The sequence below is a fragment of the Schistocerca serialis genome, chromosome 6 (genome assembly GCF_023864345.2).
Source record: "Schistocerca serialis cubense isolate TAMUIC-IGC-003099 chromosome 6, iqSchSeri2.2, whole genome shotgun sequence".
Taxonomy (NCBI): Eukaryota; Metazoa; Arthropoda; class Insecta; order Orthoptera; family Acrididae; genus Schistocerca; species Schistocerca serialis.
In genome coordinates, this window is record NC_064643.1 from 485,491,008 (window position 1) to 485,635,186 (window position 144,179).

Consider the following 144,179-nt stretch of genomic DNA (forward strand, 5'->3'; position numbering starts at 1 on the left):
TCTAGTTCCGAGAACGGCACTGTTCCATTTGCTAGCCCAATGTCATCCATAAGAATGAAGTCAGGAAAGGAAATACACCTGCAGAAATGCACATGGGGAAGGAATGTCATAATAACAATGATCAGGGAGTATATTGTGCTCATATATTTAGAGGTCAGTATGCCTCGACACCATAACACCTGAGCCACAAAAACAGTTATGTTCGGCAAAGTTGCTGGGAGCGTAAAGAGGTATACTGTTGCAACGGCATACTGACCTCCAAATATTTGAAAGTGGAACACTCATTGACCAATGTTACTGTGAGGCTGTACTATTTCCACATGTGCGTATTTAGGGGGGTGCATTAGGCCCTGACTTTGTTTTTATGGATGAGAATGCATGACTGCACCGAAAAGTGTAGCTGGAGGAGCTCTTGGAACGAGAAGGTCTTCGGCGATTGTAGTGGCTTGCCAATTTCCCAGACTTAAATCCTATTGAGCATATGTTTGATGTGTTTGACAGTTGCACTGCAGCATATCTACACGCACCGATGACTAGCCATCAGTTGTCAACAGCGGTGGTAGCGAAATGGAATACTGTACCATAGGAACTCCTTACAAATTTTGTGACCAGAATGGCAGCACATTGCAGAGTGTGCATTGCCATCTGTCATGATCACACACCTTATTAAGAACCACGTCACACAGTTTGTAATAACCTTCACAAATCGAAGTGACATCAATGCCATTGTTGTCTTTCAATAAAAGTGTCATCTCACTGTACATTTGTTTCAGTTACTCTCTGTACTATACCGTAGCAGCTCTTTCTATTTAAGGTTCAAGTTTCATTGAGCTATGATACTTTGCAGTGACACAGCATCCATCAACTGAAAGTCACTTTCGTCCTTAAGTTTTGCACACCAGTGTATATGTGAATGACCGTCCTTTTAACAATCAACAAGCAGAATTGGTATGTTTTGCATATTATACTTGTGTTGTAATAAATCCGAAGAGAGAGTAAGCAACAGAATAGACTGCTAATGTCTGTGGACAATGACAAGGCAAACAGAATAAAGAGTTTAACATGGATGAGCTCCAGCCGCAGAATAAAAATGTATAGCAAATTTATACGACAGATCAGAAGCCCATGAGTTAACAAAGATATTGGTAACCATGTTCCTGATTTTTTCAAGTATCCATTCATGCACCTATGAGAAACTTTTGCATCTTTGTTGGCTAAAGAACATAGTATTGCCAGGGTGGAGGCTATAACACACAACTACAGCATGGACCATATGTCTGACCCTTTGCAAGACTGCATAGGTGTTTTGAACGCTAACAAACGGTATTTTCAATGCGCTTCACTGTACTCTGCGCCAATCACTTCCATATGATGTCAACAAACGAATAACTTACAGAACAGCTGCTGTGTGGCGTTTAACAGTATTTTGCAGTTAGTCTATTGGTGCAATATGAATACCCAGAAACTGACTGTTAAGACCAAGAAAAAATTAGAAACTATGCTTTGACTGGCCACATATTTAACCTTTTGTGGAGGCTGCAACAACAATGATGTAAGTGTAACACAGAAGTGTTGTATTAAAGTAGCAGTAACGTATTTCTCGCAATCCAGATACTCGTCTCCAAAATACCATCTCATACAGATGTCGCTGAATTAGGATCGGTTCCAACAAATAACGTAGCTCTACAGCTCCTAAGAAAAAGAAACAGTGTATCACATAGACTTAGTCATCCTCCATTAATGTAAGTACTCCTTTAAGTGCAGTTAATGTGCTGAGTACGAAAAATAAACCTCGAAATGGGAGGTTTCCATGAAGGAGGAATGTAAGCTTCTATTAGAAAAATTAAAAGGCATTGCAGATATGCAGGCAAGATTTACATATTACTTTAAACACAGTATAGAAAAACTTGGATACACGTGCAGATTATATCATATTTTACTGTAAAAGCAATGATAAGCGCTCAAATTTAGAGTAGGAGCTGAAAATTAAGGATTCGAGCACGTTTGATACACTAAAGGAGACGCGAAAAATCTATAAACTTTTACTCCCAATAGGACCTGCTTAAAAATGATGGTTACGTTATTTCCGAATCTGGAGGGCTGGATGTTGTGCATCTAAAACAGAAGAGCCGTTTGCAAAATTTAAAACTTGTGGAGTAGCAACATTTAACAATAATTCATTTGCAAAAGTTGTAAATATAAGGTTCTATAAGGAAATTCCGCAAGAATGCGTAGCAGAAGAGTCGCTCACGTTTTTTATAGGAAGATGTAGAGTGCTTTAAAAATAGTGTTATGCTGGCAATAAGAGGCAAAATTAAAAATTCAGAACGCTCTCATTTAGAAGAACTGAAAGGAGATAAGAAGCTAAATATTGTAGGCGTAGAAAGGATAGTTTGAAGGAAAGAAATTAGATATGTATTTGAACTGTAGTTGCCAAACTACTGGATGGAGAAAGAAATAGATGGCTCGGATGTAGATTTAAATTATAAGTTGAAAATTAAGCAGTATTTTATTAAAACTACATGAAACAAACTTAAATGAAGAGTTGTATTTTGTGTGTAAATGTGTATGCAAGAATTAATAAAGATTTTGTGCAAGAAAGGTTGTTTTCATACGCTGTGTCCTTACAAACATCTGGGAAGTGTCTCGTATTTATGATGACCTACATGTATGGACAATGGGTAACTGTTTGACCTTGAAAAGTTGCTGAAAGTAAGTAGCGGAAGCTACAGCAATTATTGTTTTGTACCTATAGGTGTATGAAGTTTTGCCAAATTTATATTTCCTGCCATCTTCTGCATAGGGCAATAGACCTACGTCAGATGGATAAGGGAAGGGGGAATTCGGCAACAGGGAATGATGTTGTAGGGTGGGAGGGGATAGGGTGAATATGAAGATAATGGAGAGCCCACTAGAGGTGTTATAGCCTACCTACTGACGAGCATGAACTCAATTTTCTTCTCATTCATTTGTAAACCTGGGAACTTGTTATGACTTGCAGGTCCTTTTTGCAACCAATTAATATAACAACATCGTCTTCATATGCAAGCGGATTTATTGTAGTATTACCCTGCTTTATTCCATATCGGTTTAATTTTTGGTGTTCTTTATCCATCTTTTCTAAAATTAAATTAAAAAGTATCGAAGATAATGCGCTTCCTCGGTTAAGAGCTGTTCTGACTTCAAAATACTCTGACATTCCTATAAAAGCCTTTACTCTACAATAAAGTTCCTCCAAAACTTATTCTGTATTAGACTATTGAATTTTGCGAAAACTAAAGCTCTTTAAGACACTGGTGATTGTTGCGCTATATAGGTTGTCGTAATCTATTTGGAATCAACAAAAACTATTTTACCCTTTCTCGGTTGCCTGTCCGACTGTGAGTTGGTCTACATTAGATCCCTTCTCTCTGAAGCGACATTGATAGTCTCCTGCAATTGGGATCTCAGTCGACAATGAGATAGAATTTTGTAACTTACGTTAAGGAGTGCAATCCCTCTCGAATTGTCGGATATCAGAAGGTCGTTCTGTTTTAGTCTTGTGCAGATTACGACCATTTTTCAATGGGTAGACTTTCCCTCATATTCCCGAACATTATTTAGTTGTTTCGTCATTATTTTAACCAGGATCGGTCCTCCATTCCTTATTAGCTCTCCTGCAATTAGAGCTTCGTTGAAAGCCTTATCGTTTTTTAAGGTCTTTGATTGTTTGTTGTATTCCTCTTCAGTGTCTCTGGTACCTCATATGGAAGAGAGTAAATGGGGTCATCACAGGTTAGTAATTCTGGGAAGTACTCTGCCCATCGCCATTTCATTTGAGTGTCATTCGTGAGGGTCTTTCTCTGATTGTCTTTAATAAATGTTTCTCTTTATCATAATCCTGTGTTACTTTTAATTATATTTGTCTTGTCCTGTGATGGATACAGTGCTCTTCGGCTCCTTTTATTACATCCTTATAATATATCCTTTTCTCCCTACTTTAGTGTAGTTACTGTTTCCTTGTTTTTTCTGATTTACCTGTCTTAACTCCTGATACCTCATAATTTCTAACCACCTCTTCCTACTCAACCTTCTCTCTTCAATTTTTTGCTGGCACGCTTGCCTGAAGCACACCTTATATGACCTCTTTCATTTGCCTAGAATTTCGGATGTTAAGCTGTTTACTGTTTCCTTAATTTGAGGTCAGTCGTGACTTCCGTAAGTGTCGTTTCACAAAATTGATACAAAATAGAAGTAAAATATAAAAATAAATCTAATAACGTATAAACGAGATTGTTCAGTAAACTTTTTATGATCGCACTTTGTTTTGGTTCTTTACCAATCTTAACGGTTGACATTCTCCCAGCACACTTCACTTGTTGTCTTATTGCTCAGTTCTTAGATACATATTTGTATATAATCAGTACTCCCTGTTTTAGTTGCATTATTATCTTTTATCTCTTCATTAGCAAGCTTTCTGTCACACTGACTTTTAGTAATTTTTTCTGAATACTCATGTTTGTGTGTTATTATATCTATTTTTATATATGTTGTTCTATTTCGAATCGATCTTGTCAACCAACGTTATGTAAGCAGAGAGATCAGTGCGGCTCTGTTCTCTGCTCTTTTTGGCTATTTACTTTGGTTCCCCACCGCATTGCCTCCCGCGTCAGTCGCTTCCACTGGGCGCCGCGTTTGCTGGTCCTAAGCTTTCATGCAAGTGTTTGACGTGGGTCTGACCCCTTCATTACTGACTTGCCCGATCGCAACACATTTATGTTTCCATGACTATTTGGTGGCACCTGAAAATGGAGGTTTAGGCTTCGAAACCAGTAGCGCAATAAATAATAAATTATAGGCAACTAACGCGAAATTTTTATTCTGTCAACGTGTTTCTCAGCTCCGGAGAAGTTCTGAAGAGCAAAGTGAAGAACTATTTAGTTTCTGTGCTTTAGGTGTCAAAATTCAGATGTAGGTATTTTCTTATTTATGTAGCTGTCGTAGCTATTTTTTGGTTTTATATAGAAATTCATCATATTGCCAAGTGTGAGACGGTTAATTTTTGTTTTGATAGCGTTGGAAAACGAGTTGGTAGTAAACCACTGCCTATGAAACTGTCCCGTTAACACCACATTGCCGAACATTAGCGACTGTATCATCAGCTTCTTCTTTATTGTTTCTCAGTCTTTTGTGTACTTAGTTTTCTCTTTTTTGTAGGTAATCACATAATTTTGCCTAATGGCAACGCTTGACGTACTGGTATTTATATAGCCCATTTTGTGTGTAAGATCCAACAACATTACAGAAGAAGAGAAAAATCAGACAATTGCATAAATGTACTACAAAGACAGATTACCGGTACCCAAAGAATTAAAAATATTTACATTTTTCACCCTCCTATATGCACTCACGAACACGCACACCATATAGTTATATTACAGTTGTCAGTAATAGTTAATTAAGGGACCCACCACCGGACGTTGCGGCCGAGCGGTTCTAGGCGCTTCATTCTGGAACCGTGCGACGGTTACGGTCGCAGGTTCGAATCCTGCATCGGGCATGGTTGTGTGTGATGTCCTTAGTTTAGTTTGGTTTAAGTAGTTCTAAGTTCTAGGGGACTGATGACCTCAGATGTTAAGTCCGATAGTGCTCAGAGCCATTTGTACCATTTTTAGGGACCCACGTTGCATTCCTCAGTGTTTAGGTTCTATATCTAACATAACATGCAACAAAACATTTGTCGGTTGTACCTAACGTAGACCTCGAGTTATGCTACAGACCAGTCTGTCACCACAATCAAGATTTGTGGGTTCCACTACCATACTATAGCCCTGCTGTCCCTTGTAAAATTTACTTTAGCGGTTTAGTGTTGCCATTGTAATGGCTACCGGGGAACTGGACAACATGGCACGGATGATAAAATTAGCTGGCGTCTGAGTTACTACTATTTCATGCCTGTTAATCAAATTTTGAAGACAATACGCCGAAGCCAAACTCCACCAAAGCAACTGAACTTCTACTAAAATGATTACATTGTATTGCAAGTCCCAGACCCCCCGCCTCCTCCCACACGCACATACATGCTCGCACATGCTCGGGGGCGATTTTCTTCTCTTTCAGATAAGAGTGAAATATTTTGGAAACATCTGGCTTTTCAATACTACACAAAACGGTTTACTCATGTTACAGAATACCATATGGTATATATATCTTAGTTTAAAATAACAAAACTGACTATCATTAATGCAGGTGTGGGCATTCAGCTACTTATGAAAAGGGAAAATGTTACAGAATCTCAGTTTGAGCTTCACAGCCATCAAAAGAGACTTAGACTTTTCAGGTTGTGGATTCATTGTCTCTTATGAGTGGAAAGATTAATGTGGACTTCGCTATTAGAATAACTTTCCCAACAATGCTACACATTTTGGACATATAATAACAGATTTAAAACATTTATTCAGAACGCAACCAAAACAACACAATATATCTAATTAATTAACACAAAGTTTTTGCCGTTCACATATTTATCTTTGCATCAGGTAGACACAATAGTAATTCACCACTGGTATTACGAATAAATAAATGGTAAAACCGTAGGTAATATCTCTAATATTACACAGGGTGTTTCCGTAAGAGTATGAAAATATGTAACAGGACATAAAGGATGCTCCACTGAACAATTTGAGGTAGGAAACCTGTGCTGTTTATTTACATGTACATTCTTTACTTCCTGTAAGGAAACAAGGAGGGCGAGCCTGGTAACTAGAAAATAATGATCCAGGTTTTTTTTACTTCACTTGTCCATAAGCTGGCACTGTTGTATCATATTTACATCGTCCCATGAAAGAACGTGCTATGAATCAACGGTAGACCCATTCATTACTCACTGCTAATCAGAGACGTTCAGTACAATACGATGGAGCAGTACCGGTACAGTTTTGAAGAACTAATTGACATGCACTTCGTGTGAGACCCAACTCGCTTTATTTGTTCATGAGACCCAGAAAATATTAGATACAGGCTCCCAGGTAGATGCTATTTTTCTTGACTTCCGGAAGGCGTTCGATACAGTTCCGCACTGTCGCCTGATAAACAAAGTAAGAGCCTACGGAATATCAGACCAGCTGTGTGGCTGGATTGAAGAGTTTTTAGCAAACAGAACACAGCACGTTGTTATCAATGGAGAGACGTCTACAGACGTTAAAGTAACCTCTGGCGTGCCACAGGGGAGTGTTATGGGACCATTGCTTTTCACAATATATATAAATGACCTAGTAGATAGTGTCGGAAGTTCCATGCGGCTTTTCGCGGATGATGCTGTAGTATATAGAGAAGTTGCAGCATTAGAAAATTGTAGCGAAATGCAGGAAGATCTGCAGCGGATAGGCACTTGGTGCAGGGAGTGGCAACTGACCCTTAACATAGACAAATGTAATGTATTGCGAATACATAGAAAGAAGGATCCTTTATTGTACGATTATATGATAGCGGAACAAACACTGGTAGCAGTTACTTCTGTAAAATATCTGGGAGTATGCGTGCGGAACGATTTGAAGTGGAATGATCATATAAAATTAATTGTTGGTAAGGCGGGTACCAGGTTGAGATTCATTGGGAGAGTGCTTAGAAAATGTAGTCCATCAACAAAGGAGGTGGCTTACAAAACACTCGTTCGACCTATACTTGAGGATTGCTCATCAGTGTGGGATCCGTACCAGATCGGTCTGACGGAGGAGATAGAGAAGATCCAAAGAAGAGCGGCGCGTTTCGTCACAGGGTTATTTGGTAACCGTGATAGCGTTACGGAGATGTTTAATAAACTCAAGTGGCAGACTCTGCAAGAGAGGCGCTCTGCATCGCGGTGTAGCTTGCTCGCCAGGTTTCGAGAGGGTGCGTTTCTGGATGAGGTATCGAATATATTGCTTCCCCCTACTTATACCTCCCGAGGAGATCACGAATGTAAAATTAGAGAGATTAGAGCGCGCACGGAGGCTTTCAGACAGTCGTTCTTCCCGCGAACCATACGCGACTGGAACAGGAAAGGGAGGTAATGACAGTGGCACATAAAGTGCCCTCCGCCACACACCGTTGGGTGGCTTGTGGAGTATCAATGTAGATGTAGATGTAGGTTCCAGTGCTCTCGTTGCTGGAAGGATCAACACGGATCGATTTCCTAACAGGCATCATCCGTCACAATGATTGTTTATTTCCTTCGATCGACGAATGCGGGAGACTGGTTCATTTGGAAGAAGAAACGAGGGGCCTGGCAACATGAGGGCCACTTGACTTTGAAGAGGCGGTGCTGGAACGTGTTTCAGTGGACCCCACTGCAAATACTCATCGTATTGCAAGGGAAATGGGCGCTGCACATACTAGCGTGTGTAGAATACTCCACGAACAACAATTACATCCATATCACCGACGATTCCATGCAATGCTTGTGACTGATTGTACACCAAGGGTCGCATTGTGTCAGTGGCTGCTCCTGCAATGGATTGATCAACCAGTTTTCCTGGGAATCGAGTTGTTTACTGACATAGCCTCATTCGATGGTGATGGTATTTCGAACAGTAGGTATAGCCATGTGTGCGATGAGGGAAACCCTCACGATATAGCAGAGTCACACCATCAAGTACTTTTTGCTGTGAATAACTGAGCCGGCATTGTAGGCGACAATCTCGTTGCGTCATATCCTCTACCTGGTCGTCTGAATGGCCACCTGTACTTGAGGTTCGTGCAAAGAGAGAGTTCTACCTGAATTGTTGGAGAAAGTGCCCTTAGCTGTTAGTGAGAGGATTTGGATACAACATGACGCTGCACTGCCTCACTTCAGTGTGGATTTCCGCAACTATCTCAGTGCTGTGTTTCCTGGTCGCTGGGTTGGAAGGAAAGCTACTACTCCACGGCCTGCGAGGTCACCTGATCTGAATCCCCTTGACTATTTCCTATGAGGGTACATAAAGTCACTTGTGTATGAGAACCCAGTGGATACAGAGATGGTATTAGTTGCCAGAACTGTAGCTGCCTCCGACGTGATTCGAAAGACGCCAGGGATATTTGTCAGTGTGCGTCAGAATATTGTTGTCCGATGTGATACTTGCATTGAGGTTCATGGCCGTCAGTTTTGTAAGATGCAGTACAAATGTTACGTTCATTGTGTCAGTGATGGTATCTGCAGTTAATTGTAAATAGAAAAGTTCATAGTAATGTGATATTATTCCCATTATCTCCTTAAGCTGGCTTCTCCGACCTCAGGTTCCCTACCTCAAATTCTTCTGTGGAGCATCCTCTATGTCCTTTAAAATTTTTGCTCTATTTTACGGATAACCGAGGCAGATGGCGCAGTCGTTAGCATACTGGACTCGCGTTCGGGAGGACGATGATTCGATCCTGCGTCCAGCCATCCTGATTTGGGTTTTCCGTGATTTCTCTAAATCGCTTCAGGCAATTGGCGGGCTGGTTCCTTTGAAAGGGCACGGCCGACTTCCTTCCCCATCCTTCCATAATCCGATGGAAGATGACTTCGCTGTTTGGTCGCCTCCTCCCCCCCCCCCCCCCCCCCCCCCCGTATCAACCAACCAACCTATTCTACGGAAACATCTTGTAGATTCGGATTCTATGCAAACAGTTGTACCACGCGATAACGTGACAGTCCCATTTTTACGTTTTAATGTTATCAATATGCGTTGGATGCATTGCTCATTCCACAGATTTTTCTGTTCTGTGACAGCCGCACATATTTATATTTGTACCTGATGGTGGCGTAACAGTCAAATTAGGTTTATACGGAAATAAAAATGGTAGAATATTACACTAATGTTGTGTATTTTTTCATTCACAGTTTTAACATACAGTAAGAAATGTCTTTGCTAAGAATAACGACAGGGCATTTATGTATGCAAATAGTGTGGCTAGACAACTGCAGCTCCCTCTACTCGTATATATCGACCATCAGTAAAATGTCACGGTATAGGCATTTTCATTGAGCGTTGACAGTTCCCGCCTTTTTATTACCGATTGTGTTTACGTCTGTGAAAGTGAAAGGAATATCTCAAGCAAGGACGATATATGCCGATATCCTTCGTGTGTGACATTAAAAATAGAGATATAGTACTAAATAATTTTAAATATAACAACAGACGTTTCTCCGACGCAGCTATTAAGTAACGGAACAGCAGCAGCAGTCTGCAAAGTATAATGAGGTGCAAGAAGTGTTTTACCTTATAAGCACATTGATAATGTAATGTGATACAGTAAAGAGAGTTCACCTCTACAAAATTTTATGAGAGCCTACGATGGATATACAAAACGATTTTAACATTCAGAAAACACACTGATTGTAAATTAATATTTTTAGGCTATTGTAAGTTCATAAAACTCTGTCCAGTTCACCAAAAGCACGCCAAGCAATTTTCAGTAGCCTGTTTATTTCTTCTATTGTCCATCCGGTCGTTGTCTTCCACTGCCCTAGGTGCAAAATCAAGTGACTGGTTTTGCGAGTCCATTATCTATTAATGCAATTTATTCTCTTACATGAAGCGTTAATAACACTTTGTTTTAGTCCTACTGTAATTGATTTTCTGTTCTACTTTATGAATTTCCCTATTACGTTCTTCCATACGCAGCGAAAGTTCAACTATAACAGAGAAAAATCGTAGAATGTCATCCGCGAAGAAACGGTGGTTCAGCTACTTTCTATTATCCTTCTGATATCAACAAGAGCTGCAGAATGATTTCAGAGATTCTTTTTAGCTGAAAAAAAAACTCCATTACTTTTTAATACATCGATCAACAGTTTAAATCAAGGTATAATCTACGATACTTAATGAAGGCAAGTCGGTGTTTAAGGTTGTTGTCAAAACCTCGAAAAATTCTTGAATGATTTACTTCAAAATTTTACATTAAGCGCTAACAGACGTTCGGTGTGAGAAAGGCTACATCTTTTTTTTTTAATGTGTGTGGTATATCAATATGTATATACTATACTATACAAAGGGATAAAGTTATTAAGAAAAATCTCGAAAAGTTCTTGATTATTTACTTGAAACTTTTACATATTTCGAAATTCTAATAAACATTCCAGTGGACAAGGGTCACATATTTTTTAAAATATGTATGTACTAGGTGAAGTGAAATCGTTCTTACCATAAACATGGAAAATTTCTTGACCAATTTACCTCAAATTTTTACAGAGGGACATAGGCCTCGCATTTTAAAAAAAATAATGTACAGGTTTTCTATTACAACTTACTGCGAGGAAGAAAATGGTGTGCAAAGAAAATGTGTGGTTTCGTTTGCTTTTTCGTAATCTGTTTTAACTACAACAGTAGGGTATTTAAACCATTAACAAACTGCATTTCCCATATATTTCCTTCTTCTTATATAAAACTTTAACAAAATATTGTACACACTACTACGTGCTGTTTTGTTGTTTTCCTCGCAGTCTGTTTTAACAGAAAACATCATTCGAATGCTGTGATGTTTTAAGCCCATCCGTTTGTAGATTAAAACTACAGGAAATACTGTCACTGAAGTTACTATCCTCACAGATTCAGCAGTAGGAGAGCTCTCTTATACCCTGTATACCAATGGTCCCAACCGCTTTACCCTATCATTTTAAGCTACTTTTTAAATTGTCATCAAGGTTTCGGTGGTAATAACAACAAACAAGACCTAGGGTCATAGATAGGAGAATTAATGGATAGTCAGAGAGGGGGGTGGGAGAGACATAGAGAAGGGAAGGAGTAATTCGACAGAGAAAGGTGGGACGAGGTGCTGCAGGAACGTATGGGAGAAAAAAATGGTTCAAATGGCTCTGAGCATTATGGGACTTAACTGCTGAGGTCATCAGTCCCCTAGAACTTAGAACTACTTAAACCTAACTAAACTAAGGACATCACACTCATCCACGCCCGAGGCAGGATTCGAACCTGCGAACATAGCGGTCGCGCGGTTCCAGACTGTAGCGCCTAGAACCGCTCGGCCACTCCGTCCGGCCGTATGGGAGAGGAGGAGATGACAGAGGGAGGGAGGAGGTGATGGATAGAGAGAGAGGCAGATGGAGGAGGAAGAGAGGGATGGGGGAGAAGAAGATAGACAGAGGGAGGAGGAAAGAAGATTAGAATGTTTATCCAATTCCCATACGTGTTTAGGAATTGCGCAGAACTGCCATGTTCGCTAGCGATTTATGTGAATTATCATTCTTTTACATTCGTGCCATTTGCTTTGTTACACTGATGAAAAGATTATGCCAACTAAAATGAGGGCTATTAACATAATGACTGCGTTAATACGAGAAAATAGCTTTCTTAGAAAAGTATACCAAACGAGCGTTAAAAAGATTTCGTCACTGTGTATTTGACGGTTCTTCCCCTCCCCTTCCCACAACACTCACGCCCTTGCGGTCAGCACAGACTGTCCCCCCTCCCAATCTCTCTGTGCCGCATCACGGCGCAAGACAAGTGCCTGTAAATAGGCAATGCAGTGAGCACTTGGAATTCGAGAAAGAACTGCGATTGGCGGATTCCCGGCCCCTACCACCCAGCTCATTGAAAAATAAATCACCAAGTAATTTTAATTCGAGTAATACCTTTTTCTTACAACACCTATAGCAGTCCTCCTCTAACTCTCCAGAAACCAAGTGTCTTCCTCACAGGAACCGATTCTTGGTATAAACCTGTAGGTGGGAGCTTGGTGGGCTGGGATCTGTGCAACTCTATGACTGAGACAGTAGTCGACTATGCCTAGCACGTAAAAATAGGATTACTACTGAGGTGGAGCTTCCTTCATGATGAGTCTTTGCTGATGTTCATTATGATACTACAGTTTATGCCACAACATTAATTCCATCGAAATCCGACCAGCATTTAGTTTATGGAGACAAGAAGGGTAGAATTCAGGCAACTCAGGTTTTGTCTAGGTAGAATAACGAAATGAGGGTTGGGTGGGTAGAGCAAGGAATGTGCATCTCTGGTAATGGTGGCGGGTAGCGGGAAAGAAGGTCAGGAAAGGGTGCCATTGATGATCAGACCCTGGAACTGGAACTTAATGTAGTTTCCAGGGTACAATGGTGCCGAGTACTACCCATGGCTCTCTCTAGACCCGTTAGTGGCGTGGTGTGGGTTGAATTGTCCTTTAAGGACCCTCCAAGTCGCTCTGAACATTTCACACAAGAGAATTTGCCTTGCCAAGTCTTCTGCAGCAGCAGTACAAGAAACCAGCTTCAAAATCCGTCCCCGTGCCTCTATCCACTCTCTTTCCTGTTGCTGGCTTACCCACATTACGAGTCCTATTGTTTGGCAAAGTTGCATCTGGAGGTGGTTGAAAGTAGATCGTAATAGCTGTTATTCCTCCTGTGTAATGTTTAGGACTGATTTGTCCAGAGTTATGAGGTGCAGCTTCTCGAAGGTGTCTTCTAACCAACGTATATCATTTTTTACTATCGGTACATTAATGTTCATATTTAAAAACTTTTTAACAACTCCCTTCCCTCAATCCAATGTGCATGAATATAATTAATTCAACACAAATTTGTTTCCGGACATTTCTCTTTGATGACGCAACATTAGTCAGACAATATTTCATAGTAAAAGGCATTTTGCACTAGGTTCCAAATAAAACGACTAGGGTCAGAGAGATACACTTAGAGTGAATACCGTCACGTTATGAAGATTTGAGTGCATTTATATATGAATGGCTGTGTCCTCTACAATGGAGTTAGAGTGCTTGCCATAACAATCACTGTTTTTTTTCTTATTTGTAATTTTTGTGTTTGGAAACAGTCTCCGAACAGAATTGGGACAGTTTACAGCACCGTAACACACTTCATGTGTTATACTCCTCGAGGAGACTCAGGCTACGATGATGGTACACCCGAACTTGAGAGTAGTGAAGAAACACGTGGATGTCATTAACAACAGCTAACCATCATAAGGCTATCAAGGATACTGCTCATGTGTTGTGCACAACATAATAAATACACGAATACTTTGCTACAACACCATTTGCTGACCAACAAGTAACCCTAATCGCAACGAAATAAAAAAAAAAAAATGGGAAAACTGCAGATCCACGTTATATTCATGCCAACGTTCTCAGATAAACAAAAATACAAATTGTTCCATTACTAAGCAGAATACTAAACGATTCCTTAACCCTGGGTATGGTGCCCGCCACCTGCGAACAACAACTATAATATTCCTCCCGTCCCATATGGCATGACGACAGAAGCGTGAACGTGATTAACAAGTTGTTGACCAGTGCATCTAGTATTGTGGAAGATGTGAATGCGAGTGCTGAGTTACAAAGTATGCGTGTGCAACCAAGATCGCATCGCCACACAAGTTAGGATCCACAACATCGTATCAGTCGCACAACTTCCGTAACCCTTCGATCAACTGAACCAGGGGTAAGAGATCCACGGTCAGGTGCCCGCGGGTAGCATTGTTGAGTGCTTCCTGTATTCACGAACTCTTGCAGACAGAGTCGCAGATGCACTCATCGAGACTACCATGCTGCAAGAATCACTTAACAATGCTTCCTGCGGCACGTGACTCTGGAACTCTTACCCCTGGCTCAGTTGCTCGAAGGACTGCGGAACGTGTGGGAAGATCTACGGGCATCCTTGGAATTTCTTTCAACTCCCTAACAAATATGGCGAATGTTGACATAACTTAGATGGGAACGCAGTTACACGTTCGAATACGGATACTCTTGCAAGCAGAGAAAGTCAGTTTTCATGTTGTGTCACTCACTCCTATCCACTAGTATGGGGGCTCTGAAGATGTTTCTATGGTTGAATAATACTACTGATCGTGCCCAACAGGAAGTCCAGCACACTATTCTCCACATCAGCATGGAGCCAAGCGAGCCACAGTGTACCCTCCGGGGTTGGTACATATGGTCCCAGAATCACGTGAGCACATGCTATTCCATATACAGAAATTTGTGTATGAGCGTTTCTGGAAAGTGGTAACATGAAGAAACGAATATTTTCAAAGGCTGTTTACAGTGGCAGACCTGATACTTACCATCATTACCTGCTATGAGTTATTCAGACTTACTTTCTCTATGTACATGTATAATAATAGGTGTTTATAACATTTTATGAAGTTCTTACCTGTTTTGATTGATTACAAAATCGTGTCTCAGTTTGGTAACAGTGATAATACTAATACTACTACTACTACTAATAATAATAATAATAACAATAATAATAATGGTAATGATAATAACAATGAGTGAGTAATGTAAAATGTATGTAACTTTGTAAATGTATGAGAGTTGCCCAGAAAGTAATGAACCGGATTTTTTTCCTCAGCCGAAGACAATGCTACGGATTCGAAACGTCACATATATATTATTTAAAGTTTCCTGAGCGAGCGCGTCAAGTTTCCGTCACTTCCGACAGATAGCGTAGTTGCAGGACAGTTTGAAAATGGCGTCTGTAGGTGATGTATGTTACAAGCAATGCGCCGTCATTGAATTTCTCACTGTAGGGAAAGAAACTGTGGGGAATATTTACAAACGCTTGTGTAAAGTCTATGGAGCAACTGCTGTCAACAGAAATACGGTCAGTAGCTGGGCAAGCAGGGTGAGTCATTAGAAGGCGGTTGGGCAGAGCTCCACGATTTGCAGCGGTCCGGGAGACCATCCACGGCCGCCATACCTGACACACCTGACTTATCCGCCTCAGACTTCTACTTGTTTGGGCCATAAAGGATGCCATTCGTGGAAGATATTATGAGGACGATGAGGAGGCGACTCGCACAGCGAAGCATTGGACAAGGAATGCTACCGACAGGACATACACGCCCTTGTTTCATGGTGGAGGAACGCCATAGAACGGGCTGGAGATAACGTGGAATAATAGCGTGTGTAGATAAAACACCATTCTTTCGTGTGTGTAATTCTCATTATGTTCAACAAAGAACTGTTGAAGAAAAAATGCAGTGCATTACTTTCTGGGCAGCCCTCATATTATGAATCAGCAACGGTATTACTTCGGACACCGTATGCATATTGACTGGCTGAAAGAGGAGGAAATGAAAGTTCAAAAAGAAGATGTGTGTTCATCTGTGATGCCATCTGCGATAGTCCATAAAAGCCTTGAGATGATTAATTGGGTGTCAATGACATCCGTATGTATATTAACTAAGCTCAAGTTCTCATTTACCAAGATCACAATCTCCTGGAAGTGGGACGTAAGTTAGTTGCCAGGGTACAATGGTTTTGAGTGTTATCCACATCTCTCTCTACATACGCTAGCTGCATGGTGTGGGGTTTAATAGTCCCTTGATGACTCCCCAATTCGGTCTGCATATGTCACAGAACAGAGATTCCTTTTTCCAGGTATTCTGCATCAGCAGTAGTAAACACCATCTTCGAAATCCATCTCCCTACCTCTCTCCACCCGCTTTTCTGCCTGACCTACCTGTATGTGATTAAAAGCAGATCGTAACAGCTGTTATTCCTCCTGCGTGATGTTTAGGACTGATTTGACCAGAATCATGAGATGTTATTTACGAAAGGTGTCTTTCATTCAACGTATTTCATTTTTCGCTGCCAATATATTAAAGTTCGTTCTTAACTTTTTAACGACCCTGTTCCCTCAAGCCAATATGCACGAACATAATTAATTGAACACAAACTTGTTTCTAGACATTACTGTTGGCATCACAGATGTACAAATGTACATTATTGCAAGCTGAAAAACAGAGTTGTAGATAAGCAGCGCCTATGTTGTTTATTGCAATAAAAAGAAGTAAAAATATATACTCATCCTTAATTCTTGTTGTTGTTATTGGCTCAGCGCACTGTCTTGTAAAAAGTAGGGGTATGAATCTTCTGAGGTCTACATCTTCTCGATGTTAAGAAAAAACATTAAATTATTGGCGAGGAATCGTTGTAGATTGTTCCGGAAATCATTTCTATCAATAATACGATTGCGTTCAGTTGTGTAAAAATGTGATTGGATAAAATAATAGACTTTTGAAATAAACACTATATTAACTTCGACTGTTTACATGTTTCACCATAAACACTTGCAGAGCAGTTCTGAATGTAAATGTATTTGATCATAGTCAAATTTCAACAAACACATATTACATAGTTAAAAATGGAGGAAAGTCTCAGATTTGCCACCCTTTGTCCGATCTTCTTCGCCATCTCACACAGACTCTGATACTGATAATTTCAGACTCAACAAAGATATCACAGTTCGTCAGATCAAAGTTTTTGTTGTATCAGCAAGTCTGCGATAACCTTTATATTATATTTTTTGTTATTAATTCCTTTAAGTCCTTATGTGGAGCATAGGGCTGCAACAAAGGATCGCTATCTCGTTCTGTCTTCTGAAGTATCTTCATTTCTTCCCATCCTATTCCCTGCTGATGGCCTTCTGTTTTATATATATTTTATTTGGAATGCAACATATTTGAGTACAGTATCTGAGAAGAGACGTGGAACACGTAATTCCGAACCTTACCAAAATTTTTCTGGCTAACGACCGCCAAAAGATGATGACAGAAAAAAGCTTATCCCCTACGGCACTTTTCGCTGTTCATGCAGTAAAACTGACGTACGAAGCATGAAGTTTTCATTTATTACTTATTTACTGTACACTATTTTCTCAACGCATTTTGCCGGCAGTATTCACATATACCTTCAGAGGAATGTACTTGCAAAATTGTATCATTGTAAGACAGTTAGTTCAAGAGATACATCATAAACACTGGTAGCATGATAATCTACCGCTTCATGCACGACGTTTAAATGTATTACTTCGTTGCTACTGACACCATTCGCAATACTTTTCGCAGACCGTATCCACATTTACGGCTGAATATACCTGCACAAATATATTACTGTACGACACATAGTCCACGAAATATGGTGTCGTTAACACTGAGAGACGTGAAAACCCTTGGCGTCATTCATGAAGTTTTTATTTACTACTTATTTACCGCTAACTCTTTTCACAACACATTCTGCTGACAGCCCACATTTTCCAATGGATGTACCTGCAAAATTATATCACTGTGTAACACACGAGATACGACATAATAACATTGAGCAGCGTGAAAATGAAGGGCAAAATTCGTTGGAAGTACAGTTGAAATATGTGTACAAATACTTGTGAAATATGTTAAATATATGGGAAATATATTTGACATGTGCGTATGCTGGCAAATCCAAAGACAAAAAGCTCTTCCCAGACCCCTGCAACGATTTCAACGAAATTTGTTACACATATTAGTTACGATCTGGAATGAAATACTGTGTGGGGTAAGAACCATCGTCCGCAGCTCGTGGTCGTGCGGTAGCGTTCTCGCTTCCCACGCCCGGGTTCCCGTGTTCGATTCCCGGCGGGGTCAGGGATTTTCTCTGCCTCGTGATGACTGGGTGTTGTGTGCTGTCCTTAGGTTAGTTAGGTTAAAGTAGTTCTAAGTTCTAGGGGACTGATGACCATAGATGTTAAGTCCCATAGTGCTCAGAGCCATTTGAACCATTTGTAAGAACCATCAACCTCCTATAGGGGTGAACTTGATAACCTGGAGAAGGAATGGATGAGGACGAGATATACAGTGACGAGCGCCCGGGTTCCCGGGTTCGATTCCCGGGATTTTCTCTGTCTCGTGATGACTGGGTGTTGTGTGACGTCCTTAGGTTAGTTAGGTTTAAATAGTTAGTTAGGTTTAAGTAGTTCTAGGGGACTGATGACCATAGATGTTAAGTTCCATAGTGCTCCGAGCCATTTACCATTTTACCACAGTGACGGGCGAGGAGGAGATGGACACAGACAGAGAGAGGAGGATGTGGACAAAGAGACAGGAGGAAATGAACAGAGAAAGAGAAGAGGAGGGAGGAGATGGAAAGAGTAGAGGAGGGCAGACACAAGTGGAGGCAGAAATTGTCATAGAGAGGGGGATGAGGAAATGAACAGAATTAGGCGGTAGGAGGAGATGGACAGAAAGAAAAAGAAGGAGCTAATGGGCAGAGATAAGGTACAAGAGGATATGGCAGAGAAAGGGGAGAGGAAGAGATGGACAGGTAGAAGGGAGAAGTGGAGTTGGAGAAGGAAAGGAAAGAGAAGGACATGAACTGGGAGAGGAGTGAGGAGAGGATGGACAGTGAGAGAGGAGATGGACAGAGAGAGAGGAAGAGGAGATGGAGAAAGAGAGGATGGAGGGGGAGGTGAAATTAGAGGGTGTGAAGAGGAGATGGGTAGAGTGGGAAGGAGCAGATGAGCAAAGAGGAAAGAGTCAGATGGACAGATGGGGGAAGACCAGATGGAGAAGTGAGGGCAAGAGGAGATGGGCAGAGGTAGGGGTAGGAAGTGATGGACATAGAGTGGTGGTTGAATAGGTGGATAGAGAGAGTTGTGGAGGAGGTGGACAGAGAGGGAGTGATAGTAGAGATGGACAGAGACAGGGGGAAGGAGGAGATGGACAAATATACACCATGATAATTACTGAACTATACCAAAGAAACAAATTAGTTACAAACTGCTGCATTCACACACTTTATTCAACAAGTAAACGTCACTATAGATATTCGGATTTAGGTTATGACATGTTCGATATGCCTGTCATCATTGGCAGCGATGTGGCACAGACAAACAACGGAATTCTGCATGACCGGCTGAAGTGTTGTAACATCGATGCTGTCGATGACCTTCTGAATGTCTGTTTCAAGCTCGGCAATGGTTTTAGCGTTGCTGTACACCTTGCATTTAATATAGCCCCACAAAAAGAAGTCGCATGTGTTCATATCCGGCGAATATAGCGGCCAATCGAGGAACATTCCAATGGCCTCTGGGTAGCCAAGAGAAAGCGGTCTCCAAAGTGCCCTTCCAGCACATCAAACACTCTCCTGATTCGATGCGGTCTAGCTCCATCTTGCATGAACCACATCTTGTCGAAATCAGGATCACTTTGGATAATGGGGATGAAATCGTCTTCCAAAACCTTCATGTACCGTTCGTTAGTTACCATGCTATCAAGGAATATCCCGCCGATTATTCCGCGACTGGATACTGCACACCACACAGCCACTGTTTAGGAAACATGCAGCTATCCTCAGCAGTTAGGAGGCCTAATTCGGTTGCAAAGTCTAGCAGAAAGAAGAAGGTTCTCCTGATATGTAGTTCGCACGGTAGAGGTGACGGCCAGCAGTTGCAGGAAGCGTTGGGGTGTGGGTACCAGGTCACCAGCATTGTTAAGCCTAGTGCAGGGTTGGCTCAGCTGACTGACGGCATAGGGGAGTTACGTAGGAATTCTACGAAAGAGGATCAGTTAGTGATTATGGGTGGAGCAGGGAATAGTCTTTATAGGGACAGGTAATATGATGTAGGTGGTGGCCTGGTAAAGACAGCTACTGAAGCTGGTGGCACTAATGTGCATTTTGTGCAATTGTTTCAGAGTCATGATCGGTCCCATCTTAATGCGGCTGTTAGGCGTGTTAACATGGGCCTGGAGACCCACTGATGGCAGAGGACATGGGTCACATTACAGTGGTGCCAGTTGAGTCTGTCAATTCTACATCTGCATCTACATCCACACTCGGCAAGCCACCTGACGGTGTGCGGCGGAGGGTACCTTGAGTACCTCTATCGGTTCTCTCTTCTATTCTAGTTTCGTATTGTTCGTGGAAAGAAAGATTGTCGGTATGCCTCTGTGTGGGCTCTAATCTCTCTGATTTTGTCCTCAAGGTCTCTTCGCGAGATATACGTAGGAGGGAGCAATATACTGCTTGACTCCTCGGTGAAGGTATGCTCTCGAAATTTCAACAAAAACCCGTACCGAGCTACTGAGCGTCTCTCTTGCAGAGTCTTCCACTGGAGTTTATCTATCATCTCCGTAACACTTTCGCGATTACTAAATGATCCTGTAGCGAAGCACGCTGCTCTCCGTTGGACCTTCTCTATCTCTTCTATCAACCCTATCTGGTACGGATCCCACACCGGTGAGCAGTATTGAAGCAGTGGGCGAACAAGTGTACTGTGACCTACTTCCTTTGTTTTCGGGCTGCATTTCCTTAGGGTTCTTCGAATGAATCTCAGTCTGGCATCTGCTTTACCGAGGATTAATTTTATATGGTCATACCATTTTAAATCACTCCTAATGCCTACTCCAGGATAATTTATGGAATTAACTGCTTCCAGTTGGTGACCTGCTATATCGTAGCTAAATGATAAAGGATCTTTCTTTCTATGTATTCGCAGCACATTACACTTGTCTACATTGAGATTCAATTGACATTCCCTGCACCATACGTCAAATCGTTGCAGATCGTCCTGCATTTCAGTACAATTTTCCATTGTTACAACCTCTCGATATACTACAGCATCACCCGCAAAAAGCCTCAGTGAACTTCCGATGTTATCCACAAGGTCATTTATATATATTGTGAATAGCAACGGTCCTACGACATGCTGAGTTCTGTTAACTAGAAACTCTTCAATCCAATCACACAATTGGTTTAATAGTCCATATGCTCTTACTTTGTTCATTAAACGACTGTGGGGAACTGTATCGAACGCCTTGCGGAAGTCAAGAATCACGGCATCTACCTGGGAACCCGTGTCTATGGCCTTCTGAGTCTCGTGGACGAATAGTGCGAGCTGGGTTTCACACGATGGTATTTTTCGGAAACCATGCTGATTCCTACAGAGTAGATTTCTAGTCTCCAGAAAAGTCATTATACTCGAACATTATTCGTGTTCCAAAATTCTACAACTGATTGAAGATGTAGGTCTATAGTTCTGCACATCTGTTCGACGTCCATTCTTAAAAACCGGGATGACCTCGTAACGAGAATTATACGTATAAGAATTTTTTTCTTTATGAATTTAGATAAATTAATAATAGCAATGTGTTGAATTTCTTTTTCGATTCTTTTCGTGTCATGTTAAAGAAACTGTGAGTAACTTTTGAAACGAATATTATTTATGTTAGATTTCAAATAATGTGGTAATCAAAGGAAAGTGTATTTAATGTTAAAACTATTGTAAGATGTGAAAATTGTAATTTATACACTTGGTCCATACGTAGGTAATGCATTAGGATATGTGTAGTAGAAAACCTGTGGTGAATACCCTACCTGTAGGGGAGCGGGAAAAGGTGGAGGAAGGCGAGGCGGGAAAACGCACACTGGGCGCGGTTCGGCACAACGGGCTCAGTAACACAGTCGGAGGCGAGCAACAGTCGGAAGTACACGTACTGTACCGAGGAGGCTACCCAGGAAAAGTGGATTCCATTGAGCCTCGGATGAACCGATTCCGACGACTACTTGGCATGGCTATATTCTGAGGCACAAAATTGGAAAGATTACGACGCTAAGAAGATGGAAAGTGCCGATGTTGTGTGAGCCTTAGCCGTGCTTGCATGTGTGCCGTGCTGCCCGCTATCTCGCTGCCCGCCAACCGCCGCACCGACTTGCACAGGTCAAACATTTATTTCATCTTTAGAAGTGTATCTGTGTGGACCAGTGTCGAAACTGTTTCTTTTCACCAGAATTGCTTTAGCCATGACTTATCCCGATCACTGACCTAGACAGGATCCTTACCTCGTATTGTGCAATCCGAGTATCCTAAACCGAAAGTTTAATGTTTGTGTTAATGAAAATTATCAGCAGATTAATCTATGCCATAAAGGAATCTATAGTTCTGTGTGCTGTTGCAAATATTGGTAAAGAACAAAAGAGTTTTTGTTGGATTGAGTTAGCGATGTTATTTAATTAATTTGAGACAGAAATAATGACAGTTAAATTATTCAGAAGTAAGACAAAAGAGTAGTTATCCAGAGATTGATAAATTTGTGTGTTAATTTGCCTTCAGTACTAGATAGTTTCAGTATAACGACTATAACAGTTTCAGGCCCCCCCCCCCCCCCTTTGCTCTTGTTCATTCGTTCAGACCTTGATGTGTACTGATCAAATTTGCCCAGTAAAGCTAAATTCTATATTAATCCTAAATGTATTAGTGTTTTTCCATTATTCATAGTGATATTGTGTGTGTACTTTTAAGATTGTCGACGCTAGGGCAATCTATGCCCGATTTCAGTCTGCTCAACATACAAAATGCAGTTCGTAGTAATCATTACTGTGTGGTGTTGTGTAAATGTAGCTCGTCCAAATTAGTATCAAAAAGAGAAAACTTTAGTTCAGTGGATTTTTCGGGTTCCAAACTTTGCCATATAACGCATCATTACTACGTGTTACTATGCTTGTACATGCACCCACTTGTACAAGGAAAGACTCACTAATTGCCTAAGTAGGCTGGCGACCGAATTGTTAGTTATAGGTAGCATCTACTGTGTGTACTTCTTGTCCATGCGAAAAAATAATTATACTGTACATTTGCTTGATGCATCACTGTAGTTATTGACTGGGAATAAGTCCGATCTTGCTTCTATTGGGTACGCGCGGTCAACTAATGTACTAAAATCCTTGTTCATAAGGTGAAGCCCGTGAACTTATTACAGTACAGGCTTTATATAGCTAACCTACGTCCGAGTAGGGCGGTAGTGTTACAACCTGTGCCCTTTTAGAATCTTTTGGAACGCCACGCTCTTATAGAGACCTACGGTACACCGCTGCAAGAAGGGGGGAAGTTCCTTCGCGTACTATGTGTGAAATCGAACTGGTATCCCATCAGGTCCAGTGGCCTTTCCTCTTTTGAGCGATTTCAATTGTTTTTCTATCCCTCTGTCATATATTTCGATATCTACCATTTTGTCATCTGTGCGACACTCTAGAGAAAGAACTACAGTGGAATGTTCCTCTGTGAAACAGCTTTGGAAAAAGGCATTTAGTATTTCGGCCTTTAGTCAGTTATCCTCTGTTTCAGTACTATTTTGGTCATAGAGTGTCTGGACATATTGTTTTGATCCACCTACCGCTTTGACATGAGACCAAAATTTCTTAGGATTTTCTGCCAAGTCAGTACACAGAACTTAACTTTCGAATTCGTTGAACGCCTCTCGCATAGCTCTCCTCACACTACATTTCGCTTCGTGTAATTTTTGTTTGTCTGCAAGGCTTTGGCTGTTTTTATGTTTGCTGTGAAGTTCCCTTTGCTTCCGTAGCAGCTTTTTAACTCGGTTGTTGTACCATGGTGGGTCATTTCAATTTCTTACGATCTTGCTTGGCACGTACTCATCTAATGCGTATTGTACAATGGTTTTGACCTTTGTCTACTGAACCTAAACACTATCTGTACTTGAGATAAAACTTTTGTGTTGAGCCATCAAGCACTCTGAAATCTGCTTTTTGTATCTTTTGATAAACAGAAAAACCTTCCTACCTTTTTTAATATTTCTTTTTACGGCTGAAATCACCGATGCTGTAATCGCTTTATGATCGCTGATTCCCTGTTCTGCGTTAACTGTTTCAAATAGTTCGGGTCTGTTTGTCACCAGAAGGTCTAATATGTTATCGCCACGTGTCGGTTCTCTGTTTAAATGCTCAAGGTAGTTTCCAGATAATGCACTTAAAAAAATTTCACTGGATTCTTTGTCCCTGCCACCCGTTATAAACGTTTGAGTCTCCCAGTCTATATCTTGTAAATTAAAACCTCCACCCAAAACTATAACATGGCCGGGAAATTTACTCGAAATATTTTCCAAATTTTCCTTCAGGTGTTCTGCCACAACAGCTGCTGAGTCAGGGGGCCTATAGAGACACCCAGTTACCATGTTTGAGCCTGTAAAAATTAGCGAAATCCACATTGCGTTGCTGCATACTGAAAACTAAGTATATAAAATTTAATTACCTTGCAGATTTCCGGAATGAGATTTTCACTCTACAGCGGAGTGTGCGCTGATATGAAACTTCCTGGCAGATTAAAACTATGTGCCCGACCGAGACTCGAACTCGGGACCTTTGCCCTTCGCGGGCAAGTGCTCTACCAACTTTTTTTTTTTTTTTAAATTTATTTATATGAAGGAAGGTAGGAGAAACAGAAACCTTTATTATTCACAAAATAAACATAGTACGTCCTGTCACATGATAACTGTTCTGGAAGGATCCGTGCTGCCGTCCTACCATGCAGCATGAAATAACAACAAAATCGAAGTGGGGCCACCTCCGGCACCCTAAAGAAAAGTATTTTGGATATGAAAACAAAATTTGAAATACATCCATTTGATAACTGTTCAAGCGTGAGTTTTTCGCAAGTCGCATACTCGCATAGTGTTCTTAGGCGATCACTTTAACTTGGTCGGTTTCACAAGACAGCACCGCCGCTCATCTTTGCGCACCCGGCACACCCCAGGTATATGGCGGGTCCGCAAAAACCGTTACTAGGAAATTGGCATACCAATCCTTGTATTTTTGTAGCCGTAATAGTTTTGTGTGTCCATCTTGCAAGTATTGCCAGTAATCCAGGACGTTCAGTAAGTTCGTACGTGTGTCTCTATAGATGTAATGGACCGTCATACCTGTGATCCACGCCACCGCGTTCGTCTTATGACGCGGAAAATACGTTTCCTCTGGAAAAAATACTATGTCAGAAGAGACTGCTGTATAGATAGTGCGCCGCATGAACGCTATTATCTTTCTTGCGAGAGTCCAGACAGCCAGTGCCTCGCCGCAGACCAGCCGATGGTCGTCCGTATCCAGCACGCCGCATTGCTGACACAAGGGCGAATCCGCCAAATGTATTGCGTACTTTTTATCATTTGTAGCGTATTTTCGGTTGACGACAAGGTACCATGTTGATCTGACTGATGTAGATAGGTGGGGGTGGTGGACCGTGCGCCACACCACGTGCCAATTAACAGCTGGATGTTTGCGTTCCACCCTATTCCGGGCGATCTGTCGAAGGAGCAGATGGTACACGTCCTTCGATGTCGACTGTCGGGTCGTCGGTAAACGCTCTCGAACGTAACTGTGTTCCACGATGAACGTGCGCACATACGTTAAAGGGGGCGATATATGGCCGACACTGACTGGAGGAAGATGCGATGTTGGGACGAGTTCTTCGATGATCGTCCCCGTAAGCGAGTGGTTCCTGTTACGCCACCGTTTGAGCATAGTATTAATAAACATGGCACGCGCCTTCTCGTGCACGTTCACTAAACCAACGCCCCCCTCTCGCGCTGGGAGGGTAAGCGTGTTGTACTGTACCTTAAAGAGTTGTCCCAGGCACACATAGTACCCAAAAGCCGCCTGAATCCTCATAGCCATCGTACGCGTCAAAGGGAGAAGGTGTGTCAGGTGGCACATCATGGGCGCGAGAAAAAGGTTGACGAGTAACACTCGCTGCAGCATATCCATCGACCGTAGGGCGTTTAGTTGAGCTACCGAAGCACGACTCACGTCCGGTACTCACAGCTTTACTTCTGCCAGTACCTCGTCTCCTACCTTCCAAACTTTACAGAAGCTCTCCTGCGAACCTTGCAGAACTTATCTCATTCTGGAAACATCCCCCAGGCTGTGGCTAAGCCATGTCTCCGCAATATTTTCTTTCAGGAGTGCTAGCTCTGCAAAGTTCGCAGGAGAGCTTCTGTAAAGTTTGGAAGGTAGGAGACGAGGTACTGCCAGAAGTAAAGCTGTGAGTACTGGACGTGAGTCGTGCTTCGGTAGCTCAGTTGGTAGAGCACTTTCCCGTGAAAGGCAAAGGTCCCGAGTTCGAGTCTGAGTCGGGCACACAGTTTTAATTTACCTTACAGATTTATTCCAGTTGCTTTACCTTTGATTTATAGTATAAATTCATTACTCCTCTATAACTCCATGCACAATGCTCAGTATTTGTTAACGATCAGTATCACTTCAATTCATGATAATTTCACAGCCCAACAAATTAATAACACACTTTACACATTTATAGAAATAACTACGACCTAACATTTACGGGCTCTGTGTGAGAACAAACAATATCATTCGTCCATAGACCAATAACTAAATTCTCATAGCTAGCCACTAGCTTTAAAGGTCTTACATACTACCTATGACAGAGTGCAACGGCAACTGCTACTACACTCCGAGCGCCCCTACTCACAATCGATTCTGCCACTCAGGCAACATCTTTGGTTCAGTAGTGTCAAAAGTACAATCTCTTCTACATATGACAGCCGTTTAAGGTCATTTTTCATCAATTATATTACAAAATCGGGCACCACGTACAAGTGGACTCCTCACAGCTTCGTTTCATAGAATTGTCGGAAGGGCGGAGGCAGCAGCTGAATTTCTTCTTTAGCTTCTCGCGCCTTTTGCTGCTGGGCTGCTTACGCTTGTACGAGGCAACAAACTACTTACAGCTGTTCTTTTATTTGTCGTCTCTGAAACTGAACAAGAGGTGTTAGACGCTGCTCAGCACTTAGACATTGGTCTCCCTGGTTTGCCATTATTCCTTAAAATACCTCAACTGAAATATTTCAACTTATGTATTTCAGTTAAATATATGCACGCACACAAAAAAGAATTCAATAGAAAAAAAGGTTCTTTTGTGGATACAGGACTGCGGAATAGATGCTGTTCGTGAACAGAGAATTCAGATACTAATTTATTCTACACTGACATCAGTTAGTAAAACTAATACGCAACTCTGATGCTGAAGTTGCAGCATCTGTTGCTTACAATAGATCTGAATGTAGAAATATATACAGGACAAAAAGATTTATAAATCTATCACTCTTCAATACAATGTCTACTCAGGAGATGTCGAACCCTGGCCGCTGTGAAAGCCTGTAAATGTTTTTCTGCTGGCACACACAAAACTGACTCAGTGCATGAATATTCGCACTTAAGTACACTCGCCGCTGGAGCTCCGGAGAGTGGATGCTTGCATCTCCGTGGCAACGGCGTAATCGTTCGTGACAGCGTCCTCGTGCCGCCGTGGCGGCTGAAGGGAACGGGGCGTAATTGACGGCGAGGGTATTTGAAAGTGTGGGCAACCGGATAGTGGCCGATACTGCAGTAGGGACTGTTAGGAAATGATTATTCCCTTTTCCTTCCCCTGCAGGCTATCAAACTACTCACGTAATTCTGAATTAACAGCTCGCATTCGAACACCCTGATTCAACAGACGTTGAATGCATTCCTGAGGTGCAACAGACGTGAATGGATTCCTGAGATGGAACCTTTTCACGCAATCCCATTTTCATTAAGGCTTCTTCCAAATACACATTGTAACAATATTTCCAAGTTCAATAGGAGGAGAAGGAAACAGCCATACAGCCACATACAAAAAATTTACGTCGGCACTTACCCGTTTTATTTATTTACTTATTTATTTTATTCTTCTTTGCTGTTGTCATCAGTACCGTTTGTTACTGCGAAAATTGAACCGCCATTACGGTATCCGTCAGTATGACTGACATCACTTTTAGGGGTTGTGCGTGTGTTCTGGTGGTGGACGATGTATCAGAGTGAGTCATGTGCTGCTCGAGGGGACTATAATAGTTCGTAGTACAAGCTCAAGCCCCATCAGATTGAGCTACGAGGGTCACTCCGAAAGAAATGCACACTATTTTTGTAAATATACAGTTTTCATTCTGCATGTGTGAAAGTTTTACAGTGTGTAGATACATCCTTCCCGCTTGTTTTCAAACTTAGTTCAACTTGTTCCCGTGAGTGACGCCGTCACAGCATGTCTTCAAGATGGCTGCTACACTTGACGTTCGTCAGAAGCAAAGTGCTGTCATACAATTCCTGTCCTGTGAAAACGAGACAGTGGGAAACATCCACAAGAGATTGAAAAAGGTGTATGGAGATGCTCCTGCCGATCGCAGGACCGTTAGTCGGTGGGCCAGCAGGTTACGTGATGAAAGCGGGCACGGCAGTATTGAGGATTGTCCTCGCAGCGGCAGGCCTCGTACTGCACACACTCCAGACAATGTGCAGAGAGTTAACGAATTGATGACTGCTCACAGACTCATCACGCTACGTTGGGATAGGGGAAGAAAGTGTTTGCAGAATATTGGAAGTGTTGGCGTTAAAAAAGGTTTGTGCCAGGTGGGTTCTCAGGATGTTGACAGTGGCTCACAAAGAAACAAGAAAAATGGTATGCAGCGAACTTTTGGAACAGTACGAGAATGGTGGAGATGAATTTCTTGGAAGAATTGTGACAGGTGATGAAACATGGCTCAATCATTTTTCACCAGAGACGAAGAGGCAATCAGTGGAGTGGCATAATGCAAATTCACCCAAGAAAAAAAAATTCAAAACCACACCTTCTCCTGTAAAAGTTATGGCTGTGGTGTTTTTCGATTCCGAAGGACTCTTGCTTGTGGGCATCATGCCAAGTGGAAGCACCATAAATTCTGATGCATATATGACGACACTGAAGAAACTTCAAGCTCGACTGAGTCGTGTTCGACCACATCGGCAAAAGCAGGATGTTTTGCTGTTGCACGACAATGCACGGCCACATGTCAGTCAAAAAACCATGGAAGCGATCACAAAACTCGGATGGACAACACTGAAACACCCGCCTTACAGTCCTGACCTGGCTCCATGTGACTATCATCTCTTTGGGAAACTGAAAGACTCTCTTCGTGGAACAAGGTTTGAAGATGTGACTCCCTTGTGCACGCTGCCAAACAGTGGTTCGAACAGGTTGGTCCAGAATTTTACCGTGCGGGTATACAGGCGCTGGTTCCAAGATGGAGTAAGGCAGTTGACAGGGATGGAAATTATGTGGAGAAATGAAAATATTGTTCCTAAAGGATGTATCTACACACCGTAAAACTTTCAAGCATGTAGAATAAAAGATGGATTAAAAAAATAGTGTGCATTCCTTTTGGAGTGACTCTTGTAGAAGGCGAACCTCGATGCACAGGCCCAATGGCGAAGCACTGTAGTTGGCCGACAGCAGCTGCTACGCTCATTATGGCCCAGGCATGCTGCAAGCCTGTGTAGTCAATGATCCCCTCTGGCGGCTGGGGAATGCGAGGGCAAAGAGGGATGCTCATGTGACCCACTGAGTGTGTGAGATTGCATAGACCCACCTGGCTGTGGTAATGGAAATGAAATGATCGTATGGCAGAGCAGGCCGGGAGGTTCCATTTGGGTTCGGCCGCAAACTGCAAGTCCTATTTCAGTTGGTGCGACATTGGGCGACTTGCGGCCGAGGATGAAATGATGATGAGGACAACACAACATCCAGTACTCGAGCGGAGAAAATGTCCAACCCGGCCGGGAATCGAAGCCCGGCCCAGTGCATGCGAGGCAAGCACGTTACCACCCAGCTAAGCAGGCGGACTGTGGTAAGTGATAGGTGTAGAATCCAAGGATTGAACTCTGAACCGCTACGGTCGCAGGTTCGAATCCTGCCTCGGGCATGGATGTGTGTGATGTCCTTAGGTTAGTTAGGTTTAAGTAGTTCTAAGTTCTAGGGGACTTATAACCGCAGCAGTTGAGTCCCATAGTGCTCAGAGCCATTTGAACCATTTGAACTCTGAACCGGCCACTGGCGTGAGGCGACTGACGTTGGCGAGTGCCCCAGTGGCTTGATGTCTAGGAGGACCTCAATTCAGTCCTCAGTATATCAGGTAGGATCTGGAACCATGGCAGGAAGTACAGTCAGATTGACGTTGGAGCAGCGGCGATATCCTTGCAGTGGCCGACATATGTTGGTTGATGACCTGATGATTCATTGCATCGATGGGTAACCAACTTGGCCAGATGACCAGTATTTATAAACGCCATCTGCAAATGTCATGTACGCTATGTGCTGAAGTTTCCCTGGTTCAGGTAATTGACTGGGCCCTGACCAGAGGACGGATGAGAGGCTAGTGCCATGGCGCAATGCTGTACACTTGAGAATGACACGAGGTCAGCGTATCGCCTAGCTTCAGTCACAGCTGGCTTTCGACTCAGCTGTGTAGGCCACATTTTAGATGTATCTGTTAACAGAGCCGCACTCGACAATTGATATCAAATACACCGAACGCTGCTCACGAAAGCCATCGTCAGCAACTAAAGCGAAAGTAGGTATAGTAAAAATGTGGATTGCAATGGGGCGAAATCCCACTCAGTAAATTGCTATTGAAATACTTGTTGGGGAAATCTTCAGAGAACTGCAATACGCTTGAACGAACGGCAACGTAAGAAACACTCACTCATAATATGTGCAATTTCTTTTGACACGATCTATGTACCATTAAATGAACATATTAATTGTATAAGATCAGTAAAATTTATTCTTCATTTGAAATGACCAGTGTGCTATTTCCTAAGACCAGAAAAATTGAGAAACCTTAGTTTCAAATGAAAAGACATTTTAATCCCGTTTTTCTGGGTAGGGTTTTTGATGAAGCTATTTAACATGTGAATATTGAGCGCTAGATTGAAGCTTCTAAGCGACACACCTGCCTTGTTCAGTCGAAACGTTGCCAGTCGTACGGCTCACGAAAGGCAAGGACACACGTTCGAGCTCTAGTCTGTGTCTGCTTTAATTTATCACTAACTTTCCTTACATGTAGTGTTGTGAATTAATATTGCGTGTTAACAACTCCTCGCTTTGAGAATGTGTACCTTTTCTGCAGTGAATGGGACACTACAATGTCTCCACTTTTCATTACTATCGAAAACGTAATGCCGTCAGCTGGTTTTAACAGTCAGACATTTTACTTGGGCGTTTCAGGGTATGTACACGTCACGTACATGTTGCGAATGTTGTTTCCAGTAACTCCCGCGTCTTTCATAGTTGTGCCCCTCGCGCAGAAGATGTTGTACGGCCGTTGATCCTTTGACAGCAATAAACTTGACTGCAATGAGGGTCGTTGAAAATGATTAGTAGGCTGCCTGGCTGTTGTTAACGAGTATTCAAACATTTTTTAGGGATGGCAACACACATTTTACTTCGCGTGTCGTAGCCGCTCCCTCCGTCGGAGGTTCGAGTCCTCCCTCGGGAATGGGTGTGTGTGTGTAGTTTAGGGTCCTACCCACTCGTCTCGTATAGGGTGCCTAAAGCATGCTGCGTTCTCGGAATGTTACATAACAGTTCAAGCAAAATAACATTAGTAGTTTTAATTCAAATAAGAAGATTGACAATACTTAACTTGTTTTTACAATGTTGTCGCAAGCCATGGGTGACATGTAACATAAATCCGAATCCTTTGCAATATACAATGTTCGTGCAAGTTTGTGGATTACTAAAAATAATATGAATGGATATCAACCACCCAACGTGTGCTTCAGAAGACCGGATGGAACCCTAGAAACCAATACCAAAAACAAATGTGACATTCTGGCAAAGTACTTCGAAAAACTGCTGAACACGGACCCTCCGTATGGAAGAACTACTCTAGAAGAAGTTAAAGAAATAATCAAGTCACTCAAGAATTGTAGAGCACCAGGAGAAGACGGTATCATCGTGGAAATCTGGAAGTTACAAGACCCACAACTCACGAAAGACATCCACAGGACCTTGGAAGATGTCTGGGAGACCACGAAAATTCTTGACGACTGGAAAACAGCCTTGATACACCCACTACACAAAAAAGATGACAAGACTGACCCGAACAACTGCAGAGGAATATCCCTACTACCGGTCACATACAGGATCCTCTCTAAAGCTTTACTAAACAGACTAGAATGCCAGATCGACCACTTGATTGGGGAACACCAAACAGCCTTCCGTAAAGGGCGGTCTTGTGCGGAACAAATTTGGAACCTGAAAATGATTTTACAACACAAACAGAACCTGATAATTACCTTTGTCGACTCTATCGACCGGAAAACTCTCTCCAAAGTTCTAGCAGAATACAAAGTAGACAACAAAACACGGACTATCATAGAGCAAACCTTGACCAACACGACCTCCAAAGTAAAGTTCTGTGGGGAATTATCAGAGCCCTTTGAAATTCGCACAGGTGTCCGACAAGGCGATGGCCTCTCACCTCTCCATTTAAATTTAGTGTTAGATAAGGTAATAAAAGAATGGGAAACATCACAACAGGGGATAACCCTAGGAAACCTACAGATTAAATGCCTGGCTTTTGCAGACGATTTGGCTATTGTCACGAAAGGTATAAACGAAACAAAAGACGCTATTGAAAAACCACACGAAATCGCTTCCAAAACTGGGCTACAGATCTATTACGAAAAGACACAATTTATGAGCACAAAGAAACTCTCATCTCTGAACACAAAGTGCGGCACGATTTACAAAACGGCAAACTTCAAATACCTCGGTGAAACACTACAAATGAGCGGACGTAACAGAGACTCAAACGAAGAAAGAAAAACTAAACTAGACAGGGCATACAAAGTAGTGTGCAATCATTACAACAAGAAATCTATCTCACAAAAGCCAAATTACGCCACTACGACACGGTGGTGCTCCCCGAGATACTATATGCAGCAGAGGCCACTCTAATCCTAGGGCATACACGTATCAGACAACTAGAAAAAGTAGATCGGAAAATACTTAGGAAAGTATTTGGCGCAACTAACAACAATGGAACATGGATCAAGAAACCTACAGAGGAACTACATAAACATACGGAGACAATGACAGAATGATTAGGAAACGCAGACTACAATTCTATGGACACCTATAGAGAATGCCATCACACGGACTAACCAAACAGATCTTTCATTGGGTAACCACTAGAAACAACAAATGGGTGGCAGAGGTGAAAAACGAACTGAACCAACTCAACAGCAGACACAATAAACGGCAGAATAAAATTCAGAAACATCATTAAGAAAAGCAAACTTCATGAGATACACTGTGACAAACGAACAGGCGTAAAATGGACCGAAGAACGCAAGCAAGATCACAGCCGGAAGATGAAAGAAATATGGGCAACCAAAAAGGCAATCAAGATGAAGCCGAAGACATGAAGCCGACAAGAAGCATGGACAGTGGATCGGAAACAGAAACACAGCGAGCGAATGAGGGAAGTTTTGGCAGCAAGGAAGGCAGCAAAAGGAATTGGCCATGTAGTTTAATCCAACTGCGCTCTTTAAGGGCAAAACACCAATAATAATAAAAATAACAATAATAACTGCAACTGCAGCACTCTCTGCTAGGCCGCGCTAATACTTCGCAAATACAGTCCACTGATGTCCTAAAACTGAGCCGATACTGAGCGATCGAGGCTGGCAGGAGCGGCGCTTATATTATCCTGTTGTAGAGGTCTCTCCTGTCGTGGTTCGGTCCTGATCAGCGCACCACTACCTGACGTCGTTTCACTGCCTTCTCTTCTCTTCCTTCTTTCATCTACGTTCTGGCGCTTGTGGTTACGCCAGAATATGTTGTCCTTAGCGTAAGTTAGTTTAAGTTAGATTAAGTAATGTGTAAGCGTAGGGTTTTTGTTTTCTTAGAGAGATGGGGGCCCTCCACGCCAGCACCAACGTAGTGACCAAACCAAAAGTTCTACTGTCACCTCCGTCAACATGTTAGTTATCTAATAGGTGGATCACAGGATGCTGGGCTGTGATGTCATCCGTGCGTCTGGGTAAGACTACGCATTAACACGGTCCATCAGGTGATAGATAGTGGACGAAACGCGAATGAGGGTAGCAATTTAAAGAGCAGATGGAAAAAAGTGCCAAGGCTCGTGCCGAGATAAAAAAAAAAAAACAAACTATGCGGCAGTGGAATGGGTAGTAAGAGCAGTAGCGGCTTACTAGCTGCGATAGCTCATGCAAGATTGGGTTTGTTAGTGTGGGTATCATGCATCATTACCGTGGCAGGTGATGGCGACGTATCCCGGTTTGCTGCAGCCGCTGCATTCCTGGAACAATCAGGATCGTTATATATTAGTGGGAGACCGGCCATAAATCATCTTACTGTGTGAGGGGTGTGTATAGCTTGTCTGCATATAGTGTACGGTACGGCTTCCCTGCGTGGTGCCAGTTATTCGGCAAGTGTGTTCCAACTGGATATCCAGTAATGGTGGCTGATTAACAGGGGCTCACCTGTACCGTTATGTTTGCGTGTACTTGGCTATAGATGTTAAGTTCTTGCAAGTATGTCTTTTGTTCTGTTGTGTTTCCATCTATCGTTGTGGTCGTAGTTCCTCAGATTCAGAATGAACGGGTTCTGCGAATATCTGGAGTTTCTGTATAGTCTTGTGGTGAGTTTGTGGATTACCTCCGTGAGAGTCTCAAGTCGGTATTCCCGGTGAAGATCCGCGATGCGTGTGTATCGTGGAGCATTGCAAATGATTTTCAGTACTTTGTTTTGTATGATCTGCAGACGGCGCAGGCGTGTGGGCGCAGCGTATCCCCAGACGGGGGCTGCGTACGTCATAAGGGGTCGAATAAGTGTCATGTACCTGGTCCTCGACACCCGTCTTTTCAGTGTGCTACCCCTGTTCATCATACGGTAGAGCTGTTTGAGCCTCGCGTTTGCTTTGTTGGTCATGTGTTGTATGTGGTCCCCTCAGAGTAATTTCTGGTCCAACCAGACACCAAGGTATTTGACTTGGGGCCGCTGACCTCAGCGGTTTGGTCCCACAGGAAGTTACCACTACTTATCGTGAGAATTGTCTTCGTGTGTACCGCGCTTATTGACAGTCACTTGGAATAATAATGACACACAACTGAAATGAAACATAGTTACAGCCGGCCGGGGTGGCCAAGCGGTTCTAGGCGCTACAGTCTGGAACCGCGCCTGCCTCGGACATGGACGTGTGTGATGTCCTTAGGTTAGTTAGGTTTATGTAGTTCTAAGTTCTAGGGGACTGATGACCTCAAAAGTTAAGTCCCGTAATGCTCAGAGCCATTTGAACCATTTGAAACACAGTTACAATCTGCACTACTTACAACACGCGCCCTCGCTATGTACGTCTTTCACAGTGCGCGTTGACCCCTAGACTGGCTAGCCATCCTTTCGTGTCAAGTCATTCTTAGAGTCTCTACCTTCGAATGCTAGCGAGCCAGAAGCCAAAAAAGGCAACGCCAACTTATAAACTATGGAAAGCCGATGAGAGACGAGAAACGTACATCAGTGCGCAAAACTAGAAAACGAAAAGAAGTTTCGCGCGATGTGTTACTGACAAGTAAGAAAGATCGATGAAACTCTGACCTTACATAGCACTGATATAGCATAGAGCACAAGGTAAATGAACGAAATAAGCAGAACACACGTACAGGAATGACATTTTTATTCAAAAACAATAATTACACTCGAGTTAGTGCGATTCATAATGGTTCTCTGGACATTACAAATGGCAGGACTCTTTTGTTAATAGTGTTTTTGTGGTCACTACAGACGGAAGTGCATCCTTTTCAATGGGATCCCTTGCTGGCCACAAGGGTGGGATGAGGTTGTTTGAGGGAAAAGACCAGAGAGGTCACCGGATTAGAGAAGGATGGGGAAGGAAGTCGGCCGTGCCCTTTCAAAGAAACCATCCCGCCATTTGCCTGAAGCGATTTAGGGAAATCACGGAAAACCTAAATTAGGATGGCTGGACACGGGATTGAACCGTCGTCCTCCCGAATTCGAGTCCAGTGTGCTAACCACTGCGCCGCCTCGCTCGGTCACCACAAGGGTGGTTAGGAGTTCTTACGGTAGTGGGTTCTGTGCCTTCACCAGCTGCTGGATGGTCGCTGATGCATGTGGACTTGCTGTATCACCTGTCCTCAATACATCCCACATGTGCTCGATGGGATTTAAGTTGGGGGAAACGGTAGGCCAGTCCATTCGCTGAATATCCTCTCATTTAGAAAGCTCCTTCAGCAACACTATTCGATGTAGTAGCCCATCGTCATGGATGAAAATGAAGTCAGTGTATAACCCTACCACTACTACTGTAATTTAGTACGTTTTTATCTAAATAACAGAAAACCCTGTCTCTATGTTGCCCCGTATAACCCTCTTACTAAAATTTTCAAAATAAAGTACACTATGGGAGGATAGTCCTGTTAATAGGAGAAGCTAGTTAACACAGTTATCCTTTTTACAGGATCTGACCGTTTGTTGTGTCTAATGGAAAAGCAAATCAGACTATTCAGTTCTTTTGCTAAGATCTTACCCAGCGGTCAGAAAGAAACGCAGTATGAATAGTATTATATTGAAGCTAGGACAACTCAGTTGCAAGTTCATTTAGTGGTTTAAAATATGTACTAACGGTCACTAGCCTATCCAGGCAATGAAACAGTGAAGTATTGGAAAAGCAGAAGTATGAATTTTGCCTATTATCTTGCTACTGTTTAAGTTGCTTCTTCAAATAAATGTTACTCCACGTTTACAGCGTTGGACTATACTCTTACACATTTCCTTTTTAAAAGAGAAGAAGTCCAGTAGATAACTTCAAGGAAGCTAAAAAAATTTGTTCAGGGAGCACCTTTAGAAAAGCACTTTTGATTATCAACAAACTTAAATACTAAAATACTTAGATAATAAAGCGCATACTTTTTATACTGAACATTTCACTTTAAGGAAACCTATTTCTTACTGGAATTTAGTTTCAAAAGCTAGTATTCTTTGAACTAACTCTGTCAGTCATTTAACAGATTCTAGTAACTTGGCCACACTCTGAATTTTACGTAAGCAAACATTTATTATAACACATTGAAATAGTTAAGAAAACACAAGAAACAATTTGAAAGGTGCCTCTTTATGTTAACTTCACACTTCATAAGTCTGTAAAACAAGATACTCGGATTAATCAAACACCAGGAAGGAATCCTATATAGCTGTATTATTAGGATGAAATAAGAGGGGCGCGCTGAGTAACCGACCGGTCTAAGGCGCCTTGTCACGGCCACAAGTTTCCAATTCCCAATAACAGGATGAACCAGTTTCTTTAAAGTTGAAGAATGATTACTAAAACACAGTTTAAATTAATGGTTAACGCTGTACAAAAGACCTTATCTGGTGGCTGTAGGCTTGGGTGTGGCGATCAATTATGATGGCTACACTCCCACAGTAAGCCTGCAAGTATCTAGCTGTATGGACTCAATTTCTCTTCTGGGCGTCGTTTAATTTTACATACAGTAGCCCAACAACTATCGAGTACGCCGAAAGCCGTTTGCAGTTTTCATCCGAGGCAATTTTGTGCAAATCTGCAGGCAAAGCTTCTCCTGCTCCACTAGGGTGTTGCCTCAATCACTGCTGCCTACAGACAGTGTGGCTTATTGCCACGCTTGCTCTAGGTAGCGCGCCAATTCACCCTTGCCACCTCATCCATTCCCCAGAGCCACTTTCGTTTCAAATAAAAGGACACTAGCTTTTATATAATACTTCTTTCTAACATAGTTTCTACACGTGACCATTTCTTACAATTGTCAAATTTACATCAAAATGAACAGTTTACACACACAAATGTTTTTAAATACAAAAATCGTCAGAAAATTATTTAAAGTAATAAACGATTTCCATAATATTTTACATACATTGCCAACATACAATGCAAAGAACTTCAACCTCCAGCATAGCACACTTTACATTACATATACAGAAAATAAAGTACCAATATGCAAAAATTTTAAAGCAAAAAAATTATAAAAATTTAGATGAACCATAAAGAACTAATGTTATAAGTGCCGAATAATCATAATTTTCTTGTGCGTTCGTCCTGCATGTGTGCAAGGTATGCATAGTTATTAACAGAAATGGCGTGGTTAATGTAAGGTGTGGCGGGAGCCACGTTAGCCACCACATCTATCCTCGTCGTTAATCTGGCGGCCAGATTCGAACTGGCGCCTGTGCATCTCCATTGTACTTCAACATGCTCGGATCTCTGGGTGTAGTGGAAGTAATGTCGAATGCACCCCTTAAAAGCCACACACAGGGAATGAGCGGAATGTCACAGCAACATTTACCACTGAGTGTACCATCTTCAAAGATCTGGGCGTCTGGCTCTGATCTGTGACAATTCATTGTGTCGCTGTGGTGCCAACTGCTGCCCATACTGTTGCTGGAGGTGCAGTCCGTACGCCGAACGCGTTTGTCTTCCCTCTCGTAGTGCCACGTGGCTGTCCGGTGCCCGGCCTTCTTGTGACGTTACATTCTCGAGACCACAGATGTTAACAACCAGTAGTGTTGTGTACATAGTTCCGCATAGTCAGCGCGTACACAACTTTCCCACTAGAGCGCTCCCCGCTAAGCACAATAGTGCAGGCGCAGCGCTCGTCCGTCTCCGCACTACGAGATGGCGCTGTCTTAGAGACGGACCAAATTCTGCTTCCGCCGAACGGCGTATTAATATGTAACGCAGCCAATGAGATTGCTGCTAACGTAAAACCTTTTCTCCTCGCGGATCACACTCGCGCAGTGATACATTAACGCACGAGGTATTATAACGAGTGTAGAGACCTCCGATTAGTCAGTCTGCATTAGTCTGCATCAGCCTGCATTAGTCTGTACCAGTCTATAGTCAAGTTTCAGTCTGCGCATAATAAGATTATCATATTCCTCTACATAGCCATGAAGATAAATGAATAGACACTTTGTCAAGTATCAGAGATATGTGAGAATAAGATTAACGTACCAAGACCAAAGGAACTTCAGATTGTCAATTGTAAACAGCATCCAGAATCAAGTTAAGTAATTTCTATGCTTTTTATTATTATAATAAATGTGTATGAAAATTAATCAAGTTCTGTTTAAAGTTGGTCACCGTCAATCTGCTACTCTAAGCGTGCAAGTGGCATTTCTATCGTCTGACCTAACAGCAGAAGATAAACACGCCACGATAAGACCACGAGACGTATTGCTGACACTCGCCTACTTCGTTAGAGCGACGAGTCAAATAATCTGATGGTGTGTGTACCGAAGGTCTTACAGTACGCACACCACAACTAGCAATGGCTACATTCCTACCCTGTCTTTCTGCAGTATCGCAGAAGGAACATACAGTTTCTCGTAGTCTGTTACACAACCTCGTTCAAACTTAGTGAGATGTCGATAATGGCATCTTCGTCGCCTTAAAGGCATTCTTGAGTAACATAAAGTCACCGCGTCTAATCCCAAAGGTAACTAGCGCCACTTTTATGGGACTGGCGCGAAATTTGAATAGACGTCATCTCTCAGATGTACAAACACGTCTACCAAATTTCACTTATGTAGCGATTTGCGCTTTTTTCCCCTCACTGTAGATTGGTTGCGACAACACACACTCTAAGGATAAAAGGAAATGTAGAGAAAATGATTAATGTACAAAAACGAAATGTCTGGAAGTGCACTTGATCCTCCCTCGTTATCATGTACAAAATTTGCAATGTAATAGAAAACATCGGGAGCACTGATAAAATTTGTTACAAAATATTTATAAAGAGTTTGTAAAATAAATCACTTAAGATAAGAGATTCTAAAAATAAATTAAATAAAGATGAAATTAAAAAGTGGTAGTGTATATGATTTAAATAAAAACGTCGTAAGTACCTGAAATCAGAGTACATACATTTCTGTACAAACTTTTATATCAGTATATCCATATTGGATGGGATACTTAAGGCGTCCCTATGCCAAGTCATTTTATGTCATTTGCACATAAAATAGACTGGAAATCATCTGAAATATATAGGACTTTTAGATAATTTGCCTGTGCAAATGGTGTGAGACATACAAACAGCTCAGCAGGACATCTCTAAATTGTCATGTAAAATTAATATAAAACTATCATCAAAGTGAGTGTATTTCTATGTGTAGTACAACTTCTGATTCAGAAAACGGGTAAGACATACTCTAAACTCTTTACCAAGCAAATTGAATTTGAAATACCTAGGGTGTGAATGTAAACATTTGCGCTCTAACGGCTGATGTTCGTATTAGACGTTTACTTTAGTGTTGCAGATTTGATTGTCTAGTACAATACGGTTAGCTGTTTCAGTGTCTGGTTAGAAACATGTTTAGCGTGGTCCAGGAGCACCTATGTGAGTATAATAGTTTTCATGTTCCCATCGAGATGCTTCATATCGGTGATTCCCTTTGCCTCTCACCATTGGGGTGCGTAATTTCGGTGACTTCCCTTGCTCTTGCCTCGCACAATTGGGGTGCTCGACTTCGGTGAGTATCCACGGCAGATTCACGATCACTGCATGGATATTTTACCTTCTTACAGTGGTTTTGAATTGTATTCCGCCGTTAGCCGTTTAGCGGCCAGTGCGAGAGTTACGGCCGTTGGATGCAGCCATACACCGAAATCAGTCACCTTGGTGGGGGGCTCGAGGGCGGCCACTGAAATCAAACATTCCGGTAGTTTGGGACCCACTACTATCAAACCCCCGCAGGGAACAGAAAATTACGTTAACGCACACGTAACTTATTTGTTAGAAATATCAATATCTATCCATATAATTTGTGCTGTGAAATCATATTTCGCTACGGTCGCAGGTTCGAATCCTGCCTCGGGCATGGATGTTTGTGATGTCCTTAGGTTAGTTAGGTTTAACTAGTTCTAAGTTCTAGGGGACTAATGGCCTCAGCAGTTGAGTCCCATAGTGCTCAGAGCCATTTGAACCATTTTTTTGAAATCATATTTGCAGCAGTCAAATATTGTTTGAACATCGATGTCTACCTTAAGAACACAAAGATTTACATTTCCATCGTAAATGAACTGTAGAATCAAACGCGTCGGCTCTTTGGTGCAAAAACAGGCACATTTGATATTAGTCGATTACAGCGTCATCTACTGCGAGTGAAAAACAGCGGTTTGAGTGAACCGTATGTTTTTTGGTGTAGAATCCCTCTATGCAATAAATATGGGGTGGAGGGTTCCCATTTCTAAATAGGAAGTTGATCCCGCCCATGCTGGAGAGCTATTACCTGTAACATTTCTTTGTACTATGGTCGTTTTCGATATATTTAATTGTCTCAAGGTCAAGCAAACGCCCTGTATACATCCACATTGTGACCCTACAATCAATAGGTCTTACATAAAAAGTGATGAAAGGACATAAGATTTGACTGGTCGACATTTGACTAGCAAGATGCAGCGTAGTTGGCCGGTCCAGACAGATGAGCAACAGCTGTCACACGGCCTGAGGAGACACAGTAAGCCGAACGGGCTGCAGAATAAACGCTTGGTAAGCCAGTAACCGGATGTCCGCTGCGGTGAAACTGAGCCACGGCGTGGCTACTGACGCTGAGAAGCATGGCGAGATTCTAAGTGAGTCAAAAACGAAAGCATAAGTATCCACTTTATACAACGAAATGATTTCCAGTGGAGCTACACAAGATGTAATGACAACGCTGAAATCGCAATAATGAGACGATTTCAGTGAAAGTGCCACCATGTCCGTTTGATAACCATTAACAAAGTTATTAACATTTAATGTGAAATTGTTTTTAAGAATAGTAACAAAAGCTACAAACGCACTACAACTGCGTACGACATACTCTCTTATAGTGCTTGGAGTCAGCTGTAAAAGAATATATTTGTCGCAGTTCGAAACACAATAAGTGTTGTTGTTGTTGTGGTCTTCAGTCCTGAGACTGGTTTGATGCAGCTCTCCATGCCACTCTATCCTGTGCAAGCTTTTTCATCTCCCAGTACCTACTGCAACCTACATCCTTCTGAATCTGCTTAGTGTATTCATCTCTTGGTCTCCCTCTACGATTTTTACCCTCCACGCTGCCCTCCAATACTAAATTGGTGATCCCTTGATGCCTCAGAACATGCCCTACCAACCGATCCCTTCTTCTGGTCAAGTTGTGCCACAAACTTCTCTTCTCCCCAATCCTATTCAATACTTCCTCATTAGTTATGTGATCTACCCATCTAATCTTCAGCATTCTTCTGTAGCACCACATTTCGAAAGCTTCTATTCTCTTCTTGTAACAATAAGTAACTATTATAAATATTATAACTATATATATAACTATTATATATAACTATATATATAACTATTATATATAACTATATATATAACTATTATATATATATAACTATTATATTATATATAACTATTATATATAACTATATATATAACTATTATAACTATATATATAACTATTATAAATAAATTGCTGAATAAGTTACGTCTGAGTACAAAACTATGGGTTCCTCATATTTATAAAAAATTACAGCAACACGAACAATGTACTTTACTATCCAATTTGTTTATACATAATCAATGTGAAAGTCTGTGAATACATCGTTGTAACAAATAGTAAAGGGTACAGCAGTCAATAGCAAATAACATTTATTGCAAACCAAACTGCTTGTTATTCAGGCTTTTGACAGGTGTATATGAAATAGAAGAATGGTAAGGAAAAGGAAAGGGTGGTTGGGAACCTAATGACTTGCAGCTGAATAGAACTTTGTGGAAATGCAGTGACGAAAATTGAATATTTGTCCCGGAACGGGATTCGAATCCCTTAGCACGAGCTGTTACCTTAACAGCTTCGGCCATCCGGACACGGTCACTGATAGTCCCAAATTTCTTCCTATCTCTGGCCGCAATGCAGCGTCCCTCTTCCGTTAACCCCAACTTTCAAATTATTGATTCCCGTAGAAGTTCGGACGATATTAGTGCATCCGCACAGATGCAAATGTCATGGAGTCGTCACGCTATCACATAGATGTAGACATATACAAGTAGTGTCTGTTCTGTAAGACATGTCCGACAGAACGTAGTCGTAAATGCTTCTCGTGGTCTGATAAAGGCCTGTAACGTGTGTAGTATAGACAGGCAGCCAAATTAATGTGACTGAACAGTGCAGAAATACGTTTATTTCCCTTGCCTGACACTGGATTCTTTCAAATAAGCCAGCCGTATACTTTTACAGATAGATAGAACAAGACAACAAAGTACCACTTTAGTACTAAAGTGCCAGTGGCCAGTAGGTAACGTGTACCGTTAGGAACTGCTCTATTTAATGCAGTAATTACGTTGTAACCTGACAACCTTGTCATTTAGATACTGCCGCTGCTTTTATATGTCTTATTTCACGTATAAATCTTACAAGTACTGGTTAAATGAGTTTCATTTTGCATAACATCGAAAGTGGTGTCAGTAATGTAAGAAACAAAGTACATACGAACTGTAATGAAAGGGCGATAAAAAATGGAACGTAAGATTGCCAAGGTAATTTTGTTTATACTGTATCATTAGAGAGAATGTTTAAATGCAGTGCAAAAAGAACTTGAAAAGTGTTTCTCTCAGATCAGATTATCGATTACTGCTCTAGTTTGCTGAGCTTTATTCATTCCTTGTCAACTGTTTCTTAGATGTAGGATTAAGTTTTAAAATAAATGATGTATGGTAGTGATAGGACTAACAATTTAGGACCCGATAATGAACAACTTACAATCGCACATTGTTATATGCGTCAATAGTTAATAATCAAGTAGCCTATGTTCAAGCGAAATAATTTAGAAATATTAACATTTAATAATCATTCACTGTAGAAATTTTCGATGATAAAGTGTAGCCTACTCGATTTGTTTCCCTGTGGCTTCTTTTATAATTGTATTTCTCTTTCGTCACACAAATCATTTATACATTGTAGACTCGCTTTATACGCTTTGAATAAGTGTTAATGCTAGCAGACGGAAATTCAGTGGCCAGCAGAGTTTGTCCTGAAAAATGGACAGTAGATTGTATCAGCTTCCAAGAACACCGTCTGATATTATGTTTATACATATTTATTTTAACTGTTGTTATTCAGCCTTAGAATGTCTTTGGAGGTGCGGCACTATAGTAACAGTAATAAGAGTGATACGTTTGTTATTGGTTTACATGTTAACAACCTACTCAAAATTCTACTTAAACGTAAAGTAACATCAATTTTTATTTATTAGTGTTGGTAATGACGCCTCTGGAAGCAATACGTTCATGTAAAATATCATGTACAGTGATGTAAACAGCAGATTCAACAGCTGAAAGAAGCCAAATATGTCTAAGGTGGCAATGCAAGAAGCGTTCAGTGACTTCGAAAGTAAAATATTCGTATCCGATCTGACAGGAAATCACAAGAAGTTTTGGTGGTACGTGAAGCCGTTATCCCTATCGAAGTCATCTGTTCAGTCACTCAGTAACCAAACTGGTGCCAAAACGACAGATGGACGAGAGATGGCCGAAATACTGAAATCGGTATTCCGAAATTTTTACTCTGCGGAAGGACGTAATACGGTTTCCCCTTTCCACTATCGCACGAGTCCCGAAATGATAGATACTAAGATAAGCGATCGCGGAACAGAAAATTAAATAAAACTGCTCAGCATTGGAACGATATGTGTACCCGATGAGATACCAGATGAGATTCCAAACAGATAATGTGAAAGATTTTGACCCTCCTCTAGCTGCAGTTTTTGTTGATCACTGGAGCAATGAGGGCTCCCAACCAACATGAAAAAAGCGTGCTTCAAATACGTTTCCAAGAAGAGTCTGTTGTACCAAGAGAGATGCTGTAGTGGTAAGACACTGAAATCGAGTTCGGGAGGATAGTAGGTCGACCCCATGTGGACTTCTAGATTTCGGTTTTCTATGATTCCCACAAATCGCTTAAGGCCTATCCTGATAATGTTAAATTTAACACATTTACAATCCGTTTTCTGAGGAAGTGACCAAGGTAATAAAATAAAACTTTGCCAGGTTATACATTTACTGATTTACGATCAAGTACCTAACTTTGTTAGGAATCAAGATATGAAGTTTTAATGAAGGTATTAAAAATTTACATAATTAAAAAATTATGATCAATGTATGAATGCCACCTCTATCATTATAGATCCACATATACATAATGTCACTATCAATAAGATGTAAAAACTTCAGACCTTTACGTTAAGTAATTTCTGAGATAATGGAAACATTTGCAAAAAAATAATTTTTCTGAATAGCACTTGAAAGATGAAGTAAAGCGAAACTAACTATTGAATGAAGAGACAGCCTAAAACTCTTCAACTTTGTAATATTTATCATTTTGAGGATGAACCAGATGCAGTCTCTTTCTCCATCTGAGGGATCTCTACACAGTTATCGTAAGATTGCTTCTGTATTATGGCTGGACTTAGTTCCAAATTGTTTCAGAACACTTATTCTGCATGAATTTTCATCACTGAAGGGGTCACAGTACCACTAACCCCAAATCTTCAATATTTTCAAGCCTACAAACGCATTTTTGGGTCTATGAAACAGTGGGTCTGTACAACATTGTTGAAAGACTAATTAACATTTTGAGTTTTTTCCTGTGGGGCATTTCTTGCGAAGATCTGGGTGAGATATATCTCTACGTACTGGCCTTATTGCTGCTCCAACAGCTTCAGGGTTGGTGTTTCTGTGAGTGTGTTTGGTTCCTCGTGCCTCAGCGTTGCGATATTTACACCAGTCAACTGAACAGAAGTTCTGTAGTGACTTATCATCACTTTACCTGTTGTGGAAAAACGTTGCCTATACTGTTTTTCTCATTCCATCTAAGTTGTTGGTATTCTTTGTAATTGCTTTTCCATAGTATTCACTTAGCTGATTGATTGTTTTGTTAATGAAACGTCGGCTAATAGCCTTGTCACCTAAAAGCCTTTTGCTAGAAAAGGTTCTGCCCAATTTTAATGCAGTCAGGTACCCATTCGTTTCTGCACATAACAGAAACATTCTAAGTTTTGTGGTATTAGGCCATCGTAGCGCCTACTGTCAATTATTGGTCTGAAAGAACTGGAATCACATCACCAATGAATTTAGCATACCGAACCCAACATTTTTCTTTAGAGTGCTGAAAGGTCTTCACAGCTGAGGCACTTCACATTCCTCTCCTTGATCCCTCACATGTTTTCTGACAGTTGCATTCATAAATTTTATTCTTTTAGTTTTTGGCACCCAGTTTGTGCATATGTGGCAATGTTTTGACAATACTTCATCATAAAGGATCTTTCCAATATGAATACTTAAGGCAGCTGCACACCAATTTTTAGATTGATGGAAACTTTTCTGCTGTTATGTTGTTGTTGCCATCATTTTGTTCAGTTCCTCCCACTTTTGCAGATTTAATTGATTATTCTGATTATTCTGCAATTACTTTTACGGTTTCCCCTAGAGCAGCTGTGTATCCGGAAACATTAGTGGGCGGGGGGGATGACAAATTCATGAGAGCACACGAAGTTGTCCCAGCACTAGTGCCTTTCCCGATGCATCTCAATCGACAGAAACACCTGACGTTCGTCCCAAAAAGATTATTGTCTTTACATTTATCAAATACCCAAAATTCTTTCTTACTCTCACAATTCGAACAGGAGACTTCCAAAGTAAGATCTAAATCCTTTGGCCTGCCGGAGTGGCCGAGCAGTTAAAGGCGCTACAGTCTGGAACCGCACGAACGCTACGGTCGCAGGTTCGAATCCTGCCTCGGGCATGGATGTGTGTGATGTCCTTAGGTTAGTTAGGTTTAAGTAGTTCTAAGTTCTAGGGGTCTTATGACCACAGCAGTTGAGTCCCATAGTGCTCAGTGCCATTTTTTTCTAAATCCTTTCTTTTGATGATATTTCCAGAAATTATTATCTCGTCACCATAAAAATAATTGAATTCAGATTGATTAAACATTGTTTTTAGTACACTTAAACCTAATGTTAAACTGATATCACTGTTTTCAGTGTACACTTCATTACTATTCACAAATTACTTCTTGGAAGCACTTGGAGTTGAAGAACTTTGTTCAATGTGCTCTCTGTCGGTCCATTATGGCCAAGGGACATCGGCTGGTACGTACTTCTCAATTCAATGAAATTTACCAACAGCTGTATGCTTTAGGTTCGTTCGAAATAAAATTAAAAGAAAAACCTAAAGTATATGTCTCTTGGTAAAGTTTATTTAATTGAGAAAACTGCTCAATGTAGGTTGCCCTAACCTCATTCTCTGGATGTAGACTTCCAACAGGACATGTTCTGTAGACTCTATTTTCCTTAGTTTTTTCTCTTCTTGCATATTCTCTTTGGCCATGTTAAATAGAGAAGCGCTGCTTAATAGGAGTATGTAACAAGTACAAATATACACAATGAAATGTGTAATGATCCTTACAAGACGCGGACGATACCATGGATTACAGCACAAACAGGAGGTGATATCACAGCAACCAACGTAGCCAACCTATGCAGCAGGATGTTTACTATATATCAACATAGATCACCACATTTTAGAGCGAACAGTCCCAGAGATATCTTACGGTAATAGAACAAGTGCTTATGGAAACTTTATAGATTATTTTTACATTAAATTATTTCAAAATAAATTAAAAATACTGTCATCCAGAATGAACAGAACATTCATAAACTAAAAGAGAAAACTTCAAACAACCATTTTCGATAAAAAATGAAAACCTATATTTTATATGCACACCACCCTTAAAGTAAATGCCAGGATGATTCCTTTGGAAAGGGCGCTGGCGACCTCTCTTCGTGTCTCCCCCTAGTAGGAGATTGTGCTCCATCTCTATGCTCAAACGTCCTTCCGTATGTTGTAGAGCTATGGAACATGTTTCATGCTGACTTATTATAAAGTCTGGGAAAATTAATGTCTCTACTATAAAAGTCAACATGGGTTCTGTAAAAATATATTTTGTGAAACATACGTTACAGTTTCGCTCTGTCTTTTAATGGAAAACATACGAGCTTACCAAGTCTGGAACAACATTTGTGACTGTATTCAGAATTCTTGGAACAGAATTTAATTTATGGTTCTCAGCTGAATGAAATGTACATGTGCTGGTTGGCCTGAACTTTATGACCACTGTCCACAGTAGTCACGTGACACACTAAAGGAAAGTATATAAGCGGAAGTGAATTGTTTGTTAAGCAATCCTGGCATTTGTCGACAAATAAAACTAACCTGTTTAAACTTAGTATACGAATTAATCCCGATAGAGGTCGCCAAATGAAACCTACTTACACACATTAGTTTAAAAGACCTGGGAATATACAGCACTTGAATGTACTTAAGTGTAAACAGAGTATTCTTTCTAGGGGTAAACAAGTCAGACACTTGTTTGTGCTGTTTGGAGATAAGATCAATCAATACATATTATAAAAGTGGATATATGTATGTATGTTCCACATCTCTTCCTAAACCACTGTATCAGTTCCAAACACGCTTGGTAGAAACATCACGTACTGTCTGGAAATTACCACTATGGTGATAAGAACCACCTACTTCTCAAAGTGATGGGAGCAAGAGTGGAAAAGAAGTGTAGCCCACGATGTGCAATTTCCCAGACTATATTCATACATTATTCAAAAATGAGAGCACTTAGTCACTTGCAACAAACCTTACACAGAATGCCAAACATTTATGAGACTTTTCGCACTAGAACCTTCCATAATATGATGAAAGGAAAAAAAGATATATCGCTTGCTACATTTGGCTATTATGCAGTCAAACTCCATCATCTTTCATGACGTTTTAATTTATTACTTTTTTACTGCTAACTCTATCTGCAATATATTCCACAGACAATGTCCGCATATACCACTGGATGTGCTGTACCTACAAAATTATAACGTTGTTCAATACAAAGTGCAAGAGAGATGACGTCATAAATATTCAGTTACGTCGAAGCGAAACTGCACGGCGATATTCACTAGAGATACAGTTGAAATCTGTGTACAAAAGTGAGTGTTAAATGTGCGTATTATGGCAAAGCTGCTGGTAAAAACGTCCTTCTAAAGCCCTTGATCGATTTGAACCAGGCTAAGTGCACATATTACCTACTATCTGGAAAGAAATACTGTGGGGATGAGAACCAGCGAAATCGTATTGGCATGGAGGGTGATGTTGTGGAGAGAGCAGGGTGGAGGTAGAGGTGGCCTGATGAAGAGGGGCAAGGAGGAGATGGACAGGGACAGGGAGAGGGGAGTGGAAAACAGACAGAGAAAGGGAAGAGGAGACGGACTGAGAGGGGGAGGAGCAGATGGACAGAGAAAGGAGAGGAGAGTGATAGGGAGAGGGGAAGGAGGAGATGAACAGAGGGGGAGGAAGAGATGGACAGACAGAGGAGGGAAGAGCAGATGGACAGAGGAAGGAGAGGAGCAGACAGACATAGAGGGCTGCAGGAGGAGATGGACAGAGAGTGAGAGGATTGGAGGAGGTAGCCAGAGATAGGAGGTAGAAGGAGATAGAGAGCTGGATGGGAGATGAACAGAGAGAGGGGCGGATTGAGACGGACAGAACTGGAATAAATTCGTACCAAGCATCAATACATACTCAGCAAGTAATTATGTAAAGAAACGACTAAGAAAGTATACACACATCTGGCTAAGATAAAGACAATATCCGCACTGATTTGTCTAAAGGTCCACAAAAAGTTGAAACATTGATAAATGAGACAATGTAGACTACGTATCTGATTATGATAATAGTACCTTCATTGATTTGTTTACAAGATCAAAGAAAAGTTGAAGCACTGATGCACTTTTAACTGTCTCTACAGGCTTTAACTGAGTTCGACACCTAATTCACACAAAGTATTTGTGCTACAAATGGTCACAACTCACCGAACTTCATTAACTGAAAATCACAAGAAAAATTGAGGAGATTATAATTTGGAGAGGACGCATAAAAACAATTTTTAGCATAATCAGGGCCTGGTGTAGATTTAAGATGATCCCTAGTAGTGGACAGTGTTGATATGTTACCAAGATTCTAGAAAAATCAACCATGCAGCTGAAGTGAATTTTTACACAGTTGTCAATGTAATGAGTAGCTAGAGATGCAAGCAACAAGCTACAAAGTAGTTATACAGGAGTCAACTGACCAAGAAAATTCACTATATATAAGTCTGAGTCTGTTATAAAAAATTACAAAGGATAATCAATAAGGGTATCTGCATCTGCAATTTATTTGTGTTAACAGTCTGGGACAAATATGTGTGGTGTTTCACGAAAAAAATCATATCTTAAATACGTATGGTTTCCAACCGTACTTAACAAAATAATTTTGCAGCAAAAATATCTGGAAATCATACTAACAAAATATCGTCTTTAAGCCGGGGATAATGCTCGGTTTCATTTGAGAGTGACTGGTCAGAGTAGATACAAATACTGTTAGGCAAATGCCAAATGATTACACTGATCCACTCGCCTACTTTGTACAAAACCAATCAGTGAATTTCTAAGCCTGTGACCCGTATAAAACTACAACTGTTAAAAAAAATTCTTGCAAAGCCACTAGAATAAAGAAACCAGCTAGCTTCTGCAACAGATTTCAGAAATGTTGAAACTAGTTGTCTGCTCACGTGCTACTATCGTGAACGTCTATGAAAAGGGATTACAGGATGGTGAATCCATGTGTAGGCTAGAAAATTTACTCACTGAGTCAAACATACAAACATTTAACAATGGAAAAGAATTGTGATTATTAGTGATAGCCTTGGCACAAGAGGGTGGACACGTGAAAGCATAATATGAAACAACATCATGGATACGACAAATAAGTGTGATAATCGTTAGTGATTTAAAGAAAGGACCACAGAAAGGCAATTACGAACGCCGGTAGCATCACCAAAGCGTATGATGGGTGTAAATAGCTGGCTGTGAATATTAAAACTGCTCTATTAAACCCTGATGTGAATTAACTAGCCTCACAATCCTCTCACCTCTCTGATTGTGTCGCCAGCTCACGTTTACAACTCGCAAAGTGAGCGACTGTGGAACATAGCAGCAGTAACAGTTGGAAGTTCTGAGTCTAGCTCGACCTCTGTACTCTGTTCTAATTGTAAGTGGGGGACATAGCTCTCAACAGTTATCTGCAACAACGTGGAGAAAGTGCTTTCCGACTCTAATCTCTGAAACATATCTGGTTCCGCCAGAAAATTGCAGCAGTCTGTGCGAGTTCCTACCGCTAATAATATTATGAACAAGTTTAACAAATTCCTACTCTTGCAGATTTTAGCATTGTTAACCAATAATGGTCTGGCATGGGAAGGATGGCAGAAAATCTCTCCCACAATATGACTGGCTCCAACCCTGGTGAACTACAAGGCTTGCACATAGACAAGCGTGATAAAATGCGACTTCTACCGAAATAATTTATTATGAGCCTATCAAAGTCTCTGTTGCTCGGATTTAAACTCCTTCAAGACGTGTCCACAGTCAAAAGCCAATCGCACGACCTCAATTTTTGCATGCTTCTCCTGGATTTCAGATCTTTATCTCACAAAAAAGATTCCCTGTAGCATCTACAATACGGTTTCACAGCAGGCAAGCCGTCCTCCTATGTGCTTGTATGGTGATGGTGCACAGCGACTTCTATGCGCTATATCTGTTCAGAGGCTGCTTTCAGAAACAAACAAGTTCATTACACACTGGCCTTTTTAAGTCAGCATCCCTTTCACGAATCAGTTACAGAAAGCTCCCAAGGCTGGAGAAAATAAGAGATCCCCTCCATAGTAGTAAAAGAAAATGGGAAGAAGTTATTGGCTGTGCAGTCATTGGCAGTAGCCAGTATTGTCTGCAGTTATCATGCAGTGTTAAAGAATCGACTATACTGACTACTGGGACGTGTATATTACACTACTGAATTGGTTGCATGACAGTTTGGGTATAAACTGTCATGTAACAACATATCTGCCAGATGGTTTCCCGTCTTTCTCTTTACTAATCTTTAATTTACCTAAATTACTCGTAAAAATAATATCTTTCCGATTTTCCAGTTATTCTGCGGGGAGACCTCATTCTATGTTCTGGTTCCTAGGTTGTTACTATTTGCATCTCCAATAAAAACATTGCAACTACTTCACGTGTACCTAGTTAAGTTTCGGCATTCTGAAGGAAATGTTTTAGGTCTGCTTCTGTTATGTATTGTACGGTGTGTGGCGGAGGGCACTTTGTACCAGTGTTAGCACTTTTGTGTCTCATTCCATTTGGATAAAAAGCATTGGAAAAATAATTGTCTACATCTCTCTGTATATAACCAGTTTACTCTTAATGATCGCTACTTAGTTCACTCTTTAGTCTGGCGGATAGTATACGGGACTAATCTTAGGCTATTAGGAACAGGTGGCTAGTGTTACATAGGCAGATTGATTTTGTGGAGTAATAAGAGATGCGTGTGGTGAAGAAGATTGTTTACGCTAGCTTTTCTCTTATTATAGTTTTTTTGTTTTTATTAACGCTGTCTTCAAGTGGAAGGTTGATCTGAGTGCCGACGTGCTTTGGTACACATGGTATTATTGTTTTTTTCGTAGTACATAAGTGATATTAGTCGGTCGTCATGTCATAGTCAGGAATAAGTTTGGGAAGTAAGCACTACAGGCACATCGAACAAAACGATCATCGTTGTCCTGCTGCGTCATTTCCAGAACTTTCCGTCTGTTATATGAGCAGAATAATTCCACATATTTCTTTGTCATTTTCCTGTATGTTTGCCGTCCTATGAGAGACAACTGACATCCATAAGTGATTCCACGTTAAACCAAAATTGACCCATCTCATTGATGAACCTATGGAACGGTACGCCTGAGCCGTGTGATGGTATGTGGTGACCTCCACACTCTTTTATCCCTCCGTTACTCGCGCGAAAATTCTTGACATGGTCACTCTCGCGGATGACAGGTGTCATCCATAAAGCAAGCGGTCTCTTTGTATGCTTTGAACGGCCTTTATGAATGATTTTATGATTTTTTATTAAATCTAAGTATAACACATTTAATATTCGTACACAGTATAACATATTCTAACGTTTGAAACATTTTGTGCAATAATTTAATAAGGTTACATTTCATGCTTGACAACACCAACACTGTTCTATATTTCTTTGGACAATATGAGACCAATGTACAATCCTGTTTAAATCCAATGATAGAGAGAAGAGCTTTCGGCACTTCTCTCTTGTTTTTTCGTACTGTTCCGACGTAAGCCAGTTTCTTCGCCTGAAGTTTCTTGACTTAAGTCAAAGTGGTAAACTAGTTGTCACCAGTAATATTTCTGATTGTACCTTGTACTGGTTCGACCACTCGTAGAACAATATCTTCAGCTGAATTACTGGCATTATATGGTCCCTCTGGTTGCTTACACCTACATACAGTTCTAAATTCAAAATGTAAGCTATTTTTACATCAACCAAACCAAACAATTTTCACCCATACGTTGCAGGTTTGGTAGGAATATATTGCCTGAATGGGCAGTTTCCTCTAAATACCAAAAGCTGTTCGTCATATTTTTGGCAGAACATTGTTCGTGAATAATTCAAATACCTCTCTGATAGCAGCCAACTTGTCAATCTCTCTGCGAACACCTCTATCAGGGATATTTTCAAACCTCAGACATCTCAACAGATACCTGAATCTGTTTTCACTCATGCATAAATAACGCGATTCAAGTCCGTTTCCCTTTGACTTATCCCACAATTTCGATATACTCTTCCTAGAACATCTCAAAGATCCACACACGAAAGATCTGATCTCCATCGCATCTGTTTCTTTAGCATCCCTTTCCCTAGAGAAGTTACAATGAACTTAACTGATGTATATATTAGTGCATGTTGCGATAATGCTTGTTATGTTTTCATCCAAGAACAAAATCAGAATTTCTATTTCTGTCTTTTTTAGCTTGATTTTTTGCTCCAGGCAGATGCGTAATTATATTACAAGATCTGCTTCTAATATTAGTAGGATATTTATTTTTCCTTCATTTAGTTATTCCATCTTTCCCTAAAACATGCGTCCCCTTGAGTTGCTTCTTCCTGTGACTCATATTCAACATTATCTGGCATTTCTTGTTCTGTTCCTGTATCACGACCGCTTACATGAATACAATCCTCAGTCTCTGAGTCAGCGCTATCACTGTGAGATCATCACTCGGCTGATTAAACCATTCCAGCCACAGATTAGTATCTATACTAAACTGTGTCCAAGATTTTTTTTTTTTTTTGCCTTTGATATTTTTTCCACAATCTAAAAATGAAGCGAATATTAGGTAACACGGAAGGTAGCTACAATCAGTTTCAATACGTCTAAACTTACGCACATGACAGATCCACTGAATCTAGGAAAGCAGTAAAGTAATATAGACTTACTCTGTTTCAGGTTGTGGCAGCTGAGCTCGTGCAGATGACCAGTGTCCTCCAGACTATAATAATATTTCATAGACAATGTATCTTTCGTAACTGAAAGGCAACAATGACCGGAGCTAACAGCCGGAGAGTTAATAGAAAGGTACTGAAAATGGAGCGAACTCAATCCAGCCCCGTCAGACAAAACTAAGCGGGAAAGTCATGTGAATGACGAGTGTCATCTGCGCGAGCAATGGAGGGTTAAGACGATCATTCGTTGCTGATTGAAATCGACTCCATTGATCCAGGTTCCAATCTAGGCTTTTCCTTGCTTATGTTCTTAGGGCCTCACGATTCTGGGAGGTTTGCACTGTTGTTCATTGTGGACGCCTGAGGCCAGACTGATCATGTGGATACGGTAGCGTGTTCCCTGACCGATACAGTGCTTCCAGTTGCCTAAAAGATACAGCGTACAGTTCCGTTGCATTCACTTCAGGTGTGTGCAAGGTACAATTTGGAGGTAGCAGTCATATGCAGGGGAATTTCGACTGTGGGATACCAGTACAAAGCAGGTCTTCAGTTTTTTTATGTCTGCTGATAGCGAATGAATGTTAGAATGACATCGCCGTGTAATACTCCAATTCGCTAGACAACTTTCCATGATGACAACCCTTGTTATTGCTATAAAGTGACAACATATGGACACACTAAGGTTGAAATGATCGTTTGAACAAAGTTGAGAGATTTAGCAATACACTGCCTTGCGAAACTTCAGGACTAGATAGATGAAGCAATGTAAAATATCAATTACTCAGTTGAAATGTGTGAGAGTATGGGATCATGTTACCGAGGGTCCCGCGGTCAGCCACAGGAAGCTGGACCTCACATGGCGTGACGTCAGCGTGACTACAGTGCCAAATGATACTGGACACCCAACACAAGGCAGTCGAAGGAACGGGAAAAGCGAGTGTGTGTCAATCAGCGAGGAGTTGTGGTGCGCTGTAGTGGTAGTTTTCATTACAGTATGGCCGGAGATAACATCTGGATGAATTCACACAGGGACGAGCCATCAAGAAACTGGAAGAAGGACAAAGTGTGGCAAATGTGGCCCATTCATCTGGAAAGAAAGAAGGAAGATTAGGGTTTAACGTCCCGTCGACATCGAGGTCATTAAAGACGAAACACAAGCTCGGAGAGTTGCAAGGATTGGGAAGTAAATCGGCCATTTCAAAGGAATCATCCCGATATCTATCTGGAGCGATTGCGGGAAATTACGGAAAGCTGATCTGGATGGCCGCATGCGGATATGAACTGTCGTCGTCCCGAATGCGAGCCCAGTGTGCTAACCACTGCGCCACCTCGCTCGCTCAGGAGCTCTGTAATGCTTTGTAGTAGTAACGACCCACCATAGTTACCAAGGTGGTGGGGTCAGTATGTAATGTTAATAAATAAAATAAATATTGTTAACAGCGTTGTTTCCTGCACTGGGAACGTTCCAAACAACATGCACTGCTACCCGAAGGAGAGGCGGTGGTCGAGCACAGACAACTACAGAAGTAAATGACTGTTACATTGTACAGCCGGCAAGAAGGACCCCAAGTCAAACAGCGGATGCAATTACAATCACGTTTGGCAGGATGAAAAATCACACTCTGCAGTGCCACAGCGACTGAATGGAGGTGCGTGTTTGTCCGACAACCAGTACGTTGTATTCCTTTGACACGCGCACATCGGCGGCACCGTTTGTGATGCTGTCAAGAGCATAGGGGCTGGACCAACGAGGAGTGGGATCGCGTTCTCCTCTCACATGGGAATAAGGGAATAGATTCCGTTTGAGTAGAGATTCTCGGCGCACCGTTGTATGGTGCGAGGAGGGAACACGTAAAGCACCCAGGAACACAGTCGAACAGGGTCGTTTCGCTGGTCCAGGTTCTATGGTGTGGGGAGGCATAAAGTTGCATTGGCATACTGACTTCCATAACTTTGAACACGGTGCACTTAAAGGTCAACATTATTGTGTCACTGTACTTTTTAGCAATGTGTGTTTGTCTGGGATGCATTCGGCCTTGACCTCAATTTCATGGATGGTAATGAGCGAACACACCGAACAGCGCAAGTGGAGAGCTCTCGGAACGAGAGGATATTCGGAAAATAGACTTGCCATCTCCTCCCACTTAAAACCCATCGAAGAAGTGTGGGATGCGCTGAAGAGACCTATTTCAGCACATCTGCGTTCACTAGTGACCATTTAGCAGTTGTCAACGGCACTGGAGCACAACTGGAACGCCCTATCACAAGAAGTCCTTACCAAAGTTATGGGCAGCATGGGAGCAGATTGGAGAGGACGCATTGCTGTTCGTTGTGATCACACACCTATTTCGAACCATGTCCTTCCTCTTGTAAATGTCCATGGGACCATTATGAATCGGTTGAGCCGTGAACGGTTCGTGTTCATGTCATTTATTGTTTGTCATCTTCGATTACAGTATAGCCGCCTCGTTTTCTTATTCCGTTTAATGGCGTAACTAACTTCCTACCTTACTTGCCCGTGTGTGGCAGCAGCAGCGCGTATCGATAGTGCACTATCGTACCATCTCTGGAGCGACCGATACTATTTCCGAGTCGTCGTGTGTCGGGAAGTCAGTTGGAGACGGACCAGCAGTGCAGTCGGGCACGAAGCAGCAGTTGGGGACGAAGGAGCGTCGGACACGGAACGCCAGTGAGGTGCGGACAGCCAGTACTTGCCGCCGCTGGCGACACACATGTACTGCCCGACAGGAGCGGCAACGACGGTTGGTTGGTCCTTCGGTCGGTCATCTCATTGCCGACGTGTATTTGGTCTTTTCACCGTTTCCGGGTGTTGGCGCACAGCAGCGAGGTGGTCCCCGTCGCGCGGCGTCTGGCAGGAGCAGCCGGCGGCGTGCACGCGCGGTTGGAGTTGTGAGGCGCTTCTTGCAAGGGTTACGAGGTTCGTCGCCCACCAATCTTGGACTCTAAAGTTGAGTGCTCACTTAGCCTACTATCAAGCCTCAACTGCTATCACTTCTCTTCGTTTGATCCTGGTTGTTGCTTTCTGCGAGATTCCCACGAGCAACAATGTGAGTGCAATGAAGTCGGCAAGAGTTGCAGCCTTTTTCTTGGATGGGGCTTAACTTAATTTAATTCACTCCTTCATTAGTGAAGTTCACCAGCGGAATCTTCTGCCTTGTGGCCGTTAACGTTCCCGTTACCTGCCCCGGGCGTTGACGTGGTTTTTTACAGTGTATTTTCCTCGTCGTGTGGTTGCTGTCCATCACGGTGTGTAGCTCGACAGCTGAGGTGTGTTTGCAGTTTTGGGCGTTTATTCTGACTTGGCTGGATTGGGCACCAGCATACAGAACGTTGTACTATTGGCGTCTTGCTGCCGTTTATCTCGTCGGCTGGAGCAGAACAGATCTTGTTGGTTGGTTTGTCGGCTGGTCTTCGGTTGGGTTGCCTTCCGATTAACAGGTTGTCAGTCTGGCTGCATGTCTCACCTAAGCGTGCGTTAATTTTACCTTGCCAGGCCGACCCTTGGAACCTTCTGAGCGCCGCTTCACGTGTTTTACATAGTGATTTCCTTTTAGTCTTAAGTACTCTGTGTGGCATTCAGCCGTGTTTTAATCTCTTTTAAATGAAAATTTCAAAATTTTGGTCTTGCCCTTAGGTCATAAGATTGGTATTCTTTAGTATGTGGCCTTCAGCCGAGTTTAATCTCTCTTAAATTGAAAATTCAAAATTTTGTCTTGTCCTTAAGTCATAAGATTGTTATTCTTTAGTATGAGGCCTTCAGCCGAGTTTGCATGAAATGTTTTAAGCTAAGGCCCTCAACCTGTTAAATTGAAAGCCGTTCTTCGTAGGCTTTAAGTCGTTAAATTGTGTGGTTGATATGCGGCCTACAGCCGGGTTTCAACCTATTTAGAATTAACATTGAAAATCTTTGTTTTGGCCTTAAGCCGTAACACTGTGCTTGCTTATTATGTGGCCTTCAGTCTATTTTTATTAAAGAAAAAAAATTTTTGAAAGAAGTGAAACTTCCAGAAGAGCTCTTGAACCTCAATTCCTTGCTTAGGCCTTTGGCCCTCGATTTTCGTATGTGGCTTTCAGCCGATTTAAATCAAATCAAAGAATCTCTTTCGTTAAAGCCTTTAGAGTTTTAATTCTTGCTTATGTTATTGTGTGTTTTAACTAATAAAATTTATATGTTGAGTGTAACTGACAGCAACTTATTTTGGCCCCTTTGCACAAATGTAACCTCAACCCCTCTGTCCTGCCTAGTCCAGTTTAATTATTATCTTTGAATAAAACTGTCAGCTCTGCTCGACTCATTGCGTATTTCTTTCAGTTACCTTCTCTACTATACTGTACCACTTCCTTTTATGTATGGTCCATGTCTTCTCGAGCTGTGGTACTTGGTAGACATACATCCTGCGTAACTTACTTTTGTTTTGCACACCATTGTGTAAACAAGCTGTTAGTTCCGTCTACAAGACACGGTGCTCGGTACTGCTCGGTACCTTCATTACACAAGTTGCTCTACGCCGTGAATTCCTATGTTCAAAAGAACATCGAGAAAGAGATATTTAATATAAAAAACGCAGCCTACACAAGTCAGGATAGTGGTCTAAAATTTAATTGAGAAAAAAGTCTAAAATGCGATCCACAAGAGCCTAATAAAATGCCCACCGATAGACAAATTTAGCAAATCGTCTTCGCTCTTGCTGTCTTTTGTATTATGCAGTACGCATATTGTGATATTCTAAATCTATAGTAGATGTTGGATCGACGGATTAATTTTGAAGAGTAAGAGCAGCAGAAATTGCTTAGGAGTTTTATTGCGCTAGGGAGAAAATTTCATCTGAGCAAAACTTTTTCCTTTAAAGATAAAGAAATGCTGACCTCTACCCAAAGACTGGTTTGAAAGCCGGTGTGCTTTATTGGACATGGTATTTCTGATGCAAATCCGACATATTTCATTCGTCATGGCGTCAGGAACGAGTACGGAAAGAGAAACTACTGTCATGTCCCAAAAGATAACTGTCGTTTTTTTGTCGCGTCACATCTAGAACCTTGTCTCTGTATAGAATGAAAGAGTTCCACACATTCCTATGCTTTCTATTTAACTTTCCTTCATCTAGTGACAAAAATGTCGAAGCAGATGTTCACCTTGCCGCGCTGTGCAGCCCTGCGCTCTAAGGCGGCGAGTTGTCACGTTTCGCGCGGTTCCCCCCGTCGGAGGTTCGAGTCCTCCATCGGACATGGGTATGTGTGTCGCCGTTAGCGTAAATTGGTTTAAGTTAGATTAAGTAGTGTGTAAGTCTCGGGACCGATGACCTCAGCAGTTTGTTTCCACAGAACTTATCACAAATTTCCAAGATGTTCACCTTAACAAGTTAAGTTGACATGTGTGGCTATACTTCAACGACGAACGAATGCAGTACATTTCTAATAATCTCAAATAGTCTATCTTGTAAACTAACAATTTCATTGCTTCCTATGTGCGCTGCTTTGTTCGACGTCTGACAAACGAAATCGCTTATTTTCTTTTCTATGCGACTTTAATGAGTGACAAGCTGATGTGCAGCTGAACGGGATGTGTTCTGCACACTTTTGTGAGAGCAACTTACGTACGCCTAATATTGCAGTTAACTTCAACTACGATGTTCCATATAACAGCCATTCTTGAACACTCAACATCTTGCACTAGCTGAAACATCAGATTACATTTTGATATGAATAGCTAGATTGAAAAATATTTGTGTGTTATTTAAAGATGAAACTTTTCAAGGGTTAAAATTAATTTCTAATAGATACATATACCCCTACATCGCATTAGCAACGGAATGTGTAGCAACTGAGTCAGCACATTAGTTGGAAATTAAAATGTGCGCCGAAGCCGTAATGCAAGAAACTGTTTCATAGTTTTCATCGTGATACAGAAACTATTCGAGTAGCATACGGTACGCACGGTAGTAAAAGTAGCTGAATATGTAGCCGTGAAAGATACATGCCATTCAACAACTCATCCGACCGGTCTCTGTTTTATCTCCATGCAGGCCAGGATGCATGTACAGATACCGTGTTGCGTCACCGAGTTGAAAGGTGCACCGGAATGAATGCTATTGGGATGAGACGTGTGTATGTTGTTAGTTTTACGTCAGGAAAGAGCGCTTTGTTATTCATGAAGGACCACATAGTGGCCGGAGACGGTTGTAAAATGAGAAGATAATTTAATGCTGGAGCTAGAAGTCGTGTGTTTATATCTCCGTTGCGGTCTGAAACAAGATCTGGCAGTATTATTCCTAGAATACAACGAAAGATAGTCGGTAATGAACTTATCAGTTCAAACGGTTCATATGGCTCTGAGCACTATGGGACTTAACATTTGAGGTCATCAGTCCCCTAGAAATTAGAACTACTTAAACCTAATTAACCTAAGGACATCATACACAGCCATGCCCGAGACAGAACTGGAACCTGCGACCGTAGCGGTCGCGCCGTTCCAGACTGAAGCGCCTAGAACCTCTCGGCCACACCGGCCGGCAACTTATCAGTAACAGAAAGTGAGAGTAGACGAGCAAGGGCATGTGTTTCGTTTTGGCCTGACTATTTATTTCCATGTGAAGTAGCCAAACACGATGGAGATTTAGTTTGCAAATTGCGATAGATAACGGGATTTTTCTTGTGCACAGAATTTTTAATGTTTAATATACGAGTAGAATAGACAACGTAGCGGCAGTTATTATAGTTCTAAGGTTTGGAGGTTATCTGAAAAAGTTTTTCCCATTTCACATTCCCGCACACGAACCGAAGGACTGGCCAAAGAGCGCTCTGCAGACCCAAAGGCTCAGATCTCACTCCTAACTAGGGCTCAGATCACAGAGGGGCATATTTTGTAGGGGCGAGGAAGGAAAAGATGGTCGCAACCAAGCACTGGGTGACGTTTTTACTGGTTTCATTGAATGAACTAGCTTGTTATGGTACATCTGGTCACTGTTACTACTTACGATAGCATCATTTACTTATTTCTGGTTTATTGGTACTAAAAGCTAGTAACAGTGCATCTGGCAGGATTGCTCTAACGATTTCCACTGCTCGTTGTTGGTTCTTCATTAATTGTGTAGCCACGTCTTAGATATGTCATCAACTGCAGGGGTTGGACAAACAGCCGGCAACATCGTGAGAAAAGCGTGCTTGCACATAAAAGCAAATGCTAGCCAAACCTGCAGGTTGCGCTGTTGTATTTGACCAGGTACGACACTTGTGCAGTGTCTTCAGAACGTTGCAAGTGACAGTCGTGGTACAGTGTTCTGTGTAGTTATGAGTGCATTGTGTTCGAACCAAGTGACTTCCAGCATCGGCCGATTGTTGGTGCTGATATGGTGGGTGCTTCCGTAAACATGAAGGGGTTGGTGTTTCAAGAGGCACCGTATCGAAGATGTATAGCGCATGCAGGGAAAACAGAAAAACATCGTCCGCCAGGTCACAACGCGGACGAAAGTGTGCGTTGAGTGATCGTGATAGACGGTCATTGAAGAGGATTGTGACGGAAAATAAGAGAAAAAGAGCTGCGAAAGTCACTGCAGAACTGAATGTCGCACTCGCAAACCCTGTCAGCATAGAAACTACACGAAGGAATTAACTATTTATCTGTAATTTCCGCTACCAGTCACTTCTATTTGTTTCAATTTAACATAACGCAACGCGTTTCAAGCACGTCGTGATCATATTCAGGCGTTTATACATACAGAAAATTGTTACCTAAAAATAAAATTGTGTTTAACTATATTAACATAGTACAAAGTGCAATGTTACGCTACAACCCTGCCTGTGTACCAGTGATGAAATTCGAATGGTTCTGAGTGGTCCCAAGTGCTTCCACTGAGGAGAATTTGCTTTCGTACTACACTTCAAAGGGCTGAGATCACACCCAGTGTAGTTGCTAACCCACGACGTCTTTAACACTTTGCCATCCGCACGTCTCGTACAAATTTATTCGCTTGGCGCCGGTAGCGCTAAGTCGATTTTCTTGGCTTGTCGCCGGCCGCTTGTCACCTTTCCGTTGATGACAAGCTTCAAACACATTGACTTTTGCGCGCTTTAATTTTCCAGAAATCCTCTATTTTGCCGTATCGTTCCACAAACTTGAATTTTCTTTTCAAGTAAATTCTCTGCAGCTTCTACACTGTTATAATAATTTATGGCTGTCCAGCGCCGGAATATATCTTGAATGAGGAAATGTATCCCGTCTTCGAATCACACAGCATCCGAATGAGTATGCCGTATTTCGCAATTTTCGACGGGTTGTGAACTTTAAAACTTAACCGTCGACGCCACGGCATCATTCCTTCATCAACTGAGATATTTTTACTTATATTAAACGTTTCTTTAAACTTTTTGGAAAAATAATCAATTACGAATTGCACTTTGACAACCCGGTCGACGCTTCAAATTCAGAAATGGTTCAAATGACTGAACACAATGGAACTTAACATCTGAGGTCATCAGTCCCTTAGAACTTAGAACTACTTAAACGTAACTATCCGAAGGACATCACACACATCCATGCCCGAGGCAGGATTCGAACCTGCGACCATAACAGTCGCGCGGTTCCGGACTAAAGTGCCTAGAAGCGCTCGGTCACCGCAGCCGGCCCAGTTGGCACTATCCAGTTTATTGTTGCTGCTGGAAAAATGTAAAAATGATAACATTTCTCTGAATCGATTGCGGGACGTCGTTTGGCGAAATATCGGTGTGTCTATCAACGGATTTGTTGACCAATTATCATTGATCCTTGCTTTCTTACAATTCCCATAAGGATAGCAAGCTCAAACCAATTTCTAAGTTCGGTTCCCGTCGACAAATTTGGCATTTTTTAAATCCAGTTTCCTTCTATTGCAATTTTGACTGTAGTACGTTTTGGTTTCGTTGCTAATATATTCAAATAGATCGTTCCCAATTTATAATTGTACGATATCCTCGACGATATATATGTATCTTTGGGAAATATGTTTGGACCCGGGGATCCTTCAAATTTTTGGGAAATATGTTTGGACCCGGGGATCCTTCAAATTTATTATTGATCCTCGGTAAATCAAAGTCTGGTCCAAATGGTTCAAATGGCTCTGAGCACTATGCGACTTAATTTCTGAGGTCATCAGTCGCCTAGAACTTAGAACTAATTAAACCTAACTAACCTAAGGACATCACACACATCCATGCCCGAGGCAGGATTCGAACCTGCGACCGTCGCGGTCGCTCGGCTCCAGACTGTAGCGCCTAGAACCGCACGGCCACTGCGGCCGGCTATCAAAGTCTGACCATGTGCACTGTCTTCTTCGTCTGATTCAGCCAAATCAGTTGGCAATCGTAGAGTTCCCCGAATTCTTCTTGGACGTATTTCACTATCTTACTACGATTCTGCTACACTTTCATTTTTTTGATATCCAGTGTCTTCTTGCCAATCGGCCAAGTCGTCCGGAACGTCAGACAAGACGTCCGCGCATTCATTGTAAATAATAATATTGTCTCTTTCGTCCGCAATGCTGAAAGGGCACAAGTACTTATAAAAACAAAACACTTATTGACGTGTGTAGCTTATTGTTACCTAAACAAAACACCAACAGAATGCAAAAGATACTGACGTGCTGTCGGCGGCACTGCGCGATACTATGCGCACGACACCACTGTGGCGTGTTAACATAGTACGAAGTGCAATGTTACTCCACAGCTGTGCCAGTGTGCCAGTGATGAAAACCGAATGGTTCTGAGTGGTCTCTAGCGCTTCCACTCCGTACATCAGGGGAGAAATTGCGGTCCTACTACACTCCAAAGGGCTGAGATCACACGCAATGTGGTCGCTAACGCAAGACGTCTTTAAGAAGGGCTGAAGCGTCAGGGAGATGTCAGCAGCATAAAAGACTGCTCTTCGCACTGCAGACTATCATTCTTTACTGTGAAATGTGTGGGAATCAACGTCACAAGGAAAGGAGCAGTTTCATGGACGTCCTTTATGCCATAGCCTGAGGCCTTTTCATGTCGATTCTGAGCGGCGGTGCGTCTGAAATGTTTTTCTCGGTCACGCACAAGAAGAGCGCGTGATTTCAACGCAGGACGTCGCTGTTGTGACCTCCATCACATAAGCGTCAAAAGGAGAGGTAATAATACTAATGGCGTGTGACCAGGGCCTCCCGTCGGGTAGACCGCTTGCCTGGTGCGAGTCTTTCGATTTGACGCCACTTCGGCGACCTGCGCGTCGATGGCGATGAAATGATGATGATTAGGACAACACAACACCCAGTCCCTGAGCGGAGAAAATCTCCGACACAGCCGGAAATCGAACCCCTTAGGATTGACAGTTGACAGTCTGTCGTGCTCGAGACAAGGCGGACAGGGGTCGGAACCCGAGGCCTGGCCGCGATGCCTCCCCCCTCCCATCCATGAATCACTCCCTCAAAGTAGCTTTTTGATTTATTTTTATTTTATTGTATTTTATTTTTTATTTTTTTTAACCACGAAAAGGGTAAATGAGCAGAATATCTTTATTGGTACAAGCTTAAATACAACAGAAATGCCATCCTTCCGAGGGAAATAACACGACGCATTACACTCGTACAAGGCGAGCATATTCTTTTTATTAACAAGATGTAGGAAAAAAAGAATAATGATACTGATGTAAGCTAAGAGGTGTGAAGCAATATACAGTGGAGTGGGGGAAAATCCAGTGTGTTCTGTATAGTGCATAAAAGAAAGGAGGCGCGTGTCCATGCGCCTACTCCACTGTGGGTTACAATGTAGAAAGTGGCGCGGGCAGTCTCAGATGTTAGCAGGAGGGGGCGGGAATGATGTCGGCGTGTGGCACCATCCAACTGAGCGGGGGTGACGTAAAGATCGCGTATAGGTAATTGGCGAAGAAGGCGCGGTAGCGCGGTCGGTGCTCGACTTCACTGTGGGCAGTTTGTAAGAACAGCCAGAAATCACGGCGTGATTTGTCGCCAGCATTATACATGTAGGTGATCGTCCATCCCTTGACCCATACAATCGCATGATTTTTGGTGGCGGGGAAATAAGTATCCTCAGGATGAAGAAAAGGCCATGGGTCAACCGACTCCGGCGCAATGCGGAGGTAACAGGCAACGAACTGTCGAGCAAGTTTCTAGACGTCACTGGTGGCAACACAAGTCAGTTGATGGACATCGTCAAAATCGCATAACCACTCAGCTACCGTGGGCGGACAAAAGAAGGGGTGTGATGTGGCTAAGATGGCGTGTGACGATGTCGAGCAAAATGGTGGTGTAATTTGGTGCCAATGGGACACCATTAGCTCACTTTACACTTCACACGAGTTTATGAGCTCTGGCCTTTCTTCACACGTGTCGACACCTCGTAGCTTGAAGCGTCGTCGAGTCCGAGTGTGACGTCGCGGGGTGCCACGCTTTGGCGCCGTTACAGAGGACGGTTGTAGGCACCTTTGATCCAAATTTCAAAGTTATGTGTCGCTATGACAGAAAATTACGTTGTTTTGAAAATGTGATCCTTTAATCCTGTTGCGCAGTGTATTTTAAGACAATTTATCTTTAAGTAACAATTTTTTGTATGCATAGAGACCTGAAGTTGGGCAGAACATGCTCGATACGCGTTGCGTTATGTTAAATTAAACATGAAACAACTAAAAGTGACTGACAGCAAAAAATACAAATAAATAATTATTCCTCACAGCTACCGTTCCAGAACGTAGCCAGCGTGGCCACAAATAAAGCGAAGGGAGCTCCATAAGCAGCGAATGTCAGGGTGATCTGGAATTCCAAGACCACTCATCTGTGGTGTAAATGCTCTTGTTATTGTTGTGGCCTTCAGTCCTGAGACTGGTTTGATGCAGCTCTCCATGCTACTCTATCCTGTGCAAGACTCTTCATCTCCCAGTACCTATTGCAACCTACATCCTTCTGAATCTGCTTAATGTATTCATCTCTTGGTCTCCCTCTACGATTTTTACCCTCCACGCTGCCCTCCAATACTAAATTGGTGATCCCTTGATGCCTCAGAACATGTCCTACCAACTGATCCCATCTTCTAATCAGGTTGTGCCACAAACTCCTCTTCTCCCCAATTCTGTTCAACACCTCCTCATTAGTTATGTGATCTACCCATCTAATCTTGAGCATTCTTCTGTAGCACCACATTTCGAAAACTTCTATTCTCTTCTTGTCTAAACTATTTATCGTCCGTGTTTCACTTCCATACATGGCTACACTCCGTACAAATACTTTCAGAAACTACTTCCTGACACTAAAATCAATACTCGATGTTAACAAATTTCTTATCTTCAGAAACTCTTTCCTTCCAATTGCCAGTCTACATTTTATATCCTCTCTACTTTGACCATCATCAGTTATTTGCTCCCCAACTAGCAAAACTCCTTTACTACTTTATGTGTCTCATTTCCTAATCTAATTCCCTCAGCATCACCGACTTAATTCGACTACGTTCCATTATCCTCGTTTTGCTTTTGTTGATGTTCATCTTATATCCTCCTTTCAAGATACTGTCCATTCCGTTCAACTGCTCTTCTAAGTCCTTTGCTGTCTCTGACAGAATTACAATGTCGTCGGCGAACCTCAAACTTTTTGTTTCTTCTCCATGGATTTTAATACCTATTCCGAATTTTCCTTTTGTTTCGTTTACTGCTTGCTCAATATACAGATTGAATAACATCGGGGAGAAGCTACAATCCTGTCTCACTCCCTTCCCAACCACTGCTTCCCTTTCATGCTCCTCGACTCTTATAACTGCCATCTGGTTCACGTACAAATTGTAAATAGCCTTTCGCTCCCTGTATTTTACCCCTGCCACCTTCAGAATTTGAAAGAGTGTATTCCAGTCAAATGCATGTAACAGGAAAAAATTTCGCCGAAACACATAAAACCTAGATTGTGGAGGAATGGAAGAAAGTCATTTCGTCGGATGAATATTTTTTCACACTTTTTTCACACTTTTTCCAACGTCTGGCCATATTTACGTCCTAGGACTGAAACTTGGGAGGGTCTGGTGATGATTTGGGCAGCTATATCGTGATATTACAATGGCCTCTTGGGTACCCTCCAAGGTCACATTACTACCAAGCATTATGTGACCATTTCGGCTGACCAGCTCCATCCCATGGTACAATGTTTGTTCCTCAATTGTGATGCTGTGCTCCAGCGAGATATGGCCGCCGTTCACACAGCTCTCATGATCCATGACTGGTATTGTGAGGACGTGGGTGAAGTGTCGCATCTCTCTGCCATCACAGTCACGAGATCTCAATATTACTGAGCCTTTGTGGTATACTTTGGAGAGAAGTGTGCGTGATCGCTATCCAACACCATCATCGCTGCGTAAACTTGTCACTATTTTGGAGGAAGACTGGGATAATATTCCCTTGAAACCCATTCAGGACATGTATTTACCACTGCGGGATATTGTTTTGCGTGTTAATGGGTTCACGCCATGTACATGCGGAAAGTGAACGGCTCATTAAAAGCTAAGTGCCGGGCTCCTTGTCACACATTACGGTGAATTCTTGGTTTCAGAATAACAACCCACTCGGGCTGCCAACATGTCTTCAGCCCGGGCCCAGACGCCCACTATGGACCCACTTTCGCTTTTAGGGCCACCTGACCCGCAGCCGCCGACAGTGGACCGACTACATAACGATCAAGCTTACTCGCGTCTCCTGGGCTTGTCCACAGTAAGCACATCTTGAGCAGAATACGGTCTGTTCCTAACTTTTAAATTAACTGTTTTCACTTAAGTCACTTATAACAGACATACAACTTACGACACTTTGACTCTACCTGCAGAATGCAACCCACTGAAACAGCGTATTTATGTTTGGAATGCCAGCAATACTGAAGAGGGAACTGACATTACAAAGAAAGTGAGATCAACTCAACAAAAGTATATTAAAGAAAATACACTTATTACTATCGACTGTCCGTTAGGAGTCCAGTGCAAATATATTCAAAGCACATCGAAATAAAGTTTCTACTGTTGGTTTGAAATTACATGATACTTACAGTTATTGTATTGATCTTTAGTGAGAAGAAAAGGCAATGGTTGAACTCTCTGAAGAGCAAATTGGAGAACGTCTCATCCAGCACGTAAAGTGGTTGACTGTACTTTCAAAACAGTGGCAGCATTTAGAAATCACAAAGGTTTCTTAATTTCTGGATCACACCTTGATTTCTACGAGGGCGTGATGGACAATAATGCCTCTGAAATTTTTATTCTGTTCTCAATATCGGTGGAGCTATTACGTGTCACGCGTATTGCTCGGTCGACACTTCCGATTCCCTGACGGAAATCGCAACGCTCTCCCACTACGGGTCCCGAGTTGTAACGTGTAACATGGCGGTGTGTAACATAGCTGTGTCGTTACGTAAGAAATAGCGTGCTGTAATCGAGTTTCAAACCACAGAAAACTTCGTCCACACACAGAGCTCCACCTGCTTCAGCCTGACAACGGCAGACCGTACACGAACGCTCCGGACTTCTGCAACAAACCGACACTTGGGGTTCACTGTCTTGAATCATCATCCACACAGCTCGGACTTTGCCCCATCCGATTTTCGCCTGACCGCAAAACTTAAAGAACGCCTTTGAGGTCTTCACTTTGATGGTGAAGGAGCGATGCAAACGGAGGTGAGGTTGTGGCTCCCTCATCTGAGATAAACATTCTGCAATGACGGTATCAAAAAACTGGTCTTCCGTTGGGAGAAATGTGTTCGTGACCAGGGAGACTATGTTGAGAAATAAATAGGTAGACATGAAGAATAAAGCTGCAGAATGTCAATATAGGTTAATTTAATTTAAGAAGGCGGAGACGATACTTTTCAGCACGCCCTAGTAACAATCCCGCCAATACGCTTCCTGCAGTGGTACTCTGTGGAATCTTGTGAGCTACTGGGAACTAACATAAGACAATTTTAATTGAACTTCAGCATATAGAACGATTGTCTGCTCACCCAGAATAACTCACAGATTACTGCCCAGATCAATCAAAAACTTTGGACCTTTTCTGGGCTATGTGAATTCTGACGGTCCATCCAAGTTATTAAAATTCTTCGATTGCTCGTTCATTTAATATTACGACTTTGTCACCAGCTGCGTCTCATGAATCTGTTCTTTAAAGAGTACTTTGCGATCATTATTACTATTTGTAATTGTCTAACAGAGACCTAGCACCTCATTTTGCTAGCATGTAACGAATTGCATTTAGATTTTTCGTTACTCAGGCCGTGAAAGTTAATGATGCGGAACTTACGCCACAAGATGCACTCGTTCTTGAAATTCGCAGCAGCAGTATACCACGAAAATCATACTCATTACGCCTTTCTTACTTTACAGCCAAGGGCGTCCATACCCGAGGCCCAACGGTAGCCGCCCCCCCCCCCTCCCCCTCCCTAATCTCAAAGGAAAAGGAAAAAAATATAGTGTGGTCAGGTGTTTTTCTCTTAAGAAAATAATTTAAAAGTCGTTTTACGTAGGTTTTTAACAGGTATCCGAACTGGAACATTTTTATGGCCACTAGCCGGCCGCTGTGGCCGAGTGGTTCTAGGAGCTTCAGTCTGGAACCGCGCGACCGCTACGGTCGCAGGTTCGAATCCTGCCTTGGGGGATGGATGTGTGTGCTGTCCTTAGGTTAATTAAGTTGAAGCAGTTCTAAGTTCTAGGGGACTGATGACCTCAGATATTAAGTCCCATAATGCTCAGAGCCATTGTTATGCACAATGTTTTGGCCACTTACAAGTCGCTATTCGTCTTCCAAAGTATTAAAAATACTCCACTGCCACATGTCTAGCACTATCGTCCCCCTCCCTGGCTCCCCTTCTACACACTGTTGCATTGGTGCCCTTGTTTGCAGCACATGGTGAGTTGTCATCGGCTTCAAAACCAGTCCATTTGCGGCATACACAGAGATAAGATTGTATTTTCACTACTAATGGTGGCTGTTGAGCAACGAAGTCTTCCCCTAGGGAGCCCGCTGGCTCCCTACCCTTACTAAGCTTCGTGTCTCTTTTAATGGGTTATAAGCCTTTCTTTCGGTCTAGGATGCACTAATAGGCCTACATTACGATTCAACTTCTATTAAACTAAGACATATACCTATGTTATAATTATGTTTAAGCCGCATAAAATAAAATTATTTTATGACGTCATTCAAATTCCAAACTACAGCGCTTTGAAAAGGGGGGGGGGGGGCGCTTCAGTCAATCCAGTTCGTCGACGTGGTCTAGCCTTTAGCAGGTGTTAGGTGTTTCACCACACACGAAAGTGAAAACGAAGTCGAAATGTCGGCCGACTGGTGACATGCTTGCGCCACATTGCCCTTGTCTTCGATTGCTACAGAAACGTTACAGCCGCTAGACTAGTACCGACGCCGTGTCAGTCTGACAAAAAAACGTGCCCTCCTTGGCACCTGTTAGTTCGCATTTTGATTTGTGTTACAAACGATTTACGTTCTGCATTATGTGTATTACGTCGCCTATGCACTTGACCGTAAATCGTAGGAGCGAAGAAGGTGCGTTGCTGCTTGGTGCATGACAATAAACTACACCTGTAGCGTAAAAACACAGCATTTGTCTTTTTCGTCATATTTTCTGTTATTTCATATCGATTGTGTTCTGCATAAAAGCACTCTGGAACACGTTTCTATCATTATAAAACGGGTTTGCTATCTTTGTCGAAAACATTGATATGTATCATGTAAATAGCTGATCTTTATCCAACGTATTAAAGATGCTGCTTCTCAAAGTAGTGTTTAGCGGCTAAAATAGGTGAAGTGACCGACATTCTTTGTGATGCGTTTTCTTCTCTTGGTGCGCAACGTTATGTCAGAGCGTAGCAGACAGATGCTAGTGACGAGCAGTTGCGTGTGCCACAAGCGTGATTTACAGAAACGCAACATGCTAATGTGGAGCTTAACTTGTAAGAGAAGTGAAGAACCCAGCAGTTCCTTGGCGGATTACTGCTCATACATCAGTGCAGCGTTAGAAAGGTAAGAACATTTTGATATCTTTAGAATAGTAACAGGGACACATTTAAAACTTATACTGCTACGAACAGTGTGTACTGTAACGACCACATAGACAATTTTATGGGCAAGGCGAATCAAAGACTGCGTTTTACTGGCAGAGCAGTTGGAAGAAGAGAGAGGTCTACACTCATGCTCATAAATTAAGGATAATTGCAGAATGTGGTGCCACACAACGAGGCACTACACAAAACTGGCGCTAATAGTATAGGCATATAGGGAACACACACAACTCAGACCTGTAAGTCCACGGTATTGGTGATTAGTTGAGAAAACCGACCCGAACATGTGCCACAAAACGCCACTGTTTCCTGAGCATATACCCCGACATCAATATGGGATATGATCACCATGCACACACACACAGACCGCACATCGGGTTGGCATACTCTGGATCAGGTGGTCGAGCAGCTGCTGGGGTATAGCCTCCCATTCTTGCCCAGTGCCTGTCGGAGCTCCTGAAGTGTCCTAGGGGTTTGAAGACGTGCAGCGATACGTCTACAGAGAGCATCCATCAGCAGGAAGCTGGGACCCTCTGAACCCCTGAAAAGGCGGACATACTGGTGCAAAATGACGTCCTGATACACCTGACTTGTTACAGTTCATCTGTCAAAGACATGGAGGCATGTACGTGCACCAATCATAATCCCACCTCATACCATCAAACCACGACCTCCATACAGGTCCCTTTCAAGGACATTAAGGGGTTGGTATCTGGTTCCTGATTCACCCCAGATGAAAACCCGGCGAGAATCACTGTTCAGACTATACCTGGACTCGTCCGTGAACATAACCTGGGACCATTGCTCCAATGAGCATGTACTATGTTCTTGAGACCAGGCTTTACGGGCTCTCTTGTGACCAGGGATCAGTGGAATGCACCTTGCGGGTCTCTGGGCGAATAAACAATATCTGTTCAGTCGTCTGTAGACTGTGTGTCTGGAGACAACTGTTCCAGAGGCTGCGGCAAGGTCCCGAGCAAGGCTACCTGCAGTACTCCGTGGCCGTCTGCGGGCATTGATGGTGAGATATTGGTCTTCTTGTGGTGTTGTACACTGTGGACGTCCCGCACTGTAGCGCCTGGTCACGTTTCCTGTCTGCTGTAATCGTTGCCATAATCTTGAAATCACACTCTGTGGCACACGGAGGGTCCGTGCTACGACCTGCTGTCTTTGACCATCCTCCAGTCACCCTAGTATTCTACCCCTCATAACGTCGTCAATATGTGTTCTTTGAGCCATTTTCAACACACAGTCACCATTAGCACGTCTGAAAACGTCTGCACACTTGCTAGCTGCACCGTACTCTGACCTGCACCAACACACCTCTGCGTATGTAGACTGCTACCAGCGTCACCGTGCGACCACCGCAGGTCAGATGCACCGCATGGTCATACCCCGAAGTGATTTAAATCCGCAGACCGCCCACCAGAGCATTGTTTCACCATGTATCAGCATTATCCTTAGATTATGAGCATGAGTGTAGTAAAGAGACTACCTACACTATCCTTGTCCGTCCTCTTCTGGAGTAGAGCTGTGTAGCATGGGACTCGAACCAAAGTTCAAAGGAAGCTAGTTTTATATTGTCGCGAGACAGAGGAGATAGTGCCACGGATATGATTACCGAGTTGGGGTGGCAATCCTTAAAACAAAGGCGTTTTTCGTTGCGGCGAGATCTTTTCACGAAATATCAGTAATCAACTTCCTCCTCAAAATGCTAAAATATTTTGTTGACGCCAGCCTACAAGGGGAGAAACAATCATCGTAATACACTTAGAGAAATCAGAGCTCGCACGGAAGGATTTAGGTGTTCGTTTTTCCTGCGCGCTGTTTGACATTCGAACGGCAGATTAATAGTCTGAAGGTGATTTGATGAACCCTTTGCCAGGTACGTACGTATTTATTACAGAATAGTAGGTTAGATACAGAACTGTCTGGAATAATGCAGTTGATTTGCAAAAAGTAAGTTAGAGTTACTGGAAATTATTGTGGATTGGTCATTTCCTACAGAGAGTCTTCGTTTCCTACAGTAAGGTGCTGCTTGGGAATTATTTGTTATGTGTTGCAAAGTATTTGAATAGCATCAGATGTTATGCAAATCGTTGTTCAGAGGTCGGTCACAGTAAACTGCAAATGTGGCTACATGAATTTCTATTCCAAATTGATATTCTATTATTCCTATAAAATAACTCTATATTTGGTTACTTTTAGAATAGTCAGTAGAGTTGCTTTAGTCTGCACAATGATTGCAGTGTATTAGTTTTGTTCTCAGTTAACTATCAACAGCTTAGAAGAGCTACTTGGATCAGCTAAAGTATTACATTTGATAACATTTCATTACGAACAGACTAAGTAATTTTGGCTGCAAAAGTGTTGAAACTGTTCTTGCTTGAATCATCTTGGTTCTCACTATAGTAAACGGGCAACGTCTTATGCAGGATTCGGCCAATGACGTTTTAGTGAACACATAAAGATTTTTTATTTCTGTCTTCAGGACTGACGATCGTTTTCTTTATAATTTAAATATTTTCAGAGAAGGATTTACAAAGGCAACATTTTACTGGTTCCCTACTCCAGTTGTGAGCACTGACAGAGTTATTTACTGAATGATATGAGAATATACCAAATATAAGCAGTAAAGTGATATCCTAAGTGCTTTGATACTGACCACATTATTATCCGCTTGAAATTTTAGAGAGCACGATAGCCTTTGCAGCAGTTTGATCAAGCTTCAGACCGCTGTTACTGTTCTGCAAAAATGAAAGGCGTTAGAGTGTTTCTTGCATCAGTAGCAGTTTACTGAACGTGACCGTCAATGAAGTTAAAAGGTCGCATTGATGGCCTATTCTTGAGCACAGCTTACAGCTTACGCGTCCCTCCTTTCTATCGTCGTACGGAAGTCGAAGTGGCAGGTATTAGATATTCGATCGCGGAACTGAAAAGCAGCTACAATCGCTTATAATGGAAAGGCGTTAGGAACAGATGAGATACCTATACGATTCTATAAAGATTAAGCGAAAGGACTTGCTCCCCTTCTAGCGATAATTTATCGTAGATCGCTTTAACAACGAAGGGTACCTAACGACTGGAAAAAAGCGCAGGTCATTCCTGTTTTTAAGAAAGACAGATCCACACAATTATAGACCTATATCGTTGACGCCAATCTGTTGTAGAATTATGGAACATGTTTTATGCACAAGTAATATGACGTTTTTGGAAAATGAACATTTCCTTTATAAAAATCAACATGGATTTCGCAAACAGAGATCCTGCAAAACTCACCTCGCTTATTGACCACGATCAGAAAATTCGAGAAGTGAGAGCCAATACAGGCTTACCGACAATCATTCTTCCCACACACTATTCGTGAGTGAAACAGGGTTGAAGGGACGAGATAGTGGTACTTAAAGTACTTTCCGCCACACACCATTAGGTGGCTTTCGGAGTATGATGTAGATGTAGACGTACTTGTTCAAAGCTACAGTATGTTAACAGAAGCGACCCGACGCTTCCGGAAGGTAAAGATTTATTTCCAAAAATATGCAGAATAGGGTTAACAAAAAAGAAGGGCCGTTAGAAAGCGTTCACTGGAATCTGACTGCTCTGGAATGGGACCAAACTACGGTCTGTGACTTTATGTTGTCTGGGAGGTTGGTTGGATCTGACGCTTTCACTACTGTTAATAAAACGACTGCGCCCAATTTGCTTCAATTGCGCAAATAAATTTTGGAAATTTGTGGTAAGCTTCTACGGGACCAAACTGCTGAGGTCATCGGTGCCTAGACTTACACACTACTTAATCTAACTTAAACTAACTTACGCTAAGGACAACACTCACACCCATGCCCGAGGGAAGACTCGAACCTCCGACGGGGGAAGCCGCGCGAACCGTGGCAAGAAGCCTGAGACCGCACGGCTACCCCGATCGGCGTGCAAATAAATAATAGCGACGTGGCAAGCTACTATAAATTGCTGAAGCCGATTCGAATTGTCTGCAGTAAAACTGAAAGCTTTTTTCATGAATTTACATAAACACTGTTCACTGCACATTGTGAACCTGAACTGGTATTAACAGCTGATTCCTGCACCAAATGAGCTTAAAAAGTCTCTAGACTATTTCGTGAACCCCCATACAGCGTAGAAACACTGTACAATTTCTAACTTCTGGGCGTTGATGCTCCCAGTAAATCGCTATTCAGCAGACGGAGAACAAATACGCATCCCGACTGTTCGTTGCACCTCGAAATAAACACAAGCCACAAATGTGGCGAAAAGAAATGATTACAAGTACCAACTAAACCACAAGTCGCAAATAAAGTATCGACTGTGGTTAACTCTTGTGATAACAGTCGACCAGCATCCACAACTGGTAGTATTACAGGTTCTCAGAAAAGCACTCGAGAAATCGGCTAAGTCGACAAAACTACTGATTAAAGTTGCAGTCCAAACTGTCATCGAACAGCGAAATTTTCACACGTGCTGAGGACACTTTTAAGTGTCAGCTGAAATTTGCCACTGATGCGCTTCCTTCTCCTGGCATGCTTGAAGACTTGAGTCCCAAGCCTCTCGCCAAGCCACCCCTTATATAACGTCGGGCTGGATTTCCCGTAACAATCTATAATCAAGCCCAGAATTTGCACAGTACAAAATTACATTTTCTTTGTCATTAACGCTAGATAAAACTATGTTACACGTCAGGATACACTCTCTCTTGTGGATCCGTCAAAGGTGCTACAATACGTCGCGGGATGGGTAGTTCGCCTTCAATTAAGAGAACTTTATCATCTTTAGAGCCCAATTTGACTAAATTATTAGCAGTGCCTAAATGTATCACTGACAAAATGGCACATCATTCTAACTGTAAGTCTTTCAATAAGTACTTCGGATTTCCTTTATTTTTAGGCAGCAATCGAAGGCTACGCAGAGCTCTAAATCTGCTGCCTTGGTGATATGAAATGAAAGACCTGATCGTATAATGCAACCCGCAAGTTCAAAGACAGGGAGGTCATCTACTCCCGGGTCGAATCTGAGCTGTACATTAAAGCCCATTTGTGTGGTACACCGGAGAGTATGAATGTGGTTCTAGAAAGTCTTCCAAACTTTATTAGGCAAATACTGAGCTAGCCCACAATCTCCACTTGAGAAAAAACGATTCTCAGTCAGTCGAAATACGATAACACACAAAACAAAGTTTACATGGTTGTCAGAGAGATTCAGCACTCAGCTTGCTCCAATGTAAGTTAACTGACTACTGTGGGTAACAGGAGGACATCCGGCCACAAAATTAAGATAAATCTAGCAGTGGAGATTGTGGGCTAGCTTAGTATTTGCCTAATAGAGTTTGGAAGACTGCGGAGAACCACATTCAGACTGTCCCGTGTACCGCGCAAATGGGCTTTAATGCCCAGCTCAGTGGACTTCCCTAGAGGGGAAAATTCCAGGGAAAAAGAGCACTCACAGGAACAACATTACAACACGAGTGACATGCCTACATGATGAACTTGGCTTCTGGCGAGATGGCAACATTCTTAAGACAAGTGAAAAGGAGGGTAAGCATTTATATGGAGACTATTCAGAGAGGTTGCAAGGTTTTTCATCACTGACCACTAATTCTGCTTCATGTATCAGAACAATGAATAGCTTGTGGCCTGTGAAGTACCCCATTACATAATGCATGAGTGAGTGCAATACCCCGCAAAAGTACCTTTTACTTCAAGCACGGGACTTAAATATTGCCTTAAGAGGAATATCCTCGAATGTTCTGGCAGGATGCCAATGTTATTTCAATATTCGTTCAACTTATGTATAGTAATTTTTTTAAGAAATTGACTGTCTTCTACATCTACATGGATATTCTTCAAATCAGATTTACGTGCCTGCCAGAGGATTCATCGAACCACCTTCACAATTCTCTGTTATTCCAATCTCGTATAGCGGGCGGAAAGAATGAACATTTATATCTTTTCGTACGAGCTCTGATTTCCCTTATTTTATCGTGGTGATCGTTCCTCCCTATGTAGGTCGGTGTCAACAAAAAATAACCTGTAAACTCCAAGCGTTTGGAACCAGTGTTACAGGTCACGTCTTAGTGTGAAATGCCTGTATGCAGTTATTTTTTATGATGAATAAGATCCTTAGTTCTGTTCATTGTTTCAGTATTACCTAATGAGCTTCTCAACTAACAGAGAGATTTTTATGTCTTCCCAGAAAAACAAAAAGTTGAAACGAAAGTCATTGATAAAGCTCTTGAAATAAAAGTGAGCTGAAACGTTGGCCTTCTAGAAGTTTTCGCTTTGCATTGTTGACAAGTCTTCCACTATTTCCCTCTCACCACAGCCTTAAATGTGTAGTTGTAGTACTTTCGTGCATGCTTCGAAATAGTCCGCTTATAAGGACAACCAGAGTGCTGGCTAGACAGATCAAAATTATTCAAGCTCATAGAGTAAGAAATGTCCAACCATGGTTTACTGTGAACTGCTAATAATTTCAAACTCAACATGATAATAATGAAGTGTTTACGACAATGAGTCGAGGGGCTTATGTGCAGCCTACAACCAGTGGCTTTCATCAGCAGACATTGAATTAGCATAACTTGACAGGTAATACTCGTAGAGTCAGTGGCATTCGATATGCCACACATGCCTCTTGGGTCGTTGCCATTGACGAATACCTCACTTCAGGAAGATCAGTCTTTGTTGGCCAGGCAGGGGATTGGCGAACCCGGGTATACTGAGCTGGGTGAACCCCGCCAGTCTTCAATAAGTGTAACCTCTGGGCAAGCTTCAGCGACAACCATGCGCCGAGATACTGGAAAGTTTTTCAGTCTAAGAAAAAGAAAGAAAATATCGTTCCGCGAAGAAATTGTCCGAATGGAAAGGAATTCGGTAGCTGTGATGCACGTTACAGACAAACAAATGATTACAATTTCAGAAAAATTGGAAGATTTATTCAGGAGAGCAACCTTCACAAATTGAGCAAGTCAATAATGCGTTGATTTATCTCTATTCCTCTGTAAGCAGCCATTCGGCTTGGCATGTATTGATAGAATTGTTGGATGTACTCTCGAGAGATATCGTGTCAAATTCTGTCCATTTCAAACTTTAGATTGTCAGAATCCTGAGCCGGTTGGAGGACCCTGCCCATAGTGCTCCACAAGTTCTCAACTGAGGATAGATCTAGCGATCTTGCTTGCTAAGGAAGGGTTTGGCAACCACGAAAACGAGCAGGTTGATCTGGGGCGTTTCTAGACATTATTTCGCTGGTCGTCGGCACTTTAAACGCGACTCATCACTAGACACAATTATACTCCAGGTAATGAGATTCCAGACCGGAAACGGGTCTGGAGACGTCCCAGACAGCAATGAGATACCAACCTGACTGTGGCCCGCCATATCCCACAAACAGGAGTGATTATCTGGGGTGCCATTTCATTTCATAGCAGGACGCCTTTGGTTGTCATTCACAGCATGCTTAAAGCACAGCGGTAGGTCGACCATATTCTATGCCCTCTTTTGTTGCTCTCCATGCCCAGCCATCCAGAGCTTACATTTCACCCTGCTCAAGGCGAGGTTTCCTACTGTTTATCTTTGTGCTTGCCAAACCATACCTTGGCCAGCGCGGTCGATGGATCTCTCCCCATCTGAGATCATTTGAAGCATAATGGGCAGGGATTTTCCACTGTAGCGGCACCACCGTTTAGGATAGGGAAAGTTAGTTTTGTGCAATATTCTGATCACAAGTTAGAGCTAAGTGCGGGCCAGATTGCAGTGAGTTACGCATACCAACAGCTGTGAAGTAGAATATGTTAACAAATTTTTCTTCGTCAGAAACGCTTTCCTTGCCATTGCCAGTCTACATTTTATATCCTCTCTACTTCGACTATCATCATTTATTTTGCTCCCCAAATAGTAAAACTCCTTTACTACTTTAAGTGTCTCATTTCCTAATCTAATATCCTCAGCATCACCCGACTTAATTCGACTACATTCCATTATCCTCGTTTTGCTTTTGTTGATGTTCATCATATATCCTCCTTTCAAGGCACTGTCCATTCCGTTCAACTGCTCTTCCAAGTCCTTTGCTGTCTCTGACAGAATTACAATGTCATCGGCGAACCTCAAAGTTTTTATTTCTTCTCCATGGATTTTAATACCTACTCCGGACTTTTCTTTTTTTCCTTTATTGCTTGCTCAATATACAGATTGAATAACATCGGGGATAGGCTACAACCCTGTCTCACTCCCTTCCCAACCACTGCTTCCCTTTTGTACCCCTCGACTCTTATAACTGCCATCTGCTTTCTGTACAAATTGTAAATAGACTTTCGCTCCCTGTATTTTACCCCTGCCACCTTCAGAATTTGAAAGAGAGTATTCCATTCAACATTGTCAAAAGCTTTCTCCAAATCTACAAATGCTTGAACCGTAGGTTTGCCTTTCCTTAATCTTTCTTCTAAGATAAGTCGTAGGGTCAGTATTGCCTCACGTGTTCCAACATTTCTACGGGATCCAAACTGATCTTCCCCGAGGCCGGCTTCTATCAGTTTTTCCATTCGTCTGTAAAGAATTCGCGTTAGTATTTTGCAGCTGTGACTTATTAAACTGATAGTTCGGTAATTTTCACATCTGTCAACACCTGCTTTCTTTCGGATTGTAATTATTATATTCTTCTTGAAATCTACGTCACCCTTGAACAGACCCTCTACATACTCCTTCCACCTTTCTGCTTTCCCTTCTTTGCTTAGAACTGGGTTTCCAACAAAGCTCTTGATATTCATGCAACTGGTTCTCCTTTCTCCAAAGGTCTCTTTAATTTTCCTGTAAGCAGTATCTATCTTACCCCTAGTGAGATAACCCTCTACATCCTTACATTTGTCCTCTAGCCATCCCTGCTTAGCCATTTTGCACTTCCTGTCGATCTCATTTTTGAGACGTTTTTATTCCTTTTAACCTGCTTCATTTACTGCATTTTTATATTTTCTTCTTTCATCAATTAAATTCAATATTTCTTCTGTTACCCAAGGGTTTCTACTAGCCCTCATCTTTTTACCTATTTGATCCTCCGCTGCCTTCACTATTTCATCCCTCAAAGCTACCCAAAGCAACATTAGAGAGAGATTTTTCTCAATACAAGACCACGGACGTTTTTTGCTCTCGCACTACATTGCAGGCAGCGCCCTGGAGTAATCAGATGGGAAACAGAATCTGCTGAACACATGGGCAATATTATTTGACCTCCTACAATGCAACAATCTACCCTTAACTTTTGACAAGTAGGAAGTTTTGTTTTTCAATGATCTGTTCATATTATGTGTTGTGTATTTCAGTTTTTGGTTTCCAGGAATATCCTCATCATCATCACGTAGCATAGAGAGTTTTCTTTTAACTTGACTCGCAGGCATTTCTATGAATTCTTTTAGGTCTGGAAATCGTTCACACTTTTGTGGTGTTGCGTTTGTTTCTGCCAGAAGGTGACTAGCTGGACTGTCTGTCCTCCTTGGAATGTTCAGTTTCAGTTGAGGTGATGACAGACTAGTCTTATCACTAGTTCCCTCACATACTGCTGAAGAACCAGTATCATATGTAAATTTTGCAGGTACTGCTGTGTGTATAATCCGTTGTTCCGTGCTGTTCATGAATCACTTTTCATCAAAATGCACATCACACAGCAGTCTATTGTGCCGTTTTTCTGGGTCCATGTCCAGCAGTTTGACATTGCCTGTAAAAAGAACTATCACTTCCGGATACCGAAGTATATCAGTGAGCATACAGAGTTAATTGACTGACACTGTAAAATAATATCCCAAGAACAGAAATGACGTATATAACTGCACGCCGATCTATACCGCTAGACAGGTAACGGGCAATTGATTTTGGGTGCCCCTGAAGGCCAGTGGTAGCGTTCTTCCGGGAAAGGCCCTTCTCCCACTAAAAGCGCTGCTGGCTATTGGGTTTACATACAGACTATGGTACTCATAACGTGACAAGCGTAGAAAATATACTCTATATCGCAGATGTCTGCCGCGTGGGATTAGCCGAGCGGTCTCAGGCACTGCAGTCGTGGACTCTGCGGCTCGTCCCGGCGGAGGTTCGAGTCCTCCCTCGGGCATGTGTGTGTGTGTGTGTGTGTGTGTTTGTCCTTATGATAATTTAGGTTAAGTAGTGTGTATGCTTAGGGACTGATGACCTTATCAGTTAAGTCCTATCAGATTTCACACACATTTGAACTTTTTTCTTACGCAGATGTCTGCATACGATACTGTTGCTTGCCTATCCCTTTCAATAGTCTTTAGCGAGCAACGAGACCATTTAGGTTCAGAGCAAAGAACCATCTTTTAGAAATGTGTGTGACGAATATTTACATTTTACGCTGAAGGTGGCGTAAGTTTCCACCTCGGCTTCTTACGTGGTCCATATTTATTTGACTAATTTTAAAAAAGAAAGCACTCCAAATGTGGTTTTAGGGACATGTTTAACAATATTTTAGATGAGCCTCACAGTTTTGGGGTTCTGTAGACTGTTGTAACACGGAAATATGGGGTCGCATTGTGTGAAGGAGACTGGGCATGGAGTGTGGGCATGTTGTCCAGTTTACTCCCTGGAGAAGTCGGTGTGTATCCCGGAGACGTGAGTTTAAACCTCCTAGATGTCAGTAACGCATGGTGAGTTTACAGAGCTATAAAGTGTCTTCAGGGAGCGGTTGAGGGTAGACGTAAGCATGTGCCATAAAGAAGTGGCTGACACCTCGTCAGCGGGACGTGACGTCGCCCTGCAGGACAGTGAGCCAACGCTGGCGGCAGCATGGACTCGAGGAAGTGTCTCCTGCTCAGGCATTCCGCGATACAGTGCGGCTTCCGCCACAGCGCTCTCATTGTCAGCGCTCCGCATACGGTCCTGAACGTAGGTTGGAGTGAGGACTAGGCGCTAATCATCCACCATGGATCGATCAAGACTGCAGAAGATGTTCACGAGTCGGCTGAGTGACTGCACTAAGCACTACACCTGGTCGATGTGGACGTGGTATGTTGTAGGTCATCTGTGATGTTCCTCAGTGTTGGAGGGCTGGCTGCGTGCCAGACTTCTCCACATCTATGATGTTCCAGTGGACAACAACGCCACAGCACGACTGTGGTAGGTATCAGCTTAGCTGCGTCTCGGTGCTGAAGTCAGCGAGAGGGAAACAGACAGCGGTTTGTTGCGCTTTCACTGGAACTCAATGCACTTTCATTCTCTCTGATTCGAGTGACACGAATAGAATGGCAGCATGACGAAATGTATCCTTGAGCTCCGAAAGTCTAAAGGTACTGAAAGCTTATTTAAAGGGCAGACATACACCTATTACGTTGTGGCTCTGCGTTTATGAACGCTTTTGCCCTGGTTTATTGGTCCCGTCAGCGCTCCTTGCCTAGTTGTGATAATTCAATAATTGTTTTGGGTCACCTAGCTCGGCACTTTCTGTCTACGTTTGTCTTTGCTGTGGCGCTCTGGCCCTGAAGTTCCAAAGTGTTACATCACACTACCTTGTTATGTGACGTTAGCGTTTCTGCTTTCCTCGTTCGGAGGTAGGGCGGCAATGAAAATGGAAATGAGCGTTTGGCATCATTGGCCGGGAGGCCCAGTACGGGGCAGGTCCGGCCGCCTTGGTGCAGGTCTTATTACATTCGATGCGATGCCATATTGGGCTACCTGCGCGCCGGATGGGGATGGAATAATGAAGACAACACAACACACAGTCGCTGAGCGCAGAAAATTCCCGACCCATCCGGGAATCGAAATCGGGTCTGTAGGACGGCATGGCAATCCGTCACGCTGACCACTCAGTTATCGGGGTAGACATGGCGGCAATGCTAGCACTATTCCCTGAGGTCTGTTAGAACTGCAGTACATCTTGTTGACATTCTGAGTGGCACATCCTGTTTCAAAAAATTTGTCACAAATTTTCCAATTGATTACCCTTTCCAACAACCTTGTATATTTACTTACATAATTACACATCGTGCTCGTAGCACCAACTTTTTTTGCCCGTGAGAGGTGGCTCATATTGTTTTCCTCTTTGTTTCCTAATTCTATATCATTATTATTAAGTTTCAGTTTGCTGAGCCTTTTTCACCTTTATGCTACATTATCCTTATTTTCGGCTTTATCAATTACAGTAGTTTTAAAGTTCTCATAGTTTATATTTCTCAGGATACTTTAGTTTACCAATCGACGGGTATCTGACGTGTTAGTAGTTCTGGAGAATGGATACTTCTGTGTTTTATACAAAAATAATTTACGCAAATTTCTATGAGAACCCTTGCAAGACTGATTGTCGTAATGCTTATGGTTACCATAATTCGGGGTCTGTTCTTTTCATGTTCCTCAATATGTTGATACATTAGCCCTATGGAAATTTTACCATGATGAGACGCTATTAAAGTGTCTAAGGAGTGTATGAGATCAGCTTTCAGTAAAGTAGGTTAATTTCGCCTTGACTGTACTTCCAAAGATTTCTTTGGCCAACACAATGCAGACTGGGTTGTTTGGAGAACAGTCGTACCTTGAGTGAAGCTTGGAGGTGGATGTTTGTCTCAGTTCACAAAAAAAAAACAAGAAAAAACACTATTATCTAACTCGAACTGGGCATGCCCTGAGGTCTTCCATTCTTATAGTAATTGACGTTCACAGTTTCCAGAGCAAAACCTGAAAAACTAAGTAGACCCATTGTCCTCCTACCTTCTTAAAACTAAATTTGGCTGTCGCGGCATTCTTTCTACGTTTTTTTCAAATTTGGCACCAATCGCATAAGAGTGGTGCTAGTACCGCCACTATGAGGAGGCAAATCAGATTTTCTTGAAACAAACGCCTTAACGGTCATGAGCGTTGCTCACCTTTGAGATTGGACGTGGTGACTTGATGTTAGTCAAGAATGACTTTAAGGCGACAAAGACGCCATTATCAGTACGTCACTGAGTTCGAACGAGGTCATGTAACAGGACTACTAGAGGCTCGATGCCCGTTCTGCTATACTGCAGGAATGTAGCAAGAGTACATTATTGCTGGCAGCGATAGTCACAAGAACGTACGGTCGCAAGAAGACCAGCCTCCGGACGGCCACGTGGCACTACCAGGAAGGAAGACCATCGTGTTCGGCGTATGGATCTGGCGCATCGTACTGCATCTGCAACAGCAATTTGAGCAACAGGTGGCCTCACAGTGACACAACGAACTGTTACAAATCGGTTACTTCAAGGACAGCTCCGAGTCAGACACCCTGTAGAGTGCATTACACTGACCCCAAACAACCGCCATTTGCGATTTCAGTGGTGTCAAGCAAGAGCTAATTGGAGGGGAGGGTGGAGGTCTGTGGTGTCTTCTGATAAAAACTGGTTCTGCCTTGGCGTCAGTGATGGCCGTGTGTTGGTTAGAAGGAGGTCAGTTGAGAACCTGCAACCAACCTGTCTGCATGCTGTACGAACTGGATCTACACCTGGGGTTATGGTCTACGGTGTGATTTCGTATGACAGCAGAAGCCTTTTCGTGGTTATAGCCTACATTCTGTCTGCAGAATTTTACGTCAGTCTGGTGATTCGATCTGTTGTGGAGCCATTCATGAATAACATTTCAGGAAGGGTTTTCCAACAGGTTAATGCTCATCCATATACCGCTGTTGTAACACACTCTACAGATACAATGAAGCTTTCACGACCGGATGGTACTGTTGTTGATAATTCTTCCGGGTTATATGACCGTGGTCCATGGAATACTTCTATTCCTAACGTTTCGTCCAATACTACGTTGGACATCCTCAGAGGTATGGCTGGTCCTGTTGAGTCGGCAGGAGTGGTTGATCACGCCGTTTCTGGCCTCCGAACAATGCGGGTTTTCAAACTCCCGTTTGAAGTACCGACGAACGCAGTGGTGGCCGCTTTTAAACCATACGGCAACGTCGTTAGTCACAAGGCTGAAACGTGGAAGGCGTTCGAAACGTACCGTGTCCTCAATGGTGTCCGTCAGATAAAAATTGAACTACGGAAACACTTGCCTTCCTATTCGGTAATTGCCGCCTGCCGGGCTGTCGTCATGTACGATGGCCAGCCGCGCACTTATTCAGGTTGTGGCCAGGAACGCCATGTCCGCTCTGAATGCCTACGATGTAGACTGGTTCAGACGCCTATCGGAGACGTCGCTCCTCCTGAGGCGCCCACTGTGTTAACCTTTTTTTACACGGCTGCGGTGGTGCTGCCTGTTAGGCCCCCTCTGAATCGGTCGGGAGCCGTGTCGGCGCCTCTCGGCGACGCGATGGGCGTTTCGCTTGTCTCTCCTGCACCTCTGCCTTAGGTAGTACAAATGGACGACGACCGTCAGCAGACACAAGCTGTCTGTCCAGACCCCATATTGTTGATAATGGAGCTGCACCTTTCTGCCATTTGGCCACATGTCGGACGATAGCCATCCGGCACGGAACAGCATGTTAGGAAGCAATGGTCGCCGAGGAACCGGAAGAGACAACGCTGTACCACTTCCGATGACTGCGTTCATCTGATGTCTGCACGGGACGACCACCCTGCAGCTGATGGTGCGCTGTCCTCTAACGCCCTGCCACCTGACGACGTCTCCATCTCCAGTCAGCGTCCGGAGACCGACCTTCCCCCGCCTGCGGCTGATGCGGTTGCCTCCCTTTCTGTGTATGACGCTACTTGTGGACGCAGCTCTGTAATGTTCCACTGAACCGGCCCGGTGACACGTCTGTCTCCTGGGCGGACGACGTCGATGCTGAGGATGGGCATTCTGGAGGTTTACAGAACGATGGACCCCTTGGAGGCGTCGGCTCCGTCCCCGTCACACTGCCCTTCCTTGGAGCCCTACAGGGAGCTCCCTGTGTTTGAATAGCCTGTCCTCCTGGCAATGGCAGCTTTCCAGACTTATTGCAAAGCCACGGTCAATGTTTTTTACAATGGTTTTTTACAATGGTTTTACTCCATGACATGCTGTATACCGCGGACGTTGATGTAGCTCTCCTTCAGGAGGTGCATGTTCCAACTTTCTGTGCTCCTCTAGGTTTTACAGCTCATGGCTTTCATGCGTCCTTTACTGGTAGTGGGATGGTTCCTGTGTTGGCAGGATACACTGATCATGGGAGGCAATTTCAACTGCACCCAGGCACCCAAAGACCAACTACCATGTCACTCTCCGTGGGCGGCGCTAGCGACAATTCTCCAACACCTTAGCGTAGTGGATTCTTGGGAGCATGTTCATGGCGATCGTTCGGGTTTTACATATTTCACCAGCCATTTTTATATCAGAAACGATCGAGTTTTCATCTGCTACGATATTGTCAGTGGGGTGCAGGCTGCTAAAGTCTGGCCCTCTGCGTTCTCTAACCACGACGCATATATCTGCGCCATCAATCTCTGCCGCCAATGGGTGTCGCGCGGCCGTGAACCTTGGAAGCTGAAAACAATCCACTTTACTTCGCCCAACTGCCGGCAACTCATCCAGATCACGTTGGCAGCTTGTCGTCGACGCCGTGATGCCTACCAGACTGCCCTGTCATGGTGGGTGTTCTGTGTAAAGCCTGCTCTCCGCAAGACCTAGATTGGTTACGGAAGGGCGGTTACGCCTAGGCATCGACGGACTCTGGAATTCTATTTCACGATTCTCCGGGAATGTACTATGGTGTCGTATTCGCCACAGCGCCAGGCTAAGGCGCAGCTCACATCCCTCTCTCGCTGCCACCTTGAAGGAGCTATGATAGCCGCGCAGAATGGCCGCGTGGTTTGAGGCGCCATGTCACGGACTGCGCGGCCCTCCCGCCGGAAGTTCGAGTCCTCACTCGGGCATGGGTGTGTGTGTTGTTCTTAGCATAAATTAATTTCAGTTAGTTTAAGTAGTGAGTAAGTCTAGGGATCGGTGACCTCAGTATTTTGGTCCCTTAGGAATTCACACACATCTGAACGATTTGGAGCTATGGTCAAGGCGAGCACACACGATAGGTTAGTGCATCTATTTATCATGTCATAGCGGAATAGGATTAATGTTCTTACTACTGTTGACGGGCAGCGTTTTGATACCCAAAGCGATATCGGGTCTGCCCTCCATGCACATTATTTTGGGCTGTAGTCTGAACAACGTCACCGCCCTGCTAACATTACAACGGTCTCCAGACTCTCCTTTGGCTCGGTTCCCGTGGATGCGACGATGGATCTGATCGCTGTCGTCACGGAGGACGAAGTCCATGATGCTATCCAGACGGGTTCTACGAACAGGTCGCCAGGGATTGACGGCCTCCCACTGGAGTTTTATCGGACATTTCGTCCCCTGCTGGCGCCAGTGTGGATGGAAATTTGTCAGGACCTTATGTCACATTTCGTGTTGATACCAGACGGTTTCATCGATGGTTTCCGCATCCCATCTACAAGCCTCGGGGTAGCTAACGGATATGCGATTACCGCCCCTTGACGTTAATCAACAGTGATACAAAAACCTTTACCCGGATGTTGGCTGCGCAGCTTAAACAGACAGCTCAGGAAATGATTTACCCCGATCAAACTTCTTTGGGAGGCACCAATAACATCCGCACTGCCCTCTGCCGCTATCTTGCTCACGCTCGTCGTATGCCTCGACTCTTGGAAGCTCTTGACTTCAGCCAGGCGTTCGATCGCGTCGATCACGACTTCCTGGAAGGAGTGCTCAGCAATATAGGCTACCCTAAGCTACCGTTGACGTCGCAATGCCTCTCCTTCGAGGAGCTATGTCTCGTGCACTCTAGAATGGCCGTCTTACTCCTCTCATCTCGATCGTCGATCAGTGCCTCAAGACTGCTCGCTCTCTGCACTATTGTATGCATTCGCCATGGAAGCATTGCTATGCGGCCTCTGTCAACGCCTCTCTGGGATGTCTCTCAGTGACCGTGTATTCAGTTGCACTACATATGCAGACGATCTCGTCATCGTGCTTCGTGGCGGTGCCGAGGTCAGGGAGTAGGTGGCATGGGTTACCACTTACGGTGAAGCTTCTGGTAGCTGCCTTAACGTCGGCAAATCGCCTGCCATGGCTGTAGGTGCGGGGCTTCCCGTGGACAGTGCTGCTCCTTTGCTCGTAGCTGATACTCTCCAATGTTTAGGACTCGATTTTTCAAGTGATCTGCGGCGGACAATTGCCCTCAACTGCAGACGTCTACTTTCCCAGCTACGAGCTGGGCTCTTAGATCACCGTTTACGAGCACTCGATCCTCTGCAACGCACACAATACGTAAATGTATATTTGGCATCACCCATGTGGCACAGACACTTCCATTACGCCATCCATGGGCCGCTGCATGCAAGCGGCGTTCGATTCGTTTATGTGCCACGGCTTTCTATTCAAGATACGATACGAAACGCACATCCTCCCGCGGTGCAGGGGCGGTTTAGGTCTGTATCATGTCCCTGACAGAGCGGTAGCCCTCTTTATTGGCTCTCACATGACGTTGTGGGGCAGTAGTCCTACATGCCTTACCAGCCTATTGCTCGACGCCCTTGCACCACACTCTCTCGCAGTACCTATCCAACTTTCGGAAGTCCTGCCACCCTTCTTTCACTTCCACCACTTTTTCCTTGAACTGAGCTACATCCACACTGTGATACTGCCGGCGCTATTGACATCCACGAAGCGATCTATGGTTTCCTTCAGCAGCACAGGTCACCGAATGTGGTTGAGGGGAGCTTCCCCACGTCGACTGGCCTGCCGTTTGGCGAACGGTGTGTGCTCCTTATCTTGACACTGACGTCAAGTCTGCATGGTACCTTACTGCCAATGGGAGGCAAGTATAACGGTCACGCCACCACAGGATTCACCTCGCAGACTGTGTGTCGACTGTGATGTTATGGACACAGACGACCACCACCTGATGTGTAGATAGGCGAGAGGTGTCTGGTTCTTGGTGCGAAGATGTTATCCCTAATTACCCGTACGATTCCTCATCAGATACCGACTCAACTGATCCTCTTTCCGGACGCGGGGTAGTTCCCGCAAACAAAGACGAACTCTGTGAGGTGGATTTGTGGACACGCAGCAAGCTACTTGTTTGCTGATGGCGAGAAATGTGTCCTTGACTTTTGACAGTTCAGTAGTGGACGCCACTGTGCTGTTGTCCGCAATCCAAAATACAGACAATTTTTTCCAATTTCCTCTGCAGTGTCTTCTGTAACCCACCCGAGAGCTGGGGTCTTCCTGTCACGAAGAGTTGATCCCCGCCTCTTCCACACTTAGAACCGATACATTCAGTGGTAATAGGAATTTTCTTCTTAGTGTGACGTCTTGCTACGACCTCCTCCTCACGTGACGCCGGTTTCCTGATATTCTCGGTGGTATTAATGTCAAAACTGTATAAGAAAAAAAAAGAACGAAAATAAAAATAAACAAATAAAGGATGTTCATTGTACCTCTCCTCCACGTTCCCTACGCTTTCCTTGGTTTCTGGAGGGTGGGAACGGGACATGGTGGCCAGGCCTCGGGTTGCGACCCCTGCCCACTTTACCCAAAAAAAAAAAAAAAAAAAAAAACAGCCGTGGCACGAATTTTATTATTTCATTTCTTCTTCCAGCATAATCGTAGATAAAGAAGAGAATAAATATCTCAGGGAAAATTTAATTATAAGATCTATACGACCACCTGTGGTACAGGAATTCCCCATTACGTCCAATGCTGAAATGTCATTCTAATATTCCAATACCGGAGAGCCCTGTAAATAGTGACAATTTAGGTGGAAAATAAGCTGAAGATATGAATTGATGTTTGTGGTGGGGAGGGCGTTCGACTTGGGTAGTTCGTGAAACCCTGCTGACCATAGTCCGTTGGTGGTGTAGTAATTAGCATTTTTGCCTAGTAAGGAAGAAGATATGGGTTCGAGCCCCGGCCATGACACAAATTTTAATTCATTTCTTGAGCTTCCAGCATTATCGTACAAAAACAAGCGTGTTTAAAGAATCGTGGTGACACACTATTTCTCCCTTCCTATAGTCGACCCACCAATCCAATGACACTTAATTAGCTTTGGCCAATCTGACGAGTAGCTCTGCTCCTCCAGAGTGCCTATAGGCCAACCAAATTTAGATTCCTCCCCTTTTCCTACTGGGTAGATAGTGATTCTTCTGGACTATACATTAACAAACGCCAATTCTGTCCTGTTACTGCCAGAAACAACAATATTCTAGGTTACTTGGCCCCACCCTCCGCCCCTCTGTGGGTGGGGATTGCTGTAGTAACATTCTAACCTCTACAAACTCACCGACGTTGCAGCTCTAACATCCATGTGCTCATGAAAACTCCTAGCTCCGATCCTAAACGTGAACAACATCGTACCAAATGATCTGACATTACCAATAGCCGTCTCCTGCCTGCGAGAACCAGACTAACGACTGACGTAACCTTACACGTAAGTGGGCGAGCTAATCGGCCGCCTAGAATTAATGCAAGGTGAGGTGGATTTGTTTACGAAGCTGTACGGCCGCAGAATCAATAGAACAATGAGGCCGGTCGGGCCGCCACGACCGCTCCAAGCGGGCCACGTGCTTTAGCAAAGGACCAGATGTGGGTAAAATACCGAAGCCGGGAATTTGTACGGCTGTTACTGGCATGTCCGTTGGCGAGAAGATGCTCCAGAAAATGGTGGAGTATCAGAAAATCTTAAAGTTGGCTAAGTTACAGCTCTTTGAGATTCGACATTAACTCACATCAAGTATTATTACAAATGTGACTACATTCTCGATCTCAGACAAAAGACGCACTTCCAATGACACAACAGTATTTCAGTATCTTTAAAGCGCTGCAGTCATGGACTGTGCGGCTGATCCCAGCGGAGGTTCGAGTCTTCCCTCGGGCATGGGTGTGTGTGTGTTTGTCTGTAGGATAATTTAGGTTAAGTAGTGTGTAAGCTTAGGGACTGATGACCTCAGCAGTTAAGTCCCATAAGATTTCACACACATTTTTGAACAGTATCTTTAAAACCTCATAGCGAATAGACATTTTCACAATGAACTCTGAATTAATAGCTTTTAATCACTTCATGCGATTTCAACAAACGGTATCTCAGATGATAGCATTGCACTAAAGCTATCATTCCTGAAACCGATGTATCGCTGTCTAATTTATTTGTTGATTGACGACGTTTTTTACATCTTTTTCGCTATCCAAATGTTTGTCAGAACATCGTATTCTTCACACTTACACAGCAAGTGAATGCAGCATGAATACTACAAATTTTGTTACGCTTGTGTTTTTATTTAAAGAATAGTTTAGTTGTTTGTCAGTATTTTTATTTAAATGCTAATTGCAAATCTATTAGAAAAACTGTTCTAGTATAAAACTGGTCAATCGCTTGTGTTAGCTGACTCCACCATTGTAAAGAGTGCCAAAACACGCTCCTGTCAAGCAGGTATAAATAATCGTTTAAACAATAGTCAGCGATAATCTGTACTCATTTATAGTGTGCGCAAGAATACTGGATTATTTATTTATGAACCAACTATAACTTATATTTATTGTAAATGGTCTGAATATGACAATATGTTTATAATATTTGTTTACTGAAATATTGTTGTAACTTATTAGTTTAGTCGGGCAAGTGGTCATATTGAGCCATATCTTGTGTTTAGAGCCTGAGAACGATGTATTTTTGGTGGGGATGGCCTTGAGCCAATGAGAGTTGGACAGTGCCGGAACGCTGCAGGAGTCAAGTGCAGGCTGGGGCTTCTCGAGAGAATAGTTCAAGGGAGCGATTCGACACACTTTAAGTCGAGTGCTGGAAGGAAGCAGACCTACCTGTAGATCGCGAGTCGATAGTAGATGTGTTTCATTCTCGGCGCTGAACGGCTTCTGTCGTACTGCTAAAGGTACTTTATACTTCGAGAGGTCTGTGTGTGCTCCAGAGTAGGACTCTAACGTTTTCCTCTTGCAACACCGAACTGAGCATAGACAGAGTATGCGTTACCATTTTTCGTATCGTATCGTATGTTGAACTCTGAACTAGTGTGAGGTGGAGTATCTTTCGTGTATTGTGATCACGAAATGGACTTAGTTTTCCTGTATCTTCGATGACTATTTAGTTTGGAGGTTGTGCTACCATTTTCGTAACGCTCTCGGTGTAACTTCATTGCATTTGAAAGGGTATTTTCTGTTTGTATTTTGACTGAATTTTGGATGACCACTTCCCGTTTATTTGACATATTCTTTCTTGAATAAACATTATTCAGCGTAATTCTTTGTCTTCTTCATCAATTACAGACTTTAGAATAGAACCATTTCTATGAAATTAATCGCTTAACTTTTATATTTCTGTGTATTTTATTAGCTCTCAATTCTAGCCAGTGCATATACAATTTGACTGAAAAATCATAGCTACAGGTTATTATATGCTGCGAATTAACTGCAAGGCATGAAAGCAGATGTTTGCTGCTCGACCCTATGACTACATCGAGCTGCTGTTTTTAAACAGAACCGTGCACAGCCCCAGTATCTAAAGGGCGAGTAACGACAGGTAAAGACACAGTTTGTTTGTTCGTATGGGCTGCTGCTTAGAAGAGTAACTACTCAACCAGTAGCCGTTAGGATCAGTCGCAATTGGGGTTTTATTGCCCCGGATATGAATCTAATTCCATTTGAATTACTACTGTAATTCTAACACTTTACAGTATTCTGAAATCTAGGTCCCAAATCTATGGTGTGATAGGCAGTTTGCATTGTGGCTCCGAGCATAAGATTTTGCAGCAGTGGCGTGTGTGAGGATTGTTAGCAAAAGCTTGGTATGGGGTATTTTGCTGCGGAACTTCAAGAAAGAAGGAGGCCACGCAGAAGCATGCTGTGTCAGAGTCTTACAGCGGCCAGTGGCAGCGGAGACCTCGACGGCGACGTAGCGCCAGTGGCGGTCACGGCAACGCGTGCCACCGGCCGCGACTTCGAATTCATCAGCATCGACACTTCGGGCAGCAGCAGTACAACAGAAGCAGCCAACATGACCGATACGATAAGTATTGCCGCCGATAGCCTTAATATCTGTGAACCCGCAGGATTACTGTCAGTAATGGAGCTTCTAACGATTAAGCCATCACCCAGCATGTGTGGTACAGATAATGTCAGTAGGCCAGGTAGTTCAAAATATGAACATGGTGACAGGTACCTAGACAGGGACGACATTAGTGGAGCACATAGTATGAAATCAGTGAAAGGAGATGTAACTGCGGATGGTTCTGTGTCATAGTTAAAGGAAATTCTGACAATTTTGAACTCTAAAATAGGGATATTGAGTGGAGACATAGGTGCAAGGAAAGCAAAGATAGATTAGGTAGAGAAAGTGTTGCATAAATAATAAAAGCTGAGGTGAAGAAAATTAAGTGCGCTATGGAAGGGATGATACATTCAAAATTAAAGGCTAGGGCAGAAGTAGGTAAAATTTCTGAAGTAGTGGGCCTGGTGGACACCAGAATCGACACTGTGCAAAAAGGTTTCGTGAACACGTTGGAAAAGATACATTACGAGCTGAATAGCGATGTTAGGAATTAAGTATCGAGGCAAAATGCACTTGAGGAAGTGACCACTACGTCTGTCAACATTTTGTCGGGTAGTGTGTGAGAAAGAGGCGACTAAGAATACCGAGCATGTTGAATTTTTATAAATTAAAGGAGCTGTACAGTATGAACAGCAGTTTAAAGACGCAAGTGCCGAATTAAATTCTTTAGCAGCAAATCAAACAACTACTGTGACAGGTGTTCCATGGATTAGTTCAGGGACGAGTGTTTTGTAGATGATGGAATGTACCACCCAGTTGATTTTCTTGCTACGTGTAAAGATAGTTTTGTGAGAGGTATTTTGGAAGAGGCAGAAATGCTTAATCATGGGGAAATTTAATGACTGCTTCGCCCACCACCTATGAAGTGTTAGAGAGTTGTTTCCTGAACAAATTCTGGAGTAAAGCGAAGCAACCGCGACTTCAGAATGAGTTCTTGAACGGACCATATTTCAAACACAGAAGTGGGTCGATGCGGAATTTTTGTGTGCGTGAAGTAGCTAAGATTACTCATAAAAATTGTTTTCTGGAAATGATGACGGACATGTCAACGCTCAAGAGACGATTACCGGAGTTTTTAGAATAGAATCTTCTCCACAATCCGATAAATTCCATGGACGACTTTGATAAATTCCATAGACGAATTTTTAGATTTTATTGAGAAACTTGAACAGGCGTTGAACTTCAAACTGCATAATTGGAATAGCAGACAGCGAAATGGGTAACAGAATGAAAATAACAGTAGTATCTACAGTAATTATAATAGTTGTAATAAAAGTAATTACCAGCGCAATAATTATTTTCAAAGGCGAAATCGAAGCGGAAACTTTCACAACGAAACTCAAAATTAGGAATGAAGATTTGAGGAAAAGAAGCCTCATGTAGTGCAACACTAAAATACGAGGTTGGGAAATTAGATATCGCCGCATCTCAGGTTCGGAGATGGCGAAATAGACCGTCTTTGAAAAGGACATGTTATTCTAAAATTTCTGTGAATGTCATAAATTCGGCAAAGAAGTCACAAATGTTGGAGATGGAGCCTATACCAAGTAAGAATAAAACGGGGAATAATTTGAAGCAGCGCAGCCATAAAGATGACGCAAGAAAAGTTGTTAAATGTCTAGAGACATTGATAATGAGGATATGGGGCTGAAAAATTTATTTTGTGAAAGGGAAGTGACTGATGGAATGAATGTATGTTTGTTGAGAGATTCTGTGATCAGAGAATAGCCTGAGGTGGATCTAAATTTGGTGGAGGCGGAATGTGCGACGAATTCCAATGAGGCAGCAGTCAGTGGCAACAATTACAGTAAATTAGATGAAAATAATATAGATGATTATAAGTTGTGTGGTTGACTGTGAGAATGCTGCATCTACTGATATCCACAATTCGGAGGAAGCGAACAAGTGTATGTGATACTCACGAGGATGATGAAACGACGGGTTTTGAGGGTGATTTAAATCTTACAGATGAATTGGAGGTAGATCAAGAGAACCTAGGAATGGATAATTAGACTGAGGTTTGTTCTGAAATTATGTGTACCAAAAATATGGAAGAAAAAGGAAGGGTCGTTGAAAATCATCTTTTGAGGGAGCAGTGTTTAGAGAGGGGTTAAATTAAAAATGTGCAGTCTGTAAGTGAAGTGATCGATTTTGAAGAAGAAAGAAAGTGTGCGTCTGTCGAAACTAAAAACGGTGTTGCAGCAGTAGTCACAAATTTTGTCGGTAAAAGTCCGTTGGAAAACGAGGAAAGAAAGCTCCTGTTTGAACAGTTCAAAAAACTCGAAAGGTGAGATTCAAATGATACTCACACTGGCGAGATAAATGTTATTAGAGGCAACAGTGGCCGAGCTGAACCTTGTAAAAGAAAAATGGCATGTTTATTAATAAGTGAGTAATAAATGTATTTCATGTGAAGCTGTAAGAATTTGGTAGACATATTGCTTATATAAAGGGCAAAAATGGTGAATTTAAAATGTATGTAAGCTGTATTGAGGCATAACTTAGTGCAAGGAGTGTGTCGAAACTGTCCGCAAAAATTTTAGTGCGAGGAGGTCGGCAGAATGTAAATAAGTTTCATCATTTACGAAATATGAATTGTTTGTCTGTTTTTAAGATTTGCAGAAGAAATTTTAAGGAGATACTTAAATGTGATATTTTTAGTATTTTGGATGGGTTTCTTGCGTGATATTGTTCGCACAAAATGTGGTGCGTGGAGTTCATCAGACCCTACTAAAATCTTAATTCTTGTGGAAGTAAACCGTGTGGTTAGGCTCAAGTTGGCAGCTAAGGTTTTGGGCATTTATTGTGAGTTAACTCTATAATATATGTTATTTTGGAAGGATATTTAATTGATTTATGTACGTAAAATTATGGGGATAAGTTCGTGGTATGTTTAGGGCAAAAAAGTCGGGGGATAAGTCGTAATTTAGTGAAAATAAGAGTGAACACCAGCTGAATTTAATATACAGCTATCCGCTGAGTTAAAATAAAAATTTAAAGGAGCGATTTCTGCGCAGAGTACTATTAGTTTTAAAATTACTAAACAGACAGGCTAATATTGTAAAGAAATGATAAAACGTTAGTTGATTTATGCTGCGGAACAAATTTTATATCACGAAAGACATGTTTTCTAGTGGGAACACGGACCGAGTATCTGAAATGTTGAACTGAATCACGTGTTGTGCCTATGCTATTAATCAATGTTTGCTTGCTGTTCTGTTTGTGAATGTATTGATTCCACTAGGGAGGGCGTTCAGTGCCTGATCTATGGGGTTTCGGGAAATTGTATGATTATTGTTAGCTACCGAGTCGTATTTCGACAGCTATCGTCCTTCAGTACTGACGGTGACTGCGGATTGACACATGTTCAGTGCAGTACTTGACCAAGGGCGACATGTAGTGGCAGCTGGACTGAGAACAATTTATACTTCGGTGCCAGAAAGCCAAAGTGTGCTGTATCCGTGAAAGCGAACTGCTACGATGTAGTGATCAAAACAAAGGTTGCTATCAAATGAGCTCAATTCACTAAAAACTTTTAAAAAGGATGATCTTTTAATCACTTGATGCAATTTCAACAAACAGTATCTCAGATGATAGCATTGCACTATAGCTATCATCCCTGAAACCTACGTGTCTATGTCTAATTTATTTGTTTATTTACGACTAACGATTTACTTTTAATCTCTTCATGCTATTTCAGCAAACAGTATCTCAGATGATAGCATTGCACTATAGCTATCATCCCTGAAACCTACGTGTCTCTATCTACTTTATTTGTTGATTTACGACGTCTTTTACATCTTTTTCGTTATGCAAATATTTGTCAGAACATCGTATTCTTCACACATACACAGCAAGTTAATGCAGCATGAATACCACATACTTTGTTATGTTGTGTTTTTATTTAATGAATAGTTAAGTAATTTGCTAGTAACTTTATTTAAATGCTGATTGCAAGTCTATTAGAAAAATTGTTCTAGTTTAAAACTGGTCAATCGCTTGTGTTAGCTGACTCCACCATTGTAAAGAGTACCAAAACACGCTTCTGTCAAACAGTATAAACAATTGTTTAAACAATAGTTAGCGATAATCTGTACTCATTTAACGTGAGCGCACTTGCGTAAGAATACCGGCTTATGGATTTATGAACCAACTATTACTTATATTTATTGTAAATGGTCTGAATATGACCGTATGTTTATAATATTTTTTTTACTTAAATATTGTTGATATTTATTAGTGTAGTCCAGGAAGTGGTCATCTTGAGGCAGATCATGTCTTCAGAGCCTGAGAACGATTAGTTTCTGATGCAGACGGCCTTCTGCCGATGACAGCTGGAGAGTGGTGGAACACTGCAGGGCTCAAGTGGAGGCTGGGGATTCTCGAGAGAAGAGTTCAAGGGAGCGATTCAACACACTTTAAGTAGAGTGTTGGAAGAAGGCAGACCTACCTGTAGATCGTTACTCGATCGTAGATGTGTTTCATTTTGCGCACTGAACAGCTGATATCGTATTTTCGAAGGGAATTTATGATTCGAGAAGTCTGAACGCAGTCCAGAATATGACTCTAACTTTTTCCGCTTGTAGTACGGAACTGCGTATAGAGAGAGTATGAGTTACTATTCTTGGTATCGCGTATGTTGATATGAGAATCCACTCAGAATTATTTTGAGCTGGTGGATCTTTCGCGTATTGTGATCATGAAATTGGACTTAATTTCCGCGTATCTTTGACGACTATTTAGTTTGGGCATTTTGCTACCATTTTTGTAACGCTTTCAACGTAACTTTACTGTATTTCCTGTCTATTTTAACTGAATTTCGGATGACATCATCCCATTTATCTGAGATATTTTTTCTTGTATGACCACTATTCCACATAATTCTCTTTCGTCTTCGTCAATTACAGACATTGGAATAGTAGCCTTTTTATTAAATTAATCGCTGATCTTTTATCTTATAGTTCTGTGTATTTTATTAACTCTCAATTCTAGCCAGTACACAGACAATTTGAGTGCAAAATTATAGCTACAGGTAACTATAGGCTGCTAATTAACTGCAGGGCATGAAAGCAGACGTGTCCGTCTCGACCTTATGACTACATCGATCTATTATTTTTAAACAGAGCCGTGTGTGGCTCCAGTTTCTAAACGACGAGTAACCATAGGTATAGACGCAATTGGTTTGCTCGTAGGGCTGTTATTTAGAAGAGCAACTATTCAAGCAGTAACCCTTATGTGCAGTCGCAAGGTGCACTCCTGTGTCCAACGGAAATTTATATTCTTTGCCTTACACAAAGCCTCAGAAGCAGCATTCTTTCTGTGTATTTATTGTTGCAGTGTTACGTCCTATTGGCAATGCCTTGTGACAGATGACACACTCCCGTTTCGTTTCAGAGCAGCTTCTGTTGACGTTGATTTCCCTGCCTTCTCTTCTCACAGTGCTGTGCTGTGCTCAGCTTGACCACAGTTATTGCATTCACGTTGCCTACATTGGCTACGTACGCAACCGTAATGATGTCATCTATAACACTATACTTCTTCAGAAAAAACACAGTGGGCCATATGTGTTCTAGTAATAATGTCGACCTTTTGCAATTGCATAGCGAGCCTAAGAGCCAAAGCCAAATCCCCAGAATTTTACATTCCTTCCTTACGCGACACCTCGGCGGGAATACCCAACAGGACTCAGAATGGTGCTGTGCCAAATGTCCAAATCATCTACAAGTACTACATCTGAATGGCGCAGGGTTAGCACATGATAATTCACGCCCTGACAGGTTACAAAACCTACACTGAACTGACGTTAAATATGATTCTTGGCTTTCCACAGCAAGACAATCAACTGCTGTGTTTTTCGTCAGTTGGTATGTCGGCGCGTTCATCCTCCGGACTCTACCTGAAAAGACTTCCACTGATTTGTTATGCTTCTGCGCTAAGTTATTTAATTTTCCCAGAAAGACCTACTGCCATTTTACTTCTGATAACTTTGTCGTAAACCATCAGCTAACTGCTGGAATATTTCTGCCTTCAGAGGATTTCATGGTACAACACGTATGTCTCTACTTCTCCTGTCAATCTTTAACTAGCCACACAGAGAGTAATTTCGTCTGACCAACCTCTCACCGCGGCGTCAGCCTTAACACTGGCAATGGACGCAGTTACGTCCTCTGTTGATTCTCCCGGAAAAGGCGTTATTAATGTAGCTACCGATAGAACAAGAGGAGGAAGGGAGGGTACACACACTAGTGCCTTTACTTCCTCAAACCATGATTGCAATTACAGAACCACAGCTTGTAAAACTCCTACCTGCCTATGAAGCTCCTCTCTTTCCTCCTATTGGTGGCAACTTAACCCTGACAACCCCGGCGCCTATTACGTCAAGGGGATAACAATTTCTCCCATAGTAGCAGAGCGTGTGTCTGGCTTTTTGTGTAATTTACCGCTACCGTTTACAACGACAAGTAAAAATAGAGAAACAGCACTCTCAAAAAACAATTCCACACTAATCCTTTCAGCTTATCATTGCCCAACAGGACTCAGAACGGTGTTGTGCCAAATGTACAAATCGTCTACAATTACTACATCTGAATGGCGCAGCGATTGTACATGGTAATTCACGCCCTGATAGGTTACAAAACCTACACTGAATTGATGTTAAACATCCAGAATGGGATTTTCAGTCTGTAGCGCAGTGTACGCTGATATGAAACTTCCTGTCAGATTAAAACTATGTGCCGGACCGAGACTCGAACTCGGGACCTTTGCCTTTCGCGGGCAAGTTCTCGTCCAGCTGAGCTACCCAAGCAAGACCGACGCCCCTTCCTCACAGCTTTACTTCTGCCACTACCTCGCCTCCTACCTTCCAAACTTTACAGAAGCTCTCCTGCGAACCTTGCAGAACTAGAACTCCTGAAAGAAAGGATATTACGGAGACATGGCTTAGCCACAGCCTGGGGCATGTTTCCAGAATGAGATTTTCACTCTGCAGCGGAGCGTGCGGTGATATGAAACTTCCTGGCGGATTAAAACTGTGTGCCGGACCGAGACTCGAACTCGGGACCTTTGCCTTTCGCGGGCAGGAAGTTTCGATGTTAAATATGTTTCCCTAACATTACCTCTAAACAATGACGAATGCACTGGTCCTGCAGTTTAAGTGACACCTTAAGGGTGCTACTGATGCTTCTGTGACTTGACATGACCAAAACACTAAAAATGCCATCAACATCATCAACATAGAGAAACTTCGCTCACCACACCACATTGTGCTGGTCCTGCTCGACGATAGTCGATGCTGTAGACCTTGCTTCACTGTCACCAAAATCCTGAGGTGCCAGCCAATTCTGACGTCAGTGTTCCGACCCAGAAAGCAGGATTCGCAATGTGTGCAGCAAGTCAGGCACGGAGTTTGGATGAGTGGTCCAGTTTATTCCCGGAGGCTTTAATGACTCAGTGGTGCCTGCAGTAGCAGATATTTCTCGTGCTGAGTAACAGAATTCAGGGTAGCGGTTGGCTGCCGGGCATAAGCAAATGCCACAAACAGGTACTGATGCCTCTTTAGCGAGACGTGACATCACCTTGCAGGTAAGGGAACCATGACTGCGTGTTCTGCTGACAGCAGCATGGGGATGAGGAGTAGTCTGCACAGACATTCAGCAGTACAGTGTGGCTCACAACTCAGCGCTCTCATAAGCAGCCTTTCACACTCAACCGACGGTGGTTCACACTGTCGGTTGTCATGAGGACTAGCACTGGTCATCGACGCTGGATCGACCAAGACTGCTGTAAATGTTCAGAGTCAGCCAAGGGGCTGCGCAAACACATGAAAACTAGTGGGTGTGGAGATGACAGCTTACAGATCATCCGCAATGTACCTTTCTGGAGGAGATCTGGAGTCGAGCTTCTCATTTGCTGTGTCCCAGTAGACAGCAACGGCAGACTACAGTTGTAGCATGTAACAGGTCGACGACATCTCAGTGCTGAAGTCAGCGAGCAGGTAGAAGGTCATCCTACTGAATGTCTCTTTGAGCTCTGATGGCGTTGTTATTTAAAGCGGCAAGCCTACGCCTATGACACAGTGGCTCTGGGTATATACGCATTTCCCATTGCTTATGAGTCCAATCAGCTCCTCTTCCCTGTCTGCGTTAATTCAATAATTATTCTGGGTTGACGAGATCTGGTCTTTCTGCCTATGTTTTAACTTTGCAGTTACGATCTGGCGCTGAAGTTACAAAGTATTACTCCAGAGTATCTCGTTATGTTTTCCTGTTTTCTTCGCTTGGAGGCTGTGTAGCAATGCTTGCTTTGTGCTCTGAGACCAGTTACATTGGCAGTACATCTTTTTGACGTTCCAACTGGCACACTGGCCCAGAGCTGCTCTGATATGAGCTTGCCTGGTAGAAGTTTAAAAAATTTAAATTTGTACAATAAAATTATTATGCTGTGCAACAGTACGGACGGGTAGTAACATTGAGAGTCCCTTGGCTGCTCAATGATTTTTAATTGAGGTTTTACCTGCCAAGTATGTTTACAGATTACCAAGCTGACCTGTACGTATTTCTGAAGATAATAGACAAGATAAGACGAGACTAAGAGAACATGTCTCTCATTTGCTCCGATTACCTTACTGCTCTACAGACCACCCAACAAATATACCCAGCATGAAAATTTATAAAATGTTGTTCACCAAGACTCTCTTCTATTGCTGTAACGCCATGGAAATGGAGTGATATTCAGCTGGTCACCTGGGTACGTTGAAATGATGTAAAACGAGCAAACTGAGATAGCAGCCAAAGAGGGCTGTAAACGTATCAGAGCTGAAAATCTGGTCATTTTCTTACAGGCTGTGAGTTTCCAGTTTAGCCAGGAGGTCACCCATCAGTGGGAGGAAGACCGGACAGAGGTAAGAGACAACAGGCTATGATACACGGTAAACGTGCATGGATATCGGCCTTCCGGTCACATGGACTTTACAAAGTCCTACTCATTCGTCTCCGTATAGGACTGAACCCGCTTACGCATGACTTTTGTTCCGCTGGGAGAACCTGCCCGTTTGTGACACCTATGACTTACGGATTTAGATGCGTCATATTGTAACAATGGCTGACACACACGTAAGGGAGCCCAGGAAAAGTGTTGTAAAAATCTTAATAACAGCGAATATAAAATTAAAATTGTGCATGACGTACCTTCATGGATGAGAAATGAGGATACATTACAAGACTTCCTGGAAGTGAGCTCCCCCTCCAGGACCCCTGTAGAACGCCAGTTTTCTTTCTCCTGATAACGGCGTCCTCCTGAGTAGTCCCCACCTGTAGATCCGAATAGAGAACTATTTTACCTCCGGAATATTTTACCCAAGAGGACGTCATCATCATTTAACCATTGCTGCATGCCCTCGGGTAAAATTAACGGCTGTAGTTTCCTCTTGCTTTCAGCTATTCGCAGTACCAGCACAGCAAGGCCGTTTTGGATAACGTTACAAGGCCATATAAGTCAACAATCCAAACTGTTGCCCCTGCAAATAGTGAAAAGGCTGCTGCCCCTCTTCAGGAACCACACGTTTGTCTGGCCTCTCAACAGATACCCCTCCATTGTGGTTGCACCTATGGTACGGCTATTTGTATCGCTGAGACACTCAAGTCTCTCCACCAACGGCAGGGTTCACGGGGTTCATGGGGGTGGGGTAATCAGTGAAGTATACCTCGTAAATCTGTGAACCAGTAGGATGACAGGGAATTGACGCTTGGCTGATACCAGCAAGAATGCTTCACGCCTAAAGCTCGTGCAGATATGGTGGAGTTATATTTCCTTGATAGTGGTTTTCAAAGGATATGGTCCCCAAGATCAAATTTCTTAACCCTATGGGGTCACCTTAATGCAGGAACAAACCAGGTACCGTAGACGAATAACTTAAGAATTTCCGCCGTGACAGCTAGCAGTCATCTCCAATATTCTCACAGCAACATTCACAAACATGCAGCAACTCCGTGTAGCACTGTGCCTACATGTGGGAGGGGAGGTCACTTCTGGCACCTCTTGTAACGTACCTTCATTTCTCAAACATAAAGATGTGCCGCGTATAAATTTAGTTTCATATCCTCTTTTCTTTTCTTTTCTTTCTTTCTTTGTTTGGGTCATCTAAGGACCATGCACCAATTTCATTGCTTTCTTCTTTGTTGTTTTTTTCCCTCCAGTATTCTTTCACCTTTTTAAAATGTATCCATTTTCTCTCCTCGAACCATTTTGACCCTGTCTTTTTCTCTCTCTTGCCTTGGAGTCCTTCCATTTTTAACACTTTCTCCTTGAAGATCTCTCTTTCTGTTGCATCTTTTTCACTTGTGTTGTTTCTTTACAAATCTTTCCTAACTTCTTGAATCCAGGCCATTGTTGACTTCTTGTCCCAAAAATATTTAAAAATCTGTTTGGTTAACCTGTTGCTGTTCATTCTGTATAAGTGTAAAAAAAAGCAGTCGCTTGTTTTGTAGTATTTCATTTATGTTTCCTATGTTGCGATAAACTTCTTCATTGCTTCTTAATTTCCATACCTCTGTATTTTTTGGTGGCCAAAGCATTTTTCGAATGATTTTTTTAAGACTTCTAGTTTGTGTAATTTTCAATTCAGTACTAAACATTGACTTGCATAAAGATATTTTGGTTTCACTACTGTGCTGTAGTGCTTTATCTTCAAATTTGTTGTAGACATTCTTAGTAATTCCACAAGGTCTCTCCATTTTATGTACTCTTTCTTCTACAGCGAATTTTTCTAAGCCATTTTCTTGGATAATTTCTCCCAAATATTTAAATTTATTTACCCTCTTTATCTGGCCAATATCTTTTTCTAGCGATTCAGGAGCATTTTTTATATTTGTCGTAAATGTTGCTTTTTCTACAGATATTCTTAAATCTGCTTTGTTGGCTATTTCTTCCACGAGATTGATTTGTATTCCAGCATTTGTTAGGTTTTTACAAAAAAATGGCAAAATCATCTGCAAGTGCTAAACAGCGAATTTCAGTACCTTTGTTTTTAGTTCCCAGTATGATTGGTAATAGCTTATGTTCTTTTAGTTTTTATTTCCATTCTTTTACTATTTGCTTTAGTACGCAATGAAAGAGGAGTGGAGACAGGCTATCACATTGCCTTACGGCATTTTTTATGTTGAACGCTTTCTATATTCCATCCGGAAGCTTTACTTTTGATTTGGTGTCTGTGAGCGTTTCACGAATAAGGTTTGCTAATTTAGATTTGATGCCAAATTCTCTGATCAGTTTATGTAGTGTTTCCCTATCAAATGCCTTTTTAAAATCTATAAATGTTACAACTGTATCTTTGGAGTTTGTAAGTCTGTGACTAATTATAGACTTTAGGTTGATAATCTGTTCTGAGCAAGATCTGCACTTTCTAAATCAACCCTGATATTCTCCCAAATGGCTATCAAATGTTGCTTCTACCTTGTTTAGTAGTATTGTTGAAAATATTTTACAGCCCACTGGCAACAAAGATATATATCTGTAGTTATTTACATTTTGCTTATCACCTTTCTTGTGCAAGGGATGGATGAGAGCCAGTTTCCAGTATTCTGGTATCTTTTCAGTTCCCATATTTCTTCAAACATGAGCTGAAGGTTAGTTATAATTTCTGGCTGAGACCATTTAATAAGTTAAGCTGTAATAGAGTCTTCTCCACTGGGCTTTGTTGTTTTTCAGGGTACTTATTGCTTTTTTAATTTCTTCATCTATAGGTGGTGGATCTGCTTCTATATTTTCATGGAGATATGGAAATTCTAGCTTACAGTTTTGTTCTTTACAGTTCAATGGTTTTGCAAAGTACTTTCTTACTATTTCACAGTTCTGGCTGTTGCTTAGGCCTACTTTACCATTTTCTCCTGGGAAACAAGTACTTGGAGCTTGGTAGCCCTTTAGATGAGTTTTAAACATCTGATAGAATTTCTGGGAGTTATTTTTTACAAATTTGTTTTTTATGTCAAGAAGTTGTGGTTCCTCAAAATAACTTTTAGCACTATTTATTATTCTTGCTGTTTCTTTCCTTTGCATTCTAAATTCATCAAAGGAGTTCAGTTGACACAGAACATTTCCATTTCTTCCACTGATTTGTTCTTTCTGTAACTGCTTCTTCACAGATTTCATTCCACCAGAATTTCTTCTTCATTTTTGTTGTTCCAAATATAATGTCGCTACCCTTTTGATTTCTTTTGATAATTCTTCCCATGTCCCTGATTTAGTTACTTTAATTTCTTTCTGAAATTTTTTTATTACATCTTTGGTGATGTTGATCCTGTCTGTATTATATTTAATTTATTTTTGCTGAATCTTTTTTTTTATTGGGGAGAAGTTTCAGTTTAATTTTAGTCAGGTAGTGATCAGAATCAAATTCCTTGTTTTTTGCTACTTTTACATTCGTTGTTTCTTTAAAACCGCATCTAGAAATAGCCATGTGATCTAACTGCAACTCCCCTTGCATTGGATTCGGAGAGATCCATGTTTTTACCATTCCTGGTAATTTTTTGAAGAAGGGTGACATTACTTTCAACTGAAATATTCTACAGAGACTAATTAGTCTTGTGCCATTTTTGTTTGTTCTTTTATGGGCTGAATAATATCGTACTATTTTTTGAAACGATGTTTCCCTCCCTATTTGTGCAATAAAATCACCCATTAGTATAACGACATCTGAGTTTGGAATTTTTTTTATATTTCTTCATCTAGAAGTTCCCAGAATACCTCTACTTTACTCGGATTTTTCTTATTGTCATTATTGATTGGATTGTGACAATTAAGAAAGGTATACTGATTATTTTTGCATTAACTGTGAGAAGAGATAGTCTTTCTGAACTGGATTTGAATTCTGAAATGTTATCTACTAAATTTTTATAAATATAGAAAGCGGTAGCAAGTATTCGTATGCCTTTCATGATTTTTGTTGCTAGTTTACCCTTAAAAATTCTATGATTTTTGGTTTCTGTAACATTTTCATCCAAAAATCTTGTTTGTTGAACTGCTAAAATTTGTATTTCTAGTTTATCTAAGAGAATTTCAAGTTCTTGTTGTTTACCAATTTTTAGTAATGAGTTTATGTACAAGGTGCTTGCAAAAAATTTCCTTTTGAACTTGAGTTTGGAAGGATACCAAGGATGCTCCGACTCATCCTTAATGCAGATTTTGGGACTCTCAAGAACCCTAGGTCCCAATGCATCACATAAAGCAATGGTGCATTCCTGTTTCGAGTTACCACCTGGGGTAGCGCTTTCTTCTAGCGGACTTTCCATCCTGCAATTGAAATTGTTCATTGTACATGGTAGGAAATAAATTCCAAGGTAATATACGATTGTTAGTGCTAAATGATTATTTTTCATGATTTTCTCCCTTAGGTTCTTCTGCTCTCTCTGCCGTTGGGAGTTAGGATTTCTCTTCCGTCTTCAAGACCGTTGACCGGGCTTCACCTGTAACTGTGGGCTGGGGCCCTGACAGGGTGCTACCCACGGAGCCAGATGAACTCAAGTCTTTTTTACTAGGTGTTACTCCTCCCCCTCCTCCTCCCTCATCACTTGCGAGATGAGGCACCGGGCTTGGGACCGGCAGTGGTGCAGTTCATTTCCTCTTTTATTAATGCCTTTATAATACTTTTCCTGCGGTCATTAATGGGTGGGAAATCCTGTAGCTAATATTCTGAAGAGACTGTAGAAGCAGATTTAAGTGGAGATTTGTACTCTATTTTAGTAGATGATGGGATGATTATGGCCCATGACTTAAAATTTTGTGTGTCGTCCAGGCCCCACACTATACTCTAAAAATGGAATTTTGAGTCTGTTGTACAGTGGCTGACTCGTCCTGTATTAGTCCAGTGATCAGCTAGCCACGATTCCTGCTGTACTATTTTACACCGTTCATTGTGTCTTTTCTCTATAAATTGATTGTTTTAGACTTGACGATTGCGTGGACTTCTACATTTCTGCATGTGTGTGTGTGTGTGTGTGTGTGTGTGTGTGTGTGCGTGTGTGTGTGTGTGTGTGACTGATAGAGAGAGAGAGAGAGAGAGAGAGAGAGAGAGAAATCTCGATTCTTAAGAAACTGGTTTAGTTTAATCTCTGTCGACTCTTGATGAATTAGTTTTAACCACTCTCGTCTCGAACTTCGTATAGGCGCTAAGGACCCCGTGTCATGTGACCGAATCTTGGCGAGTCATCGAGCTAATCATTGTGGAGGAACTGCAGGGGCAGCTGGCTGGCAGGTGTCTCCAAGTAGCTGTATGTTCTAACGAGGAAGCCGGGCGGTCCGAGATATGTACGTTTCTTTAGCTAGTGCCATACTCAGCTAAAACGGTATCATGTGGTTCTTGCAGGCTGTAGGATCGACGCTAGTCATAAGAGATTGATGTGAGGGTAGAATGAGAGAGAGAGAGAGAAGATATTGTTTGGCTTGTCAGAGTGCAAACTTGTGGAATGTTGGTTGTGCTTGTAAAGAGCTAGGGTACAATACTCTGTCGCCAAGTCTGATGGCCTGAGCACTGAAAAAAGTAGTGGGAACGACAACGGGTTGCTGTGATCCAAAAAGTAGCTTCAGTGGTGGATCGGATGCCGTAAGGGGGTGAGCTGATCTCATAGGGTAGTGCCGCAATATTTCTCTAGAGTGGGAGAGTGTCACTAAGTTGTTAAGGCTTCTCAACTTCGAAAAATAACATACTGGCTAGATTTCAATAAACTTTTTTCGGAGGAGGGAGGGTAAGGTTTGTTATGAGGTATTCCGCTGGGAGAACCACTTACAAGCTTTTCGACTGGAAGGCGAGTATGTTTTGGTGGTTTTTCACTGCAGAAATGGGAGTAGAGAAGATTTTTCAGACATTTGGCTTTGAGACTAGTAGTCGACATGTTAACAAAGACACACGGACTTACGCGCTAGGGACTGATAAGCAAGCAGTTTATGCCCTTTACTCCACAAACCAACCAAGCAATCAACCAACATACTTGGTAGACTTGGCCATACACTCTAGACTTTGAAGTATCGAGGCACATTCCAAGGCTGCAATCTTCAAAAGGACGTCCTCAGAAGCATATGATCGCGGATGACTGTTTCAAACAAATTACCAACACTACAACTCCTCAGTAGGTACATATTACAACCAGGTGCCATTGAACACTCTCCTTGGGAGTGCTCCATCTATTTTTTCTGGTATTGTAGTATCGAGTAGCATTCCTGGATAATGGCTGCGACGTGTCATGACATGGCGCCACAAGACTTTGAACATACAAAGCCAGACTAGTCAATTATTGCTCGACAGCTCGGTCGAAAGTAGATCAAGTCTACGTGACCTCTGATGTGCTTGGAGGGTCCAGTATGGAATATCTGTGCTGTAACTAATCTATCTGCGTTTTGGTGTATGCAAGAATATGAACATCTGTTGCGGCACTTCTGTTTCTACCATGTGAACTTGAAAATTAAACGATATTTATTAATTTTGATGTTTTTGTCGCAGCAATGGAACATATCTAATGTTTATGACTCACTTGCGTCAAGGAGTTGACATGCATCATCTCGTTCTGTTCCTAGTAACACTGTTCATCAAAAGCACCTGCAAATATACCTACATAATAATAGAAGGAAGACGGGTGTGCTGACACAATTTTGATCTAAAACTGATGTCAAATTGATATGAACATTAATTAAACGGATCAGTTAATTACCCCATCCATGCCCAACGCTCCCACCCCTACCCCGATGACGACACATGCTTTTCTCAGCCTGCACATATGCCCTGTTCGTAAGCAGTTTAATACGTTGCTCTTTCGGCTGTAACACATCCAAGCAGTGCACACCGCCCTACGCTTAGTTCTTCTACTGTGACTTCGAGGTCTGTGTCAGCTGCTAAACCGATGTCAACGCTTTTAGATCTTTTGACTACTATAGAAAGTTGAACATTTCATGGTGTAAACTATGTAGCTTCCACAACACACAATTTCGTAGAAATGACGGCACATAGTCATCCCAAGTCCGATATTTTGTGTGCTAGTGTCCGTCGGATGGAGGGAGACAGTCCTCATGAGTGTTATTCTTATGAACGGTACTGAACTGCACGTTAGTTGTAAAGTATGGTTCTGTACTTGAATGCCCCCAGACACTCATAACAAAATATGCACGCAATGCATTTTCCTTGTTTTAATCCTCCCCTCCCCCTGTAAACTACGTGGGTTTTCGGAACACATACTCCAACAAAGGCGACATAAGTACTACACAGAGGCGCCATATTAAAATGGGCAAAACATAAATATCCTAATCCATAAATGTGTTCTCAGACATGTAGTATATATATATATATATATATATATATATATATATATATATATATTAATGCGTTTATCAGACTTAAGCCATTCCCAAGTGTGTTCTGCAGGAGAGTGGACCGATGTCACCTTAAATAGTGTGGAGAGGGTGTGCTCAAGAGACGTGGTGTTAGGACGAACCTGCTATATTATCCTACTCTTGAGAAAAACTTCCTATCATCAGACCAGGACTTCTTTGTGCAAGAAGAATGCTACCAGAGCTGTCGTGACACTACTGTAAACAGCAATAAGATTGTTAAATGTCCTTTGGCTACTGATTGTGGTGCTTACTTCCTCGTAAGAAGTTGCTGCTTCTTCGTTTGGATTTTCGTGCAGCAGGCTGTGTGTGGTGCCTCATTGTACCAGCTATTGAAAATAATTATGTCTGTTTTCCTTCCTTCTATTTCCTAGTTAGACATAACCGCATCTGTGAAAACTGATACTGCTATTACAAATGATATGCATGACTGACGTAGGGAGTGTGACTGAGGATACATACGTTTCCAAATTAAAAATATGTGCAAAATCCATTAATTTCCTAAGATACAGAACAGCAATATCCAGACTTCGCCGCGCAGGATTAGCCGAGCGGTCTAGGGCGCTGCAGTCATGGACTGTGCAGGCTGGCCCGGCGGAGGTTCAAGTTCTCCCTCGGGCATGGGTATGTGTGTTTGTCCTTAGGATAATTTAGGTTAAGTAGTGTGTAAGCTTAGGGACTGATGACCTTAGCAGTAAAGTCCCATAAGATTTCATAAACATTTGAACATATCCAGACTTCGTTCTAGTTGGTTTATAAGCAGCTCGAGCGGTGGATATACTATGAGGATGCCATCCTAAGACATCAGAATAGTGTAGAAAGATGTAGTTTTATCATTTTAAAGTTTGCAGGGTAGTGATTAGAAACTTTCGGGGTCGCTGTATGTCTGATGTTGGACAAATATATTGGATAAATGTATCCTGCATTAGATATTAAGAGCATTCTGCACAACTAATGTATCGGAAACCGTATGGCATTAACAATGTAGAATTTATAAGAACAGAACCGTCTAACCATCAGTGTGTGTTCATGCTCTGTGATGATTTCTCTTATGCAGGTATGTTCCTGGTATTGACTCCAGACAGTGGAATAATGCTCCAGAATTGATAGAACGCTTGATTTACGTGAAATGTTTCAATCTCCATCCACCTGGAGCTCCATCATGTATAAACCAGACGTTTCGTCTTAGCCAACTGTGATATCACTGGAACACTCTTGTGCCTACTATACTTCGAAAAGGGGCACTATCCTCATCGACACGCTTGCATCTGGAGAGATCTTGTGCTTTTCGATGGGTGCTGTGGGTAAGATTGATACTGCAGCGTGGATTCATCTAGGACAATGTGTAGGGATCTATCAATCTCCGATTTCATCCTACAAATGGGAGAATACTCTGTGACGACCATCCATACAAGGAAAGATGGTCAGTCATAATCGTAAATGCGCTGAATATATGTCGATAACCTAATTGCATCGCTACATGACGCTGTCTGGTACACTTTGGTGTATATGGTCGAATGGATGTACTGCACAGTCAACTATCTGCATTCGCAATCTAGTATATCGTAGCTGCAAAGTAGTGGAGGGGTAATTTAGCGATGACACAAAAATTAGGAAGCATTCTACTGTATTGTTGGCTGGCGCTGAAATTACGAAACAACAGGTGTACATTGTTGCGTATGACTGATGACTGCATGGTCATCTATCTGCATTCGCAATCTCGTATATGGTAGTGGAGGGCTGTTTAGCGACAATGTAGGGATTGGGAAACATTCTGTTGTGTCATTTCTGGCGTTTAGACTATAAACTGTTCAAATGGCTCTAAGCAATATGGGACTTAACATCTGAGGTCATCAGTCCCCTAGACTTATAACTACTTAAACCTAACTAACCTAAGGACATCACACACATCCGTGCCCGAGGCAGGATTCGAACCTGCGACCGTAGCAGCAGCGCGGTTCCGGACTGAAGCGCCTAGAACCGCTCGGACACAGAGACCCGCTTTAAACTACAGAACAACTGGTAAAACTGCTAAATTGATCGCACTATCAACTGCGATATGTAATACCGTAGATCGCTCCATGTAAACAGTGCCTTTTCCACGCCGACCGTGCACTGGTATGCTGTTGATTACCACATAGTTCCTGACGAACGTCACTTGGTTGATATGGAGGGAGCCTTGGTGGAACACTGGATATCTGCTACTTGTCACTTTGGAGCATGGGATTAAATGTAGAGGTCATAACAATTGTTTGGAGGCGTTCCTCAATGCAGCAGACTCATCCTGTTCCCATATGCGCCGATGACCTCCACATGGTTTTATGTTGTTTAAATTTTTATTTTTCATGAATAAGATAACAGTAATTCTTTTTATTTCTACTGCATCGCATGTTTTGTGAACAGGACCTTCACGTAATGGCCAACACGGAACAGTAATCATGTACATGACTGCAAAATGTGGAAACAATGCTCCTCGGAACACCGAGACATATGATACCCCATTGCTGTGGAAGATGAGATTAACTGTATAGATCATCACCTTCGGATAGCCGTTGGATATGCTCTATAATGCCGCAAACTCTTCCAGTTTCAATATGTTGTAATGTATTCCAAATTTTTGTCAATGAGATACATCGCCTCTGTGTTTTATTTCTAACAACTTGTGTGTTGTAGGAGCTGCATAGTTTACACGATGCAATGTTCAACTTTGTGTGAGAGCCAAAGGATCGAAACACATTAATATTGGTTTAGCAGGTGACACAGACCGCGAAGTCACGGTATAAAAACAAAATTTTTGGAAATAAGCGGTACGGTGTCATGGGATCAAACTGCTGAAGTCATCGGTCCCTAAGCTTACACACAACTTAAACTAACTTACGCTAAGAACGACATACACACCCATGCCCGAGGGATGGGTCGAGCCTCCGACGGGGAGAGCCGCGTGGACCGCACTGCTACTTCGCGCGGCTATAAAAACAAAGTGTAGGGAGGTGTACACGGCTTGGATGTGTTACAGCCGAAAAAGCAATGTATTAAACTTCTTATGAAGGACCAATATAGGAACCCTCTGTTGCAACTGATAGTCTATTGGAGACGGTCTCCCTCCAGTAGGAGTCGACAAAACTTTACATAGATCTGTGCAAGTGACTTCGAGCACTGGCCATGTGCTCCAGTGAAGGGATACACGTATATGTAATGCGCTCGATGTCAACACGCAGACAGTGTATGTTTTCTGATATATCAGAAGAGAGAGACGTGATCAAATGTTATAGGAGGTTCTATAACAAGGGGTGGCATTCTGTCGTGTCCCACTCACGTGTCCTGAGAGGGAGCGGAAGGACTGCGTTGGTGCGCGTCAGAGAACTTACTTGGCATGAGGTCTTGGTGGTGTGGGCCGCCAACTCCTCACTGCTCCGTTGTAGAGAAGGCTGCAAGGTGAGCTAGAGTACGGAACTCGGATAGGATCTTAGGGAAGCTTTCATGTATGAACACTCGATGTATAGGACGATTATACTGGAAGTACCCCTGGCACTTGTGATTTAAATAAGATTCTATATACAGTCTCCAATGATTGTCTATCTGGCTATTCAGTTGCCATCCCTAACTTCCCAAACCTAAGTCCTAATACAGCAGAGGCGAGCGCACCAGACTAAGTGTCCGCTTTGTCGATTCATCCTAAGTCCCTACTTGTTGCTGTGCTCAATACTCTCCTGCAACTCTTGCAGCATCCCGACGCAGACTAACGTGGACCGGCGTCCTAAGTACCTCACTTCATCACTGTCTTTCTATCTAGCTGCTATCCGCTTTTATAGGGGGTAGTGCACCCGGCACCACTTGTTCTAGAAGGTTCTAGCACCCCCGAACTTTGAGCCCTGAGTAGGCTAGTCACGTGGCAGCATGTGATGCCTACGTGATGAACTAGCCATTCTCCACCGTTTGCTGTGTCCAAGGGTTGCCACTAACTGTGCTTGAGCCTCGTGATACTGCATACTCCGCTCTTGTTAGTCGAGTACACATTACACATTACACATGAGATAGTGTGATCACGTCCGCCTCGCTTGATCTGTAGCAATAATTTTCCAGCCTACAGCCTACATGATTTTAATTCTATCTTCTACTATTCGCGACAATTCCTGGTAAAAGCTTGGATGCAGATACACAACTACACCGATTTTGCTCATAAAACTACCAGAAAGCGGTTGTATCTATTCTCACGAAATCATGACTGTTTTTATAATTATCATCATGACTGCATGTTTAAAAAAAAACTTCATAACCTCTAATTATAAAGTAGACACCACCTGAACTGCAGCTTGTTGTGGAACTTAGAAATGATTTTCTTCCCGAAATGTGAGTAGATCGCACGAAACAGGCTGTGATTATTAGACTGCTTACAAAACTAGAACTCTGGAATCTGCTGTATGATTAGAAACTTTGCAGATTTGTCGTTAGAGGGGAATTATGGAGCAAAAATGTCAAACGTCAGATGTAATTGAAAGAGAGAGATGCAGTACAGTCTTATAGGAGGTTTTATTCCATAACAGGACCTCACGATTTTTTTCGTAAGCCCAGTTATGATATAGCTACACACTGACATAACGGCACTTGCCGTAGTGTACGAAACAGCAGTGTCCTCTTGAGTTAGCCGGCCGCGGTGGCCGTGCGGTTCTAGGCGCTCCAGTCCGGAGCCGCGCTGCTGCTACGGTCGCAGGTTCGAATCCTGCCTCGGGCATGGGTGTGTGTGATGTCCTTAGGTTAGTTAGGTTTAAGTAGTTCTAAGTTCTATGGGACTGATGACCACAGCAGTTGAGTTCCATAGTGCTCAGAACGATTTGAACCATTTTTCCTCTTGAGTTATAGCTTGTTGTTGTCGAACGTAAAATGATTGTGCTTTTTCCGACATGTGAGCCAATGGCATGTAAGATTGTATTTTCTAATGTTATTTAATGTGTCTGAAATGTTAGTAATACACACGTGCAAGACAGTTTATTTGAACGCGAGAGATGATCTCACGTCGCGTAATTTGTCCATCAAGGTGAAAGAAATTATTTAACATAGATGTTTTTTCTTCACAGTTCAAATTCTCCCTTTTACTCTGATGACACTTTCGAAATAACGAGGAGATTCTGCGGTGATCAGTAGTTTTCGCCGCAAGATAGTGAAAGATTTTTTGCCCAATTTTTTTCATGGTGAAAGTGTATAGGTTTCTGAATTTTGGTCGTATGTAATCAGAGTTAGTGCACTTTGTTCTATATCGCAAAATAATGAGATGCGAATTGTATCCTGGAGTCAGACACAAAACTATACCGATTGTGCTCATAAACTAAAAGAAAACGGGCTGCGCCTATTTTCGTGGAAGGAAGACATTTATCATAGCCGTGATTCTCTACTCCTTTTTAACAGATGTTCGATTATAATAGACGCATTGATGTTAAATAAAAGCATTCTCCAGCGCAGAACGGGTGTCGGTTTCGGTGGAGGTGTGTGGATGCTCCAGTGTGTGTGTGTGTGTGTGTGTGTGTGTGTGTGTGGTCGCTCAAGGCAGCTGTACTCCAGTCAGGGTGCGGCCTTTAGGGGGGACGGTGCCGCTAAATTTCTCTGTTTTGTGTGAAGGGCCGATGCTTGGACTGTCGCCTCAAGGAAACCACGAGCTCGTCTTGGGGGGTACGGTTGTAGATGGCAAAGCCGTGCACAGTGGTAGAAGCCTGCCATTTGAAAAAGCGATCTGGAGTGTTCTCCGGAATTTCATTGTTGTTCCAGAGGGGTCCAGTCTTTCAGAGAAATGCGTTTAACAGATTGCAAGAGGCGTTCGACTCTTGCCTTTTGTCTATCTGTGACTGATTTCTACAGACTGGAGACAGTATATCAATACCACCATAAGGATGTCATTGTGGAACACCAGTGGCAAGAGAGCTCAGGGTGATGGGGGGGGGGGGGGGGGGGGGAGGGATGAAGAGTGGAAGGAAGGTGTAAAACTGCCTAAAAGTTGGTTAGTTGATGAGCAACCATTGAGGAGGACACAGCTACAACAGCTGCCCCTCTGCAGCCTTCTGGGTCGGATTTTGCGGTAGTTGTGTTATTATGATAGTTTTTACCCAATCCCCAATACATGTGTTGAATTATGACCTATAAATTACAAGTGCTGGTTTCCTCATGACAATTTTGAAGGACACTGAGGTGGTGCGTTGCTAGCGCCCGTCTCCATCGATTGTAATCCCGATCGTTGTGAGTCGATTTTCGATGCCTGCTTGTCTTCTTCGCATCTTTAGCGGATGGTTATTTAACTGCGGTGGGCGCGCTCTGCAGGGGCTAGCGTTCGGGTATCAGCTGTGTGAGCGAAAGTGACGCGTGGCGCTGGCGAGTGGCGGAGTCGGTACGACGGAAGAGCGTGGGCACCTGCTGTGGCGTTTTTAGCCGTTTTAATGCAGATCCGCTGACCACGGTTCCTGGAACTTCCTTGTGATTTGAAGGACAGAATTCCTTCGCGTCTGTTACATGATACGCAAAGTGAATGAACTGGAGTCGTTGAATTGTTCCTTGGTGGGTCCTGTTCATGTTAATTGAATACCCGAGTGCACTGAAAACTGTCTTGATTGTTTCAGTTACTTGTCACTGTATTTGGTCTGGCCGCCTGATATGTTGACGCTACAACAAATAGACATCACGCTGTGCTTAATGCGTAGCTAGAGGTCATGCCAAGGTGTACTTCTGTGCCTGACGTTCAAGAGAACGCCGAAATAATTTTCCCTATTTCCTTTTCTTTTGTTATTATTTTATCAGATTGTTCTAGAGAATTGGCTAATCAAATTTTAAGAGCCGTTATTGGGCAAGTGGTCACATAGGTTAGTTCTGTTTGGGTTCATTTGCGCAGTGTATAATTAAAGGTTTATCTATAACCACTTGGGCAGATATGTTTTCTGTAACAGATGCGCCGGAATGCTGTCTGCCCCTGATGTGTTTGTGTTTCAGATAATTGGCAGTGGTCGACGCGAGCAGACTCCGATCGGTGTATCATGGTGGAAGAGGGAAATTTAAGGACCAGGATCGGTATCTGTGGTTTTGTTGTTATTGTCCTGCAATTCCATCTTTCCGGTGGAGCGTTGTGGTAATCTGGAAACTTAATTGTAGCTTAAAGTTGAGTATAGTTCTACTTTACCTTTTGGTCTGTGAATCTCCTCTATCTGGTAGAACCTTTCGGTCTGCTCGTGTCCATCACTAATTTTCAACGTAAAATTGAAACGGCTCCATTTTAAGACTGTTTAATATGTTATTATTATATTCTGGGGACGAAATGTATGTGAACTTTGTACCTGTAAGTAATACTAAAGAGAAGCTTAGTTGAGTGTATTAATCAAATAATACATTTAATTTGTTACAATTGCTTAAGATCTGCCCATGGACAATGTCTTAGTTGTTGGAAGCAGTTTTAGAATTTGATATGAATTACGTGAAAGCCAGTTTCTATGCAAGTCATGAAGTATTAAGTGATGCCAGTTAAATTTGATTAATGGTGGTTTTATGAACATTGTTTAATTAGAGAAAATTGGTTGAGTAAATTTTGAAAGATCTGTGTCTATCGCACTTAAATGCATTAATCTTTTGATCTGAGTCCTGCTGCTGGTTTTTTAGGACAGGTGCATTTTATTATGATCGTTGTTAGTGTTAATTTCATTAAGAGCATGTGTTTGTAATAAAGAAGTGTATGGCTACTACAAACTGGTTACGTGTTTAATTTCGATGTGTCGAAAGAAATAACACATCAGACACACATCAAAGAAGTTTTGCATCACCACGGTTCAGAGAGTGCCAGATCCTGTGCACAAAACTGGAATAGAGATCAACATAAACATCATTTACGCACTTTTTATTGCTCATGAAAATCACACATTGCATGTTGTACCACCATACAGTGAGAACTTCAGAGGTGGCGGTCCAGATTGCTGTACATACTGGCACATCTAATACCCAGTAGCACGTCCTCTTATATTGATGCATGCCTGTATTCATCGTGGCATACTGTCCACAAGTTCATCAAGGCACTGTTGGTCCACATTGTCCCACTCCTCAAAGGAGATTCGGCATAGATCCCTCAGAGTGGTTGGTGGGTTACGTCGTCCATAAAGAGCCCTTTTCAATCTATTCCAGCCATGTTTGACAGAATTCATGTCTGGAGAACGTGCTGCCCACTCTAGTCGAGCGATGTTGTTATCCTGAAGGAAGTCACTCACGATATGTGCACGCTGGGGGCGCGAATTGTCGTCCATGAAGGCGAATGCCTCGTCAATTATCGGTCGGAGGATGGCATTCACGTATCGTATAGCCCTTACGGCGCCATTAATGACTACCTGCGGCGTAGATTGGCCTCGCATAATGCCACTCCAAAACAGCAGGGAACGTCCACCTTGCTGTACTCTCTGGACAATGTGTGTAAGGCGTTCAGCCTGACCAGGTTGCCTCCAAAGACGTCTCCAACGATTGTGTGGCTAAAGGCATATGCGACACTTATCGCTGAAGAGAACACGATGCCAATCCTGATCGGTCCATTCGGCATGTTGTTGTACCACGCTGAATGGTGTCGTGGTTGCAAAGATGGACCTCACCATGGACGTCGGGAGTGAAATTGTGTATCACGCAGCCTGTTGCGCACGGTTTGAGCCGTAACACGACTAAAAGCATTATTCAACATGGTGGCGTTGCTGTCAGGTTTCCTCCGAGCCATCTGCTGGAGTAGTAGCCCTTGGGCAGCCTGAGCGAGGCATGTCATCGACAGTTCCTGTCTCTCTGTATCTCCTTCATGTCTGAACAACATCGCTTTGGTTCACTCCAAGACGCCTGGACACTTCCCTTGTTGAGAGCCCTTCCTGGCACAAAGTAACGATGCGGACGCGATCGAACCCATTATTGACCATCTAGGAATGGTTGAACTACAGACAGCACGATCCGTGTACATCCTTCCTGGTGGAATGACTGGAACTGATCGGCTGTTGGACCCCCTCCATCTAATATGTGCTGCTCATTCGTGGTTGTTCACATCTTGGGCGGATTTACTGACATCTCTGAACAGTCAAAGGGACAGTGTTCTGTGATGCAATATCCACAGTCAACGTCTATCTTCAAGAGATCTGGGAACCAGTGTGATGCAAAACTTTTTTTGATGTATGTATAATTAGAATAGTTATACATTTTCTCCGTCAGTTGTGGTAGCATGTATTGGCTTCGATTACCTGGGCTACAGGGTGATTGAGGAGCAGGTGCCTGTTGTGAACTATGACATCAAACAGCGATAGATACAGTCCTCATCTGTTTGCTTACAGGTAATACACTTATTAAACTCCTCTCTGTCCAACAACAGCATCTCATCAGTTAAATATATTTCTCACAAAAAATAACAATAATATATTACTCCCCAGCCGTTTTCCCACTAGCTGTTAGGTAAATGGTAATACAGCCCTGGGACAGAGAAATTCCCAGTAAAATTCGCAGTTCCCGCCATAATGCGAAATTCCTGCTAAAATTTGAAATTCCCGCCAATAGAGTAGTTTGGGGTTGGAGGGGAGGGTGGGGATGGTGGAGGGGGGCTGGGACCCACATGCAGCCTGACAGAAACACATGTCATCATCCGGGGGTGGGGGTTGTGGGTTGGCGTGATTTCGGGATAATTAATTAATCAAATTAATTAATTTGCAAATCAATTTGATATCAAAGTTTCTCCAGCATGCCCATGTCCCTACTACTAATAATGATGTATGGCTGATTTCAGATTATTGTAATCGACACAGGTGAGAATAAAATTATATATAGGTATGCTGAATCAGTTCTACAAAGTACCACTGAAGAAACTGAAGCATCAACTAATTATTCTATACGATATTACATTGACTGTGCTGTTCATAAGTATGATGCAATGTTCCTTCAGACTGCATGCATATCTGAAGGAACGCTGTATAATACTTATGAACAAGACAGGCACTGCAATATAATATTTATGTGCCGTTAATGGGCAAATCGACTTTCAACTAAAACGTCTCCTTTGTACGGGAATATACATAATATATGTACGAATACAGATTGTCGCCACATGGTTGACGATATGTGGAAGTGTCGGTCTTGCTGTGATGCGTGCTCGGATAGCCTACCGTGCATCTACATCTGCACCCAGATGTACATGATTACTCAGCAGTTCACAATTAAGTGCCTGGCAGAGGGTTCATCGAACTGTCTTCAAGCTGTTTCTCTACCATTCCACTCTCGAACAGCGTGCAGGAAAACGAACACTTAAATCTTTCTGTGGGATATCTGATTTATCGTATTTTATTATGATGATCATCATTCCTCTCTATGTAGGTGAGAAGAAAGAAAATATTTTCACATTCTAAGGAGAAATTTGGTGATCGAAATTTCATGAAAAGATCCTGCAACAACTAAAAATGCATTTGTTTTAATAAGTGCCACCTCAGTGTATGTATCATATCCGTGGCGCTCTTCTCCTATTTTGCGATTGCACAAAACTTATTACCCTTCTTGGAACTTTTTCGATGTCCTCTGTCGATCCTATCTGATACTTGTCCCACACCGCACAGCAGTACTTCAGAAGAGGACGTACAAGCGTAATGTAGGCAGTCTCTTTACTTGATCTGTTGAATTTCGTGAGTGTTCTGCCAATAAATCGCATTCTTTCGTTTTCTTTAGCCACAACATTATTTATGTAATTGTTGCAACTAAGGCTGTGGCTAAGTATTCAGTTGAATTTACAGCTTTTAGATTTGCGTAATTTATCGTAAGGTAAGGCGAGCACTCGCGATATGCGGGAAATCCGGGTTCGAGTACCGGTTCGATACAAACTTCCATTGTCGTCACTCCACTATACAGATCATGGTTGTTCATACTGGCAGCTGCGAATACGTTTCATGTAATTATTCTGTGTCAACATCATTTAGGGCATGAAGCCTAATATCACAACCAGCGCAAAATCCCTTCATAATTAAAAGCCTCGGAAGTTGCTCATCATGCGTGAAACACTAAGCCCCTGCCAACGTTCAAATGCTGAATTTAGTCCTGTTCCCGGTAAATGCTTTACAAACACGGACTGACTGCCATCCAAACTGACACAGATGCCTCACAAAATTGTATCTCGTACAGTAGCCCAACTCCACCTCCATTTACTGTCCTGTGTTGTGTTACTGGTCTCGGGCAAGCCACAGAAGCCAGCCAAGGAGTATGCGGGCGAACCACTTGGGTAATTTAGCAGTTGACTGCTGGAATAATGTTGGCGTTTCAGGGGAATAGAACGAGGAGAAAATGGTACTAAGAAACTGAAGTGAATTACGGGAGCAGAGGGTGAAGTTGGTACAGCACCTGTGGTTCAGTGAATGCGTCAGCAGTATCGCAGAGCTTATGGAGCACAGACCACTTGAAGCGTCTTAAGTTTTAAGATGTAGCTATTATTTTCTAGAAGATATTTTCAGAAAAACAACTGCAGCGGCTTTATCACGGATTCCTTTCTAAATGATGTTCACTTCTCCCTCTCGAAATTTTTACGTATTTTACTATATACTGATACAATGACAGAAAAAATTCGCAAACACTGAAAAATAATTAATGTAGAGTAATGAAATTCTGGAAATACATCTGTCTAGGTAACATACTTAAGCAATTAACATCGCAAGATCACAAGTTAAACTAAGCACAGAATAAGCTACTGCAAATATGAAATACTGGCATATTAATAACCGGTGTAACCACCAGAATGTTGATGCAAGCATGCAAACTTTCGTTCATTGTATTGTACAGGTGCTGGATGCCAGTTGGTGGGGTGGAGTTCCATATCTGTTGTACTTGGTCGGTCGATAGAGGGACGGTTAATGCAGTTTATGAATGATGTTGGAGTTGTCGTCTGAAGACTTCCAATATGTGCTCAATTGGAGACAGACTTGGTGATCGAGGAGGCAGCAACATGTCGACTCTCTGTAGAGCATGATGGGACCGAGCGAGGTGGCGCAGTGCTTAGCACACTGGACTCGCATTCAGGAGGACGACAGTTCAATCCCGCGTCCGGCCATCCTGATTTAGGTTTTACGTGATTTCCCTAAGTCGTTCCAGACAAATGCCGGGATGTTTCTTTCTAAAGGGCACGGCCGACTTTCTTCTCCATCCTTTCCTAATCCGATGAGACCGATGGCCTCGCTGTTTGGTTTCCTTCCACAATGAACCCCAACACATGTTAGGCCATAACGTGGTATGTCGTCGAGCGTTATCAGGTTGGTAAGCACCTCCTGCAATGCTGTTCATGTATGGCAGTACAACTAGTCGAATCACCAGACTGACGTACTATTCTGCAGTCAGGATTGGTGGGATAACCACGAGAGTTCTGCAGCTGTCATATGAAATCACACCCCAGACCAGAACTCCAGGCGTAGCTCCAGTGTGTGTAGCAGTTGCAGGCTCTCATGTGACCTCCTCACCAACACAACGCCATCACTGACAACGATGCAGAACCAGTTTTCTTCAGAAAACACAGCAGACTTCGACCCTGCCCTCCAGTGAGTTCTCGGTTGTCACCACTGAAGTCGCAAAAGGCGATGGTTTGGGGTCAGTGGAATGCACGCTACAGGCAGTCTGTCTCGGAGCTGTCCTTGGACTAACATTTTTGTAACAGTTCTTTGTGTCACTTTAGTGATAACTGCTGCTCAAATTGCTGTTGAAGATGCAGTGCGATGCGCCAGTCATACGCCGACCACGGTGGTCTCCCCTGCCGGTGGTGCCACGTGACCATCCGGAGTCCAGTCTTCTAGTACTTTCTCGTGGTCACCGTTGTACTGTGGCTACATTTATGCCAATTCTTTCTGCAGCATCGCAGGAGGAACATCAAACCTCTCGCAACCGTACCTCACGACCTCGTTCAAACTCACCGAGTCCATTCTAAAAGGAAAGCAATCTTCACGATCGTTACAACCTGTATTTAAAGGAAATCAGATTTTTATCCTCATAGTGGCGCTGCTAGAACCAGTTTTGTGCTACTGGAGTGAAATTTGAATGGCCGTGATCTGTGAACTGTAGAAATGCGCCTACCAACTTTCGCTTATGTTGCACAAATCCTTCTTGGTGTTGCAATTTTTTTTTCTGTCACTTTGTGATAATAGAATTATATGCAACGTGGATAATAGGATGACTGTGTTAGTAGAGATTAACGATATGGTGACGTATATGTGCGTATAAGGAGGGTAATTTGCGATAATGTGTGATTTTATTTGATTTTAGAGAATTAAACCCCTTGTCATAATACAGCCAGTAAGAGCAAGTATCTATGCCCCAACTCAGCCGATAGTTTCATTCCAGTACGACGTGCACTTACCCGGTTTGCAGCCAGATGAAGCGACTGGTCTACAAGGCCTAATGGTGGTGGGATTTGCACTGGTACGAGGCGAGGCCTATCATTAGGTGCACACCAGCCAGTCTCCGAGAGTCCTGGGCTTGATTTGGGTCGTCCACATGCATCTGTCAGCCACCTCGGGCCAAGGGCAATGTATACCAGTCCAGCCACTAACTCACTGTGCTGCGAAGCTAGGCCAGTGTTGCCACCAACCGCTGTTACACTGTTTCAGCTTTCTATTGCCTTGGGGGACTCACCTGCTTCTAGTGAAATGATTAGCACCTGGACCGCAGCCGACGACGTACTTTATGAGACCCGTCATGTTTTGGTGAGGCAGCATTCTAGACCGTGTGCTCTGAGATCGCCACTGTACTGGTGGATCCCATCCCCACAGCCACCCCCACACGCAACTCTAGGGGCAGAAGCCGCAGTCCTTCAGCACTGGTGTCATCGAAATGAGTAGTGGTCAACACAACCACGACAAAGTTACAACTGATTCACGGCTCCAGAAGTTCATATGTTTTGAACAACATATGGTGTTAGATAATAATTTTAGCAAGACTAATTGCCACCGTACTCTATAAGTCTAATTTAACTATTCTATGACTTAGGCCTACTACGTATAGTAGCATTTGAATAAAATGTATATCTTTTAACGATTAAAATATGTTTTAATTTTATGATTACATAACAAGTAGTGTGTCTGCCTGTTGGGAAAAACCCCCTTCAATCCATTTCCCACTTAGTGTCGTCTAATTTTGGTCTTAATTTACATAAATCAGTAGATGTTTGTATTTATTCCGATAGCACATTAGTGCATATCGCTACGTGTAGCAAGTTGTTACTTGTATAGCTTCTCAAACCTGACTAAGCAAATATGGTAATTAACGTCATCCTCCAGCCAGCTAAACAAATATGTTAGTAATGAAAGTCATTACATTTATAGATAACTCTCATTCAGCCCTATCTGTGGACAACTAACTAGTGTTGTATCGAACTTATTAACAGAATAAAGTAGTTTCACAGTGTGGTATTCAAATAAGTTTTTTGGTTTAGTTTTGGTAGTGGGACTTTTCATATTGTTGCATTGTCTTCCTAGTTCATATAATTTATGCGTCGAATGTAGCAAGTTTGCTTACTTATTCTATAGCCGGCCGGTGTGGCCGTGCGTTTCTAGGCGCTTCAGTCTGGAACCGCGTGACCGCTACGGTCGCAGGTTCGAATCCTGCCTCGGGCATGGATGTGTGTGATGTCCTTAGGTTAGTTAGGTTTAAGTAGTTCTAAGTTCTAGGGGACTGATGACCACAGATGTTAAGTCCCATAGTGCTCCGAGCCATTTGAACCATTTTGAACTTATTCTATACGAAGACTACATCATATGGACGTATCATAACTTTCAGACGACAGAGTATTTCCAGTTGTATACCATGATGTACTTCATTCTATCATTTTCTTGTGAGATCCTAAATACAGATGTTAAAGAGTGTCGGTGACTGGCTACATCCTTGTCTGACGTCTTTATTAAGTATTTCCTCTTCTGCTTTTGAGCTGATTTTCTACTCTGATACGCGAGAATATTATGAACACTGACCCGCTATCGATATAAACACGTGCTGGTGATAACAGCGTCACCTGGCGAGGAAAGACTTCTAGTCAGACACATGCAAGGTGCCTATAGTATCAGTGAGCTTGCTGCCCGTATGTAGAACGGAGGAGGCGCGCGATCGACTTGAGTTTTCCCAAGGGCAGATGGTGATGACCCAGAGGCTCGGAACGAGAATTTCGAAAACTGCACGACTTATGCACGTCGTGGGGTTGGGTGGCTCTCCGAGTTACAGACGTCTGATGTCATAGTCTGGGTAGGCAGGTGAAACAGGATATGCGTTGAACTGTGGTGGAACCAGCTTCAGCCTTTAATACTGAGCAAAGTACAAGTCTGTCTGAACAAACAGTGCACCGAACGCTCCTAATGATGGACCCCCGCATGTGCCAATGTTAACAACAGGACTTCGGCGACATTGGTATTGGACGTTGGCGCAGTGACAAGGCGTTGCATGGTCTGATAAATTCTGATACCTTTTTCATCACAACGATGTAAGGGAGCGAATCTGTCGTCTTCCAGGGGGACAGCTCCTTGACACCTGTACTGCATGATGGAGATAAGCACACGGCGGCTCCGTTACGCTCCGAGAAACACTTACTTCGGTATCCATGGGTCCAGCGGAGCTCGCGCAGGGCTCCAAAACGGCCGAGGAATATCGTACACTGGTTGCAGACCACGTGCAGACATTCATGACTACCATGTTTCCGACGGCAGTGGCTTTTTTCAACAGCACCATGTCACAAGGCGTGGTTGGAGGAACACAATGGCGAGTTCCAATTGATGTGCTGCCCCCTTCTCCCCCCAGTTCGCCAGATCTTATCCCGATCGAACACGTCTGGAATGTGATTGAACGTGGCTCCCCTCCTCGTAATTTACGGGAATTTGGTGACAAGTGTGTGCAGATGTAGTACAAACTCCCTCCAGCGACCTACAAAGGCCTCATTGGTTACATGTCACGAGATGTTGCCACTGTTATCCATGCCAAAGGGTATTGGGTAGGTGGTAATAATGTTTTGGCTGATCACTGCATGTTTACGAAACTTCCTGGCAGATTAAACTGTGTGCCGGACCGAGACTCGAACTCGGGACCTCGCCCGCGAAAGGCAAAGGTCCCGAGTTCGAGTCTCGGTCCGGCACACAGTTTTAATCTGCCAGGAAGTTTCATATCAGCGCATACTCCGCTACAGAGTGAAAATCTCATCCTGGACTGCGTGATTATTTTGGAACATTCGTGTAAGTTTCTGATTGTTTAAAGTAATGTGAACCTTCTTTGTTCCATTACTGTCCATAGGCTGTTTCTAATAATCGAGTCAGAAGCTTTCTCGAAGTCAAAAAAAGCAAACACGTGTTACTAGTCTGACTTTGCGTCGCGTTTCTAGAGTTCTTTCAATGCTGAAACTAATATCGTTCGGGGAGCACACCTTACTAAATTCACTTGGTTCTTTTTCCAGGAATGCATCTGCTATTGCTCTCTAGCGATTATTTAATATTTGTGAATAGAATTTACAAAATGCGTTAAAAATGTTATACCTCTGCTCTTGTCACACACAGTTCATAAAAACAGAAATTACCTCTGTGGTCTTCCAATCAGCAAGGACATCGACAGCATTCATTGAATAAATCTGAAAGCCTTATATCACACAGCGTCCCTCAACATTTAATGAGTTTGCTGTTTATTCCATCTGGGTCGCGCGCCTTATGATTTTTTAGACTTCTTTGAAACCTATTGCAGTCCGTCCAATGTTATTATGACAGTTGTTCTATTGCAGTGATGAGTGACGTATTTCCTGTTTGTTGCAATAGCTTCATTGTATTACAGTTTTTAACTCGTTAAGCCGCGATCTTTTCAGTAATCGAACTTCCATGCATAACACACATTCAAAATGGTTCAAATGGCTCGGAGCACTATGCGACTTAAATTCTGAGGTCATCAGTCGCCTAGAACTTAGAACTAATTAATCCTAACTAACCTAAGGACATCACACACATCCATGCCCGAGGCAGGATTCGAACCTGCGACCGTAGCTGTCGCTCGGTTCCAGACTGCAGCGCCTAGAACCGCACGGCCACTCCGGCCGGCTAACAAAAATGGCTCTGAGCACTATGCGACTTAACTTCTAAAGTCATCAGTCGCCTAGAACTTAGAACTAATTAAACCTAACTAACCTAAGGACATCACACACATCCATGTCCGAGGCAGGATTCGAACCTGCTACCGTAGCGGTCGCTCAGTTCCAGACTGTAGCGCCTAGAACCGCACGGCCACTCCGGCCGGCCCGGCTAACACACATTCAAGTCTTTGATTACTTTACGAATGAGTTAATGCGTTAAATATTTGACTTTAAGCGAGAAAAAGTTTAGAGAAGGTTTGAAATTGTGCTTAAAGTTTGTTGGAAGTCGCAGAGTGCTCTCATTTCCAAATTTCGAATGAATGAAGTCTGGATACTTGTGCGCATCAGTAATGCTGTATGAAGACAAACAAACAATTTCTAACTGTAATAGTTGTCTTATTCCTTGAAAGTTTAACATATGATTGCACCTCTTAATGACTAGATTATGACAACATTTTAAATTTTTAAATTCGGTCAATAATTACGGGAAGTGTTGAAAATCAAGGTTTTGTTACTCTTGAAAGCCGTTAGAATGGCAACCTGCAGCTGGTACCTGGTATAGTGTTCTGGCTGTGTGATATAGATAATGTTTTACCGATTGTTACTTTCTGATTATGCGAATTATAGCGTTGTCTCTGTTCGACTGATTTATCAACATCTTATAAGCAGATTCAATGTTTGTAATCGGTTTACCCCAAGAATATTGGTGTGCTTTTCTTATTACTCGTTTACCATGGCTGTGCTGCTGCTTTGTTTCTTGCGTCTTCTTTTATACTATAAATTCAAATGTCTTTTGTTTCTCTCTCACTGTGTCGTCTATCTCTAAGTTCCACAACCTCAATTCCTGTTTTCTTCTTATTTCTTTTCTTTCTTCCAACTGATTCAAGCGCTGCTTTCCTTGTATACAGTTTTTAGAGTTATTTCACTCAATCTCTCTATCATCAGCTGACGGAGTATTTAACAGATACCACTGTAATCTATTCTGGTGAAGTATTCTGATACTTTCCTCTAACAATAAACAAATTTTAATGCCTCCGCTGAAGAATCGGGTTTCTTTTTATAGAATTTCTTCCATTTGGCTGTTATGGTTATAGCTCCCACTATCCATAATGGTTTTATGATGTTCTGATTTAACTATTAAAGCTCGCTGAAGTATGGGAATAGTCTTCCCATACTTCAGCAAGCTTTAACGGTTCAATTAGAACACCATCAAACCATTAAATTCTCTTCCTCCGCCCTTGGCGGGTTTACAATTTTTTTATGTTGACAGTGCGTCGTATCCATCTTTAATCTTGATTAGGTAACTCAGTCTTAACATTGGCTACTCGCAAATGGCGTGGACGATGCAGCCAGATGATAGGTGGAGTTTTGAAATAGACTCCTTAGGATTTTGAGTACTGAAATAAAGACCAGGAAATACTGGAGAGCAAACTGAAAGATCAGAGGTTGCCAAAGAATGGGAAGAGAGAGAGGTAAGATCAGTTTCTGATTTACTCACTGCGTCCGGCGAAGAAAAGAAGTGAGGCACAGATAGAAAACAATTTTTAGTGCATGTATAGATTACATCGAAGAGCAGAGAGAGCTGGATGCAAAGAGGAATCGTTTGTTAAGCTCCTATGCTAGTAAAATAATGGTAATGGGTTACTTAACAAGTTGATACTCTAATTGAGCCGGAGAAGCACGCTGAAAATAGGAAATCTGACAGATGTATGATGAAAATTTGTATCCTTATTTTCGGAAAAACCACATAAGACGAATTATAAATAAAAGCGAAACCTGTTTGGTGAAAAACATTCCTCAATTGGATTATGCTTAAAACACGGAAACAAATAGTAATCGGCGATTCTAACTAATTGAGCCCCCATGAAAAACGAGTAATTTATTAATAGAAAAAATGTGTAAAAATCGTGTCTGCACTCAAGTGATATTGTTTCGTAATTTCTGTGCATATTTTGTGTTTGTGTAATTGGTTATATTTGCGGTTATTATTGTTATTATTATTATTATTATTATTATTATTTATAATTGTTGAAACGTTTGTACACAATAAATAAAAAATGTTGTAAATGAGATTTTTTTCTGTCAAAATGTTTAATTTGAAACTACTAGAATGACTTTGCATTGTAACTAATTTTACAAAGTTGTGGCAGAAGTCATAGTATTTTGTCGAATATGATCATTTCCTGTGTTTCTGCTATGGACCTCGTGCTATTATCATATGACAATCAAAGAAGATTATTTATATAACGTGGAATACGGAAGCAAGTAGCCTGTGACAAATTTTTTGTTAGGGTGTGTTAATGTTTACCTAACACTGGTTTCAATTTTGCGACTAGGAACATCATCCCTTCAGATAAAACTGTGTCAACATCGAGAACAACTAGTCATGGTCAAAGAATAGGAGGTAAGTAGAAAACGTTTTAATAATTCGAACTGAAATTTATAGAAATTAGGACCTTCATCTTACATCTCGACTAAAGGTGTTAAGAAAAATGAACAAAAGGAGACCACAGTTGAACTTAGTGACGTTTCCCAGGCATTATCATTTCATTTATTTCTGGTAACGGAAATAAGCGGTAGGTTAGAATTATCAGAACTTTTATTTCGTCTGCTAACGCATAGCCATTTGTGACTCCACACAATTTCTGCTCTTTGTCAGTTTTGTCCCATACTGCATAATTCACACAGACTTGTTCTTGTAACGCTTCATTTAGGGTTGCTTTCAGGTATTATACACGGTCGTTATAATTAAACGTTCGCTACTTGAGCCAGTGTAGATTGCAAACTATTTACCATATGGGCACCCAACTCAATAGGAATGAAGGATTTGCGCTGTTAGTTGTGTTTGTGTCATAGCTTGCCGTTAGACGCCGGTACTGGCACGGTGACGTAGGGTAGAAACACAAGCATGAGTGTGTATTATAGCTGCAGAGTCAACATGGGTCTGAACAAGAGAGCAAGGGCCTCACCGAAAAGTTGTTTTATCAGAATAACAGCTGTATTGCTGCTCCTCTTCTTGCAGTAAAGGATTGGTTCATTGTTCTTTGAGGAACTTCGAACCCCAATGACGTGCAACGTCAACGGCACACGTTACTGTGATCTGCTTCGCCAACATGAGATCCTGCTCTATTGGAAAGAGATGTTTCGGACTCAACTTTTTGATGCACTATGGAGCTCCACTTCACGTTGTTTGTGAGGTTACTCAAATGGTTCAATTGGCTCTGAGCACTATGGGACTTAACTTCTCAGGTCATCAGTCCCCTTGAACTTAGAACTACTTAAACCTGACTAACCTAAGGACAAAATACACATCCATGCCCGAGGCTGGATTCGAACCTGCGACCGTAGCGGTCGTGCGGTTCCAGACTGCAGCGCCTAGAATCGCTCGGCCAATCTAGCCGGCTGAGGTTACCCGCTCAATCCGTTACACATTTCGAAAAAACCTAATATTGTCCGATCGTTACAAACCGTGTGGCCAATAAGATCACCAGATTTCAACTCTTGTGATATCTGGCCTTGGAGTTACCTGAAGGACAGGTTTTATGAAGGGGACCCTAACACTCGTTGTAGTTTGAAGATGAACATAGCGAGGGAAGTAGCCAACATCCCACCTGAGGCGTTTCGAGCAGCAGTAGTGCCGTATCTAGAAGGTTCCAGTCTGTCGTGCATGCAGATGACCGTCACATTGAGCAACGTTTGAAACCTGGAACGAAAATGACAAGTAAATAACAAATGTTACCCTCTCAAGTGAAAATTACTATGTATTTCTTTCAATGGTTTATTCGTTATTTCCGAATGACCTCGTAAATGTTTCTAGGATATTTCTAGTCATAACTGTTCTCCCATCTTGTCTCTAATTATATCAGAATGTAGTTTAATATATGAGAAAGTGAAAAGACTAATGTGAATTACATGGAAATCAGAGGCGCTGCTACACTGCAACACAAATGACAGTGTGACATAAACCAGAGTAGCTGCCGAGTTTGAGGGTAGTTTGATAGTGTACAATTACAAACGATTTAGAATGAATAGAATCAGTGTTCTTTGTTCGCGTGGTCCTGGCGTATTGTGCTCGAGCCTTACGGGAATGTCTAGCTTCATATTCCCTACGACACACTGTTACATCCTTTTTTTATATTTTTATGAAAGAGAAGAAAAATGAATCAGATACAGGGTGTCGATAATTATGTTCCAGTTTCAAATTGCTGTAGAAAGAGAACTGCTGCTCAGAATGCCGTCACATTACTGACATTAGGGGACACGTCATCGAACAAAAAGTTAACAAAAATTTGACCAATAGATAGCGCTGTAAGCGTCACACTATGCACACCAATAGAAGCGTGGCATACAGCTGTTCCTCTGTTTGCGTTCGAGACGCCCAACATCTCTGTCCCCGTCAATGACCCCGTGTTGGTTGTAAGGTTCTTTTACAAGAACTGTGACTGTGCGCCAATAGCCCTGCAGAAGTTCCCGGAAGTGAATGAAAAAAGGCCTTGCTTCGATGTCTGCTCATGATCTGGGGAAAATGATTACAAAATTCGAAAAGACAGGTTGTATTAAAATCCAGTATGGCAGAGGTAGGAAAACAGTTGACGCGACGGCTGTCGAACATGCGGCCACAGCATTGTCGAGCAGTGGTGTGCAAATACGCAGCACACAGGAAACTGCCCAAGCGATGGACAGGCCTGCAAGGACAGTGCACAGTATTCTACGAAACATCCTCCATTGCTATCCATACAAAATCACTCATGTTCAGAAGTTGCTTCCTGCTGACCTGCCAGCAAGACAAACCTCCACTCTGGAATTTCTTGCTTGCATGGAAGTAGACAAAGAACGGCCATGGAACATCCCAAAGGAGATGTCAATACGCAGAATTACAGAATATAGGCAACGGAAAATCCACACACATATCAACCAGTACCACTTCATTCTGCAAAGTTGACTGTGTGATGCGGGTTGACGGCATCGTTTACCGTAGGGTCGTACTTTTTTTAAGGAGGTAAGTCCTGCGTGTCCCGTTACCTGTACCGTCACTGGTAATCGCTAGGAGTGTCTTTTGTGTTTCAACGTCACACCAACCCTTCAACAGCTGGGATGTGCGGGTAGGATCATCTTAATTCAAGGTGACGCTCCTCCGCACATTGCACAGCCAGTGAAGCGGCTTCTGCAGAGGCGTTTCGGAAATGCTTGAATTATTAGTTGTCATTTCCCTAGAGCCTGGCTTTCCACATCGCCTAATATTAATCCGTGTGACTTCTTTGTGTGGGTTTATGTGAAAGATGTCGCGTTCAGTGCTCCAATGACAAATGTAGCGGAACTGAATCACGCATTGCGCAACGCGTTCTGAGTGTGAAACTCGAGACGTTCCAGCATGTTGTAGAACATGCTATTTCTCGTTTTCAACTTGTGGCAAAAAACGGTGGCTATTGTACTGATGATGTCTTGCGTCAGTCTCACGACAATTAAAAACCGATGTCGTTATATTAAAAGACATATTCTATACATTAAGAGATAACTAGAAACGTTTTATTATCCAAAACCCGTTTTCGGGTTCATAACTGATTAACAGTGGCGTATTATGCATTTCTATGGCAATGAAATACTTATAAGTTAATACGACCGGATCTGGAACGTGTTCTGTAACAGAGTACACAGTTTATCATGTATGTTACTTCTGTCAGATTGTAGGCAGTGACAATTCATCATAATATCTGACATGACTGTCATATAGAGCAAACATGTTTACTCTGTACGGCAGTTACGACAAACGTTATCAAGAATAGTCACTGCCTAAAATTTAACATATGTGACAAACTGTGTACTACTTTACAGGACTGATTTGGAATCTTTTCGTATTAACTGACAAGCACATCATTATGTAGAGCTGCATAATATCTCTGAGAATTACTTTGAACAATTAGTTCATGGCCCCACACGAGTTGTAAATGGTTGTGAAAACACACTTGACCTCTTAGCCACAAATAATCCTGATCTAATAAAGAGAGTCATGACGGATACAGGGATTAGTGAACACAAGGCCATTGTAGCGAGGCTCAAAACCAAATCAACCAAAACCACTAAAAGTAAACGCAAAATATATCCATTTAAAACAGCAGATAAAAATTCGCTTGATGCCTTCCTAAGAGAGTCTCCATTCCTTCCAAGCTAGTTAAGTAAGTGTAGACCAGATATGGCTCAAATTCAGAGATACAGTATCGACAGCAGTAGATAGATTCATACCGCATAAGTTTATCAGAGACGGGACTGATCCACCATGGTACACAAAACACGTCAGAACACTGTTGCAGTAGCAATGAAAAAGCATGCCAAATTCAGGAGAACGCGAAATCCCCAAGACTGGCTAAGTATCACGAAAGCTCGAAATTTAGTGCAGACGTCAATGCGAGTTGCTTTTAGTAGTTTCCACAATGATACCTTGCCTCAAAATATGGTAGAAAACCCAAAGAGATTCTGATCATATGTAAAGTACACCAGTGGCAAAAAACCGTCACTGCGCGATAGCGATGGAAATGTTACCAATGATGATGCCACTAAAGTGGCGTTACTAAAATAATAAAAATACAGTTTTCCGTAATTTCTTCACGAAAGAAGACGAAGTAAATATTCCAGAATTCTAAACCAGAACAGCTGTTAGCATGAGTGACATAAAAGTAGACAGGTGTTGCGAAACAACTCAAATCACTTAAGAAAGGCAAGTCTTCTGGTCCAGATGGTATACCAACCAGGTTTGTTTCAGAGTACGCAGACACAATAGCGCCTTTGTTACCAATCATATACAACCTCTCACTTGACGAAAGGTCTGTTCCTAAAGACTGGATAGTAGCACAGGTCACACCAATATTCGAGAAAGGAAATAGGAGTAACCCATTGAATTACAGACCCATATCAAATGGTTCAAATGGCTCTGAGCACTATAGGACTTAACATCTAAGGTTATCAGTCCCCTAGAACTTAGAACTACGTAAACCTAACTAGCCTAAGGACATCACACACATCCATGCCAGAGGTAGGATTCGAACCTGCGACCGTAGCGGTCGCGCGGTTCCAGACTGAAGTGCCTAGAACCACTCGGCCACACCGGCCGGCGACCCATATTGTGGTGTCACCACCAGACACCACACTTGCTAGGTGGTAGCTTTAAATCGGCTGCAGTCCATTAGTACATGTCGGACCCGCGTGTCGCGACTGTGTGATCGCAGACCGAGCGCCACCACAAGGCAGGTCACGAGATATGGAATAGCACTCGCCCCAGTTGTACGGACGACTTTGCTAGCGACTACATGGACGAAGCATTGCTCATTAGCCAAGCCGATAGTTAGAATAGCCTTCAGCTAAGTCAATGGCTACGACCTAGCAAGGCGCCATTAGTAACATTGCATGTATCTAAAGAGTCTCACTTGTATCGCCACAATCTCCAGATGTACCAAAAGGATGGATTAAAGTTAAGTATTCCAGAAGCTACGTACTTTTCTTTATAGCATTCATTACGTATCCTGTTTCAGACCTCACACACCCTGCTTTGGCTTAGCGCGTGCCTTTCGGCTTCCTCTCATTGTGTCTAGGCTGTCTTGTCTAGACACAACATTTTTTGGCGACGAGTCAACGGAAAGGGTCTTGTTCTTTCTAATTGCTTACATTTACTTGTGTCACGGCTTCGCCAGATGTACTGTCCGACTTTTATCGCTTGCAGAATCAGCAGACGCAGGCGTTATTGGATGCCCTTGGACAGCTCGTCCAGGGTCAACGTGCAATGCAAAACGATGCGGCCACCGCCGCTCCACCGCTACCGCAGCCACAACTCGCAGTTGCACCGCCTTTTAGGCCGTTTGACCCAGCTACGGAAACATGGACGGAGTGGTCACGCCAGTTTGGATTTCATCTCGCCGCCTACAGAATTCAAGGTAACGAGCGGCAGCCTCACTTATTGTCATGTGTAGGGGTGCAAACGTACCGTATGATAGTGAAATTATTTCCCCGACGCGACGTAGCAACTCTGTCCTACGAAGAAATTTTGTCGGCATTGGACGCCTATTTCAAAGAAACAGTCCATGTAGTTGCCAAGAGGTATACTTTCTTTCGTACAAAACGTACGGCCGGTCAAACTAATAGGGAGTGGGTTGCAACATTGCACGGCCTTACAAGGGATTGTGCTTTTGAGTCTGAAGGTGGACTCCCTTATTCAGATACAATGGTACGTGATGCAATAGCACGTAACGTTTCTGATTTTCGCATACGGGAACAGATTTTGAAACTCGTCAATCCCTCCCTTCAACAAGTGATAGACATATTAGATAGACAAGACACACTTGACTTTGCTCAGAAATCATTTGCAACTTTGCCAGCCATGTGTAACATTAACCGGCCCGCCGGGCGCGCTGCACGGCCCGGTAAACTGCCCTCTCACACGTCCGCGCAGCTGCCGCCACGCTCTAAACCAGGTGTGCCGCGCCAGCATACAAATGCAGTGAAATCATGCCCGCGGTGTGCTACTAGACATTCGCGTGAAAATTGCCCGTCACGCCAAGCTATTTGCTTTTTCTGTAATAAGAAAGGACATGTTCAAAATGTTTGCCAGAAAAAGCTCAGATCAGACAATCACAATCATTCCAGGCCCCTTGCTTCGCGCCGGAATCGAACCAAGAATACTCAGGCTCGTGAACCTTCGCCCATGGACATTCATGTAGTTAATTTCCACTTCGTCCAGTGCCACTGTCTCTAACAGTGACTGTGTTCGTCCCACACAAAGTGTGCGTCGACGTCGCCGGAAATCGTGTCAAGTCGCAAGTGCTTCTGTACCTGTATCAGTTCAAATTGCACGAGACAGTCGCTCTTGTCGTCAGCAGGACGATAAACTTTTTGTAGATTTGGACTTTAATGGCAAGGTCATACCATTCCAACTCGATACCGGAGCTGCAGTTTCATTGATCAATCACGACACGTCCAAACAACTGGGCAAACCTCCGTTGCGTGCCGCAAATGTTAAGTTAAATAGTTATTCAGGTCAGAATACCCCTGTGTTAGGACAGTGCACTCTTCTTGCAACATATAAGGGACAAACAAAACTTGTGTCATTTTACGTTCTTCGTTCTTCTTCTGCAGTGAACTTGTTTGGTTTAGATTTATTTCAGTCGTTTAACATGTCTATAGTAAATCAGGTCCTATCAGTGAATCAGACTGTGGCTTCAGACAGTGTTTCTCGTCTGTGTGAAGAATTTGCAGACATTTTTGCACCAGGCTTAGGTTGCGCTCAGAATTATGAGGTACATTTGGAACTGAAAGTCAACGCGCAACCGAAATTTTTCAGAGCGCGCAATGTTCCTTACACATTGCGTGATGAGGTCACAAGAACATTACACGATTTAGAATCACAAGGTGTAATTGAACGTGTGCAAGCTTCTCTCTGGGCCTCACCCTTAGTAATTTTGCCGAAACCTTCCGGAAAATTGAGACTTTGTGTGGACTTCAAGGCAACAGTGAATCCACAACTTGTGATTGCAACTTTTCCCTTACCTCGCCCGGAAGATCTTTTTGATAAACTGTGCCCGGGTAAATACTTTTCGTTGTTGGACCTAGCAGATGCGTACTTGCAAATCCCAGTGGACGCCGAATCCCAGCGCGTCTTGGTGGTTAACACGCATCTTGGTTTGTACTGATTCAAAAGACTGCCATTCGGGTGTGCATCCGACCCTGCATTGTTTCAGCAATATTTACAAACTACACTCCTGGAAATGGAAAAAAGAACACATTGTCACCGGTGTGTCAGACCCACCATACTTGCTCCGGACACTGCGAGAGGGCTGTACAAGCAATGATCACACGCACGGCACAGCGGACACGCCAGGAACCGCGGTGTTGGCCGTCGAATGGCGCTAGCTGCGCAGCATTTGTGCACCACCGCCGTCAGTGTCAGCCAGTTTGCCGTGGCATACGGAGCTCCATCGCAGTCTTTAACACTGGTAGCATGCCGCGACAGCGTGGGCGTGAACCGTATGTGCAGTTGACGGACTTTGAGCGAGGGCGTATAGTGGGCATGCGGGAGGCCGGGTGGACGTACCGCCGAATTGCTCAACACGTGGGGCGTGAGGTCTCCACAGAACATCGATGTTGTCGCCAGTGGTCGGCGGAAGGTGCACGTGCCCGTCGACCTGGGACCGGACCGCAGCGACGCACGGATGCACGCCAAGACCGTAGGATCCTACGCAGTGCCGTAGGGGACCGCACCGCCACTTCCCAGCAAATTAGGGACACTGTTGCTCCTGGGGTATCGGCGAGGACCATTCGCAACCGTCTCCATGAAGCAGGGCTACGGTCCCGCACACTGTTAGGCCGTCTTCCGCTCACGCCCCAACATCGTGCAGCCCGCCTCCAGTGGTGTCGCGACAGGCGTGAATGGAGGGACGAATGGAGACGTGTCGTCTTCAGCGATGAGAGTCGCTTCTGCCTTGGTGCCAATGACGGTCGTATGCGTGTTTGGCGCCGTGCAGGTGAGCGCCACAATCAGAACTGCATACGACCGAGGCACACAGGGCCAACACCCGGCATCATGGTGTGGGGAGCGATCTCCTACACTGGCCGTACACCACTGGTGATCGTCGAGGGGACACTGAATAGTGCACGGTACATCCAAACCGTCATCGAACCCATCGTTCTACCATTCCTAGACCGGCAAGGGAACTTGCTGTTCCAACAGGACAATGCACGTCCGCATGTATCCCGTGCCACCCAACGTGCTCTAGAAGGTGTAAGTCAACTACCCTGGCCAGCAAGATCTCCGGATCTGTCCCCCATTGAGGATGTTTGGGACTGGATGAAGCGTCGTCTCACGCGGTCTGCACGTCCAGCACGAACGCTGGTCCAACTGAGGCGCCAGGTGGAAATGGCATGGCAAGCCGTTCCACAGGACTACATCCAGCATCTCTACGATCGTCTCCATGGGAGAATAGCAGCCTGCTTTGCTGCGAAAGGTGGATATACACTGTACTAGTGCCGACATTGTGCATGCTCTGTTGCCTGTGTCTATGTGCCTGTGGTTCTGTCAGTGTGATCATGTGATGTATCTGACCCCAGGAATGTGTCAATAAAGTTTCCCCTTCCTGGGACAATGAATTCACGGTGTTCTTATTTCAATTTCCAGGAGTGTATTTGTGCGTCGGTCCCTACTGCTGCGAACTATCTGGACGATATTGTGATCTCCGGAAAGACAGCAGACCAGCATTTAGCACACCTACGAACATTATTTCAGGTATTGCGACAAAATGGTCTTCGCTTGCGGAAGGACAAATGTATGTTTTTTGCTCGTGACTTACCATACCTGGGACATGTAATCAATGCCCAAGGCATACATCCGAGTCCAGAGCACCTCCGTGCCATACAAGACTTGCCTTCGCCGTCGAATTTGAAGCAGCTACAGAGTGTGTTGGGTAAAATTAACTATTATCATCGCTTTCTGCGCAATGCCTCTTCCATTTCAGCTCCGCTTCATCGCTTACGCCGTACAGGTGTTTCGTTCGTCTGGACGACGGAATGCGAACGCGCCTTTCGCCAGTTGAAATCGGCGTTGCTTTCTAATACTTGCCTTACGCCATTCGATCCCCAGAAACCCCTTTTGTTGATGGTAGATGCATCGGATTTCGGGATCGGTGCTGTGCTTGCGCACAAAGATGGGTCGCATGATCGCCCTATTGCCTTTGCGTCCAAATTGCTCTCGTCTGCGCAAAGAAATTATTCACAGATAGAGAAAGAAGCTTTGGCTCTCGTGTTTGGTCTTACTAAGTTCCATGATTTCTTGTATGGTCGTCACTTTACCATCATCACAGACCACAAACCTTTGACGTCGCTTTTTCATCCGAACAAGCCTGTACCTCCGCGTACAGCGCAGAAATTCATTCGCTGGTCTATTTTCCTCTCGCAGTACCGCTACGATATCTTGTATCGGTCCACTGCTAAGCACGGAAACGCCGATGCGTTGTCCCGTTTGCCTGTTGCTGAGGATAGAGCATTCGATTCTTCCGAACTTGCTTGCATGTTCATTGATTCGGAGACTGATGAAGTTGTCGAATCGTTTCCGATTGATTTTCGTCGTGTAGCTACAGCCACAGCTGCTGACCCGGTCCTTGCTACCGTTTTGCGTTTTGTTGCTACGCAATGGCCGTTGTCAAAGTCTCGGATCGAGGATCCGTTGGTTCGCCGATTTTTTGCTCACAAGGAGAGACTTTTTGTTCGACGTGGTGTTTTGTTGTTGCGTTCTGATAATGATCAGTCCAGAGTCGTGGTCCCACGTTCGTTACAGTCCTCTGTTTTACGGCTTCTTCACCAAGGACATTGGGGTATAGTGCGAACGAAACAACTTGCTCGTCAGCACTGTACTTGGTTCGGAATCGATGCTGCGATTACGAATATGTGTTCTTCTTGCATGGCGTGTGCCGAACAACAATCCGCACCGCCGCGGAAAGTCTTTGCATGGCCAAAAGCCACTTCCCCTTGCCAACGCTTGCACATCGATTTTGCTGGTCCATTCTGGAATGCTCGATGGTTGTTTGTGGTAGATGCCTTCAGTAATTTTCCTTTTGTTGTCCGGATGTCTTCCACGACGTCAACTGCCACCATCCAAGCGTTGTCTGCTATCTTTTGCATTGAAGGTCTTCCGCAGACTATTGTTTCCGACAATGGCCCACAATTCATGTCTGCAGAATTTCAGTCATTCTGCAAGGCCAATGGTATTCAACATCTGACATCCGCGCCGTTTTCGCCTCAGTCAAACGGTGCCGCTGAACGATTGGTCCGGACTTTCAAGTCACAGATGTTGAAGTTGAAAGAGTCGCATTCTCGGGAGGACGCGTTGTTGCCCTTTTCGTCATCGTATCGCTCTCAGCCCCGAGATGGTCGCTCGCCGGCTGAGTTGCTCCACGGTCGTCCTCATCGAACTTTGATGTCTTTGCTGCACCCGCCGCATCAGGTTCCTGTGCAGCGGCAGACTTCTGCTTTTGCTCCAGGCGACGTTGTATTCTATCGCAACTATCGAGGTTCACGGCGTTGGCTCGCAGGGCGCATTCTTCGCTGCATCGGCCGCGCGATGTATTTGGTTTTGGGGGCCTCTGGTGAGGTGCGTCGGCATCTCAATCAGCTGCGCCTCTGTCGTCGCATGGGTTCTGCCGCTCCCCGTCTGCTTTCAGCGACGGTGCCGTCCGGTCAGCGCCCTGGGGACCCATCTACTGGCTCGCCTCATCCCCAGGTGTTACCGACGATGCCTTCCATTTTGCCCCATGGCGACGCGCCGCCGCCGCCTCCACCGCCGCCGCCTGTCCTCCAGCCGGCGCCGCCCGCAGTGGACGCTTCGCTGCAGCCGCCAAGCGCCTCCCTGGGTCACGCGCCGCCGATCGCTTCCCGTGACCAGCCGTCCTCCGCCATGGAACTCTTGCCCGCTCCGGACCACATGGCGTCTTCGCGCGTCGGCTACCCCGACGCAATGGAGGTCGACCCTTCGGCTCCTCCTGTCTCTTTACGGGCGCATACACCGCATGTTGACGTGCACCCTGGACTAGGTTTTCAGGTGTTTCCTAGATCCCCTGGGACCGAATGGCCGGGTGCGGGTGGCACAGCCTCGCCTGTTGTTAGGCTTCCCGCTTCATCGCCTACGTCACCATGGGGTCCTCCCCACGGCGGGCGGAAGCCTTATAACAAGACCGTTCGCCGATTTGTGGGGGAGGAATGTGGTGTCACCGCCAGACACCACACTTGCTAGGTGGTAGCTTTAAATCGGCCTCGCTCCATTAGTACATGTCGGACCCGCGTGTCGCGACTGTGTGATCGCAGACCGAGCGCCATCACAAGGCAGGTCTCGAGATACGGAATAGCACTCGCCTCAGTTGTACGGACGACTTTGCTAGCGACTACATGGACGAAGCATTGCTCATTAGCCGAGCCCATAGTTAGAATAGCCTTCAGCTAAGTCAATGGCTACGACCTAGCAAGGCGCCATTAGTAACATTGCATGTATCTAAAGAGTCTCACTTGTATCGCCACAATCTCCAGATGTACCAAAAGGATGGATTAAAGTTAAGTATTCCAGAAGCTACGTACTTTTCTTTATAGCATTCACTACGTATCCTGTTTCAGACCTCACGCACCCTGCTTTGGCTTAGCGCGTGCCTTTCGGCTTCCTCTCATTGTGTCTAGGCTGTCTTGTCTAGACACAACACATATCACTGGCCTCAATTTGCAGTAGGATTTTGGAGCATAAACTGTACTTTAACATTATGAATCACCTTGAAGAAAATGGCTGATTGACACATAACCAACACAGATTCAGAAAATATTTTTCTTGTGCAACACAGTCAGCTCTTTATTCCCATGAAGTAATGAGTCCTGTCGACAAGGGATCTCAGATCGGTTCAACATTCCTGGATTTCCAGAAGGCTTTTGATACCGTTCCTCACAAGCGACTATTAATCAAATTGCGTGCGTGTGGAGTATCGTCTCAGTTGTGTGACAGAATTCGTGATTTCCTCTCAGAGAGGTCACAGTTCGTAGTGATATCTAGCTTTCCGCAGGTAATGTCATAGACCCTCTCCTGTTCCTGATTTACATAAATGATCTAGGTGATAATCTGAGCAGCCCCTTTAGATTGCTTGCAGATGACACTGTAATTTACCGTCTAGTAAAATCATCAGATGATCAATTCCAATTACAAAATTATCTAGAGAGAATTTCTGTATGGTGCGAAAAGTGACAATTAGCACTAAACAAAGAAAAGTGGGAGATCATCCACATGGGTACTAGAAGAAATCCGATAAATTTTGGGTATACGATAAATCGTACAAATCTAAGGGCTGTCAATTCGACTAAATACCTACGAGTTACAATTACGAGCAACTTAAAGTGGAAAGACCTCATAGATAATATTGTGGGGAAGGAGAAACAAAGACTGCGCTTTGTAGGCAGAACATTTTGAAGATGCAACAAACCCACTAAAGAGACAGCCTACATTACACTTGTCCGTCCTCTGCTGGAATATAGCTGCGCGGTGTGGGATCCTTACCAGGTAGGTTTGACAAAGGCGGTTTTCTTTGCGGCGAGATCTATTTACGAAATTTCAACCACCAACTTTCTCTTTCGAATGTGAAAATATTTTGTTGACACCCACCTACGTAGAGAGAAATGATCATCATAACAAAGTAAGAGAAATAAGAGCTCTAACGGAAAGATTTAGGTGTTCCTTTTTCCCACGCGCCTTTCCAGAGTGGGATGGTAGGGAAGTAGTATGAAAATGGTTCGATGAACACTCTGCCAGGCATTTAAGCGTGAATTGCAGAGTAACCATGTAGATGTAGACACTATGCCACTGATGATGATGGGTTATAAACCCGAAAATCAGTCTCGACAAATAAAACATTTCTAGTGCAGCTCACGATGTATGGAAGCTGTCTCTTAATAAATATCTCAAAGCTGCGGAACACCAAGCATTCACGATGTCATTTTGCTTTTTATGCTGTTGTTGGTCTCAGGACAATTAAGAACCGAAGTTCCTCATCCGATGTGATACGACCTTGCCGTGGTGGTTGGGCTTACCTAACAGAGCCACATCTGTTGACTGCGAACCTGTGCAGTCATGCACATTGAACGGCACGGATGGTGTAATGGATAACTCAAACAACAGCCACAGTATTGCGATTCATCTGACATTTTCAGTCGACCACATTTGCATTAAGATACTTACAGCGGCATCTACTTTTTTCCATGATGTTTCTGAGCAGTGGTTCTCTTTCTACAGCGTTTTGAAACTGGAACTTTAATTCCGAGCACCCTTCGCTTATTTTATGGTTTTGTTAATTTTCAGAAAGGAATGATTTATCTCAATTTCTTTGCATAATGATACGAAAATATTATTAAGCTTAAAATGTTCTTCAAGTCCTGCCCAATTTTCATGAGTGTATTGCGCTTTACTTTGTTGTTATTGTAGCACTTAGATATAAAATTGTGGAAATAATAATTTTACATAAATGTAAACAACATTGTTCGTGTAGTGCAGCGATGTGTTGCTAACTAAAGTCAAAACAACAACAGGAGGAGATTAGTGTTTAACGTCCCGTCGACGATGAGGTCATTAGAGACGGAGCACAAGCTCGGATGAGGAAAGGATGGGCGCTCTTTCAAACGAACTATCCCGACATTTGCCTGAAGAGATTTAGGGAAATCACGGAGAACCTAAATCAGAATGGCCGGAGACGGGTTTGAACCGTTGTCCTAGCGAGTGAGAGTCCAGTGTGCTAACCACTGCGCCACATCCCTCGGTGTTGAAGTATCGGTAGAGATCACAATAGCATTTGTTTATTATGACCAGCATCGGCTAAGGCTAACGCCATTCTCAGACTTTTTGAGCCCCCAATGGCTGGCGCTAGCGGAACCTCGGTTTTCCACATCATACCACGTTCGTACACTGTCCCTTGAGTACGTGCGTGCACGATCGTGGTATCATGTGAAAACCCGAGGTGCCGCTAGCACCGTCCATAGAGGGCTCAAAAAATCTGAGGATGGCTTTAACATGAGCCGAAACCTATCGTAATGAACAAATGTTATTGCGGTCTCCACTGTTGTTTTAAATAATAACTTTACTTCTTAAAATCTCAATGCCTTCCGCGTACACCAAGAAAGAAGACACCCCATGTAGGTACAAGTGAATCAGTAATTTTTTGTACTACTGATTCCGGCTGAAGGTCAACAGGTGTTGCGAATGCATGTTATGGGTAATGCAGGTGCTTCTAGACAACGCATCAGATACTTGTGGGGAGGGGGG